Source organism: Mastigoproctus giganteus, chromosome 1, assembly GCF_048544385.1.
Source record: "Mastigoproctus giganteus isolate SK-2022 chromosome 1, ASM4854438v1, whole genome shotgun sequence".
NCBI classification, from domain to species: Eukaryota; Metazoa; Arthropoda; class Arachnida; order Uropygi; family Thelyphonidae; genus Mastigoproctus; species Mastigoproctus giganteus.
Window position 1 is genome coordinate 17,021,713 of NC_143575.1, and position 144,179 is coordinate 17,165,891.

Consider the following 144,179-nt stretch of genomic DNA (forward strand, 5'->3'; position numbering starts at 1 on the left):
AACGAGCCCCAAAACGAGCCCCAGAATATTTAACCATATATCGAATGTGTTTCACAGAAACCGGTTCCCCATCTTGTTTTCGAATGTAACGAGAGCGCATGCCTTGAATAATAAAGTGAGTCTTCTCGTCGGAATATAGCAGTTTCTTCCCCTCGCTGTTCAGTAGTCCATCCAGCATATTTGTTTGCTCAATCCAGTCATTTTTTTTTAAAATTCATATTCCCTGTTAGAAGCTGCTTTGTGGGAGGACGCCTTGCCTTTCGACCACCTTCCAAGAATCTGCGATGAACTGTGGAATCATGGGCATGAATTCCAACATCGGCAAGTTCTTTTTAAAGATCAGAACTTGTTTTCTGTAGGCCAATCTTAGATTTTCTTAAAAGGATTGCGTCATTTTTGACTAGTTTTTCGCTTTCTCCCACAGGTTCCTTTCCGCTTTGGAGGCACCGACCCATTCTCTTTTTTGCTTTCTAGAATTTTATTTACAACACTCACTCCATGTGTTTTTGCTATTTCTGTTTGAGTCATTGGTGTGTGTTCAGACAACGTTAAAATTTTTGTTCTTTTCTTTGGTGTGATATCCATAGCTCAGAGTTTGGTTCGAAATATATAATAAACCACAAAAACACTTCAAACCATTAAACTGCAAAACTTCCATTAAAATTAGCTAATTATAAGAAAAATTAATTAAAGCAATGCTACTCTGTTTAAAATAACATAATTTGTTGTGAAGCGACATTATAATTTCCTTCCCACAGGCTTCGGCACATTTGATGTGATTTGATGTGATGCAGAAAACCAACGTTTTCTGCATCACAAGTGCTTGTTTCCATTAATTTGCACACTGCTATACTACATGAATTATACCAGTCACTCAGTTATAACCATTGTTGCAGAATACAAAGTGTCAACTTAAGTCCGTTACTTGAATTTCGGGTTCCAGGATTGCCTTATTGCTTGCAGAACGGCATTTGTTAAACATGTTATGGAACACCCTACAAATCTGTTTACTTTCGCTGAATTAACTGATATAATTTTAATTTATGTTGAGGTTTAAAATTTCTAACTCCACGAGTACCAAATCGTAAAACATTTTTTGCTAGGAGACTTAGAAAAACTGGTACGCGAAACCATTACGAGTAAAGGCTGGTAGATGAGATGATTTCGACGAACTGCAAATGTTTGAAGAGCAAATAGTTCATGCTGAACGAGTAACCTACCGTATCAGAAAATTGTCAGAACGCGTAAATGTTTCTTCTGCAAGCGTACGGCAGACATTATGTGAACAGCAGTTGTATCAGTTTCACAGTGCACCTGCAGACAAATGAATAAACGCAGAAAAATTTCAGTGGTTCATTTTGAAATTATGTATACGTTTTTCAGCAATATTTTGGTTACATATTGAACATCATATTTTACAGTAAATGGAATTGTTAGTTCTTGAAACACTCATGGGCCGAAGAATACGGTTATCGGTACTCATCATTATCAACAGTTTCCTTTAATGTTTGGTGTGGTGTTTTTTGGAGACAATCTTATTGGTCCTTGTTTTTCAGCAAGGCTTTCAAGAATGGCATACCTGCATTTTCTGCACAACAAATTTTGGTAACTATTGGAAGACATACCCTCCTTGAAAATCGCCAACGGATGTGGTTTATACACGACGGTGCAGCAGTTCACTTTTCCCTTAACGTACAGGCCCTTTGATTTAATAAATTAAATAATCGTAGTATAATGTAAACTCTTTCGTAATGCAATTTACTTATTTTTTCCTGGATTTTTATAACAATTGAAATATAACACATATTTAACGTTTTTGCTATGATTAATATAATAAGCAAATAGTTATAATCCATGACTTATGTATTTAATAAACTGAAAACAAAAAACGAGCAAAAAAGCAATGAATTTTATGTGCGAACCGAGAACATTTTGTTTCTGCGCATCTTCCATATTGCCCTTTCGTTCCTTCAATGAGCATAGCCCTCGTGGGTAGCACAGTGGATATAATCACCGTCCTTACTACACCGATTGGAAAAGACCTGAGTTCGAATGCCGTCAGTGACGTGAGGAATTTTTATGGGCCTTTCTCACAACGTGGCTGAGTAAGTTGGTCTCAGGCGAGGATAGTTAAGTCGCGCCTAAAACCCTGGAAACAACCAACCAACCAGAGAGTTCACGGAAACAAACACAATATCCGGCGCTTCAGCTACAATATACGACAGTGATATATAAAATACTAAATATGAATTTATAAATACAATATATAAATACTCCTCTCCAGTTACATAGCTCATGTAGGTATTCGAGAATAGATATAGGTATTTTATTTTCTATAGAGTACCTTTGGATATATTTTCGTATGGGTTGTGACGCCCAGCCCAGTGGCAAAACTAGTAGCTACTATACCACCAAGTCCCCCACCGCGGGTGAGCCTGAATGGTCGATGGGAGGGGACCTTGGACAGTTGTTTTGGATTGGTGGTAGGTAGGCTTATTCGTGAATTTCGCAGGGGGGTTTGGACGGCGAGAATCTGTGGTTTCGGTACTGTACTTGGTACTTCCCTACTGTTTAACTTCCGGGGCAAAAGTACTGTTTTCTTTCCATTTATTCCGGCGCTGTCTGTGATGAATGCCGCTTTCTGTTTTAAAAAGTATGCACGTAGAGCAAGAAAGTATGCGAACCGCTCATTCTGGTACTGTCACAAAGTAAATGAAACGAAGGTTAATCCACTTTTGCAACTTTATAGCATTCCATTAATTAAAATATGTGCACGTTCTGCTATAAGTTACTAATTAATGAGATTACGAAATCAGGGTATTTCAGTTTATTCAGTACACTAAAGAAATATCTCCACTGACATATTCCAGTTCACTATTACCCATTTTTCACCATATTTGTTAATGATATGGCACGCTGTATAAACGAAAAAGTGTCGTAGCAGTGCCTGTATGTATCTCCCGATTTGAACCAACGTTCTTGAGTCAACGAGTCCTCTTAATATTTACAATTTATGCAAACCCAGTTTTAAAACTGCATTGATAAAATAGTTGAGCATTTTAATTAACATAAGTAATAATTAATGAACCATATATATTAACATAAAAGATCTTTTTATATATATTAAATATAGAGTGACCAAAAAGTGTTTTATTATTTCAAAAATACATAATCAAAAGCCTGTTAGGTGGAGTCGTGCATCTTACGAATCCACAAATTCATTTCATAAAGTTGTTTGTCAAGTGATGCTAGTTATTCATGTTTTGAAGCCTAGGAATCAAATGGCGACGATTCAAAAAAAGAATCAATGCGTGTTTTGGCCATCATAGACGAGTGGAAGTTAGTCAACCCTCTCCCCCCCCCCATGAAAAATGATCATTCATGAGTATTTTGCATCTACATTCACACATGAGGAATTATTATGGTTTGAAAATGTCAGAAGGTTATCAAATTGTAGCAGGGTACTTAATGATTTTGTAATAACTGAGAGCAAAGTGGAGGAGAAATTGTTGAAGTTAAACATAAGAAAAGCACCTGGGGTGGATGGGATCTATCCATTTATATTAAAGGAGGCGGCAAAGCAACTAAGCAAACCCTTAGCAATAATTATGAGAGCATCCTTGGACTCAGGGGAGGTTCCCACGGATTGGATATGTGCAGATGTATCCCCAATTCACAAAGGGGGATCGAAGGGTGACACGAGTAATTACAGACCAGTTAGTTTAACTTCTGTTCCGGGTAAAATAATGGAGTCACTGGTTAAAGATGCATTGCAGGATCATCTAGACAAGACTGCAGCAATAATTCAGACACAGCATGGGTTTGTTAAGGGAAAGTCTTGTCTGACGAATTTGATTGGATATTATGATGTAGTTACAAAGGAACTGGATGCAAAAAATAATTTTGATATCATATATTTGGATTTCAGGAAAGCTTTTGACACTGTTGCGCATGGAAGACTATTGTACAAATTGGAGCAGAATATGGTATTAAGGGTAAGTTGTTACAATGGATAAAAGGATGGTTAAGTGGGAGAAGACAGAGGGTGGTAATTAATGGTTGCTGCTCTTCGTGGACTAATGTTATTAGTGCAGTCCCACAGGGTTCGTTTTTGGGTCCACTGTTTTGTATATTTATCAATGATATTGATGAAGGTATATCAGGCTTAGTGTCGAAGTTTGCAGATGATACAAAGGTTGGCAGGGTTGTTAATGACAGTAATGGCAGTGTGCTACTGCAACAGGATCTAGATAATTTGGGCAGATAGGCTAAGAAGTGGCAACTGAAGTTTAACCTTGACAAGTGCAAAGTACTGCATATGGGTAGAAGTAAACCGAGAGAAAAGTACCAACTGTGTGGTACTACACTTAAGGTGGTAGAAAACGAAAAAGACCTGGGAGTAATTGTGCAGTCAGATATGAAGTTTTTTGAGCAATGCAGACAGGCTGCCAGGGCAGGTCATGGGGTTTTGTCAATGATATATAGGAATTTTACTAGCAGGGAAAAGGAGGTGATTGTCCCTCTGTATAAGGCAATGGTCAGGCCGCGCCTTGAGTACTGCGTATAGATCTGGAGGCCTCATTTTCGGAAGGATGTCGATTTGCTTGAGCGTGTACAGAGAAGGGCAACAACATTGGTCAGGAGAATGAAGGGATCCTCTTACCAAGAGAGGCTTAAGTTCTACAAATTGCAGTGGCTGAAGACTAGGCACCTGCGCGGTGATCTGATTGAGGTGTATAAGGCCTTGAATGGGTTGAGCACTCTGAATTCTGATGGGATCGTTTCACTTGTTCAGATTACGAGCCTAAGGGGGTATAAATTCAAATTAAGAAAAGACATGTAGAATGGATGTGCGGAAATTTGCCTTTAGCCAGCGGGTGGTTAATTGCTGGAACAAACTTCCATCTGTCGTTGTGGAAGTTGATAGATTAAATAAATTTAGGGAGGAACTGGACAGGCCTTTGGAGGGAATGGTGTGATTTTTTTTTTTTTTTTTTTGGCCGATGCTGCTTAAGCTCATACATTGCTTTCTTGCATCACATTCCGCTACTACTACTACTATCTTAGATACGAATATCAGGTAAGACAAGGAAGATCCACATCTGTCTGATCTACCTAAAACATACGTGCGATGCTACTACAGGAAGCCTGAAATAGTATAGCAAGTCAATAAGGAGTAAAGGGGTAAGGAAATCAGCGATGTGCATTGCGCGTTGAAATGGCGGAGTGTGCTTATGAAACTAGTTTATCATAGCGCGTTTTTAGGCGCATTCGCATATGCCCACTCTTGCCTATCCTTCCATTCGTACAAGTGATAATTCGACGTTAAGTGGGTGAATTTTCGTTAAATTTTGCATTTAGATGTTTTAGAAAGCTTTATGGAACTGTGCCAAATTTCACAAAAAAAAAAAAAAAATCGGACAGATTGAAAACCGACAGTTATAATTTTTTTTTATACATGCCACACAGGTTATCTACTTACTCTACTGTATATTGCAGTTGAAGAAGCATTGGATTTTTTTTCCCCCTTTGCCGAATACTCATTAGAGCAGAGGTAGGCAACCTGCGGCTCTTTAACTTTTAGCCCACATGAAGCACAATTTGAAATGGAGTTATAGGACTTAAAAATCAAGGACATGTGTAGTGCAAGACTAAAATGCCTTAAAACTGAAATTGAGGATTTGTAGAGGCAAACAATGGTCAGGCCGCGCCTTGAGTACTGTATACAGGTCTGGAGGCCTCATTTTAAGAAGGATGTAGAGCTGTTGGAACGAGTACAGAGAAGGGCAACAAGATTAGTGAATTGAACAAAGGGTTGCTCTTACGAAGAAAGGCTTAAGTTTTGCAAATTACAGTGTTTGGAGACTAGGCACCTGCGAGGTGATCTGATTGAGGTGTATAAAGCCTTGAATGGTTTGAGCATGCTCAATGCAGATGGGATTCTTCCTCTTGCTCGGAATAACCGCCTGAGAGGGCATAAATTCAAATTGAGGAAAGACGGTTGTAGGATAGATGTGCGGAAGTTTGCCTTTAGCCAGCGGGTGGTTGATTGCTGGAACAAACTTCCATCAGTCGTTGTAGAAGTTGATAGCTTAAATAGATTCAAGGCAGAACTTGACAAACATTTGGAGCGAGTGGATGGGTGAAATAAGGGTTTTTTCTTTTTTTTTTTGGCTGATGCTATATAAGCTTGCTTTCTTGTATCATGTGGCTTTGCTAATGCTAATGCTAAAAAGGCTGCCCTTGCAATTCTACATAAATGGATGCCGATAGATGAGTTGAAAAAGAAAAACCAAATTGTGTTCGATGCGTGGAGTAGCCGGGCACGTATACAAGTTTGAAAATATTTACGTTTGGACTTCTTTCAGTTTTCGATTCGATGAATTTCTGCAGGCAATATTTTCGAACATGAACTATATTAAAATTAAATCAAGAAACGGTCTGAATAATGCGAGTCTCTCAGCATGTTTAATGATGAAAATTACGTCATACTCGCCTAATGTTGAGACTCTCTCAAGAAGTTCAGCAGCAAAAGTCACATTAATTCATACCTAATTGGATGTTACGTTTTTTCAGTAATAAGATTTCAAAATGTATATATATAAAACATCTTCCCAAACACCTTCTATTCCGTTGTTTAACCCCCTCCCCCTCCTCCCAGCTTGAACAGAGGTGCAGTTCTTCAGATTCTCACTTTTTTTTTTTTTATTAGATCAAAAATGCCTCTTCACTCAAAAAATGTTGCCAACACCCCCCCCCCTCCCCCTCACATTAGAGGAATGAATAGGCAGTATGGCGAATGAGTAGAAAAGAAATGTTCTATGAAACTCGTTGCTTCTTTTTTGAGTAGCTTTTTTTTTTTGTTCTTAATAGCTTGCTAAACATATAAATAATGAGTTATTACTATTTGCTTGTTTATTACATTAATCACAGCAGAAACGTAAAATACTTGTTATAATTCAATTATTAGTAAAATCTAGGAATAAATAAGTAAAGTATATTATAAAAGTGTTGACAGCATACGGCGACCTGTGACACTTTATTCTTTGTTTCAGTTATTAAAATACATATTGCATTTCAATTTTTATTAAAATATTTTTACATTTTTTTAAATTTTTTATTAAAATTTTTATTAAAATTGAAAGAAATAAGTAAGCTACAATACAAAAAGTTGAGTAAATATTATGTTAAGGTATTGGGGCATTAAAGCGGAAACAATTGCATGTTATTAGTAATTAACAGGCAACAATTTCTCTGCAAGAATATTTGCTGATGCTATCGAGGCAGTGTTAGAAGGATCGGAAAATCTGCTAGCTTGTGGGGATACACAGACTAAAAGGTTAACAGTGGTCGCAGGCAGAGGCAAAAGTGATTCTTGCACTGCTTCCATTAGAATGAGCAGCAGCATGGAAAGCAAGGCAATTGAGATTTCAAGGACACTTTGGAGTCATAGCGGAACAAATAAATACATGGGCTGTGTTAGGGTAACTAAGAGTAGAAACAGGTGCATGTATACTTGCATGTACACCAATACTAGGAGTATAGTTAATAAATTTGATGAGTTTGAAGTGCTAGACAAGACATCAAAGGCAGATATTGTTGGGACATCAGAGACGTGGTATCACACAGATATAAGCAGTGCAGATTTGGAATTTGGGGAGTACAATGTGTACAGAAAGAATAAACAGGATAGGAAGATAGGAGGAGTTATGCTGTTAATTAAATGTAACACTGCGGAAATGAATCAACTTATTACATTGCAATATTGCTCTTCACGGCCGGCCACCAGGCCAGAGATTAACAGTGATAATACAATATAATTTTTTTTGTTTGGTATTTTTTTGATTTGTATTCATTAGAAGATAGTTCCAGCTCTTTTCAAAATGATTTCAATTCCTAAACGTTTTTTTAGTTTTTTTTTTTTTTTTTAGAAACGTCTACATATTTTTGACGATTTTACTAATTTGTCCCGTTTAGTTCCTTTTTACACTCTCCGTAAATTTGCGGAAAATGCTTCTTGTTCCATAGCCACTCAGCTGCAATGAGTATAATTTTTTGACTGCGTTATTTTTTTAAATAAAAAAGGTGATTTTCCTTGGATATTTTAAAAAAGTTTTGTTTTTATAAATAAGTTGTATGTGTTAATTCGAAATTAGGCTTGTTTCAGAAAATACTGGCTTACCTACTCGTTTGAAATTATCCTAAGAAATAAAGTTTCTCGCGTGCTGCCATCTGGTGAGTAACATTTAAGTTACATAAAGTCTACCATCGTAATTACAAATTCAGCGAAGCTCAATTAAGTTATCAACTCTGTTGCACATGAACTATATTTATTTTTTATATCAGCTTACTAACTCTTTAGGTTGTCTAGGATGGCCTACGTAGCCGAGTGGTCAGGAGCGGGAGTGCAATAGCACACGCTCCCTGACTGCTGAATACGGTCGAATTACCAAACCGCACTTGACCAGCGTGGCAGATTATGGTCCATTTCCCTCAGCATGAATTGTTGAGGAGGCTTCCATCCTGCAATGGGTTGATAATGGCTGCACTTTACCTTTTTTTACTAACTCTTTCGGTTGTCTAGGGTTGAATATCTGTTCCATGCTTTGTTAGCAGCCTGCGGGAATTGATCCCGTCAGATTAACTTGTCTTGTTATCATAGTTTCCATGATAATTTTAGCAGTTAAACCTTTATGATACATCGCTATTTTTTAAAGAATTTTATTTAGTACATCCATCACTTAGGAAGGAGAACCTAGATACTGTGTTATTTTGATGAAAGGCGTCATGTGAAATGTCGGTCAAACCCGGATTTACGTATAGCAACTGTATAAGTCGCCAGAATAAGTTCTACTTTTCCTGTGAACCTCCATGATGAGACACGCCAGCCGTGCAGCACATGTTGGGGTTGGCATGTACACCTGCCATAAATTTGTCATTGTGCATCTGTGCATTTTAACCATCATATACCGTATATGGTAATTCAAAATAATCTTCCCAACTCAAAAAGCAATTACATTTAGTGAGAGAAATTTCTGATTTCTTGAGGTTTTATTACCTCTAGAAAATTGCTGTCGACTGCTTTCTATCTTGTGGGGTGCTGAGTTTCTTCACATGGGGAATACCGAGTAGACCAGTCTTAAAGACTGTGTGCTAGCCTCAGAAAACGTTATGCATACTGTATTTCACAGATTTTCAGAACAATTACGCTCATTAATGTGTGGTGAATTGTACTGGTATGGGAGGATACGTAGGGCAGACATCTGTAATATATAAAATTTTGAGGTAACTAACCTTTATAGCTATTATCACAATAAATTTTTGAAAATTGGAAAGATAATTTTGAATTAATGTACTGTATGTGTATTAATTTACACCAAAAGTATTCAGACACTCCTTCCAATGTAGAGAAAGGCTACATTTATACCGGCAATCTCATATGCTGCTCCAATCTGGTTCCACAAGACAGCCATGGCCGTAAATAAAAGAATTCTTGATTCAGTCCTTCTAACAATAACCCGCGCATGCAAGACTATCAGTACGCAGACGCTCCAGGTGCTGGCGGGAGTTTTCCCGCTGGACCTGGAGGTTGTCTGGTGTGGCCTGTCATACTACCTATCTAAAGGGATGCCTGTCATTTTCATGGGGTACACCATCGAACCTACAAATGATAGAAGGACCGAAAAGACCCGATTATTGGGGCATCCGAAGCAAGAGTGTCAAACCCGTTTGACAAACAGTACCAAAGGAGAAGTGACAAGGAAATTTCTTCCGGACATGCACAAAGTTTACCCTAAATCACCGCCTTGGCTTTACCCAGGACTGCACACTACTTACCTCATGACGGGTCACGGACCTTTCAATGAAAAACTTGCAGCCTTTGGGCTCCCGGAGGATCCACACTGTCCATGCGGGGAACGCGAGAGCTGGCAACATTTGATGCACCAATGCCCGCTGTACGACGACCTATGTGGAATCCTAATCACCAGACCAACTTACTTACCTCAGGACCGGGAACACCATCTCCTGGACAGCTTCGACGAGTATAGTGCGCTCACCATATTTGCATAAGACTTATTTGCAAAAAGGAGAACACAAATTGCAATCGATGATGCGCGCCGTTTGCTCAGGGCTCCCTGCACATAACTGAGCATCCAAACTGGACCAGACTATGACCGTTATGGTGGGATCTCTCTCCCAGGATTGAACCTCCATCGCAAAGGATAGACGATCCATCACCATCTATGCGGACTCTACTAGACAACAATCTCTCTGGGCGGGACTCTTTCATGTGCGATGCAACGACTGGACATGACCACAGCAGCTCTGCTGCAGCACACCGCCTGGCGTTTTGAACTGGGCACCCTTTCCTAGTTCACTTTTAAAACGCCATCCCTAGGCAAGGAGGGGGAGGAGATGGTCATCTGTCTCCTCTCCCCCTTCTTCCCCTGGTGGGGATTGGTCCACTGACACTCCTGGGATCGCCTCCTCTTTCGTCTCCATACTTCTACCTGGTCTCCCCAATCTTCAGTCTCTTCTCCCCCCCCCCCCCCCCATTCTCTCTACCTTTACCGACCATTAACGTCCCAACTGCAAGCTGCTAAACTCCGATGTCAAAAATTAACCTAACCGTCATTTAAAACCCATCTCGGCCTTATCTAAACCTCTAGAGTCTAACCCGTTTTTTTTTTTTTTTTTTAAATAGGCCCTAGTCACTGAAATCTCACGAAATTAGGTGGCAGGGTCTGCCAGAGTAAATAACTATAATACTGGTATACCTGGTCTACCTCCACGGGTCCAAGTGTGAGCAGCGTTGGGTCCCAATTAGGATCTCTCATCCCACAGCGCCAGTTCTGCTTACCAAAAGTGGCCCACTGGGCACTCACATCCTTTCGTCCGGGCTTCGAGTCAAGCAAGCCGGACTTCTCACCCATTTAAAGTTTGAGACTAGGTTGAGGTCGTTTCGGCCCCAAGGCCCTCTAATCATTCGCTTTACCGGATGAGACTGATTCCCTCGAGCGCCAGCTATCCTGAGGGAAACTTCGGAGGGAACCAGCTACTAGATGGTTCGATTAGTCTAAATGATCAGTTGAACAACGGTACACGACACTACACCCCCACAATGTCCATACACTTTTAAATCTCTGGCCTCAACAGTGTTCTGTTTCACATGACAATGTATATGTGTATACTACGCGGAGATTGGGGGAACCCCTGGTACCGTTTGACACGAATACACTTTACTCTCATCTAAACCTTTTGCCTGGTGGACTCTACCAACCTAAATCTTTTCTGCTCTCCCCCCCGTGGAAGACGGGCCTCCCCAGGGTTGCCCCTCTTTCCCTTTAACTTCTGCACTCCAGGTGGAAATCTTCCTATCATCCACCTTCTTTACTTTCACTTGTACTTCTTGTCTCATACTATCCCGTGCTCCATTCCATTAAAAAACGTCTGACTTTCTTTTTTTCTAGGTGACCTTCCCTGGCAAGCTTAGGCGATGCCAGATTTCGATCCAGCCAGAGACCTATGCCCTACTATCTGGCCCACCTCCACGTGGTGATGGACGAGCAACGGGAGCCCTAGTTCTCCAAGCGCCCTGCGGCTAAGTGGCCAGAGGAACAACAGACTAACACACCCAGCACTACACTATCCAGACTACACAATAACTTATACTCCTGTGGCCTTTACAGAGTTTGTACTGCGACACAGAGTATACTATGCGGAGTTGGGGAAGGCCCTGGAACAGCAAAGCAGTAAACACTATACACTGTGTTCTCCACACCGTGTGGAAAAGGCCTAGGTCTGAAACCTGTTGAAGAATTTTTATTGACATTTTTTTCACACTGTAAACGGACGAGTTAGTTGATAACGAGCGAGGTTGCACGGTTCCTCCTCCTCCAAACTATAGTTTTTTTAACGAGTAAAACAGACAACATGATCATATTATGCAATGCCACTTACACATGGAATACAGTGACGCCTTGTGCTTTAGTTGCTTTATCAAAAACAAAACAATAGTACTTCTTAGTCACATGCGTTCTGTGTAACTACTAACGCCTTTACAAAGCTTGGATTTGAAATCATAAAGCATTCCCTGGATAACCTTGATTCGGCATTTTTCACGCTTTTGGCTTTTAGGACACTTGAAGACCATTTGAAACGGAGTTGAAGTAAGTCACAGTAGCTGGTGGTGGATGCATACGCTTGTGGATGTTTGCCGTCATTCTTTCACAGATGCCCAGTGGGACTGAGATCTGCGGAGCTAATGGGTTAAGGGAGAATGATGAAGTTTTTTGAATGTTATAAAAAACCAAATCTTTACAGATCTGGCTCAGTAAGCATAGTGCGTTGTTCCGGTGAAAGGAGTCATTGCCATTGGCAAACTGCTGGAACCTTAATGGGATACACTTCATCGGCAATAACTTTCAGATAGTCCATAGCTATCAGAAGTTGTTGGGCTCCTATCATAGGAGTCAAAGGCACCAAACAAAACAATGACAAATCCATTGTCTCTTGTTTTCGCTCTACGCGGTGTCTACCAGCGTGGTGTGAAAGGAAATGCGATTCGTAAGAGAGCAGCCTACCTTTTTCCCTCGATGTTCGGAAGAGTCTCAAGTAATAGTTATTGCTTAGCTTAATTTTTCAGCACTCACGTCATAGTAATCCGCTTAGTTGGTTGAAAGTTTTGCCACGTGCGTAGTGGTTAAGAGATTCTTATAACTTACGGGGATTATAAATTTAAAAACTAAGTTATGGGCTTTAAAAATTTTTCTAAGAAAGGAAAGTGCATCTTCCATTCTATGGTTGTCTAATTAAAATAAATTAAATGAAGTGAAATAAACCATAGAATGGAAGGTGCACTTTCATTTCTTAGAAAAATTTTTAAAGCCCATAACTTAGTTTTTAAATTTATAATCCCCGTAAGTTATTAGAATCTCTTAACCACTACGCACGTGGCAAAATTTTCAACCAACTAAGCGGATTACCATGAGGTGAGTGCTGAAAAATTAAGCTAAGCTATATCCACGGTCTAGTCATTACATCACAACACATAAGGACTCCTTAAAGTATCATCAGTAATAGTTAATTGTCAAAGTGGGGTAAGTCAGATGTGTGGACTTTTGCGTCTTCTGTTTACTGTGTCGTAAAGTATGTTACATTGGTCGACAGAAAATGAGTCTGAACTGCCCGGCTTTGTATTCAGGTGGGATAGGTGACTCCAATACTACCAATACTTTACAGCGCGGCTGAATTAGTTGGTCTCAGGCGAGGGTGGAAGGGTTATTTTCTCCTGGAAATTTGTTTTTTTCGTACAGCAAACAAGCAAATCTACCACAGAACACGCAATTTGCAGTTATAACGGCGTAATACATGGTCTAAGTCGGTAATGTGCCTAAAACCCTACAATAAGAACAACAACTAAATATTTCACCCTTGTGATGACTGGTTGTCTTATTCTGAATTTACCAATCGAAAATAAGACTGGTTTTTCATAACAAGAGATTGTGAAGTCCGTCAGACGTGTTTTTTTTTATGAAGAAGAACTCTTTGTAATTAAATATTAAATATTAAACTTTATACAATAGCCAGTTTGTTTACAAATGCTAAACATTTTGTCATGTAATGCAGGAATTCTCAAACTGTGTGTCGCCACCCCCCCCCCCCCCCCCCCCGCCATCCCGTCGGCTGCCAGTTTTTCTTAAATTTTACTTCGGGTTTTAAATTTTTTTTTTTTTTTTTTTTTTTTTGCGTATTTTAGATACAGCGGATTATTCAAGTTGCAATGCTCTCTTATTATTTTCTACAATTTGATTTATAAATGAAAAGTAAGTGGCATATTTATTTTTTGTTAAACTCTAACCCAAATGAAATCATTAGTCTTATTGTATGGGGTTGGAGAACATCTTATATGGTAATTACTACCAGCGATGACATCTGGAACGAGTATTACGCTACAGGGATTCATTCTGCACCATGATGAGGAAAAAAGAGTTTGAAATAACCTTATTGCCATAATCTAAAAATTTAATTTCAAGATCATCTGTACTAATATTGTTACATCTTTTATGTGCAGTAATACTGGTCATCATGTTTGGTAACAGAATATGCAATTTCTGGTTATATGACTGTAACAGTATTCAGCCCCATCCTGGTACGTGCCCATTATGAGTTGCTTTCATGATGTCTAAATGTTACCGACATTTGGGCATCTGTAAAACTCACTTTCACAGAATGCTTGTGTTAAATATAAGTTGTCTTTCTGTGTTGTCCACTCAAGGCCTACTGAAAAGAATCACTCTTTCTGGACTTCTCTACTATATACAGAAAGTTCTTCCATTAAAACTACAACTGCGTGATGAATATTGATACGGGAAGTAGCTTCCGCTACGGATGAATCACGCAAAGAAATTACTTCTGCCAAACTATTAGTCACGTCTGGGTGATGATAGTGGAGCCATCTAATACGGCGATCGATACAACCATACTGAAGTAAAACCCAGAAGCAAATGAGCCATCCTAGTATAATAAACTGGATGCTCTCTCTCGAGAGGTAATAATACCCAGCTAGAGAAGGTTGTTTAAGTGGCAGAGTTTGTTTCTCGGTACTTAAAATATTCGAAATATATAATTCAGGATTTCCTATGAACCACTCTGAAAAATACAGAATTCTTATGTGTAATTGTAGTTCGACAATACAGAGACTAATTTAAATTTTGCTTTGTATATCTATAACAAATTATCATTAATTATATATATGCAAAATTTTGTTATATATTAGTGCTGGGTGTATAAATGATTTTTTTTTAACTTCTAGAAGTTACTTTTTTAGTAAAACGAATAATTGAAAGAAATCCCGACTTTCATAGTCGCATTCGAACCGTATTAATAGCACAATAAACAAACATTTGCGATTCATTGCTGTTTTGAGTCATGCGAAGAAAAGTAGCAGGCAAATGTTAAGGATGAAAGTTTCCAAAATCTGAAGAAGATATTTTTCCATAGTCCTTCTAAATCAAGTTCTTACCCTAGTGCAGACTTTTGAGTGCCACCGACAGCAGTGTGGAGAGAGTGTTAAGGAAGGTTTTACATTTAATAGAAGTGTTAATAGAAAAACAACAACAACGATATGTTGCTATGTCAATCATAATGCGTTGACATTTTTTCTTGTGGGTGACAAAGTTAATAGACCCAAATGTAATGATTTGGGGCTCTGAAAAAACCTGCACATAACAGAGAAACATATCATGACAGTTCTAAAGTCAATATATTCAATACATTTCGCTCTCTGAGCAGAAGAACACTTTATCAAATCTTTATAAATTTTATTTGTGATTGGTTATTATTGCAGGTATCTAGAAAAATTGCCTTTCATTTCATACTGTGTTAGGGTGACCGGATGCTGACAACCACATTTTTCCCTGGGGCATTATAACTCCCATCGTTTTTGCGCAAATCAAAGCCTAGAACCACAGTTGGGACAAAATATTCCTCCGTGGCTGTTTAGTAGCTTCGCTCCTTGTAACTCCATTGAAGAGGTCTGGGTTCGAATGATGAGTGGTGACTTTTTCCGTCTAGGCTATAGTTAGCATATCTCAGACGGAGAGAATAGGGTTTTCCCCGTGAGTTATTCCAGGTTTTTCAGCCAGCAAAAAATACAAATCATGCCTTGAATACTCACTTGTACTGACGTAATACATAATGGCACAATATGGTCCAAGTCTCTGATACACCTAAAACTGAACAACAAACGGACAATTTGAGTTTGCATAAAATAAGAACAATTAAAAAAATCGGAACAGAGAGAATTTTGCCATTTTTAGGTATTATTTTCTCTAAAAATAAAATAGCAATTTTTATAAAAGAGAAAATATGGTTTCATATTTCGTAAAATAATTACTTAGGAATATTCGCAATAAAATAAATCAGGATCCAACGGATTTACTCAATCATATTTTATAGAACGTTTTGTCCAAAATCATAATGTGATCAGTAAAAATTTTACAAGTTAAATTCAATTAAATTTACATAATATAATGGCATTGACGGTTTCTATATCAGTACTATTTCATTCATCTAATCAATGAATATTGAGAGGACGAGGTAACATTCTAAACACACACTTTAAATAATGCGGTGTTTTAAAAGTATATTCCAGGAATCTTCCAAGAATCTTCCAAGAAAATATAGTTTTTAGTGAGATTGATTAATTATAAATTTATGATTACGAAATCTTTTAAATAAATTGTCGATTTCTGTCAAAAATAATTTAAGAACTCGATACTGGCGTGATCAGTTTTAGTAATTTTGAGTAATGATTCGCGAATTCCCGATACTATTCTTCAACATTCCCATTACGTGCTGGAATGACAAACAAAAACCAGATAATTTGTCAGTTTTGTCTTCTTTTAATATACAAACTTTGGAAAAAAAAAAAAAATAGTTGTTGTTGTAGGGTTTTAGGAGTATTAGTGACTAAGGCCATATTGTTCTTGTACTCGACATTGTACATTTTGACATTGTACTCGTTCCTGACCTCGCAGTAGCGTTGTCGGAGGACGTCCACCTCTGCTTGGGGCCAGAATCTTCTGGCACGTTAGAATCTCTTCCTATAGCTGTTTACCCTTTGTCTTATCTCTTGCAGTTCGTTTGACCACCATGGCACAGCCCTGGGTGTGGTTGTTTTCTTTGTATAGCTATATTAGCTGCATCTGTAATGAGTTGGACTATCTTCTGTTGATGTTGGTCTGGGTTGAGCCCATGTGGATTGAAGTTGCTTGTAGAGTCTGACAGCACCCTTTGGAACAGGTTCCAGTCTTCTTTAGATATATTGCATCTTTGATTTGGAGTTGTTGCCTGGTTATGGTGAACCAGTGAGGGAGACAGTTTGAATGTTAGTACTCGGTGGTCTGGGGTGATCTAGTTTTCCTGTACCACCCAGGGTGTGAGATGGCCAGCCATGGAGCTACTGGCAAGGCTATGGTGGATTTCCCCAGCATGCTGTAAAACGTGGAGTGCTGATTTTGTCTATTTAAGATAGTTAAGTTGCTGGTGGAAATAAAGTCCTCTAGTCGCTGTCCATTCCTGGTACCCCGGCGATCAGCTGTCTCACTGTGCCAGGCAGGTGATCTGCAGTTGGCGTCCATGCCAATGATCAGTTTAGCATTCGGGAGGTGTAGTTGCAGGTTCTGCATGTATCAGATTGCAGTCATAATGTCTTCCCCCGGCCGTGCATAGATGGAAACTATGTAGAAGGCTCCAAGGGAGGATACTATGTGGGCACAGACTGCCCAGTTGGTGCATAGGTCAGTGATCTTGGTTACAGTGAGGTCAGGATTCCGAACGATGATAGCGGCCAAGGGAGTATCATCCTCAGTCTGGACTATCTTGAACTGGAGGGGAGGGGGTATCCTCTTACCTTTTTGCTGTGGGTGTAGGACTCTTGAATTATGAGTATGTCCAGGCTTTCTTCTTGTGTTTTCTTTACCATTGGCGCAGCAACTGCTATTGATCTTTGCGCATTATGCTGCGCATTGTTAAATTAAATTGTATGTCTAGTTAAATTGTATCTGTTTTGTCTATTCTCCATAATCGATCCTCATTTGTTGTGTGCTCCTAGGTGGTAGACGTCAGAGTGCCTAACACATGGATGACTGGACCCAGGGTATCCCAGCAGAACATCGCCCGAAGCATGACACCGCTGCCACTGGCTTATTTTCGTCCCACGGTGCGTCTAGGTGCCATAATAATTTTTCCACGTAAACGACGCACACGTACCCGGCCGTCCACATGGTGCAACAGGAAACGTGATTTATCGGACCAGACGACCTTCTTCCAATCACTCAAGGTCCAGTTTCGATGCTCGCGTGCCCATTGTAGGCGCTGTCGCCGGTGAACCGTGGTTAGCATGGGCACTTGAAGCGGCCTGCGGCTACGCAGCCCCATTTTCAGCAGGGTTCGATGTACTGTGTGTTGTGACACATTTCTCATCACCAGCATTCCAATTACCGGCGAGTTGCGCCACAGTCGCCCTTCTGTTGCCAGGTACCTTCCAGGAGAGCCTTCGCTCACCGCGAGCATCGATGAACCGTGGTCGTCAAACACCTCGCCGGCTCGTCTGGCCATTACACCCAGTCGTCTGACCATTACAATTTGGCCTTTGTCAAACTCGCTTAAGTCCGCTGCCTTTCCCATCTGAAGAACAAGAGTAACACTTATTAACGGAGCTCAGTATCGGGTGTTTTTATACCGTGTCCCGACCCGCGCACGTGCCGTAGTTCACCTGCAGTTGCTTCGATTTGTATAACGACTCGCTGGTCATAATGTTTTCGCCCCATCGGTGTACACGATCAGTTCTTAAAATTCTATCCCCTCATTAAGAGTGCCTTGAACTGCCACTAGTTATATCAGGAGTTTTGCACGAGATTTTATTCACCTAAACAAGCATATTTAGTTGAGAATCCCTACACCCGAGCAGATTAGATGCACTGTACCGTCTTCAAGAACAGACGTAACATGGAAGCTTGACACCTCTGGCCAAATATCAGAAATGCGCCTTTGTTTTAGTAAATGTAACTAAATTATAAAAATAATAATAAATTATTATCCATAAAGATAGTACATTTATATAGGTTTTACAATAATTGATTTAGAAACTTCGATTTTTTATGGGCCTGCTTAATTTCTTTTGCTCTTTGTTAACGGCTGTGTAATATTTGGTATTAAATTTCAAATAGACGATGTGTTCGGGCAGACCAGCGTGCAGTAATTTAATTAACTGTTGGGGGACAAGCAACCATAATAAATTTTACAAAAAAATGTTGGCTGTGTTTGATACTCAGAAACAAGGGTCTATGTTTTCCAATATACAGTGGAAGCATTCTTGGTCTCTAAAAGCGAAAAAATTCAGATTCCAGATTTCTGCAGGAAAGGTTACGATAACCGTTTTGTGCACCGCCGTCTTATTTTGTTGCTAGATTCTATAGGGCTTATCCCATGGAAAATATAGATTGCAACTGCAAATATCCAACTGCTGGCAAACATATCGCACGGAAGATAGACGCCCTTATTTCAAATATTATTAGCTGTGCAAACTTGGCGAGGTGGGAACGAAGTCTGCCTGTGATTTTCACTGTGGGCTAAGGTCAAAAATTTAGTGTGTCTCAAGGACATGTTCCCATCTAATGCAGTAGGCCCCCATAATGCTCTCTTCATAGATCCTTGCAACTTTTGCGTTGATAACAGCTACAGAAATCATTCACTCAGAAATACCAGTTCATTGATATATAACACAACACCTATCTCTAATGTAGGACATGTTCGATTTAATTGTGATGGCCAGCTTTTCTTAAAAACTTAGCTTACTCCTGACAGACTACCAGTATTAATGATATGAAGGAGCATTCATTGCGCTTTCAGAAGAGGTGTTAGTGAAAATGCCATATAGACATTCTATGCAAATGTATGTAATCCTAGCCTGAATTTGTAATTGTAAATAAGTATACTGTACTTGTTAACCTGGTGATAGTAATAGATTAATCTGTAAAACGTTTACATGTTTTCATGGTCCCATAACTACTATCTGTACCTGAATATATAATTAAACACATCATCTGTAGGCACAGGTGGATGCATTGCAACTTGTATTATGCCATCCTTGCTTTCAGGCTGTGAAGGGGCAAAACCTTGTGTTTAAATAATAATAGCATTATCATTCGCAGAGGCATATAATGCAAGAAAGAAGCAAGCTTACACAGCATCAGCAGAAAAAAAAAAAAAAAAACAACCCTTTGCATTTCATCCATCCATTCGCTCCAAAAGTTTGCCCAATTCTTTCTTGAATTTTATTTAAGCTGTCGACTTCCACAACGACGGATGGAAGTTCGTTCCAGCAATCAACTATCCGCAGTTTTCTATTCTATTCCACTCTAATATCTATTCTACAACTGTCTTTCCTCAATTTGAGAGTATGCACCCTCCGGTTTGTAATCTGAGCAAGAGGAAGAATCTCATCAGTAATAACCAATAATAACCTGATGCCAACATTAACTAGGAACGGTATGCCGAAACTTTGAACAACATGCGCCTTAGCATCAAACACAAGCGACTATCTCGACCGACAAGGGTTCGCCCAGCTTGATACCGTACGCCAACATGTTGCCAACTGACTCGGTTCATGCTTAGATGAAAATTCTGTGTTGGAAGTACTTTGAAAGGCTGTAGCTGTCGTAGCCAGAATAATTGTCTAAGTGATTCTATCCACTGACAAAAGAATATTTTAAAGAAGACAAAACACAATATTGCTGTAAGTACTAAATATGCCTAGGATTGAGAAAAATAAACTATAATCGCCGTATACGTGCTCAGAATATAAAAATAACTGTATTCTTTGGAAGTAAGGAGAACAGTGAAATACAGTCGATGGGTCGAGGCATTGAACTTAGCGATTCCCAAAGCACCAGAGGTTGCCATATTAGTAGTCCATCTGCTTGTGTAGTTGAAGCAAAACTGCAACGCCCTAAACCGATGGTGGCTAACATTATCAGCAAATGGAAACGTCATGTTGCTGCTACAGCCAGAAAATTCAGGTAGATCACAGGAACTGACAGAAGAAAGATCACAGGCCGAGCTGAAGACTGGTTCTTAAATCCCATCAGACCTTTTCGAATATTGTGAGCCAGCAGTTCTTGAAGATCATAGAAACTGATATTAGTAAAACGACCATGCATAGCGAGCTGCATGGCTTCACATTTTAAGGAAGAACTGCAGCAAACAAGACCAATCATCACAGCACGCAAAATGTTGCTAACGTTATAATAATTATAACAGTAATGTGTCATTCATGAAATTAATTAGTAATTTTTCCTTCAATGTAAAGGACTTTTTAACAATTTTTATTGAGCCAAGTTGAGCATACATAAAAGGAGACACTAATGAACAACATTCAATTTTTAAAAAAAGCAAAAAAAAAAAAAAAGCGCTGGCGAATGCAACAATGGAGGACCATGATTGAGGGCCACTAAGAACCCCTGGAATTTACATTCCTTAACTGTGGCAGTGTGATTATGGTGGAAATGGTTGCTTTGAGTAGTTGTATGATACTTGTGTAGTTTTCTTGTGTGAGGCAAGAGCTTAATTTCTACGTTGATTCTGAATAGCTCATACCACCTGTTTTTTATGGTATGCATTGCTATCAGATTAAATATATCTTACGGTGCTTTAAATATTCAGTCTGAAGCTGAAACTACAACTGCATTTTAATTGAATGCATGTGATTTTCTTAGATTCTGTGTTACTCCAGTGTTAACATTAATTGTAAACCGCAAGTGACATGTCTATCTTCTATGTCATTTTGCCATTGAAGCTTATTTTGCTATCTTAATGAAATTAAGTCAATGTTTTCCTTAATTAATTCTGTTTGTGTTTCGCTTCTATTCCGTAGTGAAAATCTCAGGACCCTAAACAATGTAACACTTTAGCTATTCCCACCAGAACCTTTCCCTACACCATTACTCATATACAGTCAACTTTGATTTCCTCAACTTCCACACACGGAGTGCAGTCATAGGTAGCAATAAAACGACACTCAGTAACGTGTTGCCATTTCTTTAATTTATTAAATCACAGAGGTGAAATACCTGTTGCATTTCAATTTTTGTTGAAATCTAGAGTAAAATAAGTAAACTATCTTACAAAAAGTTGGTTGAGTATTACGTTGAAGTATGTGCACTAAAGTGAATATAGTTACATTTATATTGTATGCTATATTAGTTAATCAATTAGTAATTAGATGTAAACAAGTTAATTAGTTATTATTTTTTTTCCAATTCAGTTAAAAGTAATTTCGAAACTTATTTTTTCAAAACGTCCCAACGTTGCGTGGACGAAGAAAAAAATATAAACAATTCTTGAACTGAGTTTAAAAAATCTGTTTCAAAATTAATTTTGGCAGCATCATTAACCACCAAGTGGACACTAAGTGCAACGCAGAGTACAAAAAAAAAAAAAAAAAGAATGGTGGTTGATATCTAAAGTTTTTATTTGCAAACCATTGTTTGCCCTTCATTGTCATATCCTTGCCCTCGCATATTATTAATATCAAGGCCTAATTCATTAAACTTGTTTAAAATAAATGCACTTAACCCTTCTCCTGTCCAATTTGTTATAGGGGAAAAACCTAAAAAGTGTTCTCTTATATCTACATTTTTGTTAACTTCATTTAAATTTACAAATCTAATTATAATATACCTCTGAAACGATACTCCCTATAACGTAACTGACAAGTTTTTAATTGGTGGCGACTAGGTACGGACGAGTAATTCCCCTAAATTTGATCCAGTTGTCTCAGCGAACGCATCCCTATCGTTAAACGAGGTATTACTGTATAATGGGCTCTCAACAGCTAATATAAATAAAATAAATTTTTTGTTATACTTCGGGAAGACCACACTGTCAGAGGAGTTTGATATATGAATGAAGAATCAAACAAGTTACAGGTTCACTATCTAATCATTTTTAAAAAGTTTATTATGACAAGAATTTCTTTATTTGTATTTTTTTTTTTTATTCAAATTATGCTTAGATTCTACATCATTTCGGCCGCCCGTGTTCATGGCACACTCGAACACGGGGTTGGCGCGGCCATGGGTACAATGATCGCGAAGTCATCCCAAACTCTTATCGCATTATACTGGGACACGAACAAGGGTTTGGAAAAGAGTTAAAATAGCATTAATCAAAGATTAAAAAGTATAAAGCAAAAGTAATCAAAAAGTATTAGTATTACGAGGGGTTTCCGAAAAGTAAGGTAACACATTTTTTTTTTTTTTTTTTATTATTAATAATGGTGAAAGGGAATGAAATGAAACGCGGTGGACCGATAGACCCGTTAATAACTTTCAAAAAGACCGCCAGTGCATTGTTGCGGTACTGTCGCCTCACAGCAGATTCCAGTTGCAAAATGGCGACTACAGTGCGAGTGTGGTCCGAAACAGGTGTTCGTGAAGTTATTCGCTTTTTGCAAGCAGAAGGTTCTTCACCAAGTGACATTCACCGTGAACTGGTTGCTGCGTATAGCGAAAAGGTGATGACGAAGAAGCATGTGTGTTTTTGGTGCAATGAATTTAAAGCAGCCCGTGTTGTTTTTTTTTGGTAGTTGTTGGCGCTTCGGCTTCTGTGGCCATAATGCACCTCCCAAGGTTTTTGCAGTACTTTGATCCAAGCCCAAGGCGGGATTCGAACCCGCGACCTTTGGGTTGTCAGGCAGGCACTTTACCCACCTGGCTAGCCCGGTCGGCCGCAGCAGCCCGTGTTGACATTGAAGATTCACGATGGCCACAGTATTCTGCAATCGCCAAGGCATTCTGTTGGTGGATTTCTTGCCGAAGAGAGGAACAATCAATGCACAGCTTTACTGTGCAACGTTGGAAAAACTGAAAGCCAGCATTCGACGCAAACGACCAGGACTCCTGACAAGCGGCTTGATTTTGTTACACGACAACGCAACTCCACACACTGCCCACACCACTCGTGAGTGATTGCGCGCCGTAATCGTTGGGAAACTCTGTCACATCCCCCTTACAGGCCAGACTTAGCGCCTTCAGACTTCCACTTGTTCGGCCCTCTGAAAAACACCTTTCAGAAAAGCATTTCACCACGGATGAGGAAGTTCATCAGGCGGTGCGATGTTCGTTATTGCGTGTGGGCACTGACTTCCTCAGTACTGGTATTGATAAACGGGTCCATCGTTGGGACAAGTGCATCAATAAAACTGGAAACTTTGTGGAGAAGTAATGCATGTTCACTTATTTCTTGGTGTGTAATTTCAACTTCGTATTATTAAACATCATCGAGAGAAAAAATGCGTTACCTTACTTTTCAGAAACCCCTCTTAGTATTAGTGGCAAATTATGCAAGAAAGCAAGGCGCCTCCGTAGCCAGGTGGGCAGGAGCAGCAGTGCGTAGCACACGCTTCTTGATTAGACTGGGTTTCGAGCCCGTGACCACCAAATACGGAGGATGCAGAAAGGTCAGGGAATGACCACCGCATATCCCCGGAACAATATGGCCTTAGTTGCTAATGCTCCTAAAAACCAAATAACAAACAAACAAGCAAGAAAGCAAGCTTATACAGCCCAAAAAAAAAAAAAAACAAAAAAAAAAAAAAAAAAACACTACCTATATCACAATACCAGGTCTACTCCCTCCAATACTTTGTTCAGTTCCTCCTTAAATTTATCCAAACAACCCACACCCCCAGGGGCTCACATCTGGTGAGTATGGGCTTGGCATACCCAGGGTCCTGAGCTGGATATCATCATTCTTCCCTTTCTTGGTGATTCCTTTCTACTTCTCTCTCTCTCTCTCTCTCTCTCTCTCTCACAGGGCAATAGGGAATTTTTTTTTTTTTTTTTTTTTTTTTTTTGGCCAGTGCAGCATAAGGCCTAGGCTTCCTTGCACCACATGGCTAATAATAATAATAATCTACACTAGATTGAAGTTTGTTTTTAACAATCAGCTACCTGCTGGTGGAAGGCAAATTTCGCACATATATCTGCAACCACATACCTAAACTTGAATTTATGCCTCCTCATGTATGTAGTCTGGGCAAAAGGAAGATGCCGTCAGCATCGAGTTTACTCTATTCAGTCAAAGCCTTAAGTGGCTCAATCAGGTCTTCTCTCAGGTGCCTAGTCTTCAAATGCTGCAATTGGCAGATTTGGTCTTTCTTGGTAGTACCATTTTGTTTCCCTCACAAATCTCGTTGTTCTTCTCTGCACCAGTTCCAACAGATTCACATCCTTTCTAAAATAAGTCTTTCAGACCAGTATGCAGTACTCAAGATGTGGCGTAAACCATTGTCGTATATAGTACAACCTGCTGCCAAAATTTCTGTATATCATTGACAAAACCCCATTAGTTATCATGGGCATGGGCATGGGCATGCCCACTGACCATCTGGACCGCCTTCCCTATTGACCTCATATTTCTAACTTTTCCCCCGGCCTTCAGATCCTCCGACTCCGACTGAACCTCACAGCGAATGCCCCACACACAACAAATCTAAATTTTCAAAATTGTACATCACTCCGTCTTGGTTTAATCTTTTAGCGTCTCACACCATTAATCGCGCGCGCCTTCATATACGAGGGGGTATCAAAACGTTCGTACCCTGACCTAGATAAAACATCAGTAGGAAGATGCCATTTTTAATATAAATTGTCTACATATTCAATAACTAACATGTGAAATTTCATTCCCGTAGGTGGTTGTGAAACAGAGGTGGAGTCCCAAATTTGAGTAAGGGCGTTATGGTCGACAAAGTTGAGTATCGAACAGTGATCAAGTTCCTGCATTTGCAGGGCAAGAAAGCTCAGGAATTTGATGAAGATATGAAAGCTGTGTATGGGCAGAATTGTCCTCCTATGACACTGTAAAAAGTGGAAACGGGAGTTCCAATGCTGTCGTACATTGGAACGCCATCAACATTCGCAGACAGTGAGACGGTTGCAAAGGTTGAGCAGCTGGTGCTGAGTGACAGATGTGTGACAATTCATTTAATCTAAAATGCAGTGGGAATTAGATTCATATGCCGTGCTTGTGTCTTATGTCTGCTAATTGAGCGTGTTCTATGGTCGATTTGCTGGACGAAAAACCTCGGTTTCTGTGGATAAAACCTTACTATCTACGCCTGAGACCGACTAACTCAGCCACGACATTTTACATGACCATCTGCACATGTCTAAGGTTTCTGCACGATGGGTTCCAAAATTGCTGACCCCTTTGCAGAAACAATGTCGAATGCAATGTTCTCGCCAACTGTTGGATTTGTGTAATGCGGATGTTTAGAACCTTTTTGATCGGTTGGTGACAAATGACGAATGCTGGATGTATCAGTATGATCCAGAGACTAAAGAAACCATTGAGTGGACGTCGCTTTGATTCGTCTCAGGAAGTCATCAGTGAAGTGGAATCGTGGTTTCAGGCAAAAAGTGCGGATTTCTATGATCAAGGCATAAACAGCTGATCCACAGATTGGAGAAATGTGTTACTAAACATGGAGAGTACATAGAAGAGGATTAAAGTTCCTGTGAAGTTTCACCTTTCTAGGGCTATTATTTCTAGGTAAGGATACGAACTTTTTTTAATACCCCCTCGTATAATACATATATATATTTTTTTTTTTTAAAGGTCCGAGCCACTGAAATCTCAGGAAATTTGGTGGCAGGATCTGCCAGAGTATAAATATCACACTACTGGGTCTGCCCCCACGGGGCTGAGTACGGGCAATGTTTGGCCTCAGCAGGCGTCCTGTGGCTAAATGGCCAGAAGAAACGATACATAACACTACACTTACAAAACTTATACACTTTTAAATCTCTGGCCTTCCCAGCGAACTGGTACACCTACAATGAAAGCAATGCGGAGATGCGGAAAACCCCTGGTGCCGTTTGACACAAAATGCACTCTATGCTAGCTATCATAACAGCCTGGCTGCAATGCACAGAAAACTTCATATCTGACTACATAATTTCCCCCAGGTCTTTTCAATTCTCCACTACTCTGACTGTGATACAATACAGTAGCATATTAATCTTACATTACTGCCACCCATGTGCAGTAACTTTATGGACATAAAACACTCCCAAGTCTTTGTGATGTGGATGTGCCAACTGCAGGATGATTTGAGGCAGGAGCTGTTGTGATGGAAAAAAGGAGTATTTTTAATAAATGATTTAGAGGCACATTGATTTTGATGGATTAATTAAAAGATTACACATATAAATTTAGGAGAATTCTTTATAAGTGTGTTCTTGGTAAGTTCTTGAGCTAAAAAGCTGATGTGAGGGCAGAGGCGGTCCCAGGTAAGTGATAAAGAGACTATAACTCACCTTACGATCAAAATAATGTGGATTTTATTTTACTACAGCATGGGATTTAAAGCTCAGTGATTCAATGACGCAAGGAATTTTTGTTGGTCGTTTTCACAACGTGGCTGAGTTAGGCGGCCTCTGGCGAGTTTTTGTACCGGAAACTCGGGTTTTTCGTCCAGCAAACAGCAAATCGAGCACAGAGCACACATGCAATTTACAGACATATTATATACGGCGCAATATGGCCTAAGTTACTAATGCTGTTAAACCCTATAACCTCGCTTAATGATTTCCCTCTGGACAAAATTTAGCTCTAGCTTCCCTTATGACTGCCCAGGTAGCACTGTGGTATTGTCATCGTTCTCTCCACACTGGGTGGAAAAGGCCCGGGTTCGAATCCCATCAATGATGCGAGGAACTTTTATTGGGTTCTTTCACTCCATGGCTGAGTTAGTCGGTCTCAAGCGTTGATAGCAAGTTTTTTTTTCCTCCGGAAAAACGGGTTGTTCGTCCAGCAAAGCAGACAAATCGACCAGAGAACACATGCAGTTTACAGACACAGTACACATGGATCACCTAATTTAGGGTCACCTAGTAAGTAGCTTTCTCGGTGACCCTAATGTAACAGTTTAGTAGTTTTTTCTAGCTTCCTTTATGTGGATGAGTCTGATTTGAATAAAAATTTTAAATTTTATCTGCGTGAGATTAAGAAAGGTTTCAGAAGTGCCAAGAAGAATGGAGCTAAAAGTGTTCCTCCTTGAGGAAGACCAGTATATATGTAGGGTTGGTAAAAGGAGTTCTAAAAGTTATATACTAGAATCCTTATTTGCTGAATTCAGTAAGAAAGTTTAGTATGACACCAGAAATAAAATATTTTCCGTTAGTTTTTAACAGAGCTTTAATTTATACTCTATCAAAAACTGAGCTCAGAAGCAGCTATCCCCAGGAAGGCTCTGCTTCTAGATACTCGTCGACACCACTGGAAGGTAGGGAGGCACCTCCGTAGCCAGATGGGCAGTAGCAGCAGTGCGTAGCACACGCTTCTTGATTACACCGGGGTTCGAGCCCGTGACCACCAAATACGGATCGATGCGGAAAAGTCAGGAAATGACCACCGCATATCCACGGAGCAATATGGCCTTTGCTGCTAATGCTCCTAAAAACCAAATAACAACAGCAACAACTGGAAGGTGGGCCAGTTCTAGTAGGTGGGACGCATAAGATCTCAGGATATGAGACAAAAAAATAAATAAATAATATATGTATATAAAGTGCTTAGCATCGTAATACACAGCCATTTCTGAATAAACAGAAAATTTTTAAGGTGGCATCGTTTTAGGTTATATCTCATATTGTGAATGCCTTCACAACGAGTTGCCATGATATTGCACTACTTCGAATAAGTAACGCTTCACCTAAGGAGAAGACTAGTGTTACTTATTCTCAGATAGGTACCACCACCCAGACAGCACTGTTTCAGGGCTATTTGGCCCTTCGTCAGTGAGTGGGTAGGTACCCAAGTGATGCAATGATGGCAAAAACAGTTATGAAGTATAACTCCACAATATGAGAGATGCCTGATGGTGTATGATGTATTTAGACTAAGGCGCATTTAGGGCTAGAGCCTCAAGCTGCGAACAAATTTAGACTATGTATATAAAGTGCTTAGCATCGTAATACACAGCCATTTCTGAATAAACAGAAAATTTTTAAGGTGGCATCGTTTCAAATAGCCCTGAAACAGTGCTGTCTGGGTGGTGGTACCTATCTGAGAATAAGTAACACTAGTCTTCTCCTTAGGTGAAGCGTTACTTATTCGAAGTAGTGCAATATCATGGCAACTCGTTGTGAAGGCATTCACAATATGAGATATAACCTAAAACGATGCCACCTTAAAAATTTTCTGTTTATTCAGAAATGGCTGTGTATTACGATGCTAAGCACTTTATATACATAGTCTAAATTTGTTCGCAGCTTGAGGCTCTAGCCCTAAATGCGCCTTAGTCTAAATACATCATACACCATCAGGCATCTCTCATATTGTGGAGTTATACTTCATAACTGTTTTTGCCATCATTGCATCACTTGGGTACCTACCCACTCACTGACGAAGGGCCAAATAGCCCTGAAACAGTGCTGCTAGGGGGAGCTTGATGATGTCCGGAGTTTCCGAGAATAGGTAACAACAGCCTTCTCCCCTGGGGAAGCGTTGCCTATTCGAGGAGTTTATGAGTTTTTGAGTGGTGTGAGTTGAAGGAGTTACTGTCCCTTTCATTCTTCTACACTGTTTCTTTTTCCTCTTCCACTCCTACTATCACTTTCCCTCTACCTTTTTTGCTTTTCTAAGTCTAATAGGGACAAGTGGATATTCGAGTAGATATTCACATACATACATCAAATAGCCCTGAAACAGTGCTGCTAGGGGGAGCTTGATGATGTCCGGAGTTTCCGAGACTAGGTAACAACCGCCTTCTCCACTGGGGAAGCGTTGCCTATTCGAGGAGTTTATGAGTTTTTGAGTGGTGTGAGTTGAAGGAGTTACTGTCCCTTTCATTCTTCTACACTGTTTCTTTTCCTCTTCCACTCCTACTTTAACTTTCCCTCTACCTTTTTTGCTTTTCTAAGTCTAATAGGGACAAGTGGATATTCGAGTAGATATTCACATACATACATCAACTAGCCCTGAAACAGTGCTGCTAGGGGGAGCTTGATGATGTCCGGAGTTTCCGAGAATAGGTAACAACAGCCTTCTCCACTGGGGAAGCGTTGCCTATTCGAGGAGTTTATGAGTTTTTGAGTGGTGTGAGTTGAAGGAGTTACTGTCCCTTTCATTCTTCTACACTGTTTCTTTTCCTCTTCCACTCCTACTATAACTTTCCCTCTACCTTTTTTGCTTTTCTAAGTCTAATAGGGACAAGTGGATATTCGAGTAGATATTCACATACATACCTCAAATAGCCCTGAAACAGTGCTGCTAGGGGGAGCTTGATGATGTCCGGAGTTTCCAAGAATAGGTAACAACAGCCTTCTCCACTGGGGAAGCGTTGCCTATTCGAGGAGTTTATGAGTTTTTGAGTGGTGTGAGTTGAAGGAGTTACTGTCCCTTTCATTCTTCTACACTGTTTCTTTTCCTCTTCCACTCCTACTATAACTTTCCCTCTACCTTTTTTGCTTTTCTAAGTCTAATAGGGACAAGTGGATATTCGAGTAGATATTCACATACATACATAAATAGCCCTGAAACAGTGCTGTCTGGGTGGTGGTACCTATCTGAGAATAAGTAACACTAGTCTTCTCCTTAGGTGAAGCGTTACTTATTCGAAGTAGTGCAATATCATGGCAACTCGTTGTGAAGGCATTCACAATATGAGATATAACCTAAAACGATGCCACCTTAAAAATTTTCTGTTTTGGCTGTGTATTACGATGCTAAGCACTTTATATACATAGTCTAAATTTGTTCGCAGCTTGAGGCTCTAGCCCTAAATGCGCCTTAGTATAAATAATATATATATTTATATATATATCAATAGAAAAATAAAATAAAAATAAATAAAAAATATATATAAAAAAATAAAAATAATAAAATAAAATAAATAAATACATGAGCTTACATGAGACATGTATGGTATCTTATGTAGGACGGCACCTGAACGAAAGTTCAACTCCGCCTTTGTACACTATGATGATTACAGAGCACTGTAAAAGGCCAGAAATCTGTGTAATACAGTATTATGTTTGTGCAGTGTGTGTGTTTAGTTGTTTCTGGCCGTTTTGTCACCAGGCAGGCGATCACCTGGAAAGCCTGCTCAGTGTCCGGCTACATCACGGAGAGCTAGGCCACAACTACGCATGTACCGCGGCCGCCCTCGGTACCCTCTGGTTTACCAGCTCTTACTGCCCTAATATCAGAGCAAAAAAAAAAAAAAAAAAAAAAATATATATATATATACATATATATACTATCATTGAATTATATTGAATAAAGTTAAATTATAATAAAATGAATAAATAATTAAGCATTCATTAGAGGCAGCGACATGCAATTCCTCCATATGAAGCTGAAATACATCCATTATTCTAAATTAAATAAAACATAAGCCAGTAGTATGGCAAAAACTGTAGAGCGAAAATTAACATAAAAATAACCCAAATAAACAATCGAACGAAAAGAAAGAATAGATATAAATAGTAGCCCAGAAACCCTAATATAATTTCGATCTTTAAATCCAATTAACAAAAACTATACAAATTTTAGGATAATGCCAATTAGTTATTAATTTAGCGGTACCCCCCCGAGAGGTACCGTTTTTGATGTTAATTTTCGCTCTACAGTTTTTGCCATACTACTGGCTTATGTTTTATTTAATTTAGAATAATGGATATACATATATATATATATATATGTGTGTGTGTATGTATAAAAAATGGAAAAGTAAATTTAAAAAAGAGAAAAATATATGTAAGTAAATAAAAACTAAATAATAAAATCCTGTCCCTCCGGCAGCCCAAACCCAGGGTACCAGCAAAAATAAATAAGTAAATAAATAAAAATAAAAGCGAAATAAAATGGAGAAAAAAAAATTGAAATAAAAAATAAAAATAAATAAATAAATAAAAAAAGAGAGAGAGGAAAAAAAAAATAAAATAAATTAATTAAAATATAAATAGTGCCTTTATAGACATATATATATATATCTAATCCTGCACTGGCCAAAGGCCAGTACTAGCAGGAGTTTCCACTAGGAAGGCTAGGAGGTATTCCGCAGTTGAGTGAGAAGGCATCTCCGGCGATCAAAAGCATGACGAGCAAATTCTTGCAGGGACTGGAAATTTTATTTCATGCTCAGGAAGTCTGGCTCATTTCTGAGAACAGTGACACTAGTGGAGAGAACGTTCTGTTGAAGATCTAGGTATTGATGTGAGAGGTATAAAATATCTTCCCAGTCTTCTGGGGCGCCACAAGAACAGAGAAGTGATTCGGCAAGGTTGAGAGTTGCAAGTTTGGCATTAAGGACGCCATGACCAGAGAGTAAGTAGAGTGAGTACAGATCAGAGTGAAACCATTTCTGAGTGCACTATAACGTGGCAAAGGTGACGTTACGGATGAACTTTAAAGTAACAAGAGGTAGCGGACCATCTGTTTTGCCAACGCTGCATCAAAATATTCCAACATTGTGTTTTCTCTGCCTTGGGATCCACAGTTACATTGATATTGTTACCCAAGAAGGTCGTAGGGACAGCGTGCCTAATGTAGAAGAACAGGCCTCGGTACAGAAGAAATAGATCGAGGGGCAGACAGCCGTTAAGGTCCTGCACATTGCTAAAAGCATTTTACGTTGAAAGCTATGAAGTTTAGTCTGGAACGAAACCTTCTTCACATGCCAGAACCAGGCGGCCGCACCATAGGAACAAATTGGTAGAAACACAGCTTTGTGATATAACCGTAGAGAGCGAGAATTAAGACCTCAAGACTGTTTAGAGAGATGCAAAAGTGAGAAGGTAAGTTTTTGACTTTCTCTGAGAGATGTTCCAAGTGTTTAGTAAACGTAAGTTTACTATCAATGAACAGACCAAGAAATTTTAGAGAAGAAACCATGGACAGTGATTTGTTTTCAAGTTTTACAACAGGAGACCGTGAAATATTAAGCGAACCCTTAACCAGCATCATTTTAGTTTTCTTGGAGGATATGGATAATTTATTTATGGTGGACCATTGAGCGAGATCTGACATGACTAAATTGGCAGTACTTTCAAGAGAAGCACGGGAATTGCCCTGGATCAGCAGGGCGAGATCGTCTGCCCAAGCCAATTTGGAAGTAGAAGGAATAGTTTTAAGGAGCCATTCGTCAAGAACGATGTTCCAGACGAGTAATCCCAGAACACAGCCCTGGGTGCTGCCCCTAGTGACAGAGCGGGAGACGGAGTTAGACCAAGAAATAATAGAAACTGTATGATATTCAAAGTAATTGCTTAGAAGGTTATAAAGAAGAAGAGGACAATTGGCATCACGTAAGCGAGCAAACAGACGGCCACCATAACAGATCAAAGGCCGCAGAGAAATCAACAAAAATAGCAAGAACGTATTTAGTGTTTGCAGAGTTAACTCGAGAAAGGAATTCAACTACTGCTTCTTCAGTGCCTCTTCCAGTTCGGAAACCATATTGATCATCTAATACAAGAGAAGTGCTAGTGAAAAGAGAATTGAGTCTTATAGCAATCAATTGAGGAAAGACAGATGTAGGATAGATGTGCGGAAATTTGCCTTTAGCCAGCAGGTAGTTGGTTGGTGGAACAGACTTCCATCCCGTGTTGTGGAAGTTGATAGCCTAAATAAATTTAAGGCTCAGCTGGACAGGTATTTCGAACGAACGGAGGGGTGAAATGGAAGTATGTTTTTTTTTTTTTTTTTTTTTGGCTGATGCTGCATAAGCTTGCTTTCTTGCATCATATGCCTCTACTAATGCTAATCTTTCAAGTGTTTTGGCCAAATGCGATAACAGAGCAACGGGAAGAAAGGACTTGCCACTCGGGGTGTTTAAAGGTTTAAGAATTAGTTTAAGAAAACCTGTCTTCCAGATAATAGGGAAAGTGCTTTCATTCAGACATTTGTTAAATATAGTCGAAGAAACCGTTGGACGGAGCTTGTTGGATTGCTTGATAAAGATGCACTCATGAAGGTCGAGGCCTGGAAAACCAGATTTGTTCTTTTTAAGACAGCTGTGTCCACCTCCAGCTGTGTACATGGCTGAGATTCAGAAGTAGTAGTGTAGGAGTTATTGGGCTGCCTTATTTGTTGATGAGTAGTTAAGTCATTCTCTGGGCAGTCAGAAGGAAGCAGATTGTCCGAGATAGTGTTGATGGTGTCCTTCGAGGTGAGAGTTTCGGTGCTGTTTGCAGGTACCGAACAATTAACATCAGGAGAATAGGATTTGTTCCTGGTAAGGCTTTAAACAAGGCCCCATGGATTCCGATTGCCAGTAGAAGTAACCAAGTTCTGCCAAGGTTTTATTTTACAGGTGGTGATGGTCTTGACCTATTGTCTTTCGAGAACCTGATATTCTGTTTTAAGACTTTCGACGTCAGGAGGTGGCCAGCTCCTGCGATGTCGTTGGTAAGTACGCCTAGCCCGATACACTTGGTGACGAAGCAAAGTAAGTTCCCAATTCCACCATGGAGTGGAATGGAAGGACTGAATTTTCTTTTTGGCTGCTTTATAACGAGTGGCTGAGAGCATCATTAACATAGGAAGCTAGTTCAGAAGCTGTAAATTGATAGATGAAATTTATGTTTTCAAGTGGGAAGTCAGTGTTGATTGAGTCATCAAATCGGTTCCACATGATGCGTCGCAAAGAAAATCTAAGGTCCTGTAGTGGAAGATTATATGCTTGTGCAGAGCAAATCACGGAGAAGGTAATCGCACGATGGTCACTTGAGCAAATTGCAAGACACAAAGTCTTACAAATTAAATTAAATGTCTATATAATTAATGATAGAATGCTAGATAGAGTGATATTGTAAACTTTACAAGAAAACACTTAAAGTCACAAATATTGTTTAAGATAGTGGGTCTCACGCTAATGGAATTTAATTAAGTGGAGTCTATAGTTAATGTAAAAGCAAATATACCGTGGAAATAAACATTAGAAAGAGTTTTGAATCAGTGCCCACACCTGAATCAGCAAGCGAAGATAGCAAGACGGAACAGTGGGGGGCCAACTGATAGAATGGCAAGGGACGGATTGCTCCAGAAATGACAATAGGGGTACCAGCGGGGGGCGTTCTTGTTTACTGCAAACAGAGCGGGCGTGGCGAGACGAATCAAGTAAATGGACGCAGATGTTTTCCGGATGGGTTCCGAGCTCCAGAAATTTCTAGAATATTCGAGAATTCTCTAGAAACGGAAGTCCTCTCTACACCGGAAGGGGCTCGACCATCGTGTCATGGGTCATAGGTAAATGAGAATGGAGACGATGATGGTCAGATAGAAATGATTGGTTGAGGAAAGGAGGGGCGTTACGAAATTTTGGGAAATAAAAAGGAAAGAGCGCGCGAATAAGAGCGTGATTAAGTTTTTTCAGAAGGCGATAAAGTTTTTTCGGAGGGTGATGAAGTTTTTCGGAGAGGTATATTTTAGGAGTGATGAAAGTTTTTTTCGGACGTATGATTAAAGTTTTTTTCGGAGGTAGGCTCGGGAAACAGTCCCCGGAAGTAATCCACCAGTAGAACCAGTTATGTTGAGTTGACTAAGTTCTGATAGTTTTAGTAAAGTATAGCTAAGTTACTGTAAAGGGAACTTTCTCGAGATGGGACATAGAAGTCCGAAAGCGTCCACTGAGAGATATGTTTAGGAGGACAGCGAGATAATGCTTACAGAAGAACACTGGACCGTCCTGTAGCCTACGGAAAGAAATAAAGTAATGGGAAGTGACTCCTACTGAATTATCCGGCACAGCAAGGAAGGATATGATACCAGGAATGATCGGCAAAGCGAATAGTGTCCCTGGCAGAAGTAAGCAGTCCGGAATCCGAGAAGAGCGTTTCCAAACCAATGGTGGACCCCAATGCAGAGCGGAAAGTCACAGGCCAAACATTGTATTAGCGGTAGGATTCAAATCCCCAGAAGTAAGTGATTAAACAACGTATATATCTCTATGTAATTGCAAAGGACTGCAGGGAAGATTAGATAAATATTAAGTGAGATTTAGGGAAACATACAGTTAACTCAGTGCATGTTGTATAGATAAGCAAAGATATATTGTAGAATTAGTTTAACGAAGGATTGATTATAGTTATGGTTTATTTGCTAATTAATTAATGGAAGGAAGTTAATAATGTTGGACGGGTTAACCTATAAAGCAGGTACAGTTGCATGTTACTTATATAATATTACTGAAGTAGGGAAATTAGTCGCTAAATGCTGAAGTTTACCTGAGAGGATGAAGAAATAAATAAACCAATGTATATTTCATTAACATGTAATTTTAATGTGTTAGGGTGAGAATAGAATAGAATAATGTGTAAAGTGGACATTAAATTCCAGAAGAAGAATTGTGTTAACCATGAAGAAGAATGTAGGATTGGGCTAGATAAGTATGATTAATAAATAAAAAATGTCAATTGTATTTAAGAAAGAGTTAGCTGAAACTGATCGTAGGAATGTGTTAGTTGCCGAATATTAAGAAGATGATGATAGGAGAGCCTAATGACCAGGAACGTAATCCATGCCATGTACCTATATATGAAGTGAATAATGTGTAATGAATTGCTTGATCTTTTATTTGTAATTATGTATAATAAACTAATTGTATCTAACTTAATGCAAATAGTGTTTGGTCATTTCTGAACACACAGCAAAAGAATCCAAAGGAGGAGTGCCCTAATATAGGAACTCCCACAGGACCGGAATTCTTCTGTGAGATAACTAGTCAGATGCAAAGTGGGGATTTTTAAGAATATAAATAATAATAAATACTATAGTAATAATATAAACAAAAAAAAATATATATATATAAGAATAAAACCACCCCCACAAAATGTTAGTATTTACTGTCCAGACATTAATGTTTAATGCTACTACCGCACGCTGTGGTAGCACCAAACATTTATTTTGAAGAAACAATCTAAGAAGTAGCAGTGATGTCTATATTTTATTCGCCATTTAGAGAGCTGAAGGTATAAGGTGAGCGCCGGGTTTATTTAGAACAAGTCAGCTCATGTGAAAGGAGAAAGTCTTCTATGAGTGGACCCTTGTTATCAGTATGGTTGGAGTGCCATAGACTGTATTTGGCATTAACGTCTGACCTTATAAGTTTGGCAGTACCTACCACAGAAATAATTTGATCGAGGTAGTAGTAGTAGTAGTAGTATTAGTCGTAGTGGCAGTGGCATGTGATGCAAGAAAGCAAGTGTATGAGCTTATGCAGCATCAGCCAAAAAAAAAAAAAAAATCACACCATTCCCTCCAAATGCCTGTCCAGTTCCTCCTTAAATTTATTTAACCTATCAACTTCTCCAACGACAGATGGAAGTTTGTTCCAGAAATTAACCACCCGCTGGCTAAAGGCAAATTTCCGCACATCTATTCTACATCTGTCTTTTCTTAATTTGAATTTATGCCCCCTTAGGTTCGTAATCTGAACAAGTGGAAGGATCCCATCAGAATTCAGCGTGCTCAACTCATTCAAGGCCTTATACACCTCAATCAGATCACCGCGCAGGTGCCTAGTCTCCAGCCACTGCAATTTGCAGAACTTAAGCCTCTCTTGGTAAGAGGATCCCTTCATTCCCCTCACCAATCTTGTTGCCCTTCTCCGTACACGATCAAGTAAATCTACATCTTTCCTAAAATGAGGCCTCCAGACCTGTACGCAGTACTCAAGGCGTGACCTGACCAATGCCTTATACAGAGGGACAATCACTTCCTTTTCCCTGCTAGCAAAATTCCTATATATCATTGACAAAACCCCATGACCTACCCTGGCAGCCTGTCTGCATTGCTCAGAAAACTTCATATCTGACTGCACAATTACTCCCAGGTCTTTTTCATTTTCTATCACCTTAAGTGTAGTACGACACAGTTGGTACGTTTCTCTGGGGTTACTTCTACCCATATGCAGTACTTTGCATTTGTCAAGGTTAAATTTCAGTTGCCACTTCTTAGCCCATCTGCCCAAAATTTCTAGATCCTGTTGCAGTAGCACACCGCCATTACTGTCATTATCAACCCTGCCAACCTTTGTATCATCTGCAAACTTCGACACTAAGCCTGATATACCTTCATCAATATCATTGATAAATATACAAAACAACAAACACCGAACACCGAACCTAACACCGAACCCTGTGGGACTCCACTAATAACATTAGTGCACGAAGAGCAGCACCCATTGATTACCACCCTCTGTCTTCTCCCACTCGACCATCCTTTTATCCATTGTAGCAACTTACCCTTAATACCATTCTTCTCCAATTTGTACAATAGTCTTCCATGTGCAACAGTGTCAAAAACGTTCCTGAAATGCAAATATATGATATCAAAATTATTCTTTGCTTCCAGTTCCTTTGTAGCCAAGATGAAGTGTAATGAGCTTGCATGAGAGTGAAAAATGTCAGTTTGTTTCTTAGCGTTAAGTGCTTCAAAAATATAAAAGTTTGTAGGTAAAGTTACGTGTATACTCTGCATCGTCGAAGCCAGAAGGGTTTACAGTTTCGTTGTAACTATTCATTACAACCGCGTTACCATCGCAGCTTTACAATGGGCAATGCACTTTCTGTGGCTTAATCTCTCACTGTGCAAATTTGCATCCAAGTACTTTACCTAGAGCGACAGTCATGATTAATATTCCTAGAAATTCTTTTAAGACATTAGCATTCTTACGTTTTGGAGATGAACCACTTTGTATAGCGATCATTGACGAGAAAATAACTTTCTTAATAGAGAAAGATTAGAGAAATTAGAGATTAGAGAAATTTCTAGATTAGAGAAATCAACTAAGAAATCAGTGACATAAATACTTTGAAATTATTAGCATAAAGTATGGATTATCTGGTCCTATAGTGCTTCTGAGTAAAAATACTCGTATGTAGCCTTGAAAATGTCTTTGTAAAGGCATATGGAGGAAAGTGTTCCAGTAGCATCATTGTGATCGTAAAAAAACTAGTGTCCCATCTTTGGGGTTAAACCTGATAATATAGGCTAATAATGAGTTAATGTTAAAGCTAGAAAGTATAGTGCAACTATCTCCTAGAGCAGATTCTAGAGTTTGTATTGATTTTAAGAGTGAAAATATTAGCAATTGCTTTTCTTGTTAGTTTATTGAATTCATTAACAGAAAACTAAATAATCCATGTCATAAGTTTGGGACTGGACAAGTGTTTCAAGGGTTCCCAGTTTATTCCTGATGCTTCTTACATTTCGAGTACGTTATTATGCTTAGCAATGTGAATGAGATATGACCTCCTTTAGGATGGTTTCCGTATCCGCGAGGAAAGATACCAAAGATGATGGCAATTGCAGTAGGAAATTGCCATCATCTTTGGATTCGGGTTTACAGATTGACCAAGTAGTTATTCCTGCCCTCTGTGTTCCTGTCTTTCTGGGTGAAAAACCTGAGTTTCTAGAGCGTATTATGAAAACCGTGTTCCTCTGCCACCGATAGTTCTCCCTTTTTCGATTTTTATTTTATTTATTTTTGCTAAATCTTTGGAACATTTTAGTAGTGAGACATTTAAAGGAGTCGAGAGAGGGCGTATTGCTTCAAAACCATGAGTCTAAATAGAGAACTTGGTGAGTGTTGTTATCTATCCAAGAAACAATATTTTTGTCGCTATAGTCATTTCATATTTTGTTCAGTTTCGTAGGTCATAATATTCCTATATACTGTACTTATATGTAATCCTGAGCATAATATCTGAATGAAGAAGTATCGATCGTGGATTAAATTTAATATGCACCTAACATCAGCTACTAAGATGATCGTGGATGACAGTTGCGCCATATCGTGTAAATTAGCAGTTTGCATGTGGCCACTGATGTGTTTTGCTTATTGTCGTCCGTTTTTATTTTTGCATCCGTTTTCAGTTTGTTTTTATTTTAGATTTTTTTCTGCCATTTTTCTATATTTTTAAGCATAATAATAATAATAAAATCGTCTTATTTTACACGATCATTTTTTAATAGGTCGCAGTATTTATTTTGTCTAATTTTTCGATGAAATTTGTGTGAATGTGTAGTTACTTGCTTTTCCTTTTTAGGTCTAATTAAATCTAATAAATGGAAAGAAAGATAACTTTGTTCTTTTCCTCTAAAATTACAGTGAAGGGTTGTAAACCCCTGGCCTTGGCTAAACAAAAGTTTAAACATAATTTTTGGCTGAACTCCAGATTATGGTTCCCCCATATGGCATGGCAAAATTCTGGACGGATTCAAGCAAAATAAGTGTTTCTTTTTTTTTTTTTTAATAGACTTTTGTTTTTGGCTAGTGAAAAAAAAGTTAGTTTACGTCAGTGATTCGCAATGGATTCAAGAATCCACTTCCTCTGGAGGTGTACCCATAAACTGGAGAATAACCTAATTTTTAATTTAAATTTATTCAGCTTTATTGTTGTTGCATCTACACTAGACCTCAATAAACCCATTGTATTATATAAGCTTTGTAACTAGCAAGTTGGCCTACAAATAACTGTTATTTCACACTATGCAGAAAAGTACCAAGTTCAAATCGCCACCTCCTTCACCAGAAAGACATTTATTTGTATTTTGTTTACTGTGGCAGAGTTAGCTGCTCTCTTGGAAACAATTCTTTTATTCACAAAAAAAAAAAAAAAAAAAAAACGACCATAGAATACTTAAGTGTTCACACATACTGACATCTTAGTGACCTTTGTTGCCTTGATGTGTATTCTAAACATTTCCAACATCAAAAACAGCAGCAAAGGTGGTAGATGACTTTCATCAACCGGTGAAATACCACCACTTTGCTTGGAGGCTTGAAGTGGCGAAACCCATGTTTTGTCTCTAGAGCAAAGTTTCTGGCATCCCCCTCCCAACATACTTCTCCTTCAACCCATGCACGGTACTAAGTACTATAGGTTTTGATATCTTTCGTGTTTGGGGTTTTCATTAAAAAAAAAACGAGAAGGGAAAAAAAATTATTGCTCTAGCTCAGCAGTTCCCAACCATTTTTGACTCGCGAACCCCTTTCAACATAATATTTTTATCCCGAACCACTAAGCCTATATTCTCTGAATCCTTATAATAGTTTGAAATTTTTATTATAAAATATTTCTAGTACTACGTTTTTATAACCAATATTGCATAATAATATAAAATTATTATTAAGTACTTATACATAACAATGGTCTTTGAATGAAATTTGAGAATGAAAAAAAATTTAGTGTGGAAAACATTTGGTGCTACTGTAGCGTGCAGTCTACTGGACGCTAGAGTGTGAGAATACACTACCGGCACTATAGCACGAGGTTTACTGGCACTATAGTGTATGCTAAAAATATGATACAGTATATGAATAAATATGAATATGATAAAAACACAAATTTATGTGCTAAATGAATTTTAATAAAGACTAATTATTAGCTTAAATATTATCTACGCTAATTTTACGTAGCGCAGTATTATGATAAAAACACAAAGTTATGTGCTGAATGATTTTTGATGTGACATCCGCACACCATAGCGTGCGGTCTACCTTCAGCTAAAAATAAGAAACCTGAAGTTTGAGAACAGAAGTCTAAAAATTTTACCCTATGCAGTGCTGTCGAAAGATTTCTACAGAGTCATCTTGACAGAAGACACTGTGGTTGCATTTCTATGTGAACACCATCTTCTGGACGCACCACAAGGAGTAGGGCCTTGTCATTGATGTGGTAGTGTCATGCAAGAAAAAATAAAATGTGACAGAGGTGGATAATTTAGGCCTATACGTCATTGTCCATGTAAAAGGGTCCAAACTTCAAGTTCTGTCCGGAAAGGCAGTGCATTCTTCCATTATATGGACAAGAACAACAAATTACACTGCAATCTGCGTTTGTGTGAAATTTCAGAACTGGTGTTCTTTTTTGTACTGGAAATACCAATGGATACGGCAGTTACTCTAATAGGAAAGTCTTACAATACTATAACTGACTGGTATAACATGTGCAGAGAAGTGTGTGGAGCCACTGTTTCTCACAGTGCACGAGTTAAGATTTTTGGTACAGAGCTTAACACCATTCACATTGAGTAAGCAAGATTTTCTGATTGACGGAAATATGATTGTGGGAGAATGCTAAATGGCGACCAAGCTCCTCTCTCCGAAGATAGTAATGCATTTGTACAAAACAATAGGCACTATAGACCAAGAGCTGATGGGCCTTGGGTTTTTGGTCTCAAGCAAATTCCTGATTGTCAATATTTTTATGCGCATTGGTGTGACCGAGGCATCTTATTCCCATCATTGAAGGGGAATGTGAATCTGGCTCAGTGATCCATTCCGATGAATGACCTGTTATTTGGTTTTTTTTAGGAGCATTAGCAACTAAGGCCATATTGCTCCGGGGATATGCGGTGGTCATTCCCTGACCTTTCCGCCTTCTCCGTATTTGGTGGATCACGGGCTCGAACCCCGGTCTAATCAAGAAGCGTGTGCTACGCACTGCTGCTCCTGCCCACCTGGCTACGGAGGCACCATGAATGACCTGTGTATAGTCTAAATGTCATGGGTTACTGCAATTTTATGGTGAACCATCATAAAATTATTGTGTTCTCCTTTAAAATCAGTAACTTCTTTTTCATCAGCAATTCTTCTTGCCTCATGCTGGACCATCTTTGTGGACACAGGAATTCCAATTGCCCTTTGCTCTTCAATCCTTATCTTCAATTCCCTCTCTAAATCAGACCATTTTGCTGACTTGCCTCTCATGGCCTTCTTCTGCCGTGGTGTTTTCAGTAGGGTTTCTTCTTCCCGTAGTCAGTCTCGGATTGTTTTCTCAGTTGGAGGAGGACCAAACTTACGTTCAGCAGCACAATTTCCAGTTTGCAAAAATCCAGTTTGCAAAAATGAATTTTTGCAAACTGGATCACTTTTAACTTGAATTCAGCACTGTATGAAAATCTTTTCTGAGCCATTTCTGGGCAGAACGTGGCAAAAAAAACGTAACCTAATATACCGGTAACAAGTGCGAAACAATGAGCGCAAAGGCAATAAGTGCGAAAAAGTGGGAAATGCAAGTAAAAAAATCTACACCCAGTTTTTAGACCCCAAATTTTTCGAAAAAAAGGGGCATCTTATACATGGGGAAATACGGTATGTCATTAATTTAAATCTACTGTTTAACCTGTTTGTATATAATTCAAAAAGGATATCATTTAAGCTAATATTTAGTCTTTATTAAAAATCATTTAACACACAATTTTGTGTTTTTAACCTATTCACATTTTTCATATTTATTCATATATCACATTTTTAGCATACACTATAGTGTCTGGTAGACCGCATGCCGGTAGTCTGCATGCTGTAGTGGCGGTAGACCACATGCTGTAGTATATTCTCATGCTGTAACATCAGGTATACACCGTAGGCCGCACACTGTAGTAGCACCAAACATTTATTTAACATGATATACTGTAAGATAGTAAACTAATTATTAAGAAATTGTGGGAGATGTGGTTTCTTTCATTGGAAATTCTTTACTTTATATTTAATTTTATTTTACTTTATTCTATATTTGTTTATTATTAGTTATAATTTTTATAACCCTTTTACCACTGCTGAATGGTGCAATATATATCGGCACTTCCTGTCACACGTTTGCTATGTAAAGGAGCATGACCCAAACAACAACTAAATATAAATTTTGAACCGAACTGCATAAATTAATATTAAACTATTTTGTAGTTTACAAAAATATACCTATGTAAATCTAAGCAGATGCCATTACAGAATTTTTAGTGCGAACCGCTGGTTGGGAACCGCTGCTCTAGCTGTGTACAAACTTCTGCACATCTATTCTACAACCATCCTTTTCCAATTTAAATTTATGATCCTCTTTGTGGTGTTATCTGAGAGAGAGTAAGGGTGCATCAGCATACAAAGGGCATTTGAAAAGTTATTGGCCTGAGTATGAAAGGATAGTGGTGCAGTGTTAAGAATTTCTGTGTTTAATTTATAACACTTCACATATTAACCCACCAAGTTTCATGTAGATACATGTCTTGTTTTAATTATAGGTCTTGATGTCAACAAAGTTGTGTGAATGAGGAAAAATGGAGAAAATGAGTCACTGGGCAGTCATTCAATATTTATGAAAAATGGGGCTAATGCCAAAGGTAATTCATTAAGGTATGATTACAACATTGCAGGGAGGATGCCCCTTCCTATTCCATCGTTAAGAAGTGGGCAGCAAAATTTAAACTAGGGAGAGAGGGAGCCTAGAAGATGACCCACGCTGTGGAAGACCTGCAACATCCATCACTTCAGAAGTTGAGAGTGTGCATGATCTGGTGATGAGTAATCAACATGAGGAAGGGAGACACAGACTAATAGATTAACAGCAGCCACAAGCAGAGGTGAAAGATATTTTTTCACTGCGTCTATCAGGACATACAATAGCCTGAAAAGCAAGATTACAAGGCCTACTGTGGGTGGGGGGGTCTGCATTAGACAAGCAAATAAAAGGGCTATATTAGGGTTACTAAAAGCAAAAACAAGTGCATATGTACTTGATTGTGCACTAATGCAAAGAGTATAGTAAGCATATTTGATGAATTTAAAATATTGGTTATGTCATCAAATGCAAACATAGTAGGGATATCAGAAACATTGTGCCACTCAGACATAAGGAATGGGGAATTTAACATTGTGCAGTTAGTACAATGTCTACAGGAAGGACAAACAGAATGGAGGAGTAATATTCTTAGTTAAGAAGCACATAGAATCTGAGGCAGTAGCCGACCGGGCTAGCTGAGTGGGTAAAGTACCTGCCCGGCAACCCAAAGGTCGCGGGTTCGATTCCCGCCTCGGGCTTGGATCAAAGTACTGCAAAAACCTTGGGAGGTGCAATATGGCCACAGAAGCCGATGCGCCAACAACTACCAAATCAAAAAAAAAAAAAAAAAAATCTGAGGCAGTACACCCAGATGATGTAAGTAGCAAGTGTGATGTTGAGTTAGTTTGGTGTGACATAAGCACTGGGAAAACAAAAATAACAGAGTGTGTTATAGGCCTAATGACTGTGATGAGTATAAGAAACAAGTATACAGAAAACTAGAGCGGACCATATAAATCAGAATGACTTATATTGGGGATTTTAACTTTCCAGATATTGACTGGAACTTGTGATTTGGTCACTTTCATACTAGCAAGAATTTTGTGGATTTATTGGATGGCTGTTTTTTACAGCAGCATGTTAGATAGGCAACAAAAAGAAGAAATACTGTTGATCTGATTATCAGCAACAATTCTTCATGCATTAAGAATATGCATGTAAAAGACCTACTGGGTGGTAGTGTTCTGATGTGGTATTTCCTTAAAGACATAACTACTGTCAAGGGTAAAGGGAAGGGCTTTTGTTTTTCGAAAGGGTGATTACAGTGGTCTCTGATAATTTTTTAAATTCTGTGCAGTGGGACCAACTGATGAAGTACCAACAGTAAATTCTAAATGGGAAGCAATCGTAGAAGCTATTAGGCTTTTCATACCGACTAAGAAATATTGTTCGTGATGTAGACCTAAAGAGATGTCACGTAAACTGATGAGACCTGTGGCAGAGAAAAATAAATGGGATATACTGTATATATAAATTATCAGGTAATAATAAGCCTATGGTAGAGATAAACTAGTTTGCAATCAAGTCACACAGGAAGTTAGGCATGTTAAGGCAGATTATGAAAAGTTTCTAGCAAAGAAAAGTAGCAAAGATTTCCTTACTTGTGTTAATAGTAGGAGGAATGGATTAAATCACATTGGTCCACTTGATGTTGATGGTTTAACTGATGATGGTCCTGCTCAAGTTGTTGACAAACTGAATAGGTATTTTGCATCTACATTTGCACACAAGGAATTCTTTAGGGAAGGGGCTGCCAGAAGTTTATCAAATTCTGATAGGGACCTAAATGATTTTTGTGATATCCAAGAAGAAAGATAAAGAGGAATTGTTGAAGAAGCTAAACATAAAAAAGGCACTTGGGGTGGAAGGGATCTATCCAATTATATTGAGAGGCAACAAAGAAAGTAAGCAAACCTTTGCTGCAATTATAGAGCATCTTTGATTCAATTCCTTTACCAGTAGGAAGCCCATGTGGACTGGAGATGTGGGAATGTATCTCCAATTCACAAAGGAGGAATAAAGGGTGACATTAGTAATTACAGACCTGTTAACTTCTGTTCCAGGGAATATTGGAATTTTTTTTGGCTGATGCTATATAAGCTTGCTTTGTTGCATCATATGCCTCTGCTAATGCTAATATAATGGAGTCACTGGTTAAAGAAGTAATGTAAGACCATCCATACATGAATGCAGTTATACTTCATTTACAGCATGGATTTATATTAATGGGCGATCTTGTCTGACCAGTCTGTTTGGATACTATGATGGAATAAAGGAAACGGATGTAAAAAATAATTTTGATATCATGTATTTGGATTTCAGAAAAGCGTTTGATACTGTTGCTCATAAAAGACTGCTATACAAATTTGAGCATTCTACCATTAAGGGTTAGTTACTGCTTTGGATAAAGGGATATTGAGTGGAAGAAGACAGAGTGGTTATTAATGGACTAATGTTATCAGTGGATTCTCCCAGGCTTCAGTGTTATGCCACTTGTTGTTTTTTATATTTATTAATAATATTGATGAAGTATATCAAGCTTAATGTCTGAGTTTGTAGATGATACAAAGGTTTGCATATTGGTTAATGACTGTAATCAAGGTAAGCTACTACAAAATCTAGAAAAATTAGGCAGATGGACTGAAAAATGGCAGTTGAAGTTTAACATTGACAAATGTTAAACTGAATACAATGTACAAATATACATTGTTGCTTACTTTTAAAATGTTAGAATTTTTTCGTCTTCATTGGACATAAACTGTTAATAGAATTCATTGGGATTTACATTCTCATGTTTGCTTTGTCAAAAAGCAAACTTTTGAGATTGTAAATTTTTTAATAGGAAATGTTCTATGTTTATACATTATTTACAGAGAAATCAATTTGAAGTACAGTATTAAACAGGAAACAGTTTATTACTGTTGCATAATCAAAATTATGTAACACAATGATGTATGCATTTATGTAGCATTAGTAGGAGTGATTTCACCTGTCTCCTATGCCTATAGGTTTTGATTTGCTGACTTTCTGCATAAGCAAGAATGCCATATGCTTAACCCCTTTTTTACAATTCATTATGTAGTGTAAGAAGAAGCCATGATGTAAACTTTTAAGATGAAGAGTAGAAAATTGAATTAACAAGTATAGTGGTTAATATAGATTTTATACTTGTTAATTTTATTAACAAGTATAAAATCTAAATCTTAATTTAGATTTTATTGTAATATGAGATGCAAATGATGGCTTAAAAAAAAAAAAAAAAAAAAGAGTGATTAACTAAAAGAAGGGGATTGAATTAGGTGGTAAATATATGATCAAATACAAATTTCAAGGCAAAAAATAGGTGACATATGCTGGATCAACATATACAGCTGAATATATGCTACCAAAAAATGAATTTGCTTTTCTCCTCCTTTTGTGCTATTTATCTACCAAATATGGAGTTAGAATCCAAAAGGTGATCATTCAAACATATATGATTAATATTTTTTGCTTGGTGAAGCAGTAATCTTTCATTAAGTTATATTAATTGTGACCAAAAAAATGTAATTTATTTATTATATTTATTTCTATTTATATATAAAACTCAGATTTTTAAAATTAATATTACATTTCAAATTACATAGAGAAGAATGAGGAAGGCTCAGAAGTCACAGCTTTGACCTCATATCAAAAAGACCGAATCAAACGAAACAAAGAAAAGGCAGTTTTATTAAGGAAATCGAGAGTTGCTCATTTCCCTTTAGTTAATGGGTAATGTTTATTTATATATTGCATTTTAGTGTTCTGTATATAGAGTAATAATATTAGTAACATACTGAAAAATTAAAATACATTTCATTGTTTTAGAAAAATATATTGTTTTGGTTACTACACAAAACTAGGTTAACAAAATTCCAGTAAAGGGTGCACAGGTTGCAAATCATGCTGGCTGTCTGTCAGATAGCAGCCTGTAGCAAGTTTGAATAGCTGAAATCCAGTGAATTATGCATGGTAGCTCTTGTTCATTTAATTTCTGCATACAACATGCAAAAAGATTGTAGCCTTCCATGATGACAGAATAACTTCATTTTTTCTTTAGATTTGTGTTCCTATTAGTTCTAAATGCTTTTATGAAATTAGTCTTATTAAAATTACAAGCTTTGGTCTCTTACTGAATAACCTGATAATTATTTATTTTGGTCAGGTTATTCAAGCAAGAATCCAAAACTTGGTGCCTCCGTAGCCAGGTGGACATGAGCAGTAGTGCGTATCACACGCTTCTTGATTAGACCAGGGTTCGAGCCCATGACCACCAAATACGGAGGATGCGGAAAGGTCAGGGAATGACCATCGCATATCCCCGGAGCAATATGGCTTTAGTTGCTAATGCTCCTAAAAACCAAATAACAACAACAGACCAAAACTTGTTATTAATGTGAGTAATGGGTTATTCAATAAATAAAAAATAAAAAAAAGTAATGCCCATCACAGCAGTCTATAATTCAAAATCACGTGCTACACGTCTTTTGCAAATTAATGCAAACAGAGAGCAATTTTTTTAAAAAGGCATTTCTTTCATGATTTGAGTACAAAAACCAAAGAAATGCACTTTTCAATATTTAATGTGACCTTCTTTAGCCTTTATCACCATCTTTACTCATTTTGGCAAGGAATCTGTCAGTTTTTTGCAAGTTTCACATATTTTTGGATCAGAGTCACACCTTTATAAGGGACAAAGTCCATTTTTTTTTTTTTTTTTTTTTTAGTTTGCCCTTATAGTAACCCATAATATTCAATGGGATTGAGATTAGAGGATATTCCAGGCTGTTCCAAGCACTTTAGATTGTTTCCCCTAAAACTTTTGCATGCTTTTTTGGATGGCAGGAAGCAAGGTTCTGCTGAAAAATGACATTCCAGTCACATCTAGCTTAGTCAACTTTGACAACACTTTTGTTTCTAAAATTGGTATATATTTGTCACTAATCATCATCCCACCTATAAGTACAAGGGATCTGGTACTTTGATACGAAAGAAAACCTCAAAAAATTTTTTTAATAGGGCATGTAGTTAGTCTGCTTCACATTCTTAGCAGATACTCCTCCATCTGACCTCCTTACATGTGTAAGTTTCATTTCATGCACCTGAAAGTGGCTTTCATCAGAAAAGCAAACCATTCTTCAGTCTTCTTTAGTGGCAGCTTTCAAAATTCTGCATGCCTACAAGGCATCTTTGTGGGGGGAAAAAAAAAAAAAAACTATAGACAGTCATTTCAATATATTTGATAATGATCAAGAAACAGGGCAAATATATTTTGGATTAAAAAAGCACAAAAAAAGTACATATGTGTTAACGCTTTAGAACAAAAACTGGAATCTAACATTTTAGAACAAGAACAAAAAAAAGTATTTTATTAGAATGTTTTTATTATTCCATTTCTTATAATTTATGGCTGAAAACAAATTTTAGAAGATTATGTAATGGGCTGGTAATAACTTTTTAGTTTTTAGTATCATACTTTTTAGTATGATAAAGTACAAACAAAAATGAAAACACTCCATAGCTGATAACAGCTATGAATTGATCTGTAATAGTGTCACATAAAAAGTTAGGCTGGCAAAGGCAGATTAGCATTAGGAAAGGCACATGATGCAAGAAAGCAAGCTTATATAGTAAAAGTAAAAAAATCTTCTAATTTCACCCATCCACTCACTCCAAATGCTTGTCTAGTTCTGCCTTGAATCTATTTAAGCTATCAACTTCTACAAAGACACATTGAAGTTTGTTCCAGCAAACAACCACACACTGGCTAAAGGCAAACTTCCGCACATCTATCCTACAACTGTCTTTACTCAATTTGAATTTATGCCCTCTCAGGCAATTATTCTGAGCAAGAGGAAGAATCCCATCAGCATTGAGCATGCTCAAACCATTCAAGGCTTTATACACCTCAATCAGACCACCTCTTGTGTGCCTAGTCTCCAGACACTGTAATTTGCAAAACTTAATCCTTTCTTTATACCTCAATCAGACCACCTCGCAGGTACCTAGTCTCCAGACTAGGTATACTGTAATTGGCAAAACTTAATCCTTTCTTTGTAAGAGCAACCCTTTGTTCCATTCAGTAATCTTGTTGCCCTTCTCTGCACTCGGTTCAGCAGCTCTGCATCCTTCCTAAAATGAGACCTCCAGATCTGTATACAGTACTCAAGGTGTGGCCTGACCATTGCCTTATACAAGAGGATAACACCTCCTTATCCCTGCTAGAAAATGTCCTGTATATCATTGACAAGACACCATGAGCTACTCTTGCAGGCCATCTGCACTGCTCAGAAAACTACATATCTGCCTGCACAATTACACCCAGGTTCTTTTCATTCTCTACTACTGTCAGTGTAGTACCACACAGTTGATACGTTACTCTGGGGTTATTGCTTCCCATATGCAGTACATTACATTTGTCAATGTTAAACTTCAGTTGCCACCTCTCAGCCCATCTGCTAAACTTTTCTAGATCATGTTGCAGCAGCGTACTGTCATTAGTGTCATTAACAACCCTGCCAACCTTCGTATCTTCTCCAAACTTGGACATTAAGCCTGATATACCATCATCAATATCATTAATAAAAACAGAAAACAAAAATGTACCCAACACTGAATCCTGAGGGACTCCACTAATAACATTAGTCCACAAAGAGCAGTGTCCATTGATTACCACTCTCTGTCTTCTCCCACTCAACCATCCCTTTTTCCATTGCAGTAATTTGCCTCCAATGTTATACTGCTCCAATTTGTGCAGCAGTCTTCCATGTGCAACAATATCAAAAGCTTTTCTAAGATCAAAATATATGATATAAAAGTTATTCCCTGCATCCAGTTCCTTTGTGACCACATCATAGTATCCAACCAAATTGGTCAGACAAGACTTCCCCTTAACAAAACCATGCTGTGTCCGAGCTATAACTGAAGTCCTGTCTAGATGAATTAGCATTAGCAGAGGCATGTGATGCAAGAAATCAAGCTTATGCAGCATCAGCCAAAAAAAAAAAAAAAAAAAAATCCACTCCCATTTCACCCCTCCATTCATCCGAAATACCTGTCCATCTAAGCCTTAAATTTATTTAGGCTATCAACTTCCACAACATGGGATGGAAGTCTGTTCCACCAACCAACTACCCGCTGGCTAAAGGCAAATATCCACACATCTATCCTACATCTGTCTTGCCTCAATTTTGGCGCATTATAGCCTTAGTTGCTGATGCGCCAATAAAACTAAACCACCAATCTTGCCTCAATTTGAATTTATGCCCTCTCAGGTGATTATTCTGAGCAAGAGGAAGAATCCCATCAGCATTGAGCATGCTCAAACCATTCAAGACTTTATACACCTATGTCAGATCACTTCGCCGGTGCCTAGTCTCTAGACAATGTAATTTGCAAAACTTAAGCCTTTCTTCGTAAGAGCAACCCTTTGTTCCATTCACTGATCTTGTTGCCCTTCTCTGTACTCGTTCCAGCAGCTCTACATCCTTCTCGAAATGAGGCCTCCAGACCTGTACACAGTACTCAAGGTATGGCCTGACCATTGCCTTATCACAAAGGAGATTAGGCAGGCAAAGGCAGATTATGAGAAATCCTTGGCAAAGGATGCAAACAAAAACAGAAAAGAGTTCTAAGGAAATCAGGCGGCAACTCAGCGTTGTTATGGGCCTATATAGAAACACTGCAGGATTATGATCCTGCAGTGTTTCTTTAACCAGTGCCTCCATTAATTTCCCTGGAACAGAAGTTAAACTAACAGGTCTATAATTACTTATGTCACCCTTTGATCCTCCTTTGTGAATTGGGTTCATGTTTGCACATCTCCAGTCCATGGGTACCTCCCCTGTGTCCAAGGAAGTTCTCATAATTATGGTTAAGGGTTTGCTTACTTCCTTTGCTGCCTCTTTTAATATAACTGAATAGATCCCATCCACCCCAGGTGCCTTTCTTATGTTTATCTTCAACAATTTTTCCTCCACTCTGCTCTCAATTATTACAATATCACTTATCTCCCTGTTAGTGTTTGATAAACTTGTGGCACTCCCCTCATGGAATAACTCCTCATGTGTGAATGCAGATGCAAAATACTCATTTAGTTTCTTAGCTTCCTGAGCAGGATCATCAACAGTTGAACCATCGATATACAGTGGACCAATCTGATTCATCCCCTTCCTTCTAGAGTTTACATAAGTAAAGAACTCTTACCTGTTTTTCTTTGCATTGTTTGAAAGATTTCTCGTAATCTGCCTTCGCCTGCCTAATCTCCTTTGTGACTTGGTTACAGACCAGCTTAAATCTCTCATAGGCATCTGTGTCACCTGTTATTTTATATGTATCCCATGCATTTTTCTTCTCTGTCACATGTCTTAGTTCATGTGACATCCATTTAGGCTAAGAAATATCTTGAACAATATTTCTTAGTTGGTATGAAAAGCCTAGTAGCTTCCAAGATTAATTCTTTGAATGCTTCCCATTTTGAATTTGCTGTTGGTAACATCATCAGTTGTTCGCACCGTGTGGAATTGAAGAAGAAGGAGACAGCATTCTCCGAAAGCTTCAGGTTTTATCGCTTTTAATCCAGTTTATTTTAGATCATTTTATTGCTTTGGTATATTTTTAAATACATTTTTAATGTTTTATCGTATTTTATTGTAATATTTTAGTCTTCTGATAGTGTATCACAGTATTTCATTATATTCTGTATATTTTATTTTTATAGTAAAATTTTTAATTCCTTGGCTGGTGTTGGTCTTTAATTATTGCAGTATGGAATTTCCCAGCCCCATAGGCCTGTTTGAGGATTTAGATCCTTCGAGGGCAAGCACCCTGTCCTTAAAGCTCTCATATAGGCCCATAACAACGTTGAGTTGTCTCCTGATTTCCTCATGCTGCTTACATTGTGCACACACAAAGACATTCCCCTTGGCAATATCGTGTCCCATCCCTGATTGCTCCACAAACATCAAACAAGCAGTACATTTTATGTGATTCAGAGGACAACTGCACCACTCAGTTCTCCTCTGAGCCACAGCACTCCCATATCTTGAGCCTTTTACTTTGCTGCTCTGATCTGAGTCATGATTTTGATTCAATTTCAAATAAAATTTTAATTTCAATACAAAATTATAACCCTAAACTTATATCCCAATGCAGTTATAACACTATATACAGGGTGTCTCAAAAATACACGGCATAACTTCAGGAATGAGTTCCTCATATGTAGACAATAAAAATATTTTATATCAACATAGTTCCGGAAATGCTTGGTTTCCGAATTTTGAAGGTCTGTCTATGACACTTAACTGTTCACATCACCTTATAGTAATTGTTCAAAGTCCCCCTTCTACCTGAATACAGGTCTCGCATCGATGTCTCATGGACTCGCGAAGATGAAGCCAAATTCCTGGCATGTTTCGTATTGTCTCACAACCTGCCACAATTTGATTGCGGAGTGTTTCCACATCAGCTACCGGAGTCAAATACACCAATGACTTTAAATGGCCCCACAAGAAGAAATCTAGTGGGTTTAAATCAGTGAGCGTGGAGGCCAGGCAGTTGGTCCATCCCTCTACTTCAGGAGTCGTAGATCTTGGTCGTCCTCTGTCGGCAGCATGAGGTGTAAAGGTCCCATGTTCACAAAGATGGTGATGGATACCTTCAAGCATTTTCCTGTCTGGACATCTTCGTTCTGGGAACCTTTCGTGGTACAAACGACGAGCCTCCAGAGCATTGCTGTACGCCAAACCGTACATAAAGTGCATATCCGCTTGCTCCTGATTTGAGTACATGGTTGGAATGGAAAACCACCAGATTCTGTCAGTACCTTGTGATGAAGGAAATCACCTGCGTGAGATAAGACATTCCGGTTAATAACTCTGGAACCAAGCATTTCCGGAACTATGTTGATATAAAATATTTTTATTGTCTACATATGAGGAACTCATTCTGAAGTTATGCCGTGTATTTTTGAGACACCCTGTGTGTGTATATATATATATATTTTTTTTTTTTTTTTCTGTATCGAGTATTACTCTGAGTTTCGTTATACAGGGTGGCCACTGAAAGACTGAAGGGTTTGAAAAAGTCATAACTTTTTCATTTTTAATCTTTTTTATTTTCTTTTTTTACAAGTTATAGAGCATCCCTTGGAGATTAAAATGGCTATATATGATGCCCAGCAACAAGTAAAACTCGTTGGGTTTTTCTATTCCAGTGAAAGATCAATTAATGAAACACAGAGAAAATATCTGCAACATTTTAAAGTCCTCCTAGCGATGACATGATTCGGAACCTAATCGCCCGGTTTGAAAGAATTGGATCAGTCGGCGATCTTCCGGGAAGAGGTCTAAAGTGCACTGACGCAGCGGTGGAAGCTGTACGGCAGAGCATCCTTGAGGATCCATCTACCTCTACCCGTCGTCGCTCTGCTCAACTAGGCATCGCCAGAAGATTGCTTTAGAAGATTCTGAAAGGGTGGTCAGTCTTTCAGTGGCCACATTTTAATCTCCAAGGGATGCTCTATAACCTGTAAAAAAAAAAAAATTAAAAATATTAAAAATGAACAAGTTATGACTTTTTCAAACCCTTCAGTCTTTCAGCGGCCACCCTATATAACGTCCGTATCTCCTATCAAGTTATATTTTACAAACGTAACATTAATTAATAATGTTACGTTTGTAAAATCTAAGTCATTATATGTATTTAGTTAAAAAAGTACAATTTAATTGGCAGCAACATTTAACAAGATTAATAAATTTTACTGATAATACTATACTAAGCTAACAGATTTCTAATACCGTACTATGCGTTTCGCTATCTAGTTTTACCTTAAACCTTACACTATCTAGTTTGGGATATACTTTGTATCGTATAACAATGGCGGCAAGTTATGAACGGTAAATCTATGGACACTTAAGTATTAATTAACTTTCAAAATCATGCTATCTAAATTCAAAATAAACCAACAAGCTTGACTAGGTCTATAAGCTACTTATAGAAAATAATTGAATATAATAATTAAGTCAATAAACGGCTAAATATAAATAAAAACTTAGTTTTGCCGGTGCTGCAAAAACTTGTAAAACATGCGAATTGTATACCCTTACTGATACTAAGTAATAACTTACAAAATCTCTATCGGAGTTTAAATTAAACTAAGTATCGTAACTAGGAATAGAAAGCTACTTCTAGAAAATAAATTAATATGCCAATTTAAGTCAATAAAACAACAAAAATTAAGATTATGAGAAATCGCTGGTAAAAAGAGCAAAGCATGGGGTAAGGCAGTGGTTTTCAACCTTTTTTTTAATAACGGCACCCCTGAGTAATTTTTTTTTTTTTTTTTTGCGGCACAACTACTGAATTTTCTGCCTGTTAGATCCGATTCTCTTTCTGTATATATCCATATATATATATATAATATTAAAAAATATATATGTTATATGATATTTATTACAATAATATAATTATAAAAATTACATTTCATAATACAAATTATATATATATATATATATATATATATATATATATATATATATATATATACAGTATATACTTTTATTCTTTATATAGAGGTACTAAGTAAACATCAATTATAGATCACCACAAAATTAAAAAGATACTGTACACATTTTTATAATGAAATAAACATATAAATTAAAAATAATAATAAGTTTAAGCAACTTAAACCCAAATTACGTGGCACCCCTGGAATGTTGCTGCGGCACCTCGGTTGAAAACCATTGGGGTAAGGAATTCTTCCCATATATAAATGCAAAGAAAAGGACAAATAAGATTGGACCCTCATGTAATGGATGTGGGGTAGTATTAGATACCCCAGCTGATGTTGCAGATGAACTCAACAGTTACTTTGCATTGATATTTGCAGAAGAAAAACTCTTTGTGTCAATGAGAAATTATGGGAGTGAAGTTGGAAAATATCTAATTAATAATATTGAAATTTCATACGATTATTTAATGAAAAATCTATCAAGCCTAAAGGCGTAATTCTCCTATGGTTGATGGCATATACCCTATAATTTTAAGGGAGGTGGCAAGTGATCACATTGAACCATTAAGGCTAATTATGAGAGCATCATTGGACTCAGGAGAGAATCCGTTGAATTGGAAAAGTGCCAATGTATCACCAATACCTAAAGGCGGTTCTAAGAGTGTAGTGAGAAATTACCAACCAGTCAGTCTAACTTCAGTACTAGGAAAAACATGGAGGCAGTGATCAAGGGTGGAATTCAGGATCATTTAAATAGAAATGGAATTCTGAAGGATACACAGTATAGTTTTGTAAAGGGGAACTGTTGTTTAAGAAATCTGGTTAGCTATTTTGACAGGGTCACTCATGAGCTGGATATAGGGAATAATTTCGACATATTTTTTATTTAGATTTCAGCAAAGCATTTGAGTCAGTCCCACATGAGTGGTTATTTTATAAGCTGGAACATGTTGGAATCACAGGGAAAATCCTTAGATGAATAGCAGGATGGGTTCAGGGCAGGAGGCAGAGGGTTGTGATAAATGGTTATTCTTCAGATTGGGTTAATATAAGAAGTGGGGTTCCCCAAGGATCAGCATTGGGACCACTGTTTTTTTTTTTTGATTGTCTTAAATGACATTGACGAAGGGATAGAGGGCGTGATGTCTAAATTTGCAGATGACGTAAAGATTGGTAGACTAGTTGATCATCACTGAGCAGAGCTTCTTCAAAGTGTTCTAGATAGACTTCAGGTATGGTCAGAAAAGTGGCAGCCTTCACTCTTTTCATTGTTTCCATTGGTGTACAGCAGATTTCCACTTGATAAATTTGTGATTCATTTCTTCTTCTTGTTTCAGCCAATCAAATGATATTGCAATCTACATTTTCTAATTCCTTTTCTAGCTCTAATATCCTTTCTTTACCGATGAGCGATCTTACATTGTAACAGGCCAAGTTCAGGTTCCTTGCATGGCAGCCTGGTCGTGCCCAGAGATCCTTTTCACCTCTTCCACTCTGATCCTCTCGCTGCTGTAAGAGGGAGAGTAAAAGTTGCTGGGGACTGAGGGCCATTTGTTTCATTGTGTTGTTATATTTAATAAATTGCTGAAGGGTTTGGTCTTTTCCTCTTCGTGGTGACCAGGCTTCTTCAAGAGAACTACTCTACACGTTGATTGCCACTAAAGTGATGTAACAGGGCTTACCTACGAAAAGGTGTGCATGAGTGGATTTTAAGGAGGCAGGCCAACCGGACTTCTTAATCTTCTAAAATAGAGAGATATTGGATCCATCATTGTTTTAGATTGAGTGTCTGATAACACACAGAATGCCGGTTCCCCTCTAAGTTTAACATAACGTTAAATTTTATCTCTTATGTACGTATTTGTCCTCTGCGGCAGCTTAGTCAACAAGGAAGATTGCTGCCTGCCAATCATTTGGTGAGGTCTAGATTCAATTCCCACTATAGACTGGTGGAATTCTGTAAGTCTCTTCAATTAGTGCTCTAGTTAGCCAATCTCTGGCAGAGGAGTTCAGTTTTCTCCTGTCGGTTATTCGATATTTTTCTACCCACACAACATGCAAATCATCTTGTGAACACACATGTACAGACAAAGGACACATGGCATCATTTGGAATTAGAAAACCAATATGGGAAGGGAAAAGAATAGGAGATGACTACAATAGGAAGCAGATGCTTTCCTACCCATAGTTGCAGTTGTGAGGTAATTGTACTGTGGTGTCATACCTATTTATTTTCACATATTAAATGATTTTGTATGTAATTATAATTGTATTGTAATTAAAATGTGTATAAAACATTAATATAAAGAAGCTGTGAAAAAAACTATATGTTCATTTGAAATGTTTTATGCTGATGGAAAGTCATAGGGTAACTTAACATTTTTCTCACAGGATATTCAAGAAAGATTAAGTTTATATGATCCATTCCAGTTCGTGTGTACTTTAGCTGAACTGTAATTTGGTTCCAAAGAGTTATCAGGGTACCTGTCATTTAGAATATTCAAAAAATTGAAGGTTTTTTGGGTTCCAGAATCAGTACAAATCTATAAATTTTTTTCAGTTGTTTTAATTGGGAATTTGTTTTATATTGATTATTTAAAATGTCATACATATGTGTCTCATTGATTTTCTGCACAATTTTCTTTAGTGAACTTATCCAGAAGAAAACTGTGAAGGTATCTACAAAATCACGTGATACCGGAGGTGGCTTTCTTTTGGAAGAGGATGAAGATGATCAGGAAGTTCAGGAAAGAGTTATTACACATCCACTTGCTCCTCCTATTGTAGAAGACCGACCCCACTGTGAAGAATGTGAACAAGAGTTTTTAGACTCATTTCTGAATACACATTTTGATGTATCTGTATGTGATAATTGCAGGTTTGTTTATTTGTGATGGCTGTAGATCATTGTTATAAATTTTGAGTGTCATATTAGTAGTGATGTATCACATCAGAACCTTGCCGTTCAAAGGGAATATGTTCTTGAAAGTTATCCACAGATGGCAAGATTAAGGGCCATTTTGAAAGGGCAGTTAGGCTCCCAGTTCACAAAAAAGGTGAAAGGGATTCTTGCATTGCTTCTGTTGTAACATGCAGCAGTCTGGAAAGCAAGGTGTTGGGGATTCTAAAGCACTGCTGTGGGCCACCATGGAACAAGTAAATATATGGGCTGTGGTAGAGTAAGGGTAAGAACAATTGTAAGTATACTGGCATGTATGCTAATAGTAGTAGCATTGTTAATAAATTTCATATTCGTGAAATTTATTAACACTGCTCCTAGTCATCAAATGCAGACATTGCAGGAATGTCAGTGATGCGTTGTCACTTTAGCATTAGCAGTAGCAAAGGCACATGATGCAAGAAAGCAAGCTTATATAGCATCAGCCAAAAAAAAAAAAACCCTTATTTCACCAATCCACTCGCTCCAAATGTTTGTCAAGTTCTGCCTTGAATCGATTTAAGCTATCAACTTCTACGACAGATGGAAGTTTGTTCCATCAAACTTCCATTGAATTTATGCCCTCTCAGGCAATTATTCTGAGTAAGAGGAAGAATCTCATCAGCATTGAGCATGCTCAAACCATTCAAGGCTTTATACACCTCAGTCAGATCACCTCGTAGGTGCCTAGTCTCCAGACACTATTAAATTTTGTTTATTATGAGTATGTGTATCCAGTTATTAGAAAGGCAAATGTATGTGGAATGTGCAGTTAATAAATAAATAAAATGTATTAACATATTAATTATGCATGCTGTAGTTTAAAATAAAACAAATATAGAGGTGAATACTGTAAAAGCATAAGCTCTTGCTAAAACTTAATGATGAAAACAATCAGTACTGTAAGTCCTTTCTATAAATAATTTGTACAGAAAACACAATTAATTGTATACAGGCATACCTCGGTTAACGTTACCTCTGATAACGAAGCCTCGATATAACGAAGTCCGCAATTTCAAGCCCCATTTAACATAAAAAAATATTCCATTTTTGTTTAATCACCTGAAATATAAACAAATATTGTCAAAAAAACAACTTTTAAGAAAAAGCTCTTTTGTTGTTAGACAATGCTCCGGGACATCCTACTGATCTTAACACGTTGGACATATGCATTCCTGTCAAAGTTGTGTTTCTTCCAGCAAACACAACTTCCCTGATTCAACCATTGGATCAGGGAGTAATAGCATCATTTAAAGCTTATTATCTGCGTCGAACTTTAAGCAATTTAACTGAACTAGAGGATAAAGAGGAAATGACAGTTAAAACGTTTTGGAAAAACTACACCATTAAAAACGCAATAGAAAGCATTGATAGTTCTTGGAAAGAAGTCACTAAGAAATGCTTAAATGGAGTTTGGCGCAAAATATGGCCAGAAGTTGTACTAGAAGAAGAAATTAACATCCAAGAATTAGAAATGAAGTTATCCAGATGGCTCAATCAAATAGGTTTCGAAAATGTCGATGAAGAGGATGTTAGAAATTTATTGAATGCAGAAGATGATGGTTTTTCAGTGGAAGATTTAGAAAGCCTTGTTAGCAACGAAGACAAAGATAATGAAGGCGAAGTTAAAAAAGTACCTGCCGAAAAAGTATTAACAACCAAAGATTTAAAAAGGTGCTTAAATGATCTTGAAAACGTTTTAAATTTTTTTAGTGAAAATGATCCTGACTTAGGAAGAAGTGTTATAGTTAAGCGATCAGTGTTAAATGCAATAACTCCGTATAGGCAATTGTTAAATGAAAGAGAAAAAAAGCATAAACAATCAACTTTAACCTCATATTTTAAAATGTCATTTCACTTTGTATGTAAGTTGACTGTTTATTTAATAAAACTTTTCTTTGTTCGAAAAAAAGCTTTTCATTTTCTTTACGTAGGAACGTATCCCTATTCTGGCCATAGTATTTTTACCTCTGAAAACGAAGTTTCGCTTAACGAAGTAATTTCGTGGAACGCATCCTATTCGTTAATCGAGGTATGCCTGTAATCAGACAATCTGTGATCTCCTTCACAGCATTGAAAGAATGGTGCATTTGCTGATTGGTTCTGGATTGTCTGTTTTGAATAAGCTATGATCTTTATAGGGGACAGTATTCAGTGTTAATGGACAGAGTTTGGTTCAGTTAGCCACCTGCTAGCTGTCTGAAATTCTGTTTTGGAGTCTTTTGGGATCTCCTGATGCTGGTAGAATTAACACTGGAGAGGGGGAAGGTACCAAAGTAGGGAGTTTGCCAAGTGAGGAGTCTGAGGTATCTCTTTGTAGTCCTCAAGCCCTCAAAACTGACCAGGTCAGAAATATTCTCTGTCTCAACAGGGGTTCATCAATTATGTCATTAAGAGATGCATCCAACAGTTTGGGCACCCTTTCCCCACATCAAGATGACTGTGATAGCTTCCCCATTTCACTTTCTTACTCTCCAGAGTGGGGGAAATCTATCATCAATATGGCTAAACAGCACAGCATAAAGGTACATTTTACAGGCACCCATAAGCTTCACCAGCTTCTGATAGTGTTGGGGGTTCCTCTTCATTCACCTGGGAGGTGCACGACTGTCTGCTGAATGGTAAATGCTACATCAGGCAGTTGTACTGCATAGTTGAACATGCTGGGGTGACTTGGGGGAGTTACATTGCAATTCACAGCATCTGCAAGGACCATACCTTTAAACTTATTAGGCCTAAGATTCAGTTTTGGAGTTTCCAAAAGCCTAGACAGGGCCCACCAAACTGGTGACTGTTGGCACCATAGTGCCTGCCACTAAGGCTATGGCAAGTCATTTGCTGGGAATGTCAATAAGATAACATTTTATATGGATTTTGCTTTTATCCAAGTTTGTTGTAATTATTTACAATTACACTGAGTGATCACTGAATTATGACCACCCCCTATGAAAACTGAATGCAACCCGTTGACCACGTGAGGTATAAGAGTGCACAGTTAGTCGAACTATGTAGCATAGATAAGGTGTCAGTGGTTCAGTAGGTAGTAAAATTCCGAGCATGATGGGTAAAAGGAAGGATTTATCGGACTTTGATAAAGGACAGATTGTGGGCGCTCAACAAGCTGGTGCCTCGATTTCCCAAACGTTGAACTATTGGGGTGTTCGAGAGCCGCTGTAGTTAAAGTGTACCAGTACTGGCATCAAAATTGTCAAACAACAACCCAACGGCAAAACTGCAAAGGTCAGCGAAAGGTTGATGTTAGAGGTGAGTGCCGGGTCTGACGACTCATACAGGCAAAGCACTGTTGAAGAGTTGACTACCCAATGCAACATAGGCCAACCCTGAACAATATCTGGCATGACCATGCATCGCACACACTCGCACATGTGGGCTATACTAGCAGATGACCTCAACGACATCCTCTCCTAACCAAGGTTCATCGGTGTAAAAGACTTGCCTGGTGCAAAGAGCATGTAAGTTGGACATTAGAACACTAGAAGAAGGTGCTGGTCAGATGAGTCAATTTATTTACTCCACAGCGTGGATGGTTGTGTACAGATTTGGTGTCAACAACATGAGGCTCTTGATTCATCATGCGCGGTATCAAAAGTGCAGGCTGGTGGAGGTGGTTGTATGGTGTTGGCACGTTTCACTAGCAAGAACTTGGACCCCTGGTGCATGTGGAACAATGTATCAGTGGTTTCCGCTATCGTCAGCTGCTTGCTGACTGTGTATACCCTGCTATGGTACACTTTTCCCGAATGGTGATGGTGTCTTCCAAGATGACAATGCGCGAGCCATCGGGCACTTGTTGTGAAGGAATGGTTTGAGGAACACAGTTCTGACTTCCAGCATAGATTGGCCTCCGAACTTTGCTGATATCATTCCCATAGAGCACTTGTGGGACACTATGGAAAGCATATCAGGCATCTGGATACACCAATCACCTGCATTGCTGTGCCATTACACACAGCTTGATTGGCCATACCCCCTGAACGCTTCCGACATCTTGTTGAATCAATGCCATGTTGGATAGCTGGTGTACTGAGAGCAAAAGGAGGACCTATGAAGTATTAGGTAGGTGGTCATAATTCAATGATCACTCAGTATATATGCCAAAGGAAAGTGCAATATATAACATTGCTAAGAGAGGAAAGAAACAAAGTAATATTTTATGTTCATTATTCTTTGTACTGCGTTGAGTCGCTTATGCCTTATCCATCGGAATGAAACTTCCCACTGTCAGTTTGTAGTTGCAAAGTTAGTGAAAAATATGAAGTTTTGGAAAAAGGAGAATCTTGTTCCCTAATCTTATACTACAAAAATGGTAATTTAATATATCGTCTAAAAATAATTGATAAATATAGTTATGAAATAATTTTTGAATTTTAACTATGAATTTCTTCCAATTAAATTTTTTTTGTTGTTGCTTGTTTTTTTTTTTTTTTTTTTTTTTTTAATTTAACAGTTTGTTTAGAATCTCATTAATTTTTTTTTTTAAACAAATTAGTGAAGAAGTACAAATTCAATTTTCTTATTAAAAAATTTAAAGATTGTCACTGTTTATTATTAATAATTTTTTTATTTAAACCATTATATTTATCTGTTTGAAAATAAACAAAGAATCTAATCCATTTCTTTTAATTTTTATTTTTCTGTGTACCCCCAATTGGCACCGGTAATACTTCTCTAAATTCTCAAATGTTCCCTCAAAGCTGAAAAGTTTGAAGGCCCTAGCCTAGACCATCCAGCACAGCCAACATCAACAGAAACATTGCAGAATTTCCTTCCTCCCCTTCCTGGATATCCCACTTTCCCCAACCTTAGCTGACCTCTTCTCCACACAACCTTTCCCACAGAGAGTTTCTAGATGCCTGGACCATCGAACATAGCCCAAGTGCCATTAACAACAGAAACATTGGCTGATTAACTGCCCTCCCCAACCCTTCTGGAATTCCCTCTTCTCCTAATGTCAGATGCCATCCCAAGAGGTACCCCAGACACCTGTCCTTGGCATATTTGTGCTACTTCATTTATACTACATTTTTAACTTTTATACTACTTACATTGTGTTACTTCTGTGTAGAAGATTGTCCTTCAAGTCCTATATTATGTCATAGTTTATTCATTAGCTGTAATTATATATTACTAATTATAACTATAAATAGTTACTTCTCATAAATATATAATTAATTTTTTTTAAAATCAGTATTTAGATGCCATACTTATACAATGTAGCAAATAAGGTGACACATTATGGTACTTCTGGGTGGTGTAACGGGCATAAGTTACACCATCCAGAATATAAATATTGTCATTAAATCTGGTGGCGTGATAAATTCTTTGTACCAGTGAGTTTTTGTTAATTGCACATAACCGTTGTATAATGGTAACAGCAACGCATATTGTCAGTGAAGCTAAAAGTTTGTTTGAACTGCTTTAAAAATTGTAACATTATTATATTTGATACAAAGATCTTTCATTGTTAAGATAAGCCTTTGAAATATTTTCTAAATACCCTTTAGGTACAGTGCTCATATTTCTGTAATCTTTTTATAGATTGGTAACTTTCACAAGGTCAGTTAGAAATTGCCTCCTATTTTTTTGTTTAATGCAATTTTTCAGGTAATTATGTGAAAATTGCATTTTATGTAATCCCAACATTAATGAAAATAGTTATTTTCCATTGCAATCCCCAGTTTTCTGAACAGTTTATTCCAGTATGAACAAGAGCATATATTCCCATTCTCTAAAAGTCTCTTTCCTTGCTGCTCAACCACTATTACATGAACTTTTTGGTAAATTGTCATCTTATTAATGATGTTCCCAGAATTCTTCCTTCAAAGGAATTACCAAAAAAATGATTGATTGCCAGGTCCACACTATAGGAACATCGTAGTCCATCCAAATTTTATACTGATCTCATTGTTCTACTCTCTTACATGTTGTCTGGCATTGTTATGGAGTTGCAGTTTCTCTTTTTTAGTTTTGCAGTTTTCCTTCATGCATTTCTCTTGTGAGATGAATTTGTTAAATGCAAATTTTCGGATTTTGTAGTGTGTTCATACAACTGTTTTAATTCACAGTTTTTCACGCAGATGTTTTTCTCTCATCTTCACCTTATGTGATTTGCCTAGTGTCAGAAGGTGTCCACATTCACAGTTGCATTACTGTACACTTTCTGAGTCATTCATGTGCAATGATTTGGATGTCATCTTTGGCAATTAAGAATTTTATCATGCACATTGTTTTTTTATCTGTATGTCAAGGTTTGTCATTTTCTGATCTGCTGCTACTGTCTGTTTCATCAAACTGTAACTGTGAAAAACTGCTGTTGAGCATTCTTAATATTACAGTGGTTGGTACTATATCAGTATAACTTCCAGTAGCATATTGCCAGTGACCTACACCAATGAGCCAAAACATTATGACCACCTACCTAATATGACGTTGGTCCTCCATGTGCAGCCAAAACAGCTTGTACCCAGCGAGTCATGGATGCTACAAGATTTCGAAACGTGTCTTGTGGTATCTAGTACCAGCGTAACCAATAGATCCTTTAACTCTCATAAAGTCCGCAGTTGAGACGCCACAGATTAGAGTTGCTGTTCCTACACAAACCACAGATGCTTGATGTGATTGATGTCTGGGGAATTTGGAGGCCAGGGCAATACCTGGAAGTCTTCCTCATGTTCTGCGAACCAGTCTCGAACAATCCGGGCAGTGTGGCAAGGTGCATTATACTGCTGAAAGACTGCACAGCCAGAGGGAAAGACCATTGCCATGAAAGGGTGTACCTGGTCAGCAATGATGTTTAGGCAGGTGGTAGACATCAGAGTGCCTAGCACATGGATGACTTGACCCAGGGTATCCCAGCAGAACATTGCCCAAAGCATGACACTGCCGCCACCGGCTTGTTTTCATACCACGGTGCATCCAGGCACCATCACTTCCCCAGGTAAATGACACTCGCATATCTAGCTGTCCACATGGTTCAACAGGAAACACGATTCATCGTACCAGACGACCTTCTTCCAATCACTCAAGGTCCAGTTTCGATGCTCGAGTGCCCATTGTAGGCACTGTTGCTGGTGGACCGTGGTTAGCATGGGCACTCGGAGTGGCCTGCGGCTACATAGCCCCATTTTCAGCAGGGTTCGATGTACTGTGTGTTGTGACACATTACTCCCATCACCAGCATTCCAATTACTGGCGAGTTGTGCCACAGTTGCCCTTCTGTGGCACAACTACAATGGGCACGCCACATTGTAGTTGTGCCACAGAAGGGCGACAAGCCACATACCATCCGGGAGAGCCTTCACTCACCTCAAGCATCGATAAGCCGTGGTCGTCCAACACCTCACCAGCGGTTCGTGGGTTTCCCCCTCTTCAGACCACTTTCGGTAGGTACTAACCACGGCTGACCGAGAGCATCCCACCAGCCGTGCCGTGCCGTGCCGTTTCGGATATGCTCTGACCCAGTCACCTGGCCATTACAATTTGGCCATTGTCAAACTCACTTAAGTCCTTTCCCATCTGAAGAACAAGAATAACCCTGATTAACGGAGCTCAATATATCAGGTGTTTTTTATACTGTGTCCCGACCCACACACGCACCGTAGTTCACCTGCAGTTGCTTCGATTTGCATAACGACTCTCTGGTCATGTTTTGGCTCATCGGTGTAAGGAGGGGGAAAAAATTGGCATTACTGACCCATATAATTTTCCATTTTTCCATAGATAAAAATAAATAATATTGAATATATAAAATTAAATAATGAATAATAAACATAAATTTTTATCTTTCAAAAAAGGGATGCAAAGGGAAAACACCGTCTTATTACAAAAACAGATGCCAAAAAAGAATTTCTTTTAAAAGACTGTGATTTTGACAAACGAGAACCTCAACTAAAGTTTCTATTGAAGAAAAATCCTCACTATTCCCGTGGTGATATGAAGCTTTATCTTTACTGCCAAGTAAGTTATAACAGTGTCTTAACTAATAATTTTTTTTGCAAAATACAATTAATGTGCCTTTATGACTACTTGTAGCAAAAAAACTTATGGTAATAAGTTAAAAACAGGTTTAAATACATGATGGACAAAGCAGCAGGAAAGTTGTTTTAGGATGATGAAAATTATCAGGTGATATAGTGTCAGTGTTGCAAATATTAATTTAACTTTAAAATATCCTAATTAGTCAAGTTCATGATGAAGCTTATAAAGATTTATTATAACACAACCAACCTTTATTTTATGCATATAATAAAGATAATGGAAGAGCAATTGTTGAAGCTAAAAATACAAAAGGTGCCTGGTGTGGTGTGGTCTATCCAGTTATATTAAGAAAGCAGCAAAAAGGAGGTAAGTAAACCTTAGCCATAATTATGAGATCATCCTTGGATTCAGGGAAGGTCCCTATGGGCTGCAGATGTGCGAACATATCCCCAATTCACAAAGGAGGGGTCAAAAGTTGACATGGGTAATTACAGACCTGTTAACTTAATGTCTGTTCCAGGGAAAATAATGGAGTCACTGGTTAAAGAAGTAATGCAGGACCATCTAAACAGGAATGCAATTATACTGCAGTCATCAACACCATGGATTTGTTAAGGGGTGGTCTTGTCTGACCAACCTGATTGGATACTGTGATGCAGTAACAAAGTAACTGGATGTAAAAAATAATTTTGATATCATATACTTGGATTTCAGGAAAGCTTTTTATACTGTTGTACGTAAAAGACTGCTGGAGCAGTGTGACATTAAGGGTAAGTTGCTACTAGGGATAAAGAGACGGTTGAGTGGGAGAAAACAAGACTGGTTATCAATGGGGGACTTATTAGTGGAGTCCTGTAGGATTCAGTGCTGTGCCTATTGTTGTTTTCAATATTTATTGATGATATTGATGAAGGTATATCAGGCTTAATGTCTAAGTTTGCAGTTGATACAATGGTTGGCAGGGTGGTTAATGAGAGTAATCAAGGTAAGCTACTGAAACAAGATCTAGAAAAATTAGGTCGACGGGTTGAGAAATAGCAGTTGAAGTTTAACATTGACATGTGCAAGGTACTTCATCTGGGTAGCAGTAATCCCAGATTAACATACCAACTGTGTGCTGCTACAATCAGTGGGTGGAAAATGAAAAAGACATGAAGATAATTGTGCTGTCAGATATGAATTTCTCTGAGCAGTGCAGGTAGGTTGCCAGGACAGCTGAAGGGATTTTGTCAATGATACAGAAGAACTTTGCTAGCAGGGATAAGAAGGCGATTATCCCTTTGTACAAGGCCATAGTTAAACTGCATCTTGAGTACTGTATAATGTATACGTGTCTGGAGGCTTCATTTTAAGAAGGATGTAAAATGTGTACAAAGAAGGACAATGAGATTAGGGAATAAAAGGGTTTTCTTACCAAGAAAAGCATCAGTTCTGCAAATTGCATGTGGAGACTAGGCACCTACAAGGAAATCTGATTGAGGTGTTTAAGGCCTTGAATGATTGAGTAAGCTCAATGCTGATGCTATTCTTTCTCTTGCTGATACTACACATATGAGGGGACATAAATTCAAATCAAGGCAGGATAGATGTATGGAAATTTGCTTTCAGCAAATGGGTAGTTATTGTTGGAACAAACTTCCATTTGTTGTTGTGAATTAGGTACTTTGAATAAATTCAAGGAAGAACTAGATAAATTCTTGGAGATGGACAACTAAGGTGGGTAGGTTTTTTTTTTTTTTTTTGACCTTGACCAGTGCTCTATAAACTTATTTCATTGGCACTACTAATACTAATACTGCATGCAAGGTACTGTTCATGGGTAGCAGTAATCCCAGATTAATATACCAACTGTGTGATACTACACTTAGAGCAATACTGAATGAAAAGGTCCTGGGGATAATTATACAGACAAACATGAATGCTCTGATCAGTACAGATGACCTTCTAGGACAGCTGTAAGGTTTTGTTAATGATACCAGAAATTTTCTCATTGGTATACAGGAAGTATGATAATGGGGTTTTGTCAGTGATATAGAGGAATTTTTGCTAGCACAGATGAGGAGGTGATTATCCTGTTATATAAGGCAATGGTTAGGCCACATCTTGTCAAATACTGCACAAAGTCTGGAAGTCTTTTAAGGAAGAATGTGGACCTGTTGAAACTGGCACAGAAAAGAGCAATGAGATTATTGATGGGGACAAAATGGCACTCTTACTAAGAAAGGCTTCAGTTCTTCAAATTGCAGTGTTTGGAGACTAGGCACCTGCAAGGAGATCTGAGTTGCTTAAAGCTTTGAATGGATCGAGTAAGCTAAATGATGATAGCTTCTTTCTTCTTGCTTTGACTTCACACATGAGTGGGCATAAATTTAACTTGAAGAAACATGGTTACAGGATAAATGTGGAAATTTTTCTTCAGTAAGTGGGTAGTTGCTTGTTTTTAGAAACTTCCATTTGCTGTCGTGGGAGTGGATAATTTGAATAAATTGAAGAAGTAGAGAAATTATTAGAAGGGATAGTGTGTGGTTAGTTTTGGTTATTTTCTACTTTTGAACTTTTCAAAATTGATTTGAAAAGTTCAAAAGTAGAAAATTTATTTTCTCAAATGGCTTTTGGGTTTATCCCTTGCAAAAACCATTAGTTACAGCTTTCTGAGAGTCTTTACTTTCACCATGATTGCATCCAGCTTCTTCTGTTGCAACATTATTGATCAATAAAACTGACTCACAAGTAGAGTATATTTGCTCTTACTCCAGCATGACTGGTTTTGGCTAATCTACCATATCACTCCTCTGTATCCGTCTTTTATTTCTTGACAGTCTTGATAATAGAAAGTTTAGTAATTCAGACATGCCAACATCATTAAAAATATATTGTCTATATTTTTAAGATAATGAATTGTATGAGTGATAAGTAGAATTTCCACCATTAAGAATAAAGAACCAAAGCAAAAAAAAATTAAATGCACAGCCCACTTACTACAGTTGAACTTCCTAAATTTAGCAACAATGAAACCTGAACCTTGTCATATCCTAGAATTTGTTGGATGATCATATTATAGTCATACAGGAAAATATATATATACAGGAATCCCTCGATTAGTGCGAGACTCGAATTAACGCAGTTTATATTTAGCTACCAATTTTCGATTAGCATGAATCAAAATTTCGATTAGCGCGGTATTTTGGCTTGACCTAAAAAAACTGAAGCTGGTGATGCTACGAAAGTCAGTACTAAGCTACGAATGTAAATACACTGCTAAAGAGGCCCCGGGTGCCAAGCGTTTCCGTGGCCAAGCGATTCTTGCGAGTTTATAAAGCGTTTTTCCTCCAAGTGACAGAGTTTTCCTTGTTTTTCTCTTAGAATTAATATTTTCTGTTAAGTAGCTCTACTTACTTAAAAACACTAAGAAGAGAGCCCAGAAGAAGGCAAGTACCTTTTTCTTTAATTTAGCTAGCTGTACTAACTTACTAACTCTACGCTTGGCCACCAAGCGGCACTGCTCCTGCCTCCCCGTGGCGGGGCCGGTAACCTGGGTGGTAAAGGCAAACCCCCAGGGCAAAAAGGAGCGATCATGGATAAAAATCATTATCCAAACTTAGAGCCTTTGAGCTCAAGAGCGGAAGATTCTAAACATGACCATGACTCAAGTCAACCTAAAAGACTGCGAAGAGAAGCAGAATGTCATGACGATTGCCCAAACTTCCTGGTGATTCATTCCCTATCTGCCCAACCTGTGGGTAAGTTGTCACCATTCTTAATTCAGAAAATCTTGGAGTCAATTGCTGGATCACAAAAAATGGTTAAAAGACTGCAATCCGGAGACCTTCTGATAGAAACAGCCACCTCAAAACATTCTGAGCGGCTATTAAAAACAACAACATTTGGTGGGTTGACAGTAGAAATTACTCCCCACAAAACACTAAATTCATCAAAAGGTGTCATCAGCGAGTGGGATCTAATTACAGTCTCCGAAGAAGAACTACTCCAAGAACTCAGCAGTCAGAAAGTTGTAAATGTAAAACGGATCATGACGAAAAAAGATGGAAATCTTACTCCAACAAGATCCATCATTCTGACATTTAGCACTCCAGACTTACCATCCTGTATTAAAGCTGGTTATTTAAACTGCCGGATTCGACCATACATCCCGAATCCTGTTCGTTGCTTTAAATGTCAGAAATACGGCCATTCCCAGCAGGCTTGTCGCGGGGAAGCCACATGTCCCATCTGTGGCTCTAAAGATCACACCCAAGCAGATTGTTCAGTCAAAACTCCTGTTTGTCCAAACTGCAAAGGAAGCCATCCAGCCTTTTCCAAAACTTGTGAGCTATGGATAACAGGAAAGAAAATACAAAAATACAAAATTGAAAATAAAGTCACGTTTCCTGAGGCACGTAGACAAGTTATGTCGACCATGCCTAGTGGTCGTTCTTATGCAGCTCGAACTAGAAACTTTGTTTCTACTGCAGCTCAAACGGATGTATCAGTTCCGCCTAACACCTCTCTAGCGAATTGGCTTAAATTTACACTTTCAACCTCTAAAAAAGATAATCCTCCGAAAAAAACTAGCGAAGCCACAAATACTCCAATCAGTATTCCTACTCATACCCCATTAGTCTCAGTTGAAAAAGAACAATTAAAATCTCACTCAGTCTCAAAAAAAATGGAATCGCCTACCAATAATATGGATGTAGATGAGCTGCTAAGTAACGAGGAGCCCATTCTAGAACTCCATGCAGATGACACCATGGATATTGGACGCCCCACATTCCCAAAAAAAGACCGGAAGAAATGTCCCACGAACAAAAAACAGTCAGACGAATCATCCTCAGCTAAATCTAAATAATGTATAACATCCTACAATGGAACTGCAGAGGACTAAGTAGTCATTCTGATGACTTAAGGGATTTACTAGCTCAATTCAATCCCATAGGTGTATGCCTACAAGAAACTTTCTTGTCACCCCAAATTTCACCCAAATTTTCAAATTATGTGATATACAGACGAGATAGGAGTTCAAACTCTCCTGCTCGGGGCGGAGTAGCTATTCTTGTTAACTCTGACATTCCATCCAGGCCGATCCAATTGAGAACCACTCTAGAAGTTGTCGCAGCTCGTATTGCAGTTGGTATTTCAGTTACCCTTGTTTCCATCTATATTTCACCATCTCTACCACTTCCGCACTCAGAACTTGACAGCCTGATTTCACAACTCCCAACTCCAATTTGTCTCTTTGGTGACTTTAATGGACATCATCCATTGTGGGGGTCTACTACAATGGATAGAAGAGGCAAATTGATGGAGGAATTCATGAACAATAATGATCTTAATTTATTAAATTCTGGATCTCCTACTTACATACACCTAGCAACAGGTTCTGTTTCTGCAATAGACTTGTCAATTTGTTCACCATCTATCTTTCCAATCATGACATGGTCAGTTTTAACCAATCCCTTTAACAGTGATCATTTTCCAATTATTTGCTCACTACAAACAAGAGTAACTCCGAATCCTGTTCAACGATCCAACTGGCAGTTTAAAAAGGCAAACTGGGGAGGCTATTCTGCCCAAATACTCTTAGACAGATGCTATGTTCAAAGACAACATATTGATGAAGTAAATACTTATATAATCAATCAGATTCTCACTGCAGCTAATGGTTCCATTCCAAAATCCACGCCTTATCACAAACACAGAAATAACTGGTGGAATACAGATTGTTTAATTGCCAAACAGGAAAAAAAACCGTGCTTGGAATAATTTCCGTAAGTATCCCACCACTAGTAACCTAATTGCTTATAAAAAACTCAAAGCGAAAGCTAGACAAGTTAGGCGGAAAGCGAAACGGGATTCTTGGATTGCTTTTGCCTCAACCATTACCAAAGACACGGATACACGAGTCATCTGGAAAAGAATACAGGCATTAAATGGCAAATTTACTCGGCTGCCCTCTCCGATACTTCATTGGAGAGGGAAAGACATTTCTACTCCTGAAGAAGTTGCAAATGCATTAGCAGAATCATTTGCAAAAATATCAGCTTCTGCCACCTATGCGTCCACCTTCCAGAACATCAAAGCAGGTGCGGAACGGCATAAAATCAACTTCTTCACGCGCCGCTCACTGCCGTACAACCAACCGTTTACATTAATAGAACTTCAAGAATCATTAAACAGATCTTCCAATAGCGCTGCAGGTCCAGATGGAGTTCATTACATTATGCTAAAGCATTTACGTGATGAAGACTTGAGAACTCTATTAATTTTTTACAATAGGATCTTCACCGAAAATGCCTATCCTTCTTCATGGCGCCATTCGTTCGTTATCGCCTTACCAAAACCAGGAAAAGATCCTTCCTGTGTTGAAAATTACAGGCCAATATCTCTTACGAGCTGCATGGGAAAAATTTTCGAAAGGATGGTTCATACTAGGCTCACCTACATCCTGGAGTCAGAGAATCTCCTTCCAGAACAACAATATGGCTTTCGGAAAAATAGATCAACGCTGGATGTGCTTATCAAAGCCGAATCTCATATCCGCAATGCCTTTGTCATGAAACAACATCTAGTCATGGTCAATTTAGATCTTGAAAAGGCATTTGATACAACATGGCGGCATGGTATTATTAGGGACCTTTACCATCTGGGGCTTCGGGGCCATTTGCCGGAAACAATTCAAAATTTCCTGCAATTGCGCTCTTTTCAAGTCCGATACAAAAACGTCCTCTCTACATCTCACATACAGGAAGAGGGAGTTCCGCAGGGATCAATACTCAGTCCAACACTGTTTTCAATCCGAGTTAGCACAATGACACGGGATATCCCAAAAACTGTTCAAACTTATATGTATGCAGATGATCTTACCATTTCCTGTCAATCTCAAAGTATGAATACCATTGAACGGCAGCTACAACTAGCCATAACCAAAATAGAGGCCTGGACTTCACGGAACGGTTACAGATTGTCAGAAAAGAAATGCACTGTCACTCACTTTTGCAAGAAGCGAGCTCTCCATCCGGAACCTGAACTACAAATAAACAATACTCCAATCCCGCTTGTTAATACCGTTAAATTTCTTGGACTATTACTAGACCGCAAACTAAATTTCCAAGCTCACATCACTCATTTGAGAACTTCTTGTTTAAAACATTTAAATATACTTCGTTCGGTCTCATCTATGTCATGGGGAGCTGATCGGTATACTTTGTTGCATCTTTATAGAAGTTTAATCCGTTCACGACTAGATTATGGTTGTCCAGTGTATGACTCTGCCAGGAGCACTACTTTAAAACGGCTAAATATGATCCACCACAGTGCTCTGAGGACTGCGCTAGGAGCTTTCAGGACTTCTCCTATCCAAAGTCTATATATTGAAGTGCATGATCCCCCATTACATCTGCGTAGAAAAACACTATTGCTTCGCTACGCTGCTAAGATCCAGAGTCTACCATCGCACCCAAGTTGGGAGTATGTCTATAATACCCGTTGGGACGCCTTCTATGAGAGCAAACCAAATGAAAATAGACCCGCCTCTATCAGGATAAAAGAGCTTGTTCAGACTTGGAATATCAATTTAAATGAAATTTTCCAAGACACAACTACACCCGTTGCTCCGTGGACATATGTGTCTGTCTCTCAAGATACATACTTCCTCCAGTGGGGGAAAAATATACCTTCCTGCCATATCAAACAGTTACATTCAGCTCATGCTATGAACAACCATGCCTGTAAAATTTATACGGATGGTTCAAAAACTGAGAGTACGGTAGGTGCTGCGGCGGTTTTCCCTTTATGTACAATTTCAGCCACTCTACCGCTTGCCTGCAGCGTCTTCACAGCCGAATTATGTGCCATTAAGTTAGCGCTTAGTAAGATAATTGAGCTTTCCATCTCATCTGCCATAATTTACACAGATTCTCTTAGTGCTCTCTCTGCCATAAGGAAGAATTCCTCCATTTCTCACCCTACAGTGAAACAGATTCATTCCCAGCTATTCGTTTGCAGTGTGTCCAATCAGTCAATCAGATTTTGCTGGATCCCTGGCCACTCAGGCATTCCGGGAAATGAAAGTGCTGACTTTGCCGCTAAACATCCGGAAACCACTCTCTCACAACATCCTCAGGTTCCTTTCTCTGATTTTAAGTCTGTCATACGCAAAGCCTGCTACAATAAATGGTCACAGACCTGGAAAAGTGACACTAACAATAAACTATACCAAATAAAAGAAGACCCAAAGCTGTGGCTGTCTGGCTTCCGAAGAAACAGACGAGAGGAAGTAGTACTGGCAAGACTGAGAATTGGACACACTCACCATACTCATCTCTTCCTATTATTGGGAGAAAGCCCACCACAGTGCTCATCCTGTCAGACGCAACTTACAGTCAGTCATTTCCTGGTTGATTGTCCCTTGCATTCAACCATCCGGTCAAACACTTTTCAATCACTCTCTACATTGAATATATCACCTGATTTATCTCGCATCTTAGGAAATGAAGCAAATATTGAAGAACTTTTATTATATCTAAAACATATTGGTTTGTACCGAAGTATATAATTTAATCTCTCTAGCAATACATATTTTGTAAATTAACGATTAGGAGACACAATTTGGCCGTAGTAGCCCTTGTGTCGTTAAACCGAACTACAACAACAACAACACTGCTAAAGTATGCATAACATTAGAGAACATTATAGAAATGCATCGCTTGTTTTCTTAGTGAACGTGCGGCTCTGTTCACAAAAGGGAGTTACTGTTTATTTCACGTCATACCTTTTTCATCGAGAAGCATTATCGAAAAATAAACAAAAACGAACTCAAGATACAGTGTGGGAAGCTAGTTTGTTTCCTACCATAAGAAAATAAAAAGAAATGGATTAATTCAAACGTGTATTATTACAACAATTGAAATATTTTCTAACATTATGCACTCTGAAGGACAACACTGGCTGCAGTGCATTTATTACGTGCATGCAGATCAGTTGCTTTCAGTTGTTCTTGCATTGCGTGTTAACATGCAGACTGTTATCTCCCACCATTACTTGTTGTTTACAGTAATTACTGTGCATACTAATTAATTAATTAATTTCTATTAAATTTTTTATATATTACAGAATTATTAACAATGGATAAAAGGAAAAGTGTATCTAATAGTGCCTCTGGTAAAAAGAAAAGAGAAGTGAAAACGTTAGATGAAAAAATTGAAGTCATAAAAAGATTTGAAGATGGTGATAGTAAAATACAAATTTCTCAACATCTTGGAATACCTGAATCAACGGTTCAGATGATTTTAAGTAAAACCATTGCATATAAGGAAAACGGTAAGCTTGCTTCATCATCAGCATGCACACAAACCACAAGAAATGGTACAACGATTGAGATGGAACATCTTTTAGCCATTTGGATAGAAGACTGCAATCAAAAAAGAATTCCAATCTGTACAATGACCATAAAAACAAAAGCCTTGAGTATTTTTGCAATGTTAAAGGAAAAGTCAACAATAGAAAACTTGGGTAGAGAGGTAACTGAAGAAAATGTTCAAGCAAGTTCTTCAAAAGAAAAAGTGATTGAAACGGAAGAAAATTTCACTGCCAGTAAAGGCTGGTTTGAACGTTTTAAGAAAAGAACAGGACTGCATAATGTTGCATTGACTGGAGAAGCAGCAAGTGCAGTTAAAGATGCAGCCACAAAATATCCCGAAATTTTAAAGAAAATCTTTGATAATGGCGACTACACAGATCAACAAATATTTAATGTTTATGAAACAGGCCTTTTTTGGAAATGAATGCCAAAAAAAATCTTTCTAGCAAAAAAGAAAAGGTTCAACCAGTCTATAAAGTTTCCAAAGGTAGAATAACACTTTTATTGGGAGGCAATGCAAAAGGTGATTTGAAATTAAAACCCATGGTTATCTATAGAAATGAAACTCCCAGATCTTTCGCTAAAGGTGCTAATAAAGCAAACCTACCTGTTGTTTGGCGCTCTAATCGAAAAGCTTGGGTCACGAAAGCTTTATTTAAAGAGTGGTTGACTAGCTATTTTTGTCCGAAAGTTAAGGCCTACTGTGAAAAAAATAATCTTGCATTCAAATTTTTATTAATTTTAGACAGTGCACCAGCACTTTCTGATTTGTGTGAAAATGTGAAAGTTATTTTTTTTACCTCCAAATACGACAAATCTTTTACAGCCTATGGATCAAGGCATAATCGCTACTTTAAGGCCTATTATTTACCCAAAACATTTGCATTACACAGAACATCTCCAGTTGTTGCTTCACTTGCTTGCAATTGAAGCAACAAGTGGAGATGGTGCAGTTTCTTTAGTTGAATTTTGGAGAAATTACATCAGGAAAGCAATAGACAATATTCATGAGTCATGGTCTGAAGTGGCATCCAGCAATATGAGAGCATTTTGGAAGCATATTTTGCCACATTGAGCAAATGATTTCTGTAGTTTTACTCATGTCAACACTGTTATTGATGAAATAGCAAATATTGGAAGAGATCTAGGCTTTGATGAAATCGACAACAGTGATGTTCATGAATTGCTGGAATCACATTCAGAACAATTAAGTGATTCTGACCTCCTTAATACTGATGAACAATGAGCATATGATGAGGTGTAAATTTGCAAGGAAGAAAATGTTCAAGAAAAAATGTTGACATTAAAAGAACTTGAAGGAATATTTCGCGCAGCTGAAAATTTGAAACAACTAATCATGGATGCAGACCCAGATATCGAGCGTAGTATGCAAATTTGCAGGAACATTGAAAAAGATGTGTATCCATACAAGCAAATTTATGATGAAAGAAAGAAAGAAAAGTCTGTGCAAACCAGCCTTTTGAAATATTTTACAAAGAAATAAAGTGAGTTATATATTGTAATTTTTTAATTTCAATAAACTTTTGATTACTGTACTGCAAATATTTATAATTATCCTTTGCTTTTATACTACTGTACATTAAACTGCCATAAAGAAATGTATTTTTAAAAATATTGATTGGTATATTGTAGGTCTTGGAACGAATTAGGCTAATTTGTATTAATTATTAACTTCGATTAGCACGATTTCACATAGCGTGCCATTTTCGCGGAACCAATTAATCGCGCTAATCGAGGGATTCCTGTATATATGAAAAAAGTGTGTGTGTGTGTGTGTGTGTGTGTGTGTGTGTGTGTGTGTGTGTGTGTGTGTGTGTGTGTGTGTGTGTGCTGCAACTTATAGTACTATACAAGCTTGTCAAAAGAAAATTTTGTAACCTTGATATAGCATTCATTTTTGTGTAGCAATTTCATATATACTGCAGCTGTGATCATTTCCCCCAAAACAAACATAGGAGAGTTAGTATTTTGGAAAACAGGCCTTGAGTTTCAGGTTGCGTATCACAAAACTTTCTACGATGACTGACATAAAAAATCTTTTGCCAGATTCCCAAAGTTTTGTGGTGAGTTAGTATTTGTTTATATCCATATAACCAGTGTATTCATTGTGTTGTAGTTCAGGCAAAGAACATTTCAGAAAAAAAAACTACAGCATTGAATATTGATACAGTCAAACCTCCAAAATGTGGCCCAATTTGTGATCTGATTATTCTTGTCAGAGTTTGAAATTTTTCAGATTTCAGGTGTTCTTCATGTTATGCTCATAGAAAAAAAACAAAAACTGCATTTCTGTACTGAAATTTATTGTGCATAGTACTGAATGGTGCTATGTACTGCACTGCAGTTTATCCTATATTGGGAGAAAAGTAATATACAATATGAATTGCTATTCCTTCTTTTGTGCCACTGTCTGCAAATAATTTAAGCACATTTGCTCTGCTGTATTTCGCATCATATACAGTTGACAAACCAATATGAAGATTTCACAAAATTGCTTCACCAGTCCCACTGTCAAGTTCCTTGAACAGTGCATAATTTTCTGTAATAAATAACTGCTTTGTTTTGCATTTTTAACACTGTAAACCTCTTGGTCACTTATTTATATTTTTAGGCAGCATATTTTAAGGACAATATGAGCTGTGATCAAGAAGTTTTGGGACTGAACTAATATTTAGAAAATGATGAAGCTTATTGGCTATTTGGATGGGTGTCCTTCAAAGTATAGGTATACAACGATTTCAACATTTCTGCAACTTCTGAAAGCATTCCTGATAGACTTCTTTTGGAATTGCTAATTGCTCCTTTTTTGCATTCTAAATAATTTCCTCAGTAGTTTCAAATTATGGTCTTTAAAAGGGACTTTAAGTTTGGGAAACAAAAAAAAAAAAAAAAAAAAAAAAAACGGAGAGATAAATCTAGTGGGCATGGCTTTGTAGGGTGTGGATCCCTTCTATAAATTGTCTTTATGCAGTAAGGCATAAAGACAGTCCCACCCCTTGAAATAAACATCAAATTAAGGAACATAAAAATCAAGAGAATTGGCAGTACATCTGTACAGAACAGTTTACTTTCAAGATTGCACAAGTTCTGTGCAAAATTGACTGTACTCACCTCATTTTAATTACTAAAATGAGAACATTTGTTTTAAAAATTGTTGACCAAAAATAATTGTATAAACTGGTTTGTAATGTTGCTTTTGGGTTCCCCAAAACTTCAAGATTACAATATATGCAATACACTAGTACAAGCCACAGAGAATCTAGCGTCTTCATACTGTTAAGTAAAAAGGTAAACATGTATTCCAAATAAATGACATTGCAATGAAATCAATTTTCCTTTAATTTAAATAATATTTAAATTTTACAGACAGTAAACACTTAATTGTATCAACTTGTATTACATGTAGTAACTTAATTGAACTAGTGGTAGCTACTCCTTACTTAATTTAAAACCTTTTTAACTTAGAAACAGTTCTTTTATATAAACAGCAATTTTGGTAGCAGTAAGAAATTGTGTACAAGAAGCGTTATTAGTGTCTGTTAGAATAGAAACATTGACAATGTATTTCAAATCCTTTTTTGATCACATTTTTAAACTGTGTACTTGTTTTGGCCATCTGTAAAAATCAGTATTTACTTCTATAACAATGCTTGGAACAAGAAAATGTAAATATTTCTTATCTTAGACTTTTTAAATACCAAGCTGTGCATGAATTTCCTCTTGTTTACTGATTATGAGAATATACATTAAAACTATGGCAAACATTTCCAATATTCAATTTTTGCAAACTGACACTCAGCTCAAACTTTTTTTTTTTTTTTTTTTTTTAAATACAGGTATTTGGGATGCATTGGGATAGTGCATTTTGGCTCGATTAAGTGGCTGCTTCAATTATGCGAAGTTTCACGTAAATATTTAAACATATAGCTTTACGATTGATTTTCTGTACGATCAAATCACATTATGATGGACTCACCATAGTAAAGTACTGTTCACTATACGATATGTAGTAAGCGCCGGTCATTGTGATCACGTTTGTGAATTGAATTTTAATTCTGTTAAACAGCAATTCTAATTAGCAAAAATAGGAGGAATATTATCCACAGGCTATAAAAGTAAAGATATATCAAGCACAAATTTACACTTTATTACCTTACCAATTAAAAAATTAAATGATACGTGAAAATTGGAAGAATATTTTCCACAGGTTAGCAAAATAAAAATAAATTTATGCTTATGTGCATAGCTTAATATGTACTGTAATATACGTGCATACTAACAAGTTGATATTTCTGTTCACTAACATTTCTGGGTGGCAGAGCCGTGCTGAGGGTTAGGCAAACGACGCTCTTGCCTCAGGTTAAAAGCTGAAAGGGGCATAAATAATTGCCATCATTAAACAGTAGAGTGCAATTTTCCATTCTTGCCTCGGGTACTAAAATGGTTTGGCACAGCTCTGTAATATGTAAACTCACTGAATCACTGTTTAGAGAGTTGAGTGTGGGAAATATGAATACAGATACATTTGGGAATCTTAACTAAAACTCCAGTACACAAAAAGTGTTAAAAAGTTGAATTCTATAGGATTAACCAATAATATTATAGTGGATAACCAAGGAATACAAGGTTAATAAGCATACAAACTAACGATATATTAAATTAACTCGACAACATTCTTTGCATCTGCTTAACTTAACAATACAATGGCATGCATTATGATGCATAAGAGAAATGTATATAGCAAAGATTGCCTTAATACAAGAAAATAAATATCAGATTTTTTCAGTCCTAACTGCTGACAGTTCATAGAAGAATGTCCAGTTTGCAGGATAAAGTTCAAGGATTGCATGCATAGCATCTACAGGGGAACCACAGTGATGTGGTGCTTTCCAAGAAATTCTTGAATGGAAAGGACTGAGTGTGCAGGGGCATTGTTGTGCTGCAAGCATCAATTCCCCGAAGCTCCCTTTCCAGCTGTTTTCTCCAAACAGCATCGTTCAATTGCTGTAGAACTGTGTTGTAGTTTTTTTTTTTTCACTGTTTGACCATGCAGGAAAAATTCATAATGAATAATACCCTGTGAATCAAACAATATGATAAGCATAATGTTCACATTTGATCCAGATTGTCTTGCTTTTTGTTGGGCTTGGTGGAGGCAGCCTTCCATTGAGAGGACTGGGCCTCATAGCTATACACCCACTGTTTGTCACCAGTAACAATAGAATAAACAAAGTGGGTCAGCAGTATCACACTGACAAAGTTTGTGACATGCAAGAACGTTTTGCTCTCTGTGATCATCACTGAGGATGCAAGTCATAAACTTGGCTGAAGTGTGTGTCATTCCCAAATCTAATAAACACCTATTCAGTTCATGCTAATTCAGACTGACTGCAGATAATACAGGCAGCCTGAATAAATGGGTGATTTGGGCATTATTGCCTAGATGAATCACCAGGCATGTTGTGACAAGTCATAACTCACTACATGCTGAAATTTCAAGGTACAAAGTCTGTCCCCTGAATGTTTTTATTACACCTTGTATGCAGGCTATAACTGGTAAAATGGATACATGTAACATGGCAGATATCACTAGCCAGTTGGAATTACTAATTGGGAAAAAGCTGTGTTGTGCTACTTTGGCTGGTGACTAACCCGAAAACTAAATTTGATGATTCTCATGTGGTTTGTTGGATTAACCCATTTCCTTAAAATATCTGGATAGTGGATTGCAAGATATCAGAATATGCATTTTATTCTTCTTAAGGGCTATGATAGTTTGCAGCGAAGTCAGAATGGAAGGTAAGTGTCACACGCGCGTGCACACACACGCACCTTGTTAATTCAAAGTTCAAGGAACCAAAATATGGTCCGTTTGGATTTAAGTGGGTTCAAAGTATTCATAGAAGTACTGAACATGTATTAGTTAACTAAGAGAAATTTTAGTCAGTCTCTTATTGACACTATGCAGAATTTTTGTTGTAGACATTTGCGAATAGACAGTCACCACATTCATGTAGTCACTATGAGAAAGATAGTAATTGCACCACGGAGCAATTCATTACACAATTGAATTGCATCATGAGCAATTCAATTTTTCACACGTGATAACAGTATTGCTATGTTTTGTTTTTTCATCACCATAACAACCAGCCATTCGATATATACGAGCAGTACCTTTAAAAAAGCACTGCTGTATGTTATATTTAATTGTATATACCTTCGAGACAGAATATCCATATTTTGGAATATTATTTGCTGTTTATTACTTGTGATTTAGGCATAAAAAGATAGCAGTTCTCTTTCTTTTTTGTTGTGACTTTCTTCTTAACCATCATAACTAAAATAAAAAAAAATTAAAAAAAAAAACAGTTTTTAGGACTAGAACTGTTCAGTTTGAATGTGGAGGATTTCATATCCTTCGGTTTTTAACTTGGGTAAGAAAAGTAGTATTGAAAATGAGAGAAGCAGTTTCATGATTAATCTTTTCCATAAATAACAATTTATATTGTGCATGCAAAAAATATATTTAATTCCACACAACGGAGGTAAAGTTTTATAACAGTAATCAAACATATTTTTAAAGCTCTACTCTGATGTAACATCACGGTGGTCACTGGTTCATGCAAGTACAAGTAATTTAGTGCTTTGCTAAGAAGTTTACAGGAGGAGCAGCATTTCTAAAGGAGGGAAATGTCACCTTTTTCTGCATGGATTAGAAGTATTAAACAGTAAATAATATCCAAACATAAAGGTACGCATGTAATTATGTGCAAGAAACAGCACAGTGCATTGGTTTAATGCACAGCTGCCTAAATTGAACTGTGTGACTGCTATGGCAGCAAAAACATAACTCTGTTATTACATGCGAAAAACAGAAGGGGCGTATGGCCCTCCTTTAACCAAAAATTCAAAATTAAAGAAAAAGAATGCAGGAAGTATTTCGCTCCTTCTCTATTCTCTCAAGGGATTTCAGTGTACAAAGAGCTAACTGAAAGACAATCTCCAAGAAAACCAATGATATTGTTCAGTGGTGTAACTATGCCAGTGCAGCTGCATTTGGGCTCAAGCTTGAAAGGGGCCCATGAAATTTGGAAGATAGATTCATTTCTCAAGACAATTAACGAATTTCATTAATAAACAAGCATTTTTTAAATTAAATGTAGCACAATCTTATCAGCACAGCGACTGGCCATCCGAGTATTGTTTTGACTGTGCCTTGCTTATACAGGGTGGCCACTGAAAGACTGAAGGGTTTGAAAAAGTCGTAACTTGTTCATTTTTAATCTTTTTTATTTTCTTTTTTTACAGGTTATAGAGCATCCCTTGGAGATTAAAACGGCTACGTATGATGTCCAGCAACGAGTAAAACTTGTTGGGTTTTTCTATTCCAGTGAAAGATCAATTATTGAAACTCAGAGAAAATACCAGCAACTTTTAAAGTCCTCCTAGCGATAACATGATTCGGAACCTAATCGCCCGGTTTGAAAGAACTAGATCAGTCGGCGATCTTCCAGGAAGAGGTCCTGTGCGCACTGACGCAGCAGTGAAAGCTGTAGGGCAGAGTGTCCTTGAGGATCCATCTGCCTCTACCCGTCGTCGCTCTGCTCAACTAGGCATCGCCAGAACATCGCTTCAGAAGATTCTAAAAGGGTGGTCAGTCTTTCAGTGGCCACATTTTAATCTCCAAGGGATGCTCTATAACCTGTAAAAAAAAAATAAAAAAGATTAAAAATGAACAAGTTATGACTTTTTCAAACCCTTCAGTCTTTCAGTGGCCACCCTATGGAAATAGTACAAATAAAAGATAGGCATGAAATATTCAGCAAAACCAGTGCCAAATATAGATAAAATCACATCTGATTTTATTTTATTGTTGAATTTATTTTACATTTTTTGTGTGTGGGGGTACACTGATTGTTTTCGGAGGGCAATATGTTTTAATTTACAATACACAAATTTGTCACATAACAGTCTAGCTATGGCCAGTGTTGTCGTTTTAGTGCCTTATATTTGGCTTTTTTTTTTTTTTTAATCTAAAATGAAAAACTACAAGGACTACGAATGAGTTATTACTGTGCTAACCAGAGACACATCTAAATTTCCAATCCTTTGATTCTCACATGTCGATGGTGTTGACTTTTTCCCCCCCTTTTTTCCAAAACAATTCTCAGCGAACCAGTAGTCATTGAAATATGATTGCCATCATTAGGAGTATCTCTTAAGGAATTTAATCTGGAAGTTAGATTTTATTTATAAGAACAATTTAAGAAATTATTGAACATGCCAATACATCATACCCAAGTGACTGATTAACAGAGAGCAGGTGTAAGTAATTTGCATAAAGTTTTTATATGATGGTCGTTTTCATTACTGAAAATTTAAATTGCCACTATAATTAAGATATAATTCTTCATATATGTAATATAGTAGAAGCAATTTACTGAATAGACATAATGCCATTTAAACATTGTCCCCTAGCTTTAGAAAAGTATTATTCATGAGAAAATTTTTATTAACCAGATTCAAAATGGTATTTAAATATTAACTCTTATAACTGTTGACATTTTTGTTATACCTGGATATTTTGACTAATAATGTTTTTATTGATTTTTTTAAAATTGTTCTGTTGTAGATTGAGCGAAGAGCATTAGAAGTATGGGAAAGTGAAGAAAAGTTAGAAGATGCTAAAGATCAGCGAGAAGAAGATAAAGAGAAACGTAAACAAAAAGCTTTTGACAGAAAAGTAAAAGGTGGATACTCATTTTTAAGATCATTTCTAATATCACATAAAAAAATTATTCTAATCAATAATATGTGGGTATATTGGATAGTATACATCGTTTTTGATAATAATATAATATGCATATCTTTATTTAGGAACAGAATTCTCTCAACACTCACTTTGGAAGGATTATGTGATTATATAATTATATGAATAAATGTCCCATATTTAATATTAAATAAAATTACATTAAAATTATATAAATAAATACTTATTAAAAGATTGTCATGCATTCAATTCTCATCCCCAACATAATGCATCAGGAAAAGCCAGGAGAAGTTGACAGCATTATGACCCCACAAAAAACCAAAACCAATACCGCATGTTTTTTAACACGAGAACTGGAAACAATTGTTGGATTTATCCTTAAAGAACATAGGTTAAAATATCTAAAATCATAAAATTGTCTAAACTTCTTATAAGGGACCAAACTTATTCGGATACACTCCGTGCACATGAGAAGTAAAGTGTTTTTTGCGAATGATACCCACCCCTTTTTTATATTTAAACCTATCAACTACCTGATACGAGATTGTTTTTATTAAACGTGTGAATTACTGTTCACACGTTGGTTTAATAAAAATGCATGTAAAGTCCACGAGTCCGAGCTAGTATAAGGCCTACGAACATTTATGGAATTTGCATTTAACCTCATTTCAAGAGTTTCAGTGAGCAATAATTTAATATATTCATGTTACGTATTTAAAACTTTTGTTCATTAAAAAGAAAAACATGGCTATCATTGAAAGCAAGTTCCAAGGCACATGTCCTTCTTGCCCTGACTGATGTCGCAAGTTGTATCCTCATTGAAAGACAATTCTGTGTCAAACCAATGTACAAGGAATTACTCTCGCAGCAAGTAATATTGCAAACTACACTGTGTAAATGCATGGTTGAAATGGAGTCCACCATTCTATGTTTAAAAACAACATGGAGTTTACTAATTGGTTGGGCAATTATCTTAAATTCTGTGTTTTTAAAGATATTAACAAATTGTTTGTACCAATACTGTACAAATGGAACTTTAATAAAATATTTCTGTTCAGACCTATTGTTCATTATACTAGGCTCTAGTTTATGTTTTGCTTGTTGTCTTATCATCATAATGGTACCGAGTGTGTAACATCTATTTAGAAATCTTTTCGCAAGTTACATAAGTTCATCTAGTAATAATTCCTGAGTAGAGCTATATTTATGTGTTATAAAATTGATTAAAAATAATACTTCATTTATATGTGAACGGATGATAGCTAGAACAGTGTAAGAATTTGCTAGTATTTGTCGGTTTCCTATAAATTTTAAAATATATATTCTCATTAACTATAGTTAAAGTAAAATTTAGAGAGTTTATAGCTTTTTTTCTGTGGAATTTCCATTTCTAAAGTAAAATTAAGTCTGGTATAAATCTTATTAAATAAATCCAAAACCTTATTTACTATATCATCATTTGTAATGATTAAGATATCATCCAAGTATCTACCACACGCTTCTTGATTAGGCTGGGGTTCAAACCCGTCACTACCAAATACGGAGGATGCGGAAAGGTCAGGGAATGACCACCGCATATCCCTGGAGCAATATGGCCTTAGTTGCTAATGCTCCTAAAAAAAAACCAAATAAAAATGTTAGACTTGGAAGAAACTGTCTTAAATATAACTGTTCAATTTTATTAAGATAAATTTCGGCAACTAGTCCGCTCAGGCTAAGACCCATCGGTAATCCAAATATTTGTCTATAAATTTTGGATTGGAAATGAATATAATTGGCTTGAACAAGAAACTTGATTAGGTGAAATATTTCAGTTTTTGGTAGATTAGACTTATTTAAAATTACAGAATCATCATTAATTAGATTGTGTCTAAAGCATACTTGACATGTACATTTGTGTACAATGAAACTGAATCTAGGGAAAATAATTTATCATCTGTATTTAACTTTTTTTCTTTTAACTGATTAAACAACATATCCGAATTCTTTATACTAAATGCTAGTATCAGACATAAAGGTTTAATAATCCCATATAAATATGTCGCGAGTGATGAAAAGGCTGAATTTTTATAAGAGAATGGGTCTAATTGGTGCAACTTTACCTGCCCAAAAAGAGTGGATACATTATTAGTTCTAGCTTTTAAATTTTTTAACAGTGCCATCGAAATATAATCCTTTTTCCTGTATTCAGTTAATATTCTATTAAACTGTTTAGTTAAGTCAGCAAACATTGTTTTTTCTACCAATTGGTAAGTGGGACTATCGGATACAATATTCATGAGTTTGTCTATGTAATCACCTTTATTTAAAACAACTACTGTATCTGCTTTCTATATAATTATATTGTTATTCTGTCTTAATTTCCATAGCTTAATACTCTCTTCTTGAGATAATTTAGATATATAAGGAACCCTATATTGATTGATAACCCCATTAATCTGCTATATTAGGCCCTCCTTATTTTTTGCATTTTGTAACCCAAATTCAAATATTCAAATTCAATAACCATTTATTTCATGGGAAGTCGCCTAGGTGGTAAATTTAATCAAGACCCTTACTTAAAAGATTTATCTGAGATGCAGACAAATCAGATGAAGATAAATTAACAACATTGTGGTCAGTAAATATTTATTGTATATTACTAGTGTGACCAACCACCCCTTCAACTTGCCTCGTTCCACTACTTTTAGGAAAACCTGCTCACAGTGTATCCTTAATGTATCTGTTTTTCTTAAGAAGTAAGCAGTGTATTTTGTTAGTGTGTCTGGTATTTATTTCATTTGAAAGTGCTTGCTTCCTAATTTCAATAACTAATTTTTGTGAGACCATAAACGATAATTCTTTATACCCGAAATCCTCTGTCTTAGGGACACTCTCGCAATTTTTGGTATTAAGTTCTCAGTTAAGCAATATTTTAAAAATCTAATGTGAAATTTTTGTGCTTCATATTGCAATATAACATCAGTGTACATGTGGACTAAGTTGAATAAATAATATCTTATGGTATCACAATGAAAATATGCTTTAAAAATATGCCTTAACAAGTGATATTTAAGAATGAATCCAGTGTATCATGTGAGGGAGAGAAACGAATGATAAGTCAAACTATTCAATATATAAATTACTAATTAAGATCGTAAGAGCGATAAAGCTCAATATGTCCTACTAATGTTATTATAAACTATAAAAGGAAACCTCATACCTTTATGTAGGAACAGAATTCTCTCAACACTCACATTGGAAGGATTATGTAATTATATAATTATACAAATAAATGTCCCATATTTAATATTAAATAAAATCAATTATGAAAATTATATTAAAATTATATAAATGAATACTTATTAAAAAATTGTCATGTATTCAATACTCATCCCCAACGTAACGCATCAGGTAAAGCCAGGAGAAGTCGATAGCCATCAACATCCCCAAAAACCAAAACCAGTACCGCATGTTAACATAGAACTGAAAACAGTTGTTGGATTTATCCTTAAAAAACAGGTTAAAATATATAAAATCATAAAATTATCTAAACTTCTTGAAAGGGACCAAACTTATTTGGATTAGTATAAAGAATTCAGGTATGTTGTTTAATCAGATAAAAGAGAAAAAGTTAAATACAGATGATAAATTATTTTCCCTAGATTCAGGTTCTTTGTACACGAATATACATGTTGAGTATGCTTTAGACACAATGTGGGATCTAATTAATGATGATTCTGTAATTTTAAATGAGTCTAATTTACCAAAAACTGAAATATTTCACCTAATCAAGTTTCTTGTTCAAGCCAATTATATTCATTTCCAATCCAAAATTTATAGACAAATATTTGGATTACCGATGGGTCTTAGCCTGAGCGGATTAGTTGCCGAAATTTATCTTAATAAAATTGAACAGTTATATTTAAGACCGTTTCTTCCAAGTCTAACATTTTACTTGGATGATATCTTAATCATTACGAATTTACTATATCATCCTTCGAATATTACGAAAGAGGATATAGTAAATAAGGTTTTCGATTAATAAGATACATACCAGACTTAATTTTACTTTAGAAATGGAAATTCCACAGAAAAAAGCTATAAACTTCCTAAATTTTACTTTAACTAGAGTTAATGAGAATTTATATTTTAAAATTTATAGGAAACTGACAAATACTGGCAAATTCTTACACTGTTCTAACTATCATCCGTTCACATATAATTTTTTTTTTTTTTTGGCTGATACTATATAAGCTTGCTTTCTGTAGCTCTACTCAGGAGTTATTACTAGATGAACTTATGGAACTTGTGAAAAGATTTCTAAATAGGGGTTACACATTTGGTACCATTATTGAAGATAAGACAACAAGCAAAACATAAACTGGAGACGTATAATGAACAATAGGTTTGAATAGAAATATTTTATTAAAGTTCCATATGTACAGTATTGGTACAAACAATTTGCTAATATCTTTAAAAACACAGAATTTAAGATAGTTGCCCAACCGATTAGTAAACTCCATGTTGTTTTGAAACATAGAGCGGTGGACTCCATTTCAACCATGCATTTACACAGTGTAGTTTACAATAGTACTTGCTGCGAGAGTAATTCCTTGTACATTGGTTTGACACAGAATTGTCTTTCAATGAGGATACAACTTGCGGCATCAGTCAGAGCAAGAAGGACCTTGCTTTCCATGCTATCAATGATAGCCATGTTTTTATTTTTAATGAAGCGAAAGTTTTAAATACACAACATGAATATATTAAATTATTGATTGCCGAAACTCTTGAAATGAGGTTAAATGGAAATTCCATAAATGTTCATAGGCCTTAAACTATCTTGGACTCGTGGACTTTCACATGCATTTGTGAACAGTAATTCACACATTGGTTTAGTAAAAATAATCTCGTATCAGGTAGCCGATAGGTTTAAGTATTAAAAAAAGGGTTGGTATCACGTGCAAAAAACACTTTACTTCTTGTGAGCACGGAGTGTATCCGAATAAGTTTGGTCCCTTATAAGAAGTTTAGACAATTTTATGATTTTAGATATTTTAATCTATGTTCTTTAAGGATAAATCCGACAATTGCTTTTAGTTCTTATGTTAACATGCGGTATTGGTTTTGGTTTTTGAGAATGTTGATGGCTGTCAACTTCTCCTGGCTTTTTCTGATGTGTTATGTTGGGGATGAGAATTGAATGCATGACAATATTTTATTAAGTACATAAACATAACTTCCCTGATGGGGTTACAGTTCAGTTCTTTAGATTCAGAAAACATTATAAGGACAACAGACTTATTACATACAATACCTTCTACAATAAAAATGGCCCTGGAAAGGCTGAAAGCAACCACACTAAATAGCAATCAATTTATAATAATACTCAGGGCAGAAACAGTGAGAAAAGAATCTTCATAAATATATACCTCCAAAATTGTAGAAGCATCATTGAGAAGCTCAATAAACTTAAACCAGGTTAGCCACTCTGACTTTGATATTTGGGTCCTTACGGAAACCTTGCTAACCCCTGACATCTTAGACTCAGAAATTTGTCCCCCAAATTTTCAAATTATCAGAAAAGATAGGGAAAACAAGAAAGGGGGAAGGAGTAATGATTTTACTTCACCAAAAAATAATCATCTTTGATATCATCTTCCTAAAAGATATTGAGGGCATTTATGTCAAAGCTAAAGTTGGCACCATAACAATGCAGCTGGTAGGAATCTACCTACCACCCCCAGTCAAAAAAGACCACCTCCTGATTTCCTCCAAGAGTGATGTCAAAATGATAGTGCTAGGTGACTTTAACATTCACTTTGAGTATGGATAGGGTAAGGAAGACCCTAACAATAAAATTAGCTACTTATTGCAGTTTCTGAAGGATATGTTCCTCAGACTGAACCTGAAACAAAAATGCAAACTCCCTACCAGAAAAGAGAAACTCCTTGACCTGGTATTCACAAATTTTGACTTAAATATTAATTATACTTCCAGTTATTTCCACTCGGATTATCTAGCCTTACTGCTCGACTTTGATCTCAAAACCAAACAGATCATCGATGAAGTCAGACAATGCTCCTATAATTTTAGGAGAGCCCCCTGGGACAAAATTAGAATTGAAATTTCAAATGCTAACTGGAAATCCTTATTTAGTAGTCAAGATCCCAATACAATTTTGGATGTGCTGTATGACAACTTAGACTCAATTATCAAAAATTATACACACAAGAGCCATACAAAGTCAAACACTAAAAAATTTCCTGTGTGGTTCACAAAAGAAATAATTCAATTACTTAAAAAAAAAAAAAAAAAAAAAAAAATGTTCATCAAATACAAAAACACACAGAGACAGGATAACTATATCCAGTTTTCCAACCTAAGAAGTCAGAAAAAAAACCAATATCAATTTGGCCTACCAAAATTCATTATCCAACCTACAAAATGCAATGCTAAACAGGCATGATATGGGTCCATTCTGGAGGCATTGGAAAATGGGTTACAAAAACCACAAACATATGAACAAAAAGGAGACCATTAAATTAGAAGAATTTGCAAAATACTACAGTGAACTATATACTGAAAATTCTGATCACAATAGTAAGCTGGATCACCTCTTCCTCCTCAGGTCCTTTCAGTTATATCCTGACACAATTTGAAGTCAATTCAAAGATTTTATTGAATACCTTAATAAATTCAAATTAAGCTATGGCACAAACACTGACAGTCTGCCCATGGCCCTCTGGAAACATTGCTTTGTTGTCCTGCAACAACAACTTCTACATCTGGTAAATTCCATTTTCAAAAAGGATCACTCCCCGCAAGATTAAAGGAAACCGTCATTACTCCACTTTTTAAAAAGGGTGCAAAAGACAGCCCTGCCTCTTTTCAGCCCATACACAAAGCTAATCCCCCTAAGCAAGATCATTGAGAACATCTTATACTCTCAGCTCTGCTAATATATGAAAAACAAATTCAGCCACATTCATCATGGCTTCCTCATGGGCAGGTCAACAGTGACCAACCTACTCTCTATAAAACTTGACATCAAACATAGCCTTGATAATAACAATCAGATAGAAATTTTATATCTGGACCTACAAAAAGCCTTTGATTCGGTACCATACAAATTAAAGCACATAGGTATATCAAGTAATGTCTTATCACTTATGTTAAACTTCTACAACAGGAAAAGCAGAGTTCTTTTTGAAGGAAGTTACTCCTCCACTTTTCCTATACAAAGGGGCGTCCCACAGGGTTCTCCTCTTGGACCAGTATTTTTTGCAATATATATTAATGACATACAAGATTGTATGCAACATATAGACATCAAAGTGCTCTCATATGCAGATGACTTGAAAATATACAAAACCGTCAAATCAGCACAAGACTGTGAAACACTAGAAAATGGATTAGACACTATCACCCAATGGATTACAAACAATGGCTTAAAACTAAACTTAGACAAATGCTGCACCATCTCTATTGCAGACTATCATAAAAAATACAAGATTAATTATCCTTGTAAAACCAATAATCATGAGATAATGAGAGTACAAGAGGTTTCAGATTTGGGGGTATGGTTTTCTGCCAAGGGAAACTTCAACACACATGTAAATAATACTACAGCAAAGGCCTTCAAATCCCTTGGACTGCTTAAAAGAATCTGCTTTGACTTTACCAGTATACAGCTCATAAAAACAGCATGCATAATGATAGTTAACCCAATTCTAGAATATGCCTCACAAATCTGGAAACCTCACACCAAAATTCTTATAAAACAACTGGAACATATTCAGAAATCCATAGTCAGATTCCTGGTGTACAAGTCTAGGCTGGAAATGAACACAAAATCTTATTATGACTGATGCTGTTGTTGTTGTTATTTAGTTTTTAGGAGCATTAGCAACTAAGGCCATATTGCTCTGGGGATATGTGGTGGTCATTCCCTGACCTTTCTGCATCCTCCGTATTTGGTGGTCACAGGCTTGAACCCCGGTCTAATCAAGAAGCGTGTGTGACGCACTGTTGCTCCTGCCCACCTAGCTACAGAGGTGCCTATGACTGGTGCATTCACTTCGGGATGGTACCACTCTCTCAAAGAAGGGCTGTGGCAGACTTCAAATTCCTGTGCATCCTATGGATGGAAAGCTGGATGCCCCCGAGCTGCTCTACCTCATCAATTTTAGCTGTCCTCCAAGAGCCTTGAGAAAACAATTTGCTGGCACTAGAGCCATTCAGAACTGATCAACTTAAATTCCACTATTTCAATAGAACTACAAATTTGCTAAATGAATCCAACATTGATATTCTAGCTGAAGACATCAATATCAAAAAAGAGTTGCAAAGGTTCTACAATCAAGTAATTAGAAAATGAGAATAAATGATAAATTTAATAATAAAAATAAAATAAAAAATAGGTATATATTAACTATAAATATTTCAATAAACAAAGAAAAAAAATAAGAAATAATACAAAAAAAAAAAACTGATAACTATAATAATAATACAAATCAGTCATTGTGAGCAAACAAGAAAATATAACAACAAAGGAGTTTAGAAATACAAAAATCTCTGTCATCCCAGCTTTGCTTAAATGCAAATCGCCTGTAACTTAAGATATTCCATTGTATATGCTGTATAGTGACTGTAAATAGAATTATTACTCTATTGCTACTGTTATATTCTTCCTCTGTAAGGCTTTGGCTGTTCTGGAGTAATAAAAAAAAAAAAAAAAGTATTTATTTATATAATTTTAATGTAATTTTTGTAATTGATTTTATTTAATATTAAATATGGGACATTTATTCATATAATTATATAATCACATAATCCTTCCAATATGTTTCCAATATTGTTGAGAGAATTCTGTTCCTACAAAAAGGTATGAGGTTTCCTTTTATAGTTTATAATAATAACATTAGTAGGACATATTAAGCTTTATTGTTCTTACGATCTTAATTAATATGATATGCATATATTTTGTTATTATCAAAACTATTAAATTATTATGGTTTTGCTAACACTAAAAAATGTTATTGCAAAATGTACACTTTCTAGAACCTAGGATGGGTGAATTACTTTTGTTTACATTAATCTGTAATTATTCTTCCTCTACTATTCATAAAATCAAACTTTAAGCCCAAATAATTTTGCAATTTTTTTTTTTTTACTTACATAACATAAAAAAAATTTATAAATATGTAGTGAGTAGTTATGTCAATTTATTATATTTATATGTAATAAATTGATATAAATATGTAGTAAGGAATATCAGTATTTGTATTAGTAGTGCCAAAGCCAAAATCATACAATGAAGCGAGGTTTTACAGCAGAAGTAATTAAGAAAAATTATCCACTTCCACAGCAATAAGTAGAAATTTATTCCAACAATCAGTTACTCTCTGGCTGTCTCCTTGTGTGTATTATCCAAAAAAAAGTAAGGATGCTATCAGCATTTAGTTTACTCCACCCATTTAACACCTTAAGCACTTCAGTCAGGTCTTCTAGATGCCTAGTTCCTAGATGTTACTACTTACAGAGCTCCATTTTTTCATGGTAAAAATACCCTTCTCTGTACCTATTCCAACAAGATACATCTTTCCTGTGATAAAGCGTTCAAACCTTATGCAATAGGATAATCACTTCTTTATGTTTACTGGTAAAATTCCTAATGAACTGCTCTAGTAGCCTGTCTACTCTACTTAAAGAACTGCTTGCTGCCTCATGCAGTTACCTCTTATTTCTTTTTCATTCTCCAGTACCTTGAGTTTAGTACCACCCAAATGGTATATTATTCTGGGATTATTGCTACACAAATGCAGTACTTTGCATTTATTAGTTAAACTGCATTTGCTCATTTTTCACCCATCTGTCTGATTTATCTGGACATTCTGATTACTGTCATTAACCACACTATCCACCTTTGTATCTTCAACAGACATTCATTACATTTTGTTATGTCTACAACAGTATCATTAACAAATATTAAAAACAGTAGGAACCCAACTCATTTAGTACATGAAAAGCAGTAGCCGTTAACGACACCCTTCTCCAATTTGTACAACATTCATTCACACAGAACAGTATCAGAAGCTTTAATGAAATTGATTGTCAAAATTATTTTTTCATCCAGTTTCTTTTTTGACTACCTTATAGAAATTAGTCAGATTGGTCATTCAAGATTTCCCATTAACAAAACCATGTTGTAACTTCTCTGAATGTTTTTCAGTTAAGATGAGCTTGTAGTCTGTATTTAATCCATTTTGACCTTGATTCACCTTTATGAATAGAAGAGACATTAGCACATCTCCAGTCCACAGGGACATCTCCTAAATCCAGAATGCTCTCATAATTATGGCTGGACAAAAGGTTTGCTTACTTCTTTTGTTGCCGCTCTTAATATTATTGGATTGATATCATCAGCCCCCAGCACCTTATTTACTTTTAGTTTCAACAATTTTCTTTCCAATTTCCTTTCAGTTATCATAAAATCAGTTAATTTTGGTATCCCCATCCCTAATAACTTCTTACATGAATGTAGATTCAAAATATTTATTCATTGTCAGAAACCTGTAGAGGATCTTTAGTTATGCAATTCGTATTCAGTGGACCAATGTGGTTTATCTCTTTCTTTCTAGTGTTAATAAACATAAAAAAAAAAAAAAAAAAAAAATTGCTGCTTTTGTTTACTTTAAACGTAATGCAATATAACAAATAGATCTGTTTTTATTTATACTTTTTTAAATGTTCAAAAATGTTTATTTATGCTTTCATTTGATAGATATTTTATCACAGTAAAGGTTTTAGCTTGTTTTAAAGTCTAATATTAATGTTCTTTAAATTTCAGCCCTCCGTATGACTGTTCGCAGTAGTCTCTATCGGAAAGGTTCAGTAAATCATGAACATTCTTATGGTTCTGAAACTTATAATGAATCAGAAGATATATATGAAAAAGTATGTGAAACATGTGGCCACAAAGTCTCTTATGAAAAAATGTGACAAGTCATATGTTTGGATCACATTTTGTAAAATTCCAGTATTGATCCATATATTTCAGAATAGTTTAAATGTCCATTATTGAATTTTAATGATAATTGTCATCATCTTTGGGAATATTTCCCTTAGGCCCCATGTAATTATTTTCCCAGTGTATATATTTCAATTATAAGTTTCCAAACATTTTCTTTTTGTGGTGATTCTTGGAGACTTAGGCCAGTCATTAAGTTTTGCATGGGTATTCATAAACAACATAATCTATTAAATCTGAATGAAGTTTTATTCATTGTCAAAAACCTGTACAGAATCATCATTAGTTATGCCATTCGTATTTAGTGGACCAATGTGGTTTATCTCTTTCTTTCTAGTGTTAATGTAAAAAAAAAAAAAAAAATTATTTGCTGCTTTTGTTTACTTTAAACAAATTAGAATTTGGACCTGAAGGTTTATAATTCTGAATGAATTATAAACCTTCATTATGGTCCCTCACTTGTCAGTAATAATTTGCCATTACTGGAAGACATGGCTAATGCAATCAAAAGCTCCTTTCATAAGTGAGTACATGTTTATTGTTGCCTAGAACTATGTTGAGTTCATATAGAGTGGAAATTTTTCTTTTCCCCTTTGAAAGGACTCAATTCAGAAAGAAAGAAAGAATCAAAATCTGGGGGATGGACAGATATAGACAGTGGTCAGGGTTGATAAAATCTTCAAGTTATCGTTATTAGGTTATATTCTTGCAACAACTTGATCACCAAACAGACCGTGAGACTGGATAAATTGTGATGCACAATCAGTGAATCTTGCTTTAACCACCCTACTTGTTTCCTTTGCAGTGCAAGTCCCAAAAATTTCCTTAGAAACAAGACAATATTCTCTACTAAGAATATCATACACTTTCTCTGGTACTCTCTGAGAATACCTGAGAAAGTGTAATCAGCAATGTTTATTTCATTTTGCTTGATTCCCATTAAACCTTTGTGGTCTGGGTGATGAAGGATGCCACTATTCAGCAATTGTCATTTTAATTCAGGTTCAAAATACCGTAACCATACTCCAGTTGCAGTGATGTGGTGTGATAAGAAAATGCTTCTTTTCATCTGTATAATAACAAAGATGAAATTCACAGATGGTTTTGGTTTTCATCTTCAGACAGAGGATGAGGTATTCAAAGAAGTGCAGTTCTTTTCCCCTCCACAAATTTTCCATCAAAACAGTATAAACTGTACCATGGCTGGTGCTAAGAATACATACAATCACAACTCATATCATTCAGTTTTCACAAATGTTCTTCACTCTTCTGTTGTCAGTGCATTCAGATGGCAGTCATTGTATCAATTGTTCATATCTTGCAGCAGAAAGAGTGATATCATGAGTTGGTCAGTGTATATTTTTTAATATTCAACAAAAAAAAAAAAAAAATAAATATATATATATATATATATATATATATATATATATATATATACAATGTAAAATTTGCACTACTTATTGTATTTTAGGAAATATTGAGGGCCATGCAATCTTATTGACTGACCTTTTATATAGTCAGTATTCTCAAAGATTTTTGCATTTATTACATTTTTTTTTTTTTTTTATAATCGCCTAACTGTAAGATACCTGTGGCAAACCAAAGGTGTTATGGTACTGAAGTTTAGGATTTCTGACATATACTAGAAACACAGCTGTTTAAATTTTTAAACACTCAAAGGTCTGTTTATCATCCATAAGCCGTGTTTTTTGACTGTTTCAAATTTGATGACATACAAAGTTTCAATTACTCACATATTAGTATTATTTTTGAATATAGTCAGAACCACTCAAATAATATATGAATATTTCTGCTAAAATTGAAATTTCAACATATTTTTTGAAATTATTCAGTTTTCCGGTGTGTTCAATTAAAAAGAAAAGATTTTTTTTTTTTTTTTTTGTTTTTTTTTTTAACTTTCACTTTTGTCATGGTTGTCTTTCAATTTGATTTTTCAGTTCGTGTCTTACAGTTTCCATCCTTTGATGGCAAACACCCACTAATTTGTGGATGATCAAGATGACCATCCTGCTTTGTTAGATATTACTGTTCATTCATGTTGTTTTCATTGGTGGTAATGAAACAGAGTTGACATATAATAGTTTCCAAGTTGTATAAAGTAACAGTCATTTTATACATGGATTACAGTACAAAGTGCAGTTTTGCATAATGGTAAATTCACTCTAGAAAAGTAATTTTTTTCAGTATTTGAGGGTTTTTTTTTTTTTTTAAAGATAAAACCTTTTAATTAATTGGAAGATTGGGGGTCTACGTGATTGTTCATCATTGTGCACTAATGAATTTATTGAGAACACACTTATATTATGTGGTAGATTTAAATAATTTATTACTGAAAAGCTACAATTCTGAACAATTGAAACACTCCAATGCCAAACACATAAACAGTTCTGGCTATGTTTTGGGAACTCACTGTTTCCATCTTCAGGCCTAATTCTATTCTATTCTAATAGAATTGCAAATCCCATTAGAATTTGAATTTGTAAAACTTAGAATTTGGACCTCAAACCCAATGTTCTAATTCCACAGGCCTGAAGAGTGGAAATAGTGAGTTCCCAAAATGTAGCCAAAATTGTTTAAGCGTTTTTTTTTTTTTTTTTATGAAAACCCCAAACACGAGAGGTATTAGAGCCTATAGTACTTAATACTGTGCTTGGGTTAGAGGTTGAGAAGATGAAAGAAGATATTTGTTGACATTAGACTTGAACTTCTGTAGATTAATTTTCAGGAAATACATATGAAGGAAGGTTGTTCCAGAAAACAGAAGTTGAATGAATAAACGAGGAAGATGAAAAGTTGGTTCTGTGAGTTTGAAGTTGGACAGTAAATGGATGTTGACTGGTGGTGGCACATGTTCGGACTGTTTTGAAAGAGAGTGGGAATTATAGAAGCCAATTCAGAAGAACAGTGCCCATGGAAGTATCTGTAGAAGAGGCATGCAGCAGACAGTACGTCTATGAGATGTCACGTCTATGAGAAAGCAAGTGGAGAGACTCTGTTAGAGATGAATCATTAATTAACCTAACTGCACTCTTCTGAATGGAATCAAGAAGCCTGAGAGAGGTTTTGGGGCACCACCCCAGATGTGGGAACAATATTCCATGGTAGGGCGGATTTGTGATTTATACAGAGTGAGCAGCTGTTTGGAAGAAAAGTAACGCCGAGAGAGAAAAAGAGAAAACCAAGTTTTTTAGATGCAGAGGAAGCAATATTTGTAATGTGCTTGTGCCAGGAGAGATTAGAAGTCGGGGTAATCCCCAAAAGAGATATATCATCTTGCCTAGAAATCGGAGTGTCACCAGAGATAAGCATAGGAGCAGAAGAATCCTTTTTGCAAGATATAAGAAAACACTGAGTTTTAGAAGGATTGAAATCAACTAAGTTGTCTTTGCCCCACTGGAGAATTACCTGGAGATCGGCATTTAAGGAATTGGTAGTGGATATTCAAGAAGTTGAAGCTGATTGAGCAGGGCAAGGTTTCTCAAAATGGAAATTGGAATGCAATGTGCTATCATCGGCAAAACTATGGATAGTATTTCCAGTCAATAGAAGAAGGTCATTAATATACAAGAGGAAAAAGAGTGGGGGAAAGAACTGAACCTTGAGGGACACCAGCATTAGTGAAGAAGTTAGAAAACAGAGAGCCATCTACCATCACCCTCAGTGAGCAATTAGAGAGAAAACTGGATAACCAATTACAAAAAACAGTTGGCAAACCATAAGATGGAAGCTTGTTTAGAAGACCCTTATGCCAAACACGATCGAAAGGCTTTGAGATGTCAAGAGCAACTACTTGTGTTTCACTGAACCTTTCCATTGAATTTGTCCATAAATAGGTAACATAAGCCAGAATATCACCAGTGGACCGACACTGACAGAATCTATACTGGCGATCGTTGATCAGACAGAAGGTTTCTAGGTAGTTTAAGGGTTTACGGTTAATTGATTTCTCCATTACTTTAGAAACAGTAGAGGTAATTGCAATGGGATGATAAATGGGTGGGGAGGGATTTGTCACCCTTTTTAGGAACTGGCTGTATATGAGCAAATTTCCAAGCAGAAGGAAAAACACCTTTGGAATAAGAAAGTTAAAAAAGGCAGCAAAGAACAGGAGTAAGTTCAGGAGCACAAGTTTTTAGAACAAGTGGAGAAATACCATCAGAATCTGGAGCATCAAGATTGTTGATGCTCTAGGTCCTTCTTTCATCAAGATTCTTTCTTAGCATCAAGATTCATCGAAATCCTTCTGACATCCTTTTGATGGAAGACCACCGGAGGCATTGAATGGAGCGTGTTGGTAACGGTGTGAGGTGTTTTACCAAGATCATTAATACATGAGTTGGAAGAAAAATGGGATGCTAGCAGGTCAGCTTTATCCTTGGCTGAAGTGACAACAGAACCATCTGGTTTTGACTGAGGTGGGAGCAGAGATGGGTAAAAGTTGTGTCAAATAGCTTTGGCAGGAGACCAGAATGCTCGGCTACCATTAGGGCAAGAAGCAAGTTTTCTACTCTTATCCTGTTTAAAATTAGTTTGGACTGATTAATAACTACTTTACAATTGTTGTGAGCTTTGGTGTACGCAGAAAGTGAAACTGAAGAATTGGAAAGAAGCCAATTATGATATGCAATGTTCTTCTCTTGAACAGCCTTAGCACATTTATTGGAAAACCAAGGTTTAGATAAAGGTCAAGATTTTAAAGTGGTGTGTGGAATAAAGGATTTCATTCCTAGAAGAAAAATTTCACTGACTCGATCTGAACAAACATTGACATCAGAAGTTTTGAAACAGTAATTTGACCAAGGAAAAGAAGAAAAGAAATCTCGCAGGTTATCCCATTTTGCATTCTTGTAATACCAAACAATACGAGGTTGGGTATAGCCATGAGATAAAGGCTCCATTGGAGAAGAGACAATCACCAAGTTGTGATCTGAGGTGCCTAAAGGACCACTGACTTCGACCATGTACTTAGAAGGGTTGTTTGTGAGAAAAAGATAAAGCACATTGGCTGTATGGTTAGGATTGTCTGGTATTCTTGTAGGTAAATCAATTGTAATTGCAAAAGCCTCAGCATCTCGACCAGCTGGGTCGATGTGACTGGAAAACGGAAGCCAGCTGGAGTTGTGAACATTAAAATCACCAAGGAAAATTACCTCGCTGTTAGGAAAGTTGGATTGGAGAAATTCAAGTTGCAAAGAGAGGAAGTCAAAAAGTTCCAAGTGATTAATGGAGTTGGGAGAACGGTAGAGACAACAGATGAATTTGACAGAATGAGGAAAAGAGATTTTAAGCCAGAGAAGATCGAAAAGAGGAGATTCCAGATTACCAAGTCTCTGACAGGGAATATCGGAATGGACATATGCACAAGTACCACCTTTGAGGCAAAAGGAATCATACAGTGAATAATTTGGGCAACTGAGATGAGCAGTAGTTGAATTAACTGATAACTGAGATTCTGTCAGAAAACGTACATGGGGTTTGGCAGACTACAAGTGGAAATGGACATTGTTGAGATTAGAATTGAGACCACGTATATTTGTGAAATGAACTAGTAAGTGTTTGAGAGGTTTAGATCTTTTCGCAGATAAGCTTACTGTGTTAGTTTGACAATTCATGGTGTATTCAATAGTAAGAAAAAGTGGGTGGGACATGCTGTATGAAGTAATAAAATTTTTGGATATGGTGTACACATGGTAAGAATATATCCAGATCCTTGACATAATGTGGCCTTGACAATGCACCCCGCATACACACTACTCTGACTCCCTCCAGTCACTATCTGGCAGAGTAGAGGTAGCAAGGTTGTACACCGAAAGCCTCCTGAAGAGTTACCAATAGGTTCGGTCCAATGTACTAACTAGTGGCCGGCCTGCGAACACCGTTTTAGAGCTGTATCCTTGAAATGTGAGGAAGATTGAATCTCGCCATGATGTTCATCATAACCTCAAAAGTCATTAGTCATACTGCATGATGGAAGTGACGGGGAAGGGGTGACCGGAACAGCTCTGGAGACTAAACATGGGTTCCACCACTTCAAGCCTCCAATAAGCAAGGTGGGGGTATTGCACCGGTTGATGAGAGTCATCTACCACCTAGTATTGCCTAGTAACACAGAGGAGCAGTATTCCTCCATGTGGTGTGGGTGCCACACCTCAATCCCTGCTTACATTGGTTCACACCTGGGTAGTCACCCACAGTGTGGTTGTTCATGGAGGTTATACCCAGGATTACTAACAGTCCCACCATCATGAAGGTGCAAGCAGAGGATTTGGCTGTCACAGACCATCCAGACTTTGCCGTGGGTCCACTGGACTTGAATGTCACCCGAATATCAGTTCCATCAGCGTTTTAGACTCCCAGGTAGCAATTGCAGCTTGTCTGGCATATCTGAGAGAATGTCTGTGACACCCTCAAATACAAAAGGTCCCTGAGGTTTGGCATCGAGGTATTTCAATCATTCAGAATATTGTAGCTTTTCAGTAATAAATTACTTAAATCTACCACAAGATATAATCAGAGACGGACTGGGTAAAAAATTCTTACTGGGAAAAACTTGTAGCAGCCTCATATTGGTGTTTACCTTGTTGTGAGGAAGAGTGTGGGGAGGGGGATTACTAGAGTAATAACTAAAGTAATTATCTACAATTACTATGATTTTCTTAATAATCTACTTTCTTATTATGATTTTTGTGCACTTAATTTTTATATATTAGTCAACAAATATTGGAGGTCAGAGTGTAATATTGAAAATCACACCTCTGGATATAATAGTGTAGTCTCAACCAATTCATTAGTACACATAAAATCTTTTACTTCTTTGTTTTGGATATCATTCCTTATCACATGTTTTTGAAGATTGTGTGATAAGTCGATTTTTGGTGATAATCGTTGTAATATAAGTTGTGTTTCAGAAATGTTATTAGATATTAAAACACTAGTGTCATTCATCTTTGGACTGACTATATAATGATTGTAAATAGTCCTCTCAGGTTTTGGTGCTAGAGTAAAATAGTCAGCAACATCTCAAATGAATGTCTTTTAAAGTATCAGTAATAAGTTATCGAAACCTGTCCCAATTGTTAATAACAAAGCTTCAGGTCTGAAGACATGGTGTTACCGAGAAATGTGGTCTTTTATTTAAAAAAAAAAAAAAAAGAATTAAAGAGAGACTTTATGCATTTCTTTATAGATATTACCATAAAGAATTGTTCTTCTTCCTCACTCCTCGCATTTTTAATTTGCTGAAGAGTTAGAGCAATTTCAGGGAGCAATTTCAAAAAAAGAAAAAGAAGAAAGAAAAGAAAAGAAAAGAAAAGAAACAAATCTGTTTGCTCAAAGCTATGTAAAGGTACCTGTTCTGATCACAGTTTATATCACACTTTTTTTTTTATCCTGATTTTTTTGTGCGTCGTCAGCATTTGTTCCATGGGAGCCATTCATGTTTGCATCACTCTTCCTTCATCCAAGGGTAAGTTCAGTGTGCCAAGTTTCTTATCATATGAGGTGCAACCATTAATTAATGAAGACTATAAATATACTTTTATTACATGTTAAGATATTCTCTGCTTTCTGAGTGCAAATGTGCAGTTTCAGATTTTAATCCACTTGGAGAGAAGACAGCCCCACTTTTAGAATTTTACTTCCACTTTTATATAAGAAAACTGGATATATTTATCAAGCAATCTTCACCAGAGTTCAGTTACCTCAGTCATAGTGAGAGAAAAAAGCCCAGAAGTGTTTCTGCCATTTCCGATCCAGTTAGACTTAAACCTGGATCAAAACTGTCATCAGAAAAGCCAGTAGCAAAAGCTGAATGAACATTTTCATTGTTAGGAAATCTTTCTCTTCATTCTGTTTTTCAGCTGAGCAAAGTAAAAGGAATTGTAGGGAGCCAAACATGTTGAATAGGAAAGATGAGCATGCTGTGCAATCTCTTGTTGTCCCCATTCCCCCCCAAAAAAACATACCCACATACACACATGGACCATTGCAATAGCATGGTGAAGAATTCATTCATTTAGAAAAAGATCTTTCCTTTTACGTTGTTCAGAATTTCATGATATTAAATAGACTTTCTAGAATCAGAGTTTTCTGCTGAAGACAGATTTTATTCTTCATGGTGAAACATCAGTATTTCATCGTCAGTCATAATTTTGTGCAAAACTTGGCTGTCTTTTTTAACAGAATAGTTATTTTTTTGAAAGACAAAAACAAATTTCAGTCTCATAGACATTTGGTTTCTTCTGCATGCCTTTTCTATAAATACTTTCATCTGAATTAACTTCTGTAATTCTCCCTATTCTCAGTCACTCAATGTTCGAGTTTTCGTTTATGGCTATTTCAAAGTGAAATACTGTCATTTTGCTTTTTAATTTTAATTTTAAGGCGCAAAATTTAATATTGCTGCCCCCTTTGTGTTAATAATGGCATCTACAGTTAAAAGAAACCGCAATGTGTGTTGTCAATAGAAGACAAGATAACAATTATTAATAGACTGGAAAAGGGCAAAACAGGTGTATCTCTTGCTAAGATTTTTGACATTGGAAAAAACAAATGACATTGGATCTGACATAAAGAGCAGAAAAAATGAAATTTTTGAAGTTTACTTCAAAGTTAGACAAGGAACATGGCAAAAAAAAAAAAAAAAAAAAAGGAAAACTGAAAAAAGCTAGTGATGAGAAATTAGATTTCTGGTTTCTACAAAAGAGAAGTCAAGGTTACAAAGCATTACAATTTAATCAAAATTTTAAAAGCCCATCTGAATTTAAAGCCAGTACAGGATGGCTGAAAATTTTTAAATCTTGGCATGGTATAAGGGAGCTTGAAATTCAAGAAGAAGCTTTATCAGGTGATGTCCCAGAAGCAGAAGCCTTTAAAGAGTCTTTTCTAAAAGCAGCGGAGCAAGAAGGCTTTCCAAGGATGACATTTACAGTGCAGATGAAACAAGTCTTAATTGCAAGTCACTCCTTAAATCACTTGCATTGCGAAGTGAAATGGCTGCGCCTGGTTTCAAAGCTAACAAACAGCATGTTACGGTTATGATGTGTGCAAATGCAAGTGGACAGCATATTTTACCATTGTTGGTGATTGGAAAATGCAAGAATCCAAGATGCTTTAAAAGAGTAATGTGCCTACCAGTATTATATAAAGCACAGAAAAATGCTTGGATGAATTCCAACATTTTTTTGGATTAGATTAGATTTTATTCCAAGTGTGAAGAGGCATCGAGAAAAGGAAGGTAAAGCTGGTAAAGTTTTACTTATTATTGATAATGCACCATACCACCCTCTTCTTGAAAAACTGAATTCAGTTGACAAGAACTTCGTTGTCAGGTTTTTATCTTCAAATGTTACAGCCCTGCTGCAGATCAAGGTGTTATAGAAAAACTAAAAAAGATGTGCAAAAAGCAAGTCTTTTGTCGCTTGCTACTACCAGAGGGGAAGAAAGAGAGTGTGGCTGAGTTTTCAAAGATGCTCAACATTAAGGATTGTTGCTACATGTAGCAGATGTCTTGAACATGTTGCTGGAGGGAAAAGGCATGGCATAAACTTTGGGGTGCTGCCGAAGAGACGGTCGCACATGTGCAAGATTTGAATAAAGACATAGGTGAGATTTTAACTTTATTTCAAGGGACTCTCTGGTTTTATGAGTGTGGGCAAGATGATGCAGAGGCATAGTTAAATAACGATTCTAATGATCCTGGTTATCCATATTTTAACTGAAGAAAAAATTGTTGCATTAGTCCAGGATGAAGAACTTGCTGACTTTAACCACGGTGATTCTGATGACGAAGAAGAAGAGGGAGTGGGCCTACTCATGCAGAGGCCTTCACTGGCTAGAAACTGGAATGGCATGGTTTGAGAAACTGTCTGAATGCAGTTCTACTGAGATATTGCTATTAAAGAGGATGAGAGACCTCGCCACAAAAAAAAAGACAATCTTGCATGGTTAAAAGAAAAATTCAAGATTACATATATTTTACGAAATAAACCTTCCCAAGATTCATTATACTCTTATTTGTGCGCAATTACTTGTGTTTGTTTATTTCTGTTTATGTGGTAAAAAAAAAAAAAAAGTGTGATTTATAGTTGAAACCATGTAAAACAGTTAGGTAAGTTCAAAATAAATGTAATATACATTGTTACTTCAAAACGTTTTGGTTATTATTTACAAACCATTTCCTAAATCAATTATTGTTTATAATACTTCATATTTCAAAATACAGTAGCAATAACCTTGCGTACAATAATTTAATTGTAGGCCTAATTACACTTTGTTTCATATAAATTGGTATTCTCATGTATGTTTGATTATCTAAACTATTTGGATAATTGGCATTCTACTGTATTGCATTAGGGTCATCTGGTAAGTTATTACATATACCCACGTGTATTGTGTCTGTAAATTGTGTGTCCTCTCTGGTCGATTTGCCTGTTTTTCTGGAAGAAAAACCCCAGTTTCTGGAGGGGAAACCTTGCTATCTATGCCTGAGACCGACTAACTCATCCACAGAGTGAAAAAAAGCCTATGAAAGTTCCTTGTGTCATCAACAGGACTCAAACCCGGGTCTTTTCCACTTGGTGTGGGAAGGAAGGTAACAATGCCACTGTGCTACCCACACAGACTGAAGGTGGTGCATGTGGGAATAAATGTTTTGTTCAACAAATTTTTGAATACATGCAATGTCTTAAATTAAGTCATGTTTGACTGATTTACATGTACAGCCAGGCCAACGTTTCTTGATTGGTGGGAGAAAGTACTGTGCAGACTGTGTGCATTCGGGCAGAGTGAAAAAGAAAAAAGGCGCAAAATTTTGTCATTGGGAATGAAGATTTTTGTGAATGCAACTATAGTGGTACCTCAGTATACGTCCGCTTTGGAATAAGTCCAACTTGATATACGTCCTGTTTGGACGCGAAAAATTTTGTTTGGAATATGACTTGCGTGCGTCAAAATGAGTCACGACACCGCACACCACCCTTGTTTACCTCTCTCGAGACAAAGCCACGACTCAGATGCCAGATCTTACCTCCTCTCCAAAAACCGAATAAAAGCCGACCAAGGATGGGCGCTAGCAAAGTACGCGTGCCCCGTCCTCACTCGGCTTTCCGAATAAAACCGACCGAGGACGTATGCGTGTACGGTGTGTGCTTATGTCCTCGATCGACTGAATTCTGTTTTTGGAGAGGGGTTAAGATCTGGCATCTCTGCCACGACTGCCCATGAGCGTCAGTACGACAGTTTTTACCATTCAGTGAACAACCCGTGCTATAACTCTCTGTGAATTTTCACGTGATTTTGTGTTTTTTTTTTTGTGTAAATTTTTTGTAAATTCATTAACCATAAGTTCTGAGAAAGTTAATGGGAAGAGCCAAGCAACGAAGAAAATGGTTAGGATCACCATGGAGGTGAAAAAAGAGATTGTTGAAAAGTATGAAGGTGGCATGCGTATCCGGGACTTGGCTGCTGCATACCGTATGCCGAGAACGACGGTATCTATGATTGTTAAAAACAAAGACGTTATTAAATCTGCTAACGTTGCGAAGGGGGTGAAATCAATTACCAAACAAAGATCAGGGACATTAGAGCATGTTGAGAAATTGCTGTTGATTTGGATAACAGAAAAACAGTGTGCTGGCGATAGCGTATCGGAGGCAATGATTTGTGAAAAGGCAAAACTGATGCATGCTGATCTTTTGAAAAACAAGGCAGGAACAAGCCAAGAAAGTGAAGTGTTTAAGCCAACCATGGCTGGTTTGATAATTTTAAAAAGAGGACTGGCATTCAGTGTTGTGAGGCATAGAGAGGGAGCCAGTGCTGATAAAGATGCCGCCAATGATTTTGTTACAGAGTTTGGGGAATTTGTGGAGGCTGAGGGTTTTGTTCCCTAACAAGTTTTTAATTGTGATGAAACAGGCCTGTTTTGGAAGAAAATGCCTAACAGACCTATATTACACAAGAGGAGAAGGCATTGCCAGGGCACAAGCCAATGAAGGACAGGCTAACTCTCTTGTTCTGTGGCAATGCAAGTGGGGATTGCAAACTGAAGCTTCTACTGATCTACCACTCTGAAAACCCGAGGGCCTTTAAGAAACATAACGTGCAGAAAACTCAGTTACCTGTGATGTGGAGGTCAAACAGCAAGGCTTGGGTAACCAGAGAATATTTCAGCGAGTGGTTTAATGTTATGTTTGGGCCAAGTGTAAAAAGTTATTTAGAGGAGGAAAACCTGTCTCTGAAGGCCCTCCTCATAATGGACAATGCTCCAGCTCACCCTCCAAGCTTGCAGACTATGTGCTGCCGGAGTTTGACTTCATCACTGTAAAGTTCCTCCCCCCTAACACGACTCCTCTCATTCAGCCCATGGACCAGCAGGTCTTCAGTAATTTCAAGAAACTCTACACTAAAGCACTATTCCAGAGGTGCTTCGAAGTGACCTCTGACACAGAATTAACCCTAAGAGAGTTTTGGAAAGATCATTTTACTATCGTCCATTGCATATCTCTCATTGACAAAGCCTGGCAGGAAGTTTCCTACAGAACAATGAACTCTGCTTGGAGGAATTTGTGGCCAGAAGCAGTGACTGAAAGGGACTTTGAGGCTGTGCCTGTAGTGGAGGATATTGTCTCTCTGAGCAGGTCCATGGGTCTGGATGTGAGTGATGGTGATGTGGAGGAGTTAGTGGAGGGGCACAGGGAAGAACTGACCACTGAGGAGCTGCAGGAACTTGAGAATGAGGAACACAAGACTAAGATGGATACACTCTCTTCAGGCTCGGAGGAGGAGGAGATAGAGGAAGCCACTACTTCATTAATCAAGGAAATCTTTGCCAAATGGATGGATGTCAAAAACTTTGCAGAGAAGTACCACCCCAACAAAGCCCAAACAAGCCGTAATAGCATTGTCTGGAATGACCAGACAATGTCACATTTCTGAAACATCCTGAGGAGAAGGCAGAAGCAAAGTTCTTTGGACAGATTTTTAGTAAACGTCAAACCTGGTGATCCTCAACCAGGTCCAAGTAGGGAAAAGAGAAAATTAAAGTTTGTTAAATTTTCATTTATTTCATTTACTGTATTTTCCGGCTTATAAGATGCACCCTAGTTTTGGCCACATATTTTGGGGAAAAAAAATAAAAAAATAAATATTTCTCCAAAATAATAATAATAAAATTAAATACGGTAATATATTGTTCTCAAAATAATGGTATACGCTTGGGTAAATGTTCAACCAATAATGAAATGTTTGTTTCTGAAAAAAGCTGACAGAAGTAACGTAACAGAAATTCTTACTCGCCCTAAAACAAACACGGGCATCACTTTCTCTTTGTAAAAGACGGTTGGAATTGAAAAATCCCGATCCAGTCTAATTAGCCCGCCATACCATAAAAGCGTGAGATCATATTATAGAGGAAGCAAACACACGGGAAAATGAAACAAGTTTTTACTTACGTCTGATTGTGAGATTCATATCACTCAGATTTCAACAAATTTTCCACGAAAAAAAGATTACTGGTATGTATTGTTGCCATAGATTGTAACCACTGATAATTGTTAAAAATATATTTCAACAGATAAATCTTAAGTAAAATTGGCGTGAATTTCAAAGGGAAGTTTTCAGAACTCAGTTTACCGGCACTGCGTCATCGAAAATGCATTGCCGGTAGTCTTTAGGCCTAATCTGACATTGACCATATAAGACGCAGGGTGATTTTCCGAGTATTTCTTCATGAAAAAAACCGTGTCTTATAAGCCGGAAAATATGGGTAATTGCTTTTGCATGTATATTTTAGTGCACTGCATCATTTATTGCTTTTGTATTTACATATTTTAGTATTAAGCAGTGTTTAAATTATTTTATACAACCCCATCAATGTATAATATGTCAATAACAATAGGATTTTTTTTCATGGGAACGGATTAATCATTTTCCCTTTATTTCTTATGGGAAAAATTCGTTTGGTATACATCCTGTTTGGTATAAGTCCAAGGATCTGGAATGGATTAAGGACGTATACCGAGGTACCACTGTATATCAAACTAGATTCTTGAAGAAGCCGAAAAGATTGCAATTTTTGTTTAAAAATAATGATTAAAATTAATGGGGTCTAATTCTGTTTTGCAAGAATTATTTTAATTTTGTTCTTGTTTTGATAAATTATTTCAATTAATATATATTTTTTTTTTTGTAGAATTTGTATTGTTTTAATGTTTCAATGAATTAATGAGAACGTTAAAAATTGTTTACCTCAACATCCAAAGATGGTGCACTTGCACCATGCTGCTGGCCCCCATGTTCCCTAACTATATACAGTCCAAATTCATGCATTTGACTTTAACAGAGAAGCATATTTTCCTAAGATACATGTTTGTCTCTGTTTATTGTTATTGACTAGCTTTAACAACTTCATTGCAATACATCCATACATATAGGTTCGAGCCCGTCACCACCAAATACGGAGGATGCGGAAAGGTCAGGGAATGACCACCGCATATCCTGGAGCAATATGGCCTTAGTTGCTAATGCTCCTAAAAACCAAATAACAAACAAAACAAACAATCCATACATATAGGATGGTTGTTTACATTGAGTTTCAATAGTTGTTTTTCTCTTGTGGAAAGCAAAAGATCTATCAGAAAAATCTCAACAATAAAAACAAGTTAGTTAATATACATTTTGAGGGTTTAGTGTCAAACAGCATTAACTACAAAATCACTTTGTAGTTGATGTATTTGTAATTAACCAAAACAAAAAAAAAAGTCATTTGCCATTTTCTTGGTTTATCCGAAATGTACTTGCAGCCTAAGCTAACTTGTAAAGTACTAGAGAGATACAGTTCTATCACGTGATATGCATTGTTATTTGTATAAAGTAAAACTAAAGCTATAGCAAAAAGAAAATGCAATTTTGTAGTTAACGTTGTTTGACAGTAAACACTCGATTTATATTTCAGGTACGTTAGCAAATAGTAATAATACATGATTTATAATAAAAAAATAAAAAAAAAAAAGCAATGACTTTTATGCACTAACTGTTTAGTGCATAAAAGTCATTTTTTTTCTTTTTTGCCCTTTCATTTCTCCAATCAGTGCAACAGCAACAAACATAATATCCAGTGCTTCAGCTACAATATATATTATATGGGTAACTTGTGTGATACGTATGAAAAAAAAGGAATAATTGTCGGATTTTATTGGTCTGATTTTATTCATTAAAATCAGACCAATAAAAATCTGACAATTATTTCGGAAGGCTTCACAAATAATTTTAAAAGAGCCAAATATAAAATTCCAGGAAAATCCATCCATTGGGAGTTGAGTTATTACATGTGGATGAATGGACAAAGAAATAACAATTTCCAGATCCAATTGCCAGAGCCAAATATAAAATTTTATGAAAATCCAACCCTTAGGAGTCAAGTTATTACATGCCAACAGATGTATGCATGCTAACGCACCTAAAAATTTGTTATATTTACAGGGTTAATAATAGTGTCGACAGTCAAGTTTTCACACCAGGTATAGTTGGGACTAAACTTCAAACTAGTACACATTTACAGGTTAGATTCCAAACTTAAAGTGAGGTTGTAACTGTGTTAATGTGAAAAAGTTGGATCATATACCTAAGGGAGTATAATCACTTGAGGATGCTGGGGTCATGGAAGAGAAAAGTCTGTGGATTTTTGGCTGCTGTAAATGGATAAGTATTTTTAATTTTTACCGTATTCTTCATTAATTGACATAGTACATTGTGTTTTACAGAGATATTAAATAGGTTTAGTAGCGTTCGTTAGCTTCCTATTTTGAATTTAACCGGCGATTTTTGGAAGTTATGACTCCCGGTGTTCGCGCCAATATTGTTGAACTAGCCACCATATTGTACAGGTGGGCCTCGATTAACACGATTAATTCGTCCTGCGAGCGTATCGCGCAAAGCGGAAACATGTTAATTGAATATAAGAACCAATAGGTAAAATTATAATTGGCCCTTGACCTTCTGGAATGTCCATAAAGAATTTTAAAAATATCTTTTAAATAACTTTTTAACTGTATATAATGTAAAAGATAATGAAAATATGGAATTAAATGTTTATTGCATAAAACAGCGGTTCTTAAACTGCGCTGCAGAATATTTTAAATTTTCGAGGGAAACACAGCGGTACTTGACATCTGTCGGACACTGCTCGAACTACTAGCTCGAGGTAGTTCACAGTTTCAGCATTTCTTATTAAGTTATTTGGACCTAACTACTAAACGAAACTGTTAAGTATTTCTTTTGGTCTAGGTGCGCCTTGAAAAAATTACTGAGACATTAAAGGCGCCGTGAACCGAAAAACTTTTGGAACCTCTGACATAAAATACACAATGAAGAAATTACTGTTGCGGAAATATTTGAACAGTGTTGACTTTCTCTTTTCATCAATCAGTTTCCGATAGCCGACAACAATCTTCTCTGGTCCCTGGCAAAAGAAATATCGCAGAGAACATCAAACCTTTTGTTTGAGGTTCTATGCGATACGAAAGATTTCATCTAATTCTTTTACCGTTATCTCCTTCGCGGTAACATTTTCATCTGGCTCATTTAAAAATTTGAATTTTTAAATGCAAGTCCGCATTGACTTTATTAGCAGGAGACAAACACGTCTTCTTCCGATGGTTGATGGAACTCACCGAGGCAGGCAGCAGGCAAACATTTGTTTATTGACCATACGACTCGCGGTAAGCTTAACGCGAGATTCAAATCTTTTTCAACTATCGCATAAAAAAAAAAAGATCACATTAACTGGAAATTTGCATCGTGTAAAGTGAAAAGTGGTATCATTTTTCAAATAGCGTTAACTAAAACACGCGTTAATCGAACTCACGTTATGCGAGGCCTATCTGTAGTTCATAAGAAATAGCTTAATGTATGTATATCTCGAACTGATAGCGTAAGGTATATAGTAAAACTAGATAGCATAATACGAAGCACTGTATTAGGGATCTGTTAGCTTATTATAGTATTATCAATTAATCAAAAATAATATTAATCTTATTAAAATTCATTGTTAATTAAATTACATTTAAACGGAAATCATGACAGACTAGCTAGAGTGCTGTGACTCGGAGGAGAAACGAAGGGGGCGATTCTCCAGTGCATCACAGTCTCAAAAAATGTGCGAAATGCTTTTTGACCTTTCTAAAACAGGACATGATCTAGCGAAGGAGGATGCCTTTGTGTGTGCTAGGTGTCTAGACTGTCAAGAAATTAATGCCAACTCAGTGTTCTGATGGACATCTATGAGAGCTTGAGGTGTAGGGCAAATGCCCTCAAAGAATTTAATATGAGGGCCCATCAAGCTCTCAGCTGCCCAGCTCAATGACAGAGCTCACTCCTGTGCATCAAGCAAAACAGAGGCAATCTCTAAGGCAGAATGCGCTGGTCCCAAAGGAACTAGTTATTGTTGGAGAGTCTATTGCCAGGAAGACAAGGAATATACTATGCAAGAAGGATAGGTGGAACAGGACCAGAGTATGTCTGCCAGGGGCAAAAGTTGACTTTGTAGGCAGATATCATCTTTTAAGGGCACAAAAGGTGATGTTGTACACATTGGAACTAATGACATTAAGAGTAAGAGATCTGCAGATTTACTCAAGTACAGGTCAATGTTGAAAAAAAAAGTCGCGAGTTAGGTTTGAATGTGAAAGTGTCTGCAGTTCTGCCCAGACATGATAAGAGGGAGTATATGATGAGAGCCTTGTCGATCGATTCAGCCCTGGAGAGATTGTGCACGGCTCAAGGGGTAGAATTTTTTTCAGCCTGGTCTGTGCTTGTTGACGGGAGAGACTGTTTCTACAGGGATGAGGTACACTTAAATAGAAAGTATGCAAGAATATTGTTATACTGGAGTTTTCTTCTTATTTCTCGGGTTTCTCTGGATGCCACGTCTGTGTTACGGGACGCGTTTTCTTCCTTGGTTACTTTGTTCCCGAGCGTAACCCCAGTATACTCCTGTGACTGTCTAGTGGTTTTTTATATTAGGACAATGGTCTTGGCCCTCAATAAGCCTACCCGACGAAAGGGAATATACCATGCATAGGAATCGCAGCTTTTGACCAGGGTGCTGTGTTAATACTCAAAACCATTCCAGTTATAGTTAGGAGTTGAGCACCGCAATATAAGTTCTTCTCTTCTAATTCTCTACTTACTTATTCGTGTGAATGGAGGATAGGTCTGAGGCATATGTTTAAACAAAACATGGTTTAATGCAATATACTATAGATACTGTTTTTTTGAGTCTTTTTAGAAGCCAACCCATAGAAGAAAATGAGATCATGATTTCCTTCGACGTGAAATCGCTATTTACATGTATTCCGATTGATCATGGGGTGTGGTGTGCACGCTTGGCATTACAGAGGGACACCACCCTAAGTACTAGAACACAGCTAAAGCTAGAGGATATTGAGAAAGGAATAGAGTTATGCCTCTCAAGTACCACTATGGTATTTGATAATACTATGTATAAACAGGTTAATGGTGCAGCCATGGGCTCCCCCATCAGCGCAATTATAGCTAATTTAGCTATGGAGGAGCTCGAGGCCAGAATATTTAATGCTAGTGTTCTCCCTATGCGCCCCTGGAAAAGGTATGTGGATGATACGTTTTCAATCATTCGGAAGGGGAGTGAGGATCAAGTGTTGAACAGCTTAAATGGCTTCTCCCCATTCATACAATTTACATCGGAGGTGGAAGAAGGAGGAGTTTTGCCGTTCCTAGATGTGTTGGTCTGTAGAGAAGGTCGACAGCTGAGGACTAGGGTGTTTAGGAAGTCCATGTGTAAAGGGCAGTATACGCATTACAGCTCAGCCCAAACCAACCATCATAGGAACAGTGTGGTAAGAGCTTTAGTTGAAAGAGCAAAATCACATTGCAGTGCCTCCGATGATAGAAAATTAGAGTATGAACGGGTCGCGACGGATCTTGCAAAATGTGGTTACCCCCGGAGGATTATAGAGAAATATGTTAAAGGAAATCAGAGGAGAGGCGAGCCATTTACACCGATAGCCACTGCATACATTCCCTACTACCCGGGTTTGACTGATCATATTGCTAGAATACTAAGAAAGTACCAGACGCGTTGTGTGCAGCTTCCAGGACGGAGGCTGCGCACAATCGTGTCTCAGGTTAAAGACCCCATTAAAAAAGAGAACACTAGTGGGGTCGTATATAGCATTAGATGCCCGGATTGTGGGGAGTGTTATGTAGGGGAAACAAAACGCCGTCTTAAAGATCGTTTGGGGGAACACACTAAGGCAATAAGAAATGCGGAATATGGCAAGTCCGCCGTGGCCGAGCATTTTTGGGAGAAACAACACCAGATCTCCCCGGACGATGCTATCATCACCGATCGGGCGCATAAGTTCTGGGACCGTAAGTGGCTCGAGAGTTTGCGGATTTGTTCTACCATTAACATAAATAGGGATAGAGGCACGCGGATTCATCCCATCTTTGAGACCACTATCCTCAAAAGGGATGAACGATTCCGTGTGGCTTCCACTCGAGCCACTTCCAGTTCCACAACGCGAGAGAACGAAGCACACGAGAATGGAAACACGTGAGGAGTACCGTTAGCCTGCTGATATTTAAAGTTGTACTGCATAGCAAGGTTTACCGCTGAAGAAGAAGGCTGAGCCTTTGAAAGCTACGGTTTTTATCGTTTTAATCAGTATATTTTATGCATTTTATTGATTGTAATGTAGCAGATTTTAATAATTTATATGTAGAGTTTATTATAAAGTTAAATTTGTTGTAGATGCGGGTATTTTGACTTATTATAAATCAGTTATCAAAAGTTTAGTTTCCCTGGTGTTTTAATTCAACGCAAGGTTGGTGAAAAAAGACTCAAAAAAACAGTATGGATATACCCAACCGCAGAGGCCTGTTTGGAGAATATACTATAGAAATGGTACATATATAATAACTACCGCCCTAGTGGCAGTGACAAGCAAATCCTAAATTATTTGGTTACAATAATATAAATTGACTTTATGGAAGTATTTGAGAGTTCTTAGCATTACTGATATTTTGGTAATTCATGGGCTCTTCACATAGGTGTTCTTCGTGTGGATAACTCATCTCAGCCAAGAACTGGCATGTGACATAATAGTTATACAAACATGATGGGTGGCAATACTAAACTATCGCGCATAAGCTGTGTTTTAACTTATTGTACACTATTTTATCTATCGTTAATTGTGATGGACGACCATTTAAGTGATGCGCTATTTAAGACAGCAGCATTAGGGTATTCTATACTTAATTAATGCTAACATAATTAATTATATTACTGAGGAGTAATGTTTATGTATAGCTGTAGGGATAACTTACCTAAATAAGGACGACTCATTCTACGGGGGGTGGAACTTGGCGAGGGGATTCCGTGCTTTCTCGGTCTTCCTTCGGATTCTGCTATCTTCGCTCGTACATTCTGTATCTTCTGGTGCTGTTCTTCAAACTTCCGTCTGTATAGTCATTCTGTAACGTTATTCCTGTTCCCAAAACTTACTGTATTTTCTCACTCTCTCTCTCATACTGACTACAACCGACTTTCTCCTACCAAAACCAACACTCCACAACCCTCTCGCTCTGTTGTCCACCTGGGTATATACTCCTTATCGCATGAACTTTTGCCTCACCCGGAGCTTGGACGAGGGCGGGGCACTCTGCTCACACTGTCATATGAGACAAGCTGAAAATATTTGCCAGAGAGTGGAGCTCGTATTTTCGTGGACTTGTGAACTTACTTCTGCGTAGCGACCATTATCTTGAGTTAAGAAAATAATGGCAAAGGGAATTTGTAACTGTGAAAGCAACTAAGTCGGCCGTCACTAGCGCATTTAACCATCCTATATTTGTCAAGAAACTGATAGCGGTTAGTCATGTTAGATTGGTATTCATATTTTCTGCTGAAAGCTAAAACAACTCTTTAGTAAAAAGGGGCACAGCAAAGAGGGGAAAAGGGAAATGCATGGGAAATATCTGTAAATTAATAAGAAAAATGTGGGCATTTTACAATATTTGCTGATGCTATCGAGACAGTGTTAGGTGGGTCGGAAAACTGCTGGCTTGGGGGGATACACAGACTAAAAGGTTAACAGTGGCCGCAGGCAGAGGCAAAAATGATTCTTGCACAGCTTCGATTAGAATGAGCAGCAGCCTGAAAAGCAAGGTGATGGAGATTTCCAGGACTGTTGGGAGTCATAGTGGAAGAAGTAAATACATGGGCTGTGTTAGGGTAACCAAGAGTAGGAACAGGTGCATGTATACTTCCATGTACACCAATGCTAGGCATATAGTTAATAAATTTGATGAGCTTGAAGTGCTAGTCAAGACATCAAAGGCAGATGTTGTTGGGATATCAGAGACGTGGCGTCACAGAAATAAGCAGTGCGAAATTGGAATTTGGGGAGTACAATGTTTACAGGAAGGATAGACAGGACAGGAAGGGAGGAGGGGTTATGCTGTTAGTAAAGAAACACATAAAATCTAAGGAAGTGCATCCAGTTCATGTTGGTGGACAATGCGGTGTTGAGTCTGATTGGTGTGAAATAAGCACTGGGAAAGGAAAAATGAGAGTGGGTGTGTGTTATAGGTCTAATGAATCTGATGAGTATAATGAGCAGTTGTGCAGAGAAATAGAGTGGACCAGTAAATCAGAATGTCTTATAATGGAGGATTTTAACTTTCCAGATATTGACTGGAACTTGTAGATTGGTCACTCGCACACTAGCAAGACTTTTGTGGATTTATTGGATGACTGTTTTCTACAGCAACATGATCGAGAGGCAACCAGAGGGAGTAATACTCTTGATCTGCTTATCAGCAGTGATTATTCATGCATTAAGAATTTGCAGATAAAGGAATCACTGGGTGACAATGATCACAATGTACTGATGTGGGAATTACTTAAAGATGTAACTACCATCAAGGCTAAAGGGTAGAGCTTTTTCTTTCGTAAAGGTGACTATAGGTCTCAGACAGTTTTTAAATTCTGTGTAGTAGTATCAAGCCAACCGGGCTAGCCAGGTAGGTAAAGTGCTTGCCTGGCAACCCAAAGGTCGCTGGTTCGATTCCCGCCTCAGGCTTGGATCACAGTAAAATGCAAAAACTTTGGGAGGTGCAATATGGCCATAGAAGCTGATGCGCCAATAACTAACAAAAAAAAAAAAAAAAAAAAAAAGTGGTATCAACTGATGATGTTACCAACATTGAATTCTAGATGGGAAGCCTTTAGGGACTTCATTTTGGAAGCTACTAGGCTTTTCATTCCAACTAAGAAATACTGTTCAGGGTTCAGGCCTAAATGGATGTCAGATGAATTAATGAGGCTCGTGGCAGAGAAGAAAAATGTATGGGATGCATATAAAGTATCAGGTGCCAGAGAAGCCTATGGCAGTTATAAACTAGTCTGTAATCAAGTCACAAAGGAGGTTAGACAGGCGTAGGCAGATTACGAGAAATCTTTGGCAAAGGATGCAAACAAAAACAGAAAAGACTTCTTTACTTGTGTAAACTCTAGGAGGAAAGGGATGATGGGTTGACTATTGATGATCATGCTTACGTAGCTGATAAACTGAATGAGTATTTTGCATCTACATTCACACATGAGGAGTTATTCAATGAGGAGAGTGCCAGAAGTTTATCAAACACTAACAGGGAGCTAAGTGGTTTTGTAATAATTGAAAGCAAAGTGGAGGAGAAATTGTTGAACTTAAAAATAAGGAAGGCACCTGGGGTGGATGGGATCTGTCCAGTTATATTAAAGGAGGCAACAAAGGAAGGAAGCAAACCTTTGGACTCAGGAGAGGTCCCCATGAACTGGAGGTGTGCAAATGTATCACCAATTCACAAAGGGGGTTCAAAAGGTGACACAAGTAAATACAGACCTGCTAGTTTAACTTGTGTTCCGAGGAAAGTAATGGAATCACTGGTTAAAGAAGCATTGCAGGATCATCTAAACAAGACTGCAGCCGACCGGGCTAGCCAGGTGGGTAAAGTGCCTGCCTGGCAACCCAAAGGTCGTGGGTTCGATTCCCGCCTCGGGTTTGGATCAAAGTACTGCAAAAACCTTGGGGAGGTGCATTATGGCCACAGAAGCCTATGCACCAACAACTACCAAAAAAAAGAAAAAAAAAGAAAAAAACAAGACTGCAGTAATAGTTATGACACAGCATGGGTTTGTTAAAGGGAGGTCTTGTCTGACCAATTTGATGGGATACTATGATGTGGTAACAAAGGAACTGAATGCCAAAAATAATTTTGATATCATGTACTTGGATTTCAGGAAAGCTTTTGATACTGTTGCACATGAAAGACTGCTATACAAGTTGGAGAGGTACGGCATTAAGTGTAAGTTGCTACAATGGATAAAAGGATGGTTGAGTGGGAGACTCAGAGAGTGGTAATCAGTGGACACTGCCCTTTGTGAACAAATGTTATTAGTGGAGTTCCCCAAGGTTTGGTGTTGGGCCAATTGTTGTTTTGTATATTTATCAATGATATTGATGAAGGTATATTGGGTTTAATGTCCAAGTTTGCAGATGATACAAAAGTTGGCAGGGTTGTTAATGACAGTAAAGACAGTATGCTACTCCAACTGGATCTAGATAAGTTGGGCAAATGGGCCAAGAAGTGGCAACTGAATTTAATATTGACAAATGCAAAGTACTGCATATGGGTAGCAATAACCAAAGAGAAACATACCAACTGTGTGGTACTACACTCAGGGAAGTGGAAAGTGAAAAAGACCTGGGGTAATTCTGCAGTCAAATATGAAGTTTGCTGAGCAGTGCAGATGGGCTGCCAGGTCAAGTCATGGAGTCTTGTCAGTGATATACAGCAAACCCCCGCTATTCGCGGGGGTTACGTTCCTGAGAAATGCCGCGAATTCCGAAAACGCGAATACTGAGTTATGGCTCCCATAGTAATAAAAGGGTTCCGTTCCAAAGTATGAAATATATAAGAAAAACTAGTCTAAAATTTTGTCTATGTATGTGTTATATTTACCTTCATAATATGACTATGTACATAGACAGCGCATAGTGAAATGCAAGCATATGGCATCGAAATGAAAATAAGAAATAATTTAATATTAAATGTAATATTTATTAGAAATTTCAAACAAATCTTTCGAACCAGCGCCTTTGCTATAGCTAAAAAACTTATCCTGCCAGTGCTATCACCAGTTTCGCTAAAGTGTTGATAAAGGAGTTTTGCCTTTTCACAAATGATGAGTGAACGTAACGGAATTTTATTTTGAGTTCAGTCTTCTGTCCACAGATTTTAAGCCTTTTCCATTTTTTCTAATTTAACATTACAAGTTACAGAGCAAATTTTTGAAGCAATTAGCGCGTTTTCACTGACACTGGCGTATTTTTTCTTCCAATTTCTTGATTGATTGTACCGTTGACTCATTGATTTTATAATGTTTTGCCAGTGAGGAGACACTTTCACCATTAGAAATTTTATCTAATAACTCAATTTTATTCGCTAATATTATCACCTTCTTTGATCTTTTCACATTTCCCTTGTTATTCGTAGCCATATTTTTGTACAGGTTAGAAAGAATTTGTCCACAATAAAGTCAATTTCTTCCATTAACACACTCAAAATTTTGTTTTACACTGCAAAACGGTAGATTTATCACTTTTGTAAGCATATCAATTGATAAATTTATTCAGTTTATAAGCATATAAATTAAAATCAAATGATGAAACCTTCCATGACAAGCGCATAACACATACTGAACAAGGATTAGCGAGAAACATCCACGCTCGCGATTTTGTCACCCCTCTCTCCCCACCCACTGAGCGCTGTTTTGACCGGGAAAGATAATTTTAGCCACGCCCATGTTTTTTTATGGCAGAAAGTGTTCACGGCGCTTTAAAATTCACATTTTTTTAGGTTTCATTTTATATTAAATCAGCGACCACGAATAGCGGGGGTTTACTGTATAGGGATTTTGCTAGCAGGGACAGGGAGGGGATTATCCCGTTATACAAGGCAATGGTCAGGCCACCCCTAGAGTACTGTTCACAGATCTGATGGCCTCATTTTAGAAAGGATGTAGAGTTGCTAGAACGAGTACAAAGAAGGGGAACAAAGGGGTACTCTTACCAAGAAAAGCTTAAATTATGCAAATTGCAGCACCTGGAGAGTAGGCACCTGCGAGGTGATCTAATTGAGGTGTATAAGGCCTTGAATGAGTTGAGCAAGCTGAATGCTGATGGGATTCTTCCTCTTGCTCAGACTAAGAACCTGAGGGGGCACAGTTTCAAATTGAGGAAAAATAGTTGTAGAATAGATGTGCAGGAATTTGCCTTTAGCCAGCGGGTAGTTGATTGGTGGGCGCCTCTGTAGCCAGGTGGGCAGGAACAGTGCGTAGCACACACTTCTTGATTAGACCGGGACTCGAGCCCATGATCCACCAAATGTGGAAAGATCAGGGAGTGACCAACGCATGTCCTCTGAGCAATGTGGCCTTGGTTGCTGGTACTCCTAAAAACCAAATAACAACAACAGTTGATTGGTGGAACAGGCTTCCATGTTGTGGAAGCTAATAGCCTAAATAAATTTAAGGCTGAGCTGGATAGGCATTTGGAACGAATGGAGGGGTGAAATGAGAGTGTTTTTTTTTTTTTTTTCCCCCGTTTTGCTGATGCCGCATAAGCTTGCTTTCTTGCATCATATGCCTCTTATTAAAGCTGATGCTAATGCTAATACCCAACTTAACCAATATCTGTATGTTCCCAAGAGTTCTTTTGGAGTATTCCTCACCATCTTGTAAGTAGGTAGTGTTGTGCACTATAGGTTTAAAGCATGCAAACATGTGCATATACACACATTGTTTTACATGAAGAGCATAGAGCTGGGCTTGCTAGTGGCACACCAAATAAAATAGCAGTATACTTCTTCACTGGAGCAGTGCCTTTTATTTAGATTAGTGCAATGCCAACGCAACTCATGGCAGAGTGCCTCCACAATATAAGGTCAATATACTAAGTAGCAAAGTTAGTTTTCGCAATGCTATCTATGTGAGGCTATGCCCTTAATGGGCAGTTATGATATTTTGCTCGCGTAGTGTAAACCTTTATCCATAAAATCTGTTTGACTTCACTGTCTTGACAATTATACTAGACTTTATCCCTAAATATTCCATTAATTTGTTTAACTTAGTGTTCAAAACAGAATGAGCATAATTTTTAAAGTCTTTACATTAATATATCATTCTAAAATCTAACAAGGGAATTAATACACTGCTGTGAATGCCAAAAATTTCAGCAATGCATTGACAGTGAATTCATACCAAGTAGTGGCAGATCATGTGGACAGATTACTGATGATGTTTTGGAAAAAAAGATGAAATTGTATTATGACTTGATTGTAATAATATTGCTTCTTCTCCTGACATTTTAAAAAGAAAAGTGCCATTTCTAGTGAAAGGAAATGAAATTGAAACAAAATTACATTGTTGAACTATTACAAGAACATATATATTTATGTGGGGTGGTCAGAAAGTTCTGAGAATGGAGTATAAAAGACATGGGTACAAAATTCTGTATTTCATTTTTCGACATATTCACCTGAAGTTCGATGCGCTCATTATATTTAATCTGCTAAAAGTTTAATCATTAAAAAATAGTCTTTGGGTTGGGGCTCAAATCTCATTTTTGTTCCACAAAAGTGAGACTTGAGGTTTCTGAACAAATAATAGTCACTTTGGGTCAGATCTAGGCTGTACAAGGGGTTGTTTAATTGTTCAAATCCACATTCATGAATTTCAGCCCGTGCACAGATTGTGGTTTTAGGTGCAAGATAATGACTTAACAATTCTTTTGTGTCCCAGAAAATTGAGGAAAATACTTCCAGCCGATGATTGGGTTCAAAACTCTTTCAGGGTTGGAAATCCCTTATGTTTCCACTGTATGCTTTCTAATTTGGATTCAGGACCATAAAAATGTAGCTAAGTTTCATCACAGGTCATCAAATGGAATAAAAATCTGTCTGGAACAAATTAATTTTAAATTCTCTTTTGATGACTCCACTCTCTGATATTTGTCATGAATGGAAAGTCTGGGAACCCATTTTGAACACATGCTGGATCATTCCCAGATGTTTGTGTATTATTGTTAAAATGCTTCCATCGGAAATGTTAAGTACTTTTTTCTAGTTCAGACATGTTAATTCTCTTTTCTAAATTTTTATTCTTTAGTGATGGCAGTTGTTTCAGATTTGATTGCTTCAGATGGCTGACAGACCTAGTATCATCATCAGCTAACTTCTGTCCTCATTTGAATTCTTCTGAATGTCTTGCAATAGTAGAATAACTGTGATACTTCTCTAAATACTATAGTTGCTCGGCAACCGGGCTAGCTGGGTGGGTAAAGTGCCTGCCTGGCAACCCAAAGGTCGCAGGTTCAAATCCCGCCTCGGGCTTGGATCAGGGTACAAAATGCAAAAACTTGTGGAGGTGCAATATGGCCACAAGTCGATGCGCCAACAACTAACCAAAAAAAAAATATATATATATATAGTTGCTCATTCATGGATTTTTTACTATTTTTGCCTTGTTTTGTCAAAAATTTAATTAACAAACAATGCTTGAATTGCTGAACATTCTTCTTCCACCTATCAATGTAAAAAATAAAATTTTAGAAACTGCACAAAACAATGGCATACAATGTTTTCATGTTATTTTTTAAGACATTAAGTTATCAAATAGCCTATTCTGAAATTCATCAATATGTTTTATATATCTTGTTCTCAATTTTATGCTTTCCACCATATCACTGCCTGGATCCATTCAGACTTAGTCAGTCATAAACAAAAGCATATTATTAAATTCATGGCAGAAGAAATGCATTATGTAAAACCAGATATACATAATCTATAACAGCTGATAGATGGGTGAGTGTTACACATGTTAGGAGACAGGGAAAATAATCATTGGATATAAGATTCTGTGATTGATAATCAAATTGACCAAATTGGGTTTTTTTTTTCTGTAAATTTCTATTTTTAGTCATTGATTAAAACCACCATAATCATTGATATGATTACAGCAGTTTTAGTTTAACATTCGGTAACAGTTTTGTGATAATAGTGTTCAGTTATTCAAAAATAAATATACATCAGCCATATCAAAAGCAATTGAAATTAACATTTTTATTAAGTTAGTTATTTGATTTTTAGGAGCATTAGCAACTAAGGCCATATTGCTCCAATTATTAAGTGTTTAGTGTTAATTTGGAATTATAATTTGTTTGAAATAAATTATTAATATCTGATACTGGTCATTTCTGCATTTCTCATATTCTATTCGCTGATTCTGCATTTCTCATATTTCATAACTATTCGCTACCTGAACATGAATCAGCAAATGTTTAAGGTATAAAGCAGAAAAACTTCTTTTTATGTATGTTCAAATTTTTCCTCATATCAGTTTATTGATAAACAATTTATTTGTTTACTAGTTGCTATCAGCATAAATACAGGTTTAAGTATTATCTCAGTGCAACAATTGCTGCAAAGAGAAAGAGATACATTTTTCTTGGTAATGAGAAGTAGCTGCTACTTCACCTCTTTTTAAAAGGTCTAAGGTACTACTGATGTCAATTACTATTGTATTTTTAACACATTACAGATCTCAACATATTAAAGGCAGTATATAATATAGACTAGTACATAATACTTTAAATTTGTCTTAGTTTCACTGTATATTCTAGGAAATCCAAGACAAATTTAAAGTATATATTTGTCTATATATTCTGAACCATTATTCATTTTGATAACCACTAGTTTCTCTTCAGACCTAACTTCTGCTGAATTACTTTCACAAATGCCATCATTTTCATTGTATTGCATCATAATTCTTGTACAGATTTATAGATTACATTAAGGGTTATGCCTCATAGCATATGTATGCATCTCTTTGTAGGGGAAGAGAGTGTCTGCCTTTGTTCAAGTATGTGTGTAAATTGATATATATGACTCCATTGCAAGTTATCCAGTTAAATATTTTTATTTATGACACTGCAGTACAAAATTCACATTGTTTGCAATATTTGCATTTTGTAGGTACTTAATTCCACAAAGTTGGTGCTATTACCAACTTTGTGGAATTATAAAATTATAAATTTTAAATTTAATTTAAATAAATATAATTTAAATTATAAATTATAATATTATAAAATTGTAAATTATAAAAGCTATAGAGAGATAAAGACCCTTTTATTTATCTTGCATATTATACAGATACCTGAATTGGAAGATAAGCTCAATTTCTTAATGCAATCCTAAATTCTTGTATTAAGGGTTTAGGCTTAGCAAATATAAATAAAATATGATCATTTATTTGTAGTAAATACAACATTTCAAGATAATATAATATTTGTATTATCATCATATTGGCTTCCTGTATGTTACTAGTGTATTTTTAATGCATTAGAGATCTCGACATATTAAAGACAGTCACTGAATGATATTACTATATTCTGCATTTTCTCTAGTGGCCCCTGTAAAATATTTTATTTAATAAAATTTCCAAGGTAAGCACACATATAGATGCAAAAAGACCCACAAACCAAATCAAGAAACTGCTAGCAAGAGACTTCATAGTTAGAGGCTTATTTTTATCAGGATAGCTACATTTACAGTATTTTCTGTCTATTGTGTGTTGCCAATATATTGGTAAGCCAGCATCAAAAAGCCCAGAAATTCTGAAATGTAAATATACACAAGTAATTATAACTTAATGTTCATAATTTGAAATATAAAAAGAAATTTGAATTTCTGAACTAATGACAAATATATATTATATTCTGTACAAACATTTTAAATGCTGTTTGTATAATTGTTATAGCAGTTATCAGAAATGGCTAGATTGACCTTTCTCAAATAACTTCATAAAAACTAGGTGGTAGTCTTGTTCATAATTTCTAGCTGATTTGTATGAATATATTTTCCAGTCCATTGTCATCTATTCTTTGTTCACCTGAGGTGGAAAATAAATGGCAACCATTGTTCATTCAGCTAAGCATGATTCATTCTCCAATAATTGAGTTATTAGTTAAGCTGTTTTGAAATTTTACGTTGCATTTCAATTTAGAAAAACTTGCCAAACATAATCTAATTTTATAGAACAGAAAGTATTTTGGTAAGTTATATAGCACTGAGCGAAACGAAAGATAAAATAAAATAAATGACAAGTTTATTGTTAAATTGTAAAACCCAATATGTTAAATACATACTGTACGAAAAGCTTTCGGTTATTATGGTAACCTTCATCAGTCAAACTGACAGTTTAGGAACGTAGAACATAAGGGCGTATAGTTCCAGTCATGCACAGTAAACTGCGTGATGTAATAGTTAACTGCTTGATGTTGAAGCCTGTGGTTGTGACATATGTGAACGTTGCCAATGTTTGTCAGTCATGAGGATGGTTGCTATAATAGTAGGGTGGACACGACATTCACTGCTTCTGTTGACCGAAGTATTAGAGCACGTGATGTGCAATGAGTCCAACCAGGCGTGGCATCAGTAATGGCGGGACTGATCGATAACCATGACATCGCGATGTGGGTCAGTGTTGTGTCAGGTTGACCAGAAGTGCTCAGCAATGGCCGAGTGTTCTATGTCCACTAAGCGGCTGGCTCTTTCGTGTTCTGAGATACGTTTGCCGAGCCTTCTCCCAGTTTCTCCGATGTAGCAGCCAGTGCAGTCAGGCGCCTCCGTAGCCAGGTGGGCAGGAGCGGCAGTGTGTAGCACATGCTTCTTGATTAGACCGGGGTTCGAGCCCGTGAGCCACCAAATACGGAGGATTCAGAAAGGTCAGGGAATGACCACCGCATATCCCCGGAGCAATATGGCCTTAGTTGCTAATGCTCCTAAAAACCAAATAACAACAACAACAACAGCCAGTGCAGTCACAGCAAGAAATGTGGTAAACTAGTCCACTCTGTAGTAAGGTGGGAACCGGTGTTTTCACTCTAAAGATGAGGGATTGCAATTTCCTGCCTGAGCGCTGTATGCACTTTATCCCATGAGATTTCAGGACCCTAGAAACCTGCTGTGATAGGTTTGGGTAGTATGGGATAAAGGCGCTCACGGTGGAGTCATTACTTTGAATATTTCTGTTGGTCGTTACGTGGTCATGGTCATGTGCCTGCAGTTCACACCTCGCAAGGTCTGTATTGACCCTAGCAATCTCGGTGTGCCTCTCATCTATAGAACTAGAGTGGGTCCAGGCACGAGTTAGCAAGGTCCGCGCAGTGCCAAGAAGATGGCTGTGCACGTGTTGACCAATAGTTGGTAAATTGGCCAGCACACATTGGCTTGCGGTAGACTTGTCTCCAAGCACGTGCCCTCATGTCGAACAAGGGTATCTAAGTATGGTAGGGTATTGTCCGATTCTAGTTCGATGGTGGATTTTATGAAAGGCTACAGAGTTGAGGTGGTCTAAGAGTCGGTCGCCATCATCCCCGTAGTGACACCAAAAGGCAATGGGATCTGGTACACTCGTAAATGCACGCCCCTCCAATTCTTCCATCGCGATATTTGCCGTGACTGAACTAACTGAGGAACCCATGGTTGTGCCGTGCACCTATTGATAAATGGAGTAGTTAAACATAATTGCGCCACAAGTTAAGCACAGTCTGAGGGCGGTGGAAATATCATTTGATGTTAGTTTGTCCTGCTGCCAAGGGTCTGGTCGCAATTCAAGAGTTTCTTGGCGCATGTGATGGCAAGCTCGACTGGGATCGAGGTAAAAAGGGATACATCAAGTGATGCCATGATTTGATCTGAGATGGATAGGGCCTACCAAAAATCCACAAAGGAGGTATGCCATTAAGACCCATTGTCTCCTGTTGTGGCTCACCAAGTTATGATTTGGCGAAGTTTGTCTCGGGGCTCCTTTCTCCCTTAGTAGGAAGACTGCCAACACTGTTTCCAACAGTGGTGAATTTATAGAATGGATCTGAACCTATCCATCTCAGAAGATCAAATCATGGCATCATTTCATGTAGTATCCCTTTTTACCTCCATTCCAGTCGAGCTTGCCATCATATGTGCCAAGAAACTCTTGGATAGCAACCAGACCCTTGGCAGCAGGACCAAACTAACATCGAATGATATTTCCACCGCCCTCAGACAGTGCTTAACTGGGGGCACAATTATGTTCAATGACTCCGTTTATCAACAGGTGCACAGCACAGCCATGGGTACCCCAGTTAGTTCAGTCACGGCAAACATCACGATGGAAGAATTGGAGGGTCGTGCATTTACGAGCGTACCAGATCCCATTGCCTTTTGGTGTCGCTGCGTGGATGATGTGTTTGTAGTTATCCCCAGAGATTCGGGCAACTGACTCTTAGACCATTGAACTAGAATTGGGCAATACCCTACCATACTTAGACACCCTTGTCCGATGTGAGGGCATGTGCTTGAAGACAACAGTCTATCACAAGCCAGTTTGTGCTGGCCAATTTACCAACTATCGGTCAACACGTGCACAGCCATCTTCTTGGCACTGTGCGGACCTTGTTAACTCATGCTTGGATGCACTCTAGTTCTATAGATGAGAGGCACACCGAGATTGCTAGGGTCAAGACAGACCTTGCGAGGTGTGGCTATCCCACCAGTACCCTAGACAGGTGTGACCTGCAGGCACATGACCAAGTAACAACCAACAGGAACATTCAAGGTAATGACCCGACTGCTAGTGCCTTTATTCCATACTACCCCGAACCTATCACAGCAGGTTTCTGGGATCCTGAAATCTCATGGGATAAAGTGCTTACAGCTCCCGGGCAGGAAATTGCAATCCCTCATCTCTAGAGTGAAAACACCATTTCCCATCTTAGTACAGAGTGGACTAGTCTACTGCATTTCTTGCTGTGACTGCACTGGCTGCTACATTGGAGAAACTGGGAGAAGGTTCGGCAAACGTATCTCAGAACACGAAAGAGCCAGCCGCTTAGTGGACATAGAACACTCAGCCATTGCATTAGCATTAGTAGAGGCATTTGATGCAAGAAAGCAAGCTTATGCAGCATCAGCCAAAAAAAAAAAAAAAATAAATAAATAAATAAAAAATAACCACTTCCACTTCACCCCTCTGTTCATTCAAAATACCTGTCCAGCTGAGCCTTAAACTTATTTAGGCTATCAACTTCCACGACAAGGGATGGAAGTTTATTCCACCAACCAACCACCCGCTGGCTAAAGGCAAATTTCCTCACGTCTATCCTACATCTGTCTTTTCTCAATTTGAATTTATGCCCTCTCAGGTGATTATTCTGAGCAAGAGGAAGAATCCCATCAGCATTGAGCATGCTCAAACCATTCAAGGCTTTATACACCTCTACCAGATCACCTCGCCGGTGCCTAGTCTCCAGACACTGTAATTTGCAAAACTTAAACCTTTCTTAGTAAAAGCACCCCTTTGTTCCATTCACTAATCTTGTTGCCCTTCTCTGTACTCGTTCCAGCATCTCTACATCCTTCTTGAAATGAGGCCTCCAGACCTGTATACAGTACTCTAGGTGTGGTCTGACCATTGCCTTATACAAGGGAATAATCACCTCCTTATACCTGTTAGAAAAATTCCTATATATCATCGACAATACACCATGAGCTACTCTTGCAGCCCATCTGCACTGCTCAGAAAACTTCATATCTGCTTGCACAACCACCCCCAGGTCCCTTTCATTCTCTACCACTGTCAGTGTAGTACCACAGAGTTGACACGTTGCTCTGGGGTTGCTGTTATGTAGTACTTTACATTTGTCAATGTTAAACTTCATTTGCCACCTCGAAGCCCATCTACTCAACCTTTCCAGATCCTGTTGCAGTAGCATAGTGTCAGTAGTGTCCTTGACAACCCTGCCAACCTTCGTATCGTCGGCAAACTTGGACATTAAGCTTGATATACCATCATCAATATCATTTATAAATACAGAAAACAATAATGGACCCAATACTGAACCCTGAGGGACTCCACTAATAACATTAGTCCAGGATGAGCAGTGTCCATTGATTACCACTCTCTGTCTTCTCCCCCTCAACCACCCCTTTATTCACAGCAGCAATTTGCCTCCAATGCCACACTGCTCCAATTTGTGCAGCAGTCTTCCATGTGCAACAGTATCAAAAGCCTTTCTAAGATCCAAGTATATAATATCAAAGTTATTCCCTGCATCCAGTTCTTTTGTGACGGCATCATAGTATCCAATCAGATTGGTCAGGCAAGACTTCCCCTTAACAAAACCATGCTGTGTCTGAGCTATGACTGAAGTCTTGTCTAGATGATCCTGCAGTGCTTCTTTAACCAGTGCCTCCATTAATTTTCCAGGAACAGAAGTTAAACTAACAGGTCTATAATTATTTGCGTCGCCCTTTGATCCTCCTTTGTGAATTGGGGTTACATTTGCACATCTCCAGTCCATGGGTACTTCCCCTGAGTCCAAGGAAGGTCTCATAATTATGGCTAAGGGTTTGCTTACTTCCTTTGCTGCTTCGTTTAATATAACTGGATAGATCCCATCCACCCCAGGTGCTTTTATTGTATTTATCTTCAACAATTTCTCCTCCACTTTACTCTCAGTTATTACAAGATTTTCTAGCTTACTGCCAGAGTTGAATACACCTCTGGCATTCCCCTCGCTGAATAACTCCTCATGTATGAATGTCGATGCAAAATATTCATTCAGTTTGTTAGCTACCTGAGCAGGATCATCAACTGTTGACCCATCGATATCGAGTGGACCAATCTGATTCGTCCCCTTCCTTCTAGAGTTTACATAAGTAAAGAACGCTTTGCTGTTTTTCTTTGCATCCCTTGCCAAAGATTTCCCGTAATCTGCCTTCGCCTGCCTACCCTCCTTTGTAACTTGGTTACAGATCAACTTGTATCTATCATAGGCTTCTGTGTCACGTGTTAATTTGTATGTATCCCTTGCATTTTTCTTCTCTGCCATATGCCTCATTAGTTCATCTGACATCCACTTAAGCCTAAACCTCGAACAATATTTCTTAGTTGGTATGTAAAGCCTAGTAGCTTCAAGATAAGTTCTTTGAATGCTTCCCATTTTGAATTTGCTGTTGGTAACATCATCAGTTGGACCCACTGTATAGAATTTAAATACTGTCTCAGTCCATCGTAGTCGCCTTTACGAAAGCAATAAACCTTCCCTTTACCCCTAATGGTAGTTACCCCTTTGAGTAAATCCCACTTCAGCACACTGTGATCACTGCCACCTAGTGGTTCATTTACCTGCAGATTCTTAATGCATGAAGAATCACTACTGATAATCAAATCAAGAGTATTACTCCTTCTAGTTGCCTCCCGAACATGCTGATGTAGAAAACAATCATCCAATAAATCCACAAAATCCTTGCTAGTGTGTGAGTGAAAACCCACAAATTCCAGTCAATATCTGGGAAATTATAATCTCCCATTATAAGACTCTGATTTACTGACCCACCCACTCTATTTCCCTGCACAGTTTCTTATTATACTCATCAGAGTCATTAGGCCTGTAGCACACTCCTACTCTCAGTTTTGATCTCCCAATGCTTATGTCACACCAAACTGACTCGACACTGCACTGTCCAGCAATATCGACTGGCTTCACTTCCTTGGATTTTATGTATTTCTTAACTAATGGCATAACCCCTCCTTCCATCCTACCCTGTCTATCCTTTCTGTAGACATTGTACTCCCCAAATTCCAGTTCTGCATTCCTTATATATGTGTGACACCACGTCTCTGAAATCCCCACAATATTTGCCTCTGATGTTTTGAGCAATATCTCAAATTCATCAAATTTATTTACTAAACTCCTAGCATTGGTGTACATGCAAGTATACATGCACCTGTTCTTTTTCTTAGCTACCCTAACACAACCTATGTGTTTATTTGTACCCCAATGATTCCCAGCAGTCTCTGAACTATACTGCATCTTATTTTCCAGGCTGCGGTTCATTCCAATAGAAGCAGTGCAAGAATCACTTTCACCTCTGCCAGTGGCTACTGTTCATCTATTAGTTCTTGTATCCCCCCAATCTAGCAGTTTTCCGATCCACCTAACACTGCCTCGATAGCATCAGCAAACATTCTTGCACCCTTTCTATTTAAGTGTATCCCATCCCTGTAGAAGCAGTCTCTCCTGTTCCACAGGGATGGGATACATTTCTGGTCAACCTGACACGACATTGACCCACATCGCGAAGTCCTGGTTATCGATCAGTCCCGCCATTACTGATGCCACGCCTGGTTGGACTCATTGCACATCACGTGCTCTAATACTTCGGTCAACAGAAGCAGTGAATGTCGTGTCCACCCTACTATTATAGCAACCATCCTCATGACTGACAAACATTGGCAACGTTCACATATGTCACAACCACAGGCTTCAACATCAAACAGTTAACTATTACATCACGCAGTCTACTGTGCATGACTGGCACTACACTCCCTTATGTTCTATGTTCCTAAACTGTCAGTTTGAATGATGGTTACCATTATAACCGAAAGCTTTTTGTACTTTATGTATTTAACATATTGTGTTTTACAATTTAACATTAAACTTGTCATTTATTTTATTTTATTTTGTCGTCCGTTTCGCTGTGGTACATAATAACTTACCATAATGAATCGAGAGCGCACAGTCCTCTTTACCTATAAAAAGTATTTTATTTCAAGGCACCTCCGTAGTCAGGTGGGAAGGAGCAGCAGTGCGTAGCACGCGCTTCTTGATTAGACTGGTGTTCGAGCCTGTCACCACCAAATATGGAGGATACGGAAAGGTCAGGGAATGACCACTGCATCTTCCCGGAGCAACATGGCCTTAGTTGCTAATGCTCCTAAAAACCAAATAACAACAACAACATATTTTATTTCAAAGCTTTATTTAGAATTAAACAAAAATTCTTCAAAGATTGCTGACCAATCCTTATATTTCTTGGTTAGCAGTTGTGTTAACTCCTATAAATTAAAGTGCTATATGAATTTTGAGTTCAGTGAATTTTCTCTATATGGTATGGTTCAGCTGAAAAATTGATGAATGGTCCATTAAAATATAATATTAGTTATTTAATGCAAACAGATTAAATATAATATATGAATTAATGCCATGCAGTGTTCTGATGTTTACACTGCCAAAGTTTTTTTATTGTTTGGTAATTTAGAATTTATCCTATGTATAGTTAATGTTTCATCAACATTTTTAAGTGTTCTTGAATCATCCCATAGTAACTATATCTGCCTACTCCTCACTTAAAATTTTTTTTCCCCCTTACATATTTTTTTAAAAAGAATCTTCTGTATTCTGTACAAAGTTTTGAAAGAAACAAGAAAGTAAACAAATCAGTAATTTATAATTCACTTGGCAGTTAGGAAATTTTCACTGTTTACATTTTTGATATTTCGTTATCATTTATTGATATTGTGATTTTTAAAAACTGATCTACATTTATATATATATATGTATTTTTAATTTTATGAAATAAAAATTGTAAAAGTAGTTCCGTTACAATAATGTACTGTTGACTAGTCATGCATACTTGTACCTCTGGATATAAATTTCTAAACTAAAGAAATATATTAGGCCGGACGTAGCCCAGTGGTCAGGAGCGAGAGTGCATAGCACGCGTTCCTTGTGTGGACCGGGGTTCAAGCCTGTGACTACTAAATACGATAAATATTTATATTGACAATTTATTGTAAACTCTACTGACTTGGTTGTCATGCCGGAGTATAAACAGAAAATTTATTTATTTATATCTTCATACCTGACATTAGAGCTTTCTATTATTTCTGGTGCAAGTTTTTTCCTGAATGCCACTGTACCAAAGGTTTCAGCAAAATGATGATTTGCAATGTACAGTTTACATCTGTGGTTGGTATTGAGGTGAGCGAAGTCCCGCAAGTTATCGCTGAGGTCAATAATAACATGAGTGCCACTCTCTACTTTAAGCAGGGCAGATGCAATATCTTCATTAGAATAATCAATGATTATTGATCTTTCCCAAAGATTTCTGATAATTGTACTGGTATCTTCCTGGAAGTAAAATATAAATATATATTATAAAATTAATAGCAACTACTTATAGTGGGAAACTAATATACTACATGAATTTCTTTAACCTTAATGATTTGCCATGTAAATTAAGATGTGAAAAGGGAGGTTATCATTTTTCCTCTATACAAACTGAAAAACTCAACTTGTGGCATGTATGTATTTTTTGTGCAACAAATATTAATGCACATATAATCAAAATTTTTATGTATGTAAAATTTTTGATGTAACAAGTTGAAATTTTTAATTAACAACTGTACGGTCTATGTAGAGTTTACGCAGGCTGCTTCTGAAATGGCTGATCAAACTATAGGAACGTTCTGGAAATGAGGATACTTACCTTCCAAGTTATAGTCAGTTTTTTTTTTTTTTTTTTTTGTTTTTTTTCCCCCATAGAGTGAGGGTAAGGGCAATTGTCATTAAATGGACACTGTAAGTGGCTATTGAGAATTTTCCTTGAGCTCCAATACATGCATCAGTGCCTCTTCTCGTAGAGGTTCAAATCCTGGAATAGTCCAAATTCTCTGACAACCATCTGTGATCTTTCTTGGAGAACTTGTGCATTATGAACAGCATTATGAGTAGTATAAACAGGAGTCTTGAAATGTCCCCTTAAGAAGAAATCCAGTGGATTTAAAACAATGGAAAATTCTCCAGCAGTGAGGCTAAAATGTGCTGGAGCCCTATCATACATGAATTGCATTTAATGGAGTGTTTCCAATGAAACTTTTGGCAGTGCAGGTAGTTCCTACTCCAAGAAATGCTGTAATTTTGGCCACTGATTTTGTTTTGAATATTTATCAGTGATATTGATGGTGGTATATCAGGCTTAATGTCCAACTTTGCAGATGATACAAAGGTTGGCAGAGTTGTTAATAAGTAGATGGGCTGAGAAGTGGCAACTGAAGTTTAACATCGACAAATGCAATGTACTGCTTTGGGTTGCAGTAACCCCAGAGAAATGTATCAACTGGGTGGTGTTACACTCAGGGTAGTGGAGAATGAAAGAGACCTGGGGGTAATTGTGCAGTCAAATATGAAGTTCATTGAGCAGTGCAGACAGACTGCCAGGACAGGTCATGGAGTCTTGTGAATGATATATAGGAATTTTGTGAACAGGGATAAGGAGGTGATTGCCCCCTTGTATAAGGCAATGGTCAGGCCACACCTTGAGTATTGTATACAGGTTTGGAAGCCTAATTTTAGGAAGGATGTGAGTTGCTAGAATGAGTACAGAGAAGGGCAACAAGACAATGAAGGGAACAAAGGGGTGCTCTTACAAAGAAAGGCTTAAGTACTGCAAATTGCAGCTTCTGGAGACTAAGCACCTGCGAGGTGATCTGATTGAGGTGTATAAAGCCTTGAATGGATTGAGCAGGCTCAATGCTGATGGCATTCTTCCTTTTGCCCAGATTACAAACCTGATGGGGGGGGAGAGCATAGATTCAAACTGAGAAAGACAGTTGCAGAATAGATGTGTGGAAGTTTGCCTTTAGCCAGCGGGTAGTTGATTGCTGGAGCAAACTTCCATATGTTGTTGTGGAAGTTGATAGCTTAAATAAATTCAAGGCAGAACTAGACAAACATTTGGAACGGATGAATCAGTGAAATGGTAAGGTGTTTTTGGTTTTCTTTTTTGGCCAACCGGGCTAGCTGGGTGGGTAAAGTGCCAAAGGTCACGGGTTTGAATCCCACCTGAGGCTTGGATCAGAGTAGAAAATGCAAAAACCTTGGGAGGGGCAATATGGCCACAGAATCTGATGCACCAACTAACAAACAAAAAAAAAAGGGTGTTTTTTTTTTTTTTTTTCCCCTGATGCTGTATAAGCTCTCTTTCTTGCATCATGTGCCTCTGCTAATGCTAATTGAGCATAGATGGTGGAAGTATTGACCATTGATACCAGCCCAAATGTTCTAAAGAAATTGCTGCTGAGACTGGGTGATAACATGAGAATTTTTCCAAATTTTTGCCTGTTGGTGTTTGTTGTGAAAATTCATAATGGCATCTCTTATGAATTGCAGTTCACCTGTGAAAAGATTCAGTACATGTATGCAAAAGTCATTGACAAAACATGACTCATGAATAAAAATCATCTTTTATGAGCAGCTGCACTTTTTAGCATTAGCATTAGTAGAGGCATTTGATGCAAGAAAGCAAGCTTATGCAGCATCAGCCAAAAAAAAAAAAAACTCACTTCCACTTCACCCCTCTGTTCGTTCAAAATACCTGTCCAGCTGAGCCTTAAACTTATTTAGGCTATCAACCTCCACCACAAGGGATGGCAGTCTGTTCCACCAACCAACCACCCGCTGGCTAAAGGCAAATTTCCGCACGTCTATCCTACATCTGTCTTTCCTCAATTTGAATTTATGCCCTCTCAGGTGATTATTCTGAGCTAGAGGAAGAATCCCATCAGCATTGAGCATGCTTAAACCATTCAAGGCTTTATACACCTCTATCAGATCACCTCGCTGGTGCCTAGTCTCCAGACACTGTAATTTGCAAAACTTAAGCCGTTCTTCGTAAGAGCACCCCTTTGTTCCATTCACTAATCTTGTTGCCCTTCTCTGTACTCGTTCCAGCAGCTCTACATCCTTCTTGAAATGAGGCCTCCAGACCTGTATACAGTACTCTAGGTGTGGCCTGACCATCGCCTTATACAATGGAATAATCACCTCCTTATCCCTGCTGGAAAAATTCCTGTATATCATTGACAATACTCCATGAGCTACTCTTGCAGCCCGTCTGCACTGCTCAGAGAACTTCATATCTGCCTGCACAACCACCCCCAAGTCCCTTTCATTCTCTACCACTGTCAGTGTTGTACCACAGAGTTGATACGTTGCTCTGGGGTTGCTGTTTCCCATGTGTAGTACTTTACATTTGTCAATGTTAAACTTCATTTGCCACCTCTCAGCCCATCTGCTCAACCTTTCCAGATCCTGTTGCAGCAGCATAGTGTCAGTAGTGTCCTTGACAACCCTGCCAACCTTTGTATCGTCTGCAAACTTGGACATTAATCCCGATATACCATCATCAATATCATTTATAAATACAGAAAACAATAATGGACCCAACACTGAGCCCTGAGGGACTCCACTAATAACATCAGTCCACGATGAGCAGTGTCCATTGATTACCACTCTCTGTCTTCTCCCCCTCAACCACCCCTTTATCCATAGCAGTAATTTGCCTCCAATGTCACACTGCTCCAATTTGTGTAGCAGTCTTCCATGTGCAACAGTATCAAAAGCCTTTCTAAGATCCAAGTATATAATATCAAAGTTATTCCCTGCATCCAGTTCTTTTGTGACTGCATCATAGTATCCAATCAAGTTGGTCAGGCAAGACTTCCCCTTAACAAAACCATGCTGTGTCTGAGCTATAACTGAAGTCTTGTCTAAATGATCCTGCAGTGCTTCTTTAACCAGTGTCTCCATTAATTTTCCTGGAACAGAAGTTAAGCTCACAGGTCTATAATTACTTGTGTCAGCCTTTGATCCTCCTTTGTGAATTGGGGTCACATTTGCACATTTCCAGTCTATGGGTACCTCCCCTGAGTCCAAGGAAGCTCTCATAATTATGGCTAAGGGTTTGCTTACTTCCTTTGCTGCCTCCTTTAATATAACTGGATAGATCCCATCCACCCCGGGTGCCTTTCTTGTGTTTATCTTCAACAGTTTCTCCTCCACTTTACTCCCAGTTATTTCAAGATTCTGTAACTTACTGCTAGAGTTGAATACACCTCTGGCATTCCCCTCGCTGAATAACTCCTCATGTGTGAATGTCGATGCAAAATATTCATTTAGTTTGTTAGCTACCTGAGCAGGATCATCAACACTTGACCCATCAATATCAAGAGGACCAATCTGATTCATCCCTCTCCTTCTAGAGTTTACATAAGTAAAGAACTCTTTGCTGTTTTTCTTTGCATCCCTTGCCAAGGATTTCTCGTAATCTGCCTTCGCCTGCCTAACCTCCTTTGTAACTTGGTTGCATATCAACTTGTATCTATCATAGGCTTCTGTGTCATGTGTTAATTTGTAAGTATCCCATGCATTTTTCTTCTCTGCCATATGCCTCATTAGTTCATCTGACATCCATTTTGGCCTAAACCTTGAACAATATTTCTTAGTTGGTATGTAAAGCCTAGTAGCTTCCAAGATAAGTTCTTTGAATGCTTCCCATTTTGAATTTGCTGTTGGTAACATCATCAGTTGGTCCCACTGTATAGAATTTAAATACTGTCTCAGTCCATCGTAGTCGCCTTTACGGAAGCAATAACCCTTCCCTTTACCCCTAATGGTAGTTACCTCTTTGAGTAAATCCCACTTCAGCACACTGTGATCACTGCCACCTAGTGGTTCATTTATCTGCAGATTCTTAATGCATGAAGAATCACTGCTGATAATCAAATCAAGAGTATTGCTCCCTCTAGTTGCCTCCCGAACATGCTGATGTAGAAAACAATCATCCAATAAATCCACAAAAGCCCTGCTAGTGTGTGAGTATCCAGCCCCCAAATTCCAGTCAATATCTGGGAAATTAAAATCTCCCATTATAAGACACTCTGATTTACTGGCCCATTCTATTTCCCTGTACAGTTCCTTATTATACTCATCAGAGTCATTAGGCCTATAGCACACTCCTACTCTCAATTTTGATCTCCCAATGTTTATGTCACACCAAACTGACTCCACACTGCACTGTCCAGCGATGTCGACTGGCTTCACTTCCTTGGTTTTTATGTGTTTCTTAACTAATAGCATAACACCTCCCCCCTTCCTATCCTGTCTATCCTTTCTGTAGACGTTGTACTCCCCAAATTGCAGTTCCGCATCCCTTATATCTGTGTGACACCACGTCTCTGATATCCCAACAATATCTGCCTTCGATGTTTTGAGCAATACCTCAAATTCATCAAATTTATTTACTAAACTCCTAGCATTGGTGTACACGCAAGTATACCTGCACCTGTTTCTATTCTTAGCTACCCTAACACAACCCATGTGTTTACTTGTACCACAATGGCTCCCAGCAGTCTCTGAAATACCATGCATCTTGTTTTTCAGGCTTCTGCTCATTCTAATAGAAGCAGTGCAAGAATCTCTTTCACCTCTGCCAGTGGCTACTGTCAATCTATTGGTCTTTGTCTCCCCCCAAGCTAGCAGTTTTCCGACCCACCTAACACTGCCTCGACAGCATCAGCAAAAATTCTTGCACCCTTTCTATTTAAGTGTATCCCATCCCTGTAGAAGCAATCTCTCCTGTTAACAAGTACAGTCCAGGCTGAAAAAAATTCTACCCCTTGAGCCTTGCACAATCTTTCCAGGGCCGAATTGATCGACAAGGCTCTCATCATATACTCCCTCCTATCGTGTCTGGGCAGAATTGCAGACACTTTCAAATTCAACCCTAATTCTCGGCTTTTGTTCAACAGTGACCTGTACTTGTTAAGTAATTCTGCCGGTCTCCTACTCTTAATATTATAATATCACTTGCTGATAAGGGTAAATTTCCAGAGAATGGGCCGACACAACCTAAGTGACTCTGAGCATGACATGAAGGTTGGTAGCATATGTTGCATGTATTGTGAACACTGCTGTTCTACAGTGTCCACACCCAATGGTGTTCCTGGTATACTGGGAATGTCAAACAACTAAAAATGTCCAGTCACTGGTATTGTGACTGAAGACTGCTCAATGATGTTAAAGGCTAATGGAACATGAAAAGAATCGTTTAATCTAACAAATGGGCTGTAGTTGGTAAGGTTTGTCACAACACATTCTTCCAGGTATAACAGCTAGTGCTGCGTGTCTCAAAAGCTGATGAAAGTGATACTCGGATCTCACTGGTGAATTTTGGTAAAGTACAGTCAACAACTAGATCATCTTTGCACCAAAATAGTGGGGCAGTTAGTAACCCTGTCTATATTCCCATGGCGAAATTAGGAATACCACCTAAATTTAAGCCAGTGTAATCTGGCATCAAGGTGTGTCATCTACATCAGAGGAATGGCCGACCTTCTTTTGTTAGAGAGTTGTTTCCCCACTTCTGTCCTAAATTGATAACTTGGTGCGACAAGGATCAGAGTGTATAATCTTGCTGCTTCTGATCAACTAATGATGGAGTGAGTATAGTATGTGTGGAGGCACTGTTTAGACCCCATGCCATACATGAGTTCAGTATATCCAGAAATTTCATTAATTTATGCATGTTTCTTTTAAAGATAACTTCCTAATAACTGTAACCTCATTTAATTTTACACATATATGTGGTCTCAGTGATGTCCATTTCCACTTAAGTTTGCCCTGTCCCACTTAATTTCTGACAGGGTTCTGAGCTGGATATCATCATCATTCTTTTTCTTGGTGATTCCCTTCTGATTCTTGTTCTCTCTCTCTCTCTCTCTCTCGGGGTAATTCAGAATTTTTTTTGGCTGGTGCAGCATAAGCCTCAAGCTTCCTTGCACCATATGACTAATAATAATAAAATAATAATCTCAGTTGCCTTAATTGTTAGTTCCAGTTCTTTTACATCAAAGGTGGTACTTGTGTATATGCCTACTCTGGTATTCCTTTGTCAGTAAATTTCTAATGCAGAATCTTGATCCCTTGCTTAAATTTTCTTTATCCCATTCTGTCAAATTCATCTGTTGCCCCTTTTGTTTTCCAAACTTTAGAAATCAGTCTGAACTTTCTGACCTTTCTGTGAAACTTTGCTTTCTCCAGTCTACCTTCCTACAAATAAAGTAATTTTCTTTGATCATTTTAATGTTCACAACAGCTGGCTTTAGTTTTCTGATTATATGGTCCCCAGCTGGTCAAGATTGTGAGGGATTTGTGATTATTAAGCTCACAAAACTTGTTTGTTTACCCACCAGAATACCATACAATCCTAACGATATGCCCAACATTCTTAATCTTTTCATCGCCAAACACCTTTCAAAGTATGCAATCAATATTAGTGGTCTTCTGGGCACCTCAGATTACAACTTAGTGTTGTTCTGTTTTAAAATAGAGCCCCAAGGCCATTCTCAGCCATGTTTTATTTGGCATTACAAGAAAATCAAAAATAGATCAATGATCTAAATGATTTCTGTTCCCCTTTTCCTTGATTAGATTGCTGCTTTAAATTTTCACATCTTAATATTTACTCAGATTGTTTCAGTAAAATTTGTCTTGTAGGGATGAAATCCTTTATGTTGCATTTCATCCATTATCTAAACTCGGGTTTTTGAATAAATGTGCCAAGGCTGTTAATCAGAAGACTGTATTGGAATTGCTTGTATCCAATTTCCAGCTTTGTTTTCTCTCTCTACAAAAGGTTACAACATTTATAAAGCAGTTAAGAAGGTCTCTGTAGCCGAGTGGTCAGGAGCGGGGGTGCAGTAGTACATGCTCTTTGAGTAGACCGAGATTTATGCCCCTGACTGCTAAATATGGTCGATCTGCCAATCCACACTGGACCAGCGTGGCAGATTAAGGTCCATTTTCCCTCAGCATGAATTGTTGAGGAGGTTTCCATCCTGCAGTGGGTTGATAATGGCTGTGGGTTTTTTTATTAATCAAAACTAGATTTTAAACAGGATAAGAGAAGAAAGCTTGATTCTTGTTCAAGTGATACTCATGCATTCTGATCTTACCAAAGCTTCAACTTTGGCAAGATCAGGCTGCAACTTCTGCCCATACATTTCCACCTCTGTTACTACCTGATGGTTTTACTTCATCCTCAACTAAAGATAATGCTCTGTTAATAATAGCATCCTACTTCTAACTTCCATTAGCAGTGGCAAATGATGCAAGAAAGCAAGCTTATACAGCATCAGCAAAAAAAAAAACCTACCTCCAATTTCACCTATTCTTTCCTTCCAATAGCTTGTTTAGTTCTTGAATTTATGAATTTATTCAAGCTGTCAACTTCCAGACATCTGTCTGAAACTGTTCCTCAATTTGCACTTCTGCTCCCTTGTGTATGGTTTGAGCGAAAGGAAGAATCCCATCAGCGTTGAATTTGCTCAATCCATTCAAAGCCTTAAACACCTCAATAATATCACTTCACAGGTGCCTAGTCTCCAGATGCTGCAATTTGAAAAACAAGCCTTTCTTGGTAAAAGCACCCCTTTGTTCCACTCACCAATCATATTACCGTTCTCTGTACTCATTCAAGCAGCTCTACATCCTAAAATGAGACCTCCATACCTGTATGCAGTACTCAAGATGTGGCCTGACCATTGCCTTATACAATGGGATAATCGCCTTATCCCTGCTAGCAAAATTCTTGTATATCATACAAAACCAAAACCCCATTAGCTATCCTTATTACTCACAGAACTTCATATCCTACTTAAAAATTACCCCCAGGCTTTTTTCCACTATCCTGAGTGTAGGTACCAAACAGTTTGGTATGTTACTCTGTATGCAGTATTTTTGCATACAGAGTAATATTGTGCTACACGCAAGGACAAAAATACTGCATATACCTATATGCAGTATTTTTGTCCTTGCGTGTAGCACAGTTAGTAGGATTACTGTCCTCCCCCATACCAGGTGGCAAAGACGTGAGTTCGAATCCCGTTGACGACGACAAGTTTTATGGGTCTTTTTTTACAACTTGGCTGAATTAGTCGGTCTCAGATAAGGGTAGGATGGTTTTTTTCTTCTGGAAACTCGGGTTTTTCGGCCAGCGAACAGGAAATCGACCTTAGAACACACGCAATTTATAGACATACACGGAGCAACACGGCCTTGGTTGCCGATGCTCCTAAAATCCCATAACAACTAATTTTATTCTCTGCCACGAGTCTCATCACCTGACATCTATTTAGGCCTGTACCTTGGAGAGTATTTCTTAGTTGGTATGAAAAGCCTATTAGCCTCTATGATTAATTCCTTGATTGCTTCCCATTTAGAATTTGTTGATGGTAACATCATTAGTTGGTCCCACTGTATAGAATTTATAAACAAACCACTGTATTGCCGATTTTGGTAACTCGTTTTTACCATACCAAACATCCCATTTAATGTCTCCCACGGTGGTTCAACAGAAGAATGTTAGAATTCTGAACAGTCTTGATACCGAGAAAGCACCAGGTTCTGGTGGCATTTCTCCACTTGTTCTCAAAACTTGCATCCCTGAGCTTATTCCTGTATTGTGTTGCTTATTTACACTTTTATTTCACCTAGGTTTTCCCCTGTGCATAGAAATTTCCCATATCCAGCCAATTTCTAAGAGGGATGACATCCCACACTTTCAGTTATTTACATAATTCTCTCGTTTTCTCCAAGGTAATGGGAAAATTCATCAACCACCAACTCAGGCCAGCTTGAAACCTTTCATCTGATCAGTGATATCCAATAAGGATTTTGTCAGTGTTCTCCACTTGTTATGTGATTAGTTTATATTACTCATCTTTGAACAAGTTCGATGGAGAGGTTTCTTTCGACTCAAGCAGTTGTGGCATTTCTAAGGCTTTTGATTGGTTTGGCATAAAGATCTAAAGGGGCTACCATCATGGAATGCAGTGTGTGTGCGTTTTTTTTTTTTTTTTTAATTGGACAGCCAGTTTTTTCTCTGGCCGCTCACTGCAGGTTATGCTAGATCACTGCCTTCTAATTAGTCAACTGGCTCACATCTGGTGAGCATGAGCTTGGCATACCCATGGTCCTGAGCTGATCATTCTTTTCGTTCTTGGTGATTACCTTCTGATTCTTGTTCTCTCTCTCTCTCTCATGTGCGCTTCATATAGGGCTAAGGCGCATTATAGCCATAGTAGCTTATGCGCCATTAAACGCCCATAACAACAACAATCATATAGGGCTCCTATGGGAGCATCTGTCTTCCATGACTCTCCCCCCTTCTGGGGCCAGTCCTCCACTCTCCCAGTTTCCATCTCTAGTAACGCCCTTACTCCGTGTCCTGCTCTTATTTAACTACATTCTAACCACCCTTCTTCGCTATTTTCCTACTCCTTCCAAACGTGTTTTTTTTTTTTTTTTTTTGTCTCTCAGGAAGCTAAGGCGACCCAGAGTATAATGGGCAGCCTGGCTCACCAGTAGTGGCGGGCATTACTCAGTTTATATTACTTATCTTTGAACAGAGTCCCTAGTGTGACATGTAGGGGCCCTGTGGCTAAGTAGCCAACCAAAAAACCAAACTTATATTTAGACCACCCGAATAATTAAATTCATCTGCCGTGCTGTGTGTGTCATGTCTATTAATTGTGTGTGTTCTATGGTCGATTTGTCTGTTTTGCTGGAAGAAAACCCCAAGTTTCTGGGGGAAAAACCTTGCTGTCTACGCCTGAGACCGACTAATTCAGCCACAGAGTGAAAAAAGCCCATTAAAGTTCCTCGCGTCATCGACGGGATTCGAACCCGGTGTGGGGAGGACGGTGACGATACCACTGCTATCCACGCAGACGGCTAAGTAGCCAGAGGCAACAACAAAACTTAACACTACTCTTATACAAACCAGACATAACACTTTTTCTGGCTTTTACGCTACTTCTGTACTTCTCCACACAATATCATAGCACAGATGCGGGAAACTACCACTGGCACTTTCCACAAAACTGCCACTATGCCACTACACTCCCTTCAAGAGGTCAGGTTAATAACGTCTCTTACGAAGTCACTCTGTCTCAGACGTTCTGCCTTTGCTGCATACCGCTTCTGTAAATACTTCAATGAACACTGTTCTGAATTGGCATCAGTAA

The 144,179-nt window shown here is 37.6% G+C and overlaps 2 protein-coding genes across 2 annotated transcripts; both read left to right on the plus strand.

Moving 5' to 3' along the window:
- Positions 1–39,117: 39,117 nt before the first annotated feature.
- On the plus strand, positions 39,118–95,366 carry Xpac (DNA repair protein complementing XP-A cells homolog Xpac). The gene is made up of 6 exons (XM_090378939.1): positions 39,118–39,159; positions 47,324–47,450; positions 57,875–58,105; positions 65,980–66,142; positions 84,175–84,292; positions 95,147–95,366. The coding sequence occupies exons 1-6, from the start codon at positions 39,138–39,140 to the stop codon at positions 95,296–95,298; spliced, it is 813 nt and encodes a 270-aa protein (XP_090235065.1). The 5' UTR covers positions 39,118–39,137; the 3' UTR covers positions 95,299–95,366.
- Positions 95,367–106,746: 11,380 nt separating this feature from the next.
- On the plus strand, positions 106,747–107,235 carry LOC150090587 (putative CENPB DNA-binding domain-containing protein 1). The gene has a single exon (XM_090385414.1). It carries the CDS (start codon positions 106,747–106,749, stop codon positions 107,233–107,235), a length of 489 nt encoding a protein of 162 aa, XP_090241540.1.
- Positions 107,236–144,179: the final 36,944 nt, after the last annotated feature.

Bases quoted from the DNA above. Each gene is read 5' to 3' on its own strand.
- Xpac (XM_090378939.1), top strand. From the start codon at position 39,138: ATGAGTCTAAATAGAGAACTTG. The intron at 58,106-65,979 runs GTTTGTTTATTT...CTTTCAAAAAAG, and splicing joins TCTGTATGTGATAATTGCAG to GGATGCAAAGGGAAAACACC. The intron at 66,143-84,174 runs GTAAGTTATAAC...GTTCTGTTGTAG, and splicing joins AGCTTTATCTTTACTGCCAA to ATTGAGCGAAGAGCATTAGA.
- LOC150090587 (XM_090385414.1), top strand. From the start codon at position 106,747: ATGGAGGTGAAAAAAGAGATTGTTGAAAAGTATGAAGGTGGCATGCGT.